This window comes from Symsagittifera roscoffensis, chromosome 2 (assembly GCF_963678635.1).
Source record: "Symsagittifera roscoffensis chromosome 2, txSymRosc1.1, whole genome shotgun sequence".
Lineage (NCBI taxonomy): Eukaryota > Metazoa > Xenacoelomorpha > Acoela > Convolutidae > Symsagittifera > Symsagittifera roscoffensis.
In genome coordinates, this window is record NC_087063.1 from 81,627,359 (window position 1) to 81,771,537 (window position 144,179).

General features: G+C 34.0%; 1 protein-coding gene across 1 annotated transcript; it reads left to right on the forward strand.

Annotated features, from left to right (window-relative positions):
- Positions 1-40,855: 40,855 nt before the first annotated feature.
- LOC134840015 (uveal autoantigen with coiled-coil domains and ankyrin repeats protein-like) lies at positions 40,856-101,889 on the forward strand. The gene is made up of 3 exons (XM_063855641.1): positions 40,856-40,985; positions 46,238-46,409; positions 100,479-101,889. The coding sequence occupies exons 1-3, from the start codon at positions 40,856-40,858 to the stop codon at positions 101,887-101,889; spliced, it is 1,713 nt and encodes a 570-aa protein (XP_063711711.1).
- Positions 101,890-144,179: the final 42,290 nt, after the last annotated feature.

The following is a 144,179-nucleotide window of genomic DNA, read 5'->3' on the forward strand; positions in this document are numbered from 1 at the left end:
CATACAAAGCAGAAAACAGATCTACGAGAGTTGTTGCGTGACTGAATCGTATCCTGCGCTGGAGCGCACAGGTATTCAAGACCCTACTTGCCTTGATCGTTCACCGAGAATAATACTGTTTAACCATGATTGCCAATCGATCCCCTTCTATGAAAATCAGGAAGGATCCATTAGAAATTTAGCATAGCGAGAAACCTATTGGAACATTGAGTCGATTGAATCACCAGATTCAACAGAAAAAAAAGATGAGGACCAGCAGACGCCCAAAACCCCAAAAAACCGGATATTTTTCCAATCACTCAACAACAGCAGCAGCACACTTCTTCTGCTTCTTCTTCTTCCAGCAGTCAAAGTCAGACTCTACCAACCTTAGTAACTGAGACAACGCCTATCAATGCTTGCTATGCGCCAAAAAAGTGCAAACTGCAATTTAGAGATCTCTGAAAACTAAAAAAACTTTGTTTCCACAGAGAGTGCACCAGTTTGTGGGTTTTTTATTTAGTTTGATAAGTTTTTTTTTAAATTATTGTAGCTGAATCTTTGTTTATGTTTTGTTTCTGATTTTCTAATTCAATGTTTGCTCTGTAATTTTAAGAAGTCTTCGAAAGAACAAAACTAAACAAAAAGAAACACATTTTAAATTTTTTTTTGTTTTTGAAAAAAAAAATTAAGAGTTTAAAAAATTTTGTGAAATAAATACTGGTATCAGTAATTATCCTCTGGTTTCGATCAATAGTAGTTGATTAACTTAGCTAAAGAAAGTTTGCCTGTATATGCAACACCTAACATGTTATTTCTGTTCAAAACCGAAAAAAGAAAAGTATGCAAATCTTCGTTTTTGTTTTTTTTTGTCCAAAAATTGTCAAACAGTGATTTCGTGAACTGCAACTTTGTCTCATAATGTTGCTATAATGATATTACGGCTGATGAAACCCGCAGTGCATTGATACAAAGCTTTTTGAAATGTAATTTTTGAGATAATCGAAATTCGTTAAAATTCATCGTTGGCCAAGTGTCGTTCACTATGAAGACGTGCTCAGAAATGGATGAAACCATTTTTTTAGACTCAGCGGGGTCAAAAACAAGGCGCAGCCGCCGCTTTTGAGTCTATGCGGCCACGTTTCAAAAGATATTTGGTGGTTTTTGAAAGGACTGCATATCCACTGAGCCAATGGTCCTCAACACCCTGCAGTGGAAACTATCTAAAAATAAAAACTGAAACACTGCAAAGGACCCAAGATATACCTGAATCAGTGAACATATACGCCGAATGAATTTAATAAAAACAAGAAAAAATCATTAAAAAAAAGAATAAATTGACCTGTTTGGTTTTTTTGATTTTCAGAAGTTTGACATGAAAAATTCCCATTATTTGATTTTTTAAAAATTTATGATTTGAAGCTTCGTCACTTCTTTGACGTTCATCAATAGCTGGAAAACAAGAACACCAGTTTTCATTTTGAGCTGGAGCGATTAATCAAAACTAACACAAATTTATCATTTACAACAACATAATAAAATTTCCAATTTAATCAAAAATTTTGATTTCAGATTTGATCCTATGTTTTTTTAATTCTTAAACAAAAACCGCCTATCTTTTATGGTAGCTTCTTTTATAGATCATCTGGGAGTTGCTCTCTTCCATTCCTAGTCTGAGCTTCAATTTTTACAGCTCCATTGATGATTAACTACATTCGGTGTAAGGCTTTCTTTTCACTCTGCTGGGCTTAGGTCTACTCGGGTGAGGTCTTTTTGAATTGAGTGCCGATGAATTGTTTCAAGCTACAAAACTTGTTTAGGAACTTCGTGGTTAGATCAGAAATTTTGGTTGATTTATGGTACTATTTTATAGGTTTATAAAATGAGCTGAAGTTGTTTTCTTTGATGTATCTGTGTGCAATTTGGGTGCACCCTCTCAATTTTATTAATCTAAGCTCCAATTAGGAAACCACTCATAGTTTGGCAATTAAGCAAACGATAGAAAAAGTTTGAAAATCAAAACAGATTTAATCGCAGTCGTAAGACAAACGGAAAATCACTTGAACTTTTTTGACTTGTAAACCAGTATCTGCTTTATTTGAACCTAGCTTTCCGAAATATCAAAGTTCTCAACAAACAACCTCGCAATGTGTACAAAAGTCGTACCCTGTAATCTCTGCCAAAAAAAACTGAGCGACCGGCGAAGCCTCAAAAAACTTCTAATGGCTGTTCACAAGATTGATCCTGTCAAAACCGACTACATCTGTGGTCACTGTGAACTAGAGGATAAGTCACTTCGTGTCATTTTGGAACATGTGGTGGACCTTCACAAAACAATCGATGAAACAGAAGGAAGAAGAATTTGTCTCTACGACATGAATGTGTTCCAAAATGATCGCGAATATGCTGCGCATATGCTAAACGAACACGATCTGCCAGCATGGGATGTGAGCCGAGAAATCCTCACTTCTATACAGCCTGAGACAGCTTTTGATGGAGCAGTCAGGACATACGATACAGTGCCGAAGCGCTATTCGTGACCAAGAGAGACGATATCGAAAAACTGATTTTTCAAAATATTATGTATGAGCCTCAGAAAGCTCAATTGTCGGCAGAAGTAACTCTTGCAAAAGAAAAAGCAGATGGCACAGAAGGAGTAATAACCATCTTCGCCAATTGCAAAATGCTTGCTGTAGACGTTCAGGGACGGACCCAGGACCAATTCTATGATTGCGTAGACCAAATTTTGTCTACTGTCCATCAATATGCGTCTCATGGTAGCAATTGGAGAATCCGCAGGATTGATAAGATTGTCCTAAAAATGGTGAATTCTGCAACGATCAGGAGTTCTTTGTACTTGCCACTACCAGCCGATCTTCTGAAACTGAAACGCTTCTTGTTGAATATTCGCAATTATGAAGACGATAGATGCTTTGAATACTGCTTCGTTGCTGAGTATCATCGGCAGAACAATATCCCGCTTACTCTTCATACGATGCAGAGTAAAGGAGAGGAGAAAGCGAGCTTCTATGATTATCGCAGAAACTCAAGAGCGCACGAGCCAACTGGTGATTTTGAGTACCCAATGGGACTACCGGCTACTGCACGCTTCAAAATTTTGAATGAAGTGCAAGTGAATGTCTTCAGGTTAGTTGCAGTTTTAATCATTACGTTTTTTTAAAAAAATTGGTGTGAATCTGTATCTAAGCACATCAGAACAAATGGTTGGCTGCACATTCGTTGAAGAATTTTTATTATGATGACATTAGAAAATTAGTATATAAGTTATCATTTAAAATTTTTCTCTAGGTACAATGAAAAGACACTTCTACCCTTGAGAGTGTCAAAATATCAGTCTAATTTTTTGTGGATTTGCTGCTTCTAAACGATATGGGCACGCACCACTACGTCGTGATAACAGACTTGAATAAGTTAGTGAGAAAAATGCAAAAAAGAAAACTGAGATTGAGAAACATGCTGTGCCGAAACTGCTTCCACCGGTGTTCATCTCAGGAACGACTTGAGCGCCACCAGTTAATCTGCATGGGGATAGAACCGGCAATCGTTACCATGCCAAATGTTGACAAGAGCAGTGTAGGCTTCAAAAATATTGGTGCTCGAAGCTATAGCCCATTCGCGGTTTATTTTGATCTGGAGTCTGTGCTGGAGAAGGTAGAGACAGTGAGAAATAGTCATACCTGCTCGAGCACAACCGTAATTGAATAACATAAGCCCAGCAGTTTTTTGCCTTGTCGTTGTGGAAGCTGGAAACCCGAAACCGGCGTTTTTTCACTTCATCGAGGAGTGGACGCACTGACTAAATTCGTTCGAATGCTGGAAGTATTGGCGCGTGATTTTCATAATAAAAAACTACGATACCCGAACTACCTCGGAAGCACCATTATTCTTGAAGACAGTGACAAATGATGGATTTGCGAAGAGAAATTCTCCGAAACTACCCGAAAGTTTTGGACCATAATCATTTCGATGGATCATTCCTCGGATGGGCTCACAACAGATGCAACTTTCTGAGGCGTACCATACAATTCACCCCTGTCTTTGCCCACAATCCCCAGAATTATGAATTGCACCATGTGCTGAAGAGTCTGCAAGATACCAATACCGGAAACACCTTTTCGGTCATTCCACTCAATGGCGAAAAATTTATTTCACTTACAATGAAAGTGTGGATTAGACCGTACACTAACGAAAAAGGAAATGTCCAAAATGTCTACGAAGAAATCCGTTTTGTGGACAGTTGTAAAATTATGAATAGCTCACTAGATGAGCTAGCTCGGAATCTACCCGTGGAAAAGTTCATATATCTCAAAAACCACTTTTCTACCCGACCAAAAGGAGATAAAGCATTGATTCGACAAAAAGGTTCCTTCGCCTACTCGTATGTTGACAGCCATGCAAGATACACAGAAAATGGTCTACCTGCACGCGACAAGTGGACCAACACGCTGCAAGGAGGTGTTGCTAGTGTCAGTGAAAAATAATACCAACATGTATGGTTAGTGTACACTCGTTTCGGTTGTCAGACTTGGGGCGAAGACAGCGATTTGCATCTAACGACTGATACCTTGATTCTTACATGCATTTTTGAAGAGTTTAGACGAGTGTGTTATGAAACATATAAGCTAGATTGTGCTCAGTATTTCACGGTTAGCAATCTCTCAGGGGATGCATTTTTTCCAACATGCAATGCTGACCTCCATTTACTCACTGATCGGGAGCACTTGGATATGGCAGAAAACCTGATTAGGGGGGCATTGCTAGTGTGTTTGAAAAAAGACTCGTTTTCGCCAACAATAGATTTGTGAAAAATTACGACCCTAAATAGCCTAACACTTTCCTCTTCATGATAGACGCGAACAATTTAAATGGCGGGATTATGGAGAAATTTCCCCTTCCACTTAACTCATTCGAGTTTAATGACCAAGTAACTATAGCTGAAATTCTCAACACGAGCAGAGAATCCGAAATTGGATACATTATGGACGTCGATCTTTTAAACCCCGATCATTTGTACGATGCACATTCGGATTACCCACTCGCCCCAACAAAAGAAGTTGTGTCCAAAATGTGGCTCAATTAGCTTCAATTGGACATGTTGAAAAAAATGAACCTATCGGATAAAGTGGGCGCTACGCCAAAGCTCATACAAAACTTCTTTCCAAAGAAAAACTATACTGTACACTACCTAACACTTCGGCTCCATGTCAAACTTGGTTTGAAAATTGAAAAAGTAAATCGAGTACTGCAGTTTAGACAAGAAAAATTTATTGCACCATATGTTCAGTTGAACACTGAGCTCCGAAAAAAAGCTACTACCATTTTTGAACCAGATTTCTTCAAGCAAATTATAAATAGTGCGTTTGGAAAGTTCTGTGAATCAAAAAGGAATCGACTTATTGTAGATATTGTTCGCAATGCCGAAGAACTGCAAAATTTATCAAGGAAAAAAAGATTTAGCAGTGTAAAAATTATTGACCAATACTTAGTATCTGTAACCTCAAAACCTGTGAATATTCATTGGGATAAGCCCACAATTGTTGGTGCAACGATACTAGATTTGGCAAAAATTTACATGTTCCAGTTCCATTACAACATAATCAAGAAAAATTTTGGCGCAACTCTTTTATATTCGGACACTGATTCGTTCCTGTATAAAATCCGCAGCAAAGATCTCTACAATGAAATTGAGAAAAACCATGAACTGCAAAATCACTTCGACTTTTCAAATCTACCAGCCACCCACCCCCTCTACACCAACGAGACTTTGCGCGTTACCCTCAAATTCAAGGACGAGTATGCTGGGGAGATCATACAGGAGTACGTTGGCACTAAAGCCCAAACTGTACAGCATTATTTCTTCCATGTAAGTTTCTTTTTTTTCTTTTACCATTTTGCAATTACCATTTTAGAAATGGGCAACAAAAACAAATCATAAGATTATGTAGTTAAGGGTGGGGGAGGGGGGAAGGGAGGTATTTTTGAAGTAATTCGATTGTTTTTTTGTTTCAGCCATTGATACGAAAAGCGCTAAAGGGGTTTCAAAATATGCGAAAATATATGGGAGCTTACCCATAAAAAATACAAACTAATTTTGACTTACTGTTCAGTAGTCCGTTCAGAAAATGTGAGGATAAATTCTTGTAACCACATTTTTTAAACCATAATAACGAACAAAACTTCCCTGAGCGCATTTGACAATAAGAGCTATATACATGCATACAGAGTAACTACTAATCCTTTCGGACATAAACGTTTGCGTGAGGATATGATCCTAAGAGAAATTGGGCGCACCATGGACTGGGGCGAATACGACGTAGACGACGTGGTCCCCACTCCCGCCGATAACGAAAGGGAGGATTTGGCTGAAGCTATAGAAGTGCAGGGGGGGGGGTTACGTGGATTTTTTTCGCCACCAGATATGGGGTTCAACCAACCCATATACACCGACCAAGAGCTAGAACAGGATTTAATAGATTTCGACCAGCTAAGTGGGCAAAATGAGTCGGAACGAGCGAGAAGAATACGAGCGGGAAGAAATTAGACCACCTAAACGGCGGTGCTTAAATCGACGTGCTATTATATTAGACGATTCTGACTAACTCAGTTCTGATTATAAATGTAGATGATTAGCTTTATAGTACTTTTCATTCAGGAAATAAAGCTTTTCAAAACTGTTCTCTTGACCGAAAAGTGAAATAATCAACAACTCTGATCGTGAGGGGAGGGGGGTATTCAAAACAACAATATAAACTTACCAATATCACAGCATGTTATTTAAATCCACACGTGGTGATAAAGATTACAAAATAATCTCAAATATAACGCGCGCAGTTAAGTTTGAACTGTCAAAGTCAAAGGGAAAACATGCACCAACCAAAATTTAATTCCATTCACGTTTCCATAAAGTGGCTGGAAAATTACCAATTTTAACCCCCCTTAAAGAAAAAGTAGGGGTTTTAAGCCCTTTGGGGGTTAAAAATGGTAAGTACAACGGCACACCGAAAAATGGGGGGTGGTGGTTAAAAGTGGTCATTTTCCTAGCCACTCTTACTATACTACTAATGACTTTGGAAAAAAATGTCCAGTAGGGTGCAAGAGTATCTGTCCTGACCCTCCAGCCTTACCTCTCCAATTCTTTGAACAAGAAGCGTTGGGAGGGCACATGGAAAAAATGATTGCCGATACTTGCTGGTATATTTTACCAACACGACATACGAAATAAGTTTGATCGAGACGGCGGACAAGTGATGACGACGTCTACCGTTGCATTCGCAGTGCGTATGAAATCACAGTGAATTTATTCAATCTTGTGATGGCGTGTTACAATATGCTCAATCTAAGCATTTTAAAAAAACAGAATCTTGACTTGGATAAAAACTCATCCTTTCTACCTCAATCTGAATGCATCCAGTTTAAGCATGGATATTTTGATTCAATTGAGCAATCTCTCCCCCCCCCCCATCTCGCTTGGGGGGGGGGGGGGGGGGTAAAGCTCAACAGGTTCTTGAGACATATTTGATTTCACATTATTTTCATATCTGCAAACAGGATTCTTCAGTTATTTAAACTCAAGGCTCTTTTCCAGTTCCCCAACTTTGATTTTTTTTTCTGAAATTCAATATATGAAAGTCTACTTAAAACAATTTTTCATGTTATAAACTGCATTAAAACGTGTCAGCGTGAACAGGTGAACAAATTTCTACAACAAAAAAAACTGCCGTGTGAACAATTTTTGAACAGCTTTGTTTTGTAATTTTACGAGGGGTGTGGAAAATGGAAAAGATCCTAGCTCAATTTTCAAATGAAAAGCATTTCCAAATCATTGAATTGACATTATTTTAGTGCTTTTTTCTCAGTTTCACAACTAATTCAGATTTTGATTGGCATAAAGTGAATGCCAAAAGAAGGTGTATTAATGCTTTACAGAAAAAATAGAAAAATAGCTCTACTTCCAGAAAAAAAAGAAAAAATAGCTCTATTTCCAGAAAAAATAGAGAATGAAAATGCAGTTTAATTGAAAACAGGCAAATTTTCTTCAACCTAGACTGTAAAACAGTGTTCAATAAGCTTTGTCCACTAAATAAGGCTAGTGTATGGGACTTTGTTGATTCAAAACAAAATGCGTGTAAGTCATCAATCTTTTTTTATTCTAAAGTGTTCTATCAAAGTATCAATTCCTTTGTTTTTACATGTAAATCAGCTTACAATTGCAAACATGGATATTTTTCACTATTGCAATTTATTGAAAGAATTCCAGAAGCCCCAAGCAATGATAGAGGAGAACACTTGTTTATGATTGCTCGAATTAAAGGGTTTGACAAAATTGGTTAAAAGTTACTATTTTGCTGATTCTTTGGGTAGAAGAAGATCAACCTACTCCTTTTTAACAAAAAGTCTTGACAAATGGTTCCTCGAAAGCTAAAAAAAAAACTGATAATTTGTGTGGATTTTACGCAATTTATTCAGCTTTTTTTATTTTAAAATTCTTCCAGAAGAACTTGAATAATGTTCATGATATGCATGTTTTGAATTTTATCACTAACTTTATGTAAAAAAACATTTTTATTTGTAAGTGTAAATTTTTGCAGTAAAATTACTATACGATGTAGTGAATTGTTTGATTATTTATGTAATTTAACTCTTTAAACTCCTTAATTTTTTTACGAAAAGCATCTTAGCAACTAACCTTTTGGTGAGCACTAGGGAGAATGATGATGGAATATGGATGTTGTAGTCTCCCAATTGAAAGAATTAAAGATAGAATAGATGAATTTACGAAAATTTTAACCAACGTCTAGTAAATTGTAGAATTTTCTTAAAAATTTACTCTGAGAAAGATAGAAAAATTATTATAAAAATACCAGACACAAAAAAAATATGTTAGTATATCTTTCTCAGTGTAAACTTTCGCCGTGGAAGAGAAATTGACAAATTCGGAAAATAATTTTTTTGGAAATTTCGGAAACTACAAAGAATTTTTAAAGATTAAAGAACAAAATGATAAAAAAGAACTGAAATGAATCGTTCGAAGAAATTTGACAGAGAAAAAAAAATAAGTTGAGGTAAAAATGAGAACCAGTTAAAAATATTTGATTGACGGAGTTTGAAGGTTTTGCATATTTCTTCCTTAGTTACAATGAAAATTTCATGCATTTTTGATTGGATGTCTTTCAATTTTATATGAAGTTTTAGAATTTTAATTTCTCAGGAGAGTAATTCACGCTTCATCAACTCTGTGGGGAACTGCTAAGATGCATCTGTCATAATATCGTGGGATAATTATGTGAAAAAAAAACAAAATAATTCATGAAAAGAATAAGTATAAAGGAGCTGTCATCTGTTCACCAGATAACCTGGGGAATAAAAGATTAATTTGGACATAAAAGTAATCAACCCTGAGGAGCTGTCCAGATTCCTGGATATCCCGTGGAGCGGAATAATTCACCTGTCAAAGATAATTCCCTATTGACAATTTTTCCCAGATAACCTGAGGTAATAAATCTAAGTTGAAAAAAGTATTTAAAAAATTCTGTCGATAAAAAAAATTATTCTGTGATGTATTAGTTTATGACCCCATACTCGAAACTGAAACTCAATTTTTGTCGAAACTTATCATCTGAATTCTACCATCCAAACGTTTTTTTCGATTTTTTACTATACATGGGAAATTCAAGCGCTAAAAAAAGGTTAATATCTGAAACCTACCATAAGAAACCTAGAATCCTAATAAAGTGGAAAACCTATTCCCTATCTTAATACTTTGGGAAATCTATAGCCTATGTTAATACATAGGGTGCCGACCGGATGCTCTGTAGCCTATCTCAATACATGGGGGTCAGCACCCCCACCAAGCCCCCATTCCCCATCACCCCGGCTGAACTGCCCCGACATATACTTCTAATACACAGTTAGCAGGTTAAGTAAATAATTTGAAGACGTTTTGCAAGGATTTACGGTATTAATTCTGCTTCAGGTTTTTTCAAAGTTCGTTGAAATGATACATTTTTCCATCTAAAACTCAATTTTCAAGTAAAACTTTGTTCAAATTGGATCAAGTTGTCAAGAAAATAGATAAAGCAGAAATTGAGAAAATAGTATTTGAGAAAGTAACTGAGAAAACTGAGAAAAAGTATTTGAGATAGAAACTCAATTTAATTCATTAAAAATTTTGTCTCCCAATTGAAAGAATTAAAGATAGAATAGATGAATTTACGAAAATTTTAACCAACTTCTAGTAAATTGTATAATTTTTTTAAAAATTTACTCTGAGAAAGATAGAAAAATTATTCTACAAAAATACCAGACACAGAAAAATATGATAGTATACTTTCTCAGTGTAAACTTTCGCCGTGGAAGAGAAATTGACAAATTCGGAAGATAATTTTTTTGGAAATTTCGGAAACTACAAAGAATTTTTTAAAGATTAAAGACAAAATGATAAAAAAGAACTGAAATGAATCGTTGCAAGAAATTTGACAGAGAAAAAAAAATAAGTTGAGGTAAAAATGAGAACTAGTTAAAAACATTTGATTGACTGAGTTTGAAGGTTTTGCATATTTCTTCCTTAGTTACAATGAAAATCTTCATGCATTTTTGATTGGATGTCTTTCAATTTTATATGAAGTTTTAGAATTTTAATTTCTCAGGAGAGTAATTCACGCTTCATCAACTCTGTGGGGAACTGCTAAGATGCATCTGTCATATTATCGTGGGATAATTATGTGAAAAAAAAACAAAATAATTCATGAAAATAATAAGTATAAAGGAGCTGTCATCTGTTCACCAGATAACCTGGGGAATAAAAGGTTAATTTGGATATAAAAGTAATCAACCCTGAGGAGCTGTCCAGATTCCTGGATATCCCGTGGAGCGGAATAATTCACCTGTCAAAGATAATTCCCTATTGACAATTTTCCCAGATAACCTGAGGTAATAAATCTAAGTTGAAAAAATATTTAAAAAATTCTGTCGATAAAAAAAATTATTCTGTGATGTATTAGTTTATGACCCCATACTCGAAACTGAAACTCAATTTTTGTCAAAACTTATCATCTAAATTCTACCATCCAAACGTTTTTTTCGATTTTTTACTATACATGGGAAATTCAAGCGCTGAAAAAAGGTTAATATCTGAAACTTACCATAAGAAACCTAGAATCCTAATAAAGTGGAAAACCTATTCCCTATCTTAATACTTTGGGAAATCTATAGCCTATGTTAATACATAGGGTGCCGACCGGATGCTCTGTATTCTATCTCAATACATGGGGGTCAGCACCCCACCAAGCCTCCATTCCCCATCACCCTGGCTGAACTGCCCCGACATATACTTCTAATACACAGTTAGCAGGTTAAGTAAATAATTTGAAGACTTTTTGCAAGGATTTACGGTATTAATTCTGCTTTGGGTTTTTTCAAAGTTCGTTCAAATGATACATTTTTCCATCTAAAACTCAATTTTCAAGTAAATCTTTGTTCAAACTGGATCAAGTTGTCATGAAAAAAGATAAAGCAGAAATTGAGAAAATAGTATTTGAGAAAACAACTGAGAAAACTGAGAAAAAAGTATTTGAGATAGAAACTCAATTTAATCCATTAAAAATTTTGTCTCCCAATTGAAAGAATTAAAGATAGAATAGATGAATTTACAAAAATTTTAACCAACTTCTTGTTAATTGTATAATTTTCTTAAGAATTTACCCTGAGAAAGATAGAAAAATTATTATACAAAAATACCAGACACAAAAAAAATATGATAGTATATCTTTCTCAGTGTAAACTTTCGCCGTGGAAGAGAAATTGACAAATTCGGAAGATAATTTTTTTGGAAATTTCGGAAACTAAAAAGAATTTTTTAAAGATTAAAGACAAAATGATAAAAAAGAACTGAAATGAATCGTTGCAAGAAATTTGACAGAGAAAAAAAAATAAGTTGAGGTAAAAATGAGAACTAGTTAAAAACGTTTGATTGACGGAGTTTGAAGGTTTTGCATATTTCTTCCTTAGTTACAATGAAAATTTCATGCATTTTTGATTGGATGTCTTTCAATTTTATTTGAAGTTTTAGAATTTTAATTTCTCAGGAGAGTAATTCACGCTTCATCAACTCTGTGGGGAACTGCTAAGATGCATCTGTCATATTATCGTGGGATAATTATGTGAAAAAAAAACAAAATATTCATGAAAATAATAAGTATAAAGGAGCTGTCATCTGTTCACCAGATAACCTGGGGAATAAAAGATTAATTTGGATATAAAAGTAATCAACCCTGAGGAGCTGTCCAGATTCCTGGATATCCCGTGGAGCGGAATAATTCACCTGTCAAAGATAATTCCCTTTTGACAATTTTTCCCAGATAACCTGAGGTAATAAATATAAATTGAAAAAAGTATTTAAAAAATTCTGTCGATAAAAAAAATTATTCTGTGATGTATTAGTTTATGGCCCCATACTCGAAACTGAAACTCAATTTTTGTCGAAACTTATCATCTGAATTCTACCATCCAAACGTTTTTTTTTTTCGATTTTTTACTATACATGGGAAATTCAAGCGCTGAAAAAAGGTTAATATCTGAAACTTACCATAAGAAACCTAGAATCCTAATAAAGTGGAAAACCTATTCCCTATCTTAATACTTTGGGAAATCTATAGCCTATGTTAATACATAGGGTGCCGACCGGATGCTCTGTAGCCTAACTCAATACATGGGGGTCAGCACCCCCACCAAGCCCCCATTCCCCATCACTCCGGCTGAACTGCCCCGATATATACTTCTAATACACAGTTAGCAGGTTAAGTAAATAATTTGAAGACGTTTTGCAAGGTTTTACGGTTTTAATTTTGCTTCGGGTTTTTTCAAAGTTCGTTGAAATGATACATTTTTCCATCTAAAACTCAATTTTCAAGTATAACTTTGTTCAAATTGGATCAAGTTGTCAAGAAAATAGATAAAGCAGAAATTGAGAAAATAGTATTTGAGAAAACAACTGAGAAAACTGAGAAAAAAGTATTTGAGATAGAAACTCAATTTAATTCATTAAAAATTTTGAGATAATTTTACTAAAATTTAGCTTATAAATCATAGCTTGAGAAAAAAATCCATCATAAAAAGTCTCAAAGGTTTATATTTATGTGTAACTCCTGAGAAAATTTGTTATCATCAGAAATATTATGCAAATTGATATGAAAATTAAGATATTATGTTGATAATTTTTGTGGAAAAAACCAAACACCGCAATCGTCCGGAATTACACATAAATATAAATCTTTCAAGCTATATTTTATAAGCTAAATTTTAATGGGATATAGTATTTGAGAAAACAACTGAGAAAACTGAGAAAAAAGTATTTGAGATAGAAACTCAATTTAATTCATTAAAAATTTTGAGATAATTTTACTGAAATTTAGCTTAAAAATTTTAGCTTGAGACAAAATACATCCTAAAATGTCTCAAAGAGTTATATTTATATGTAATTCCTTGGAAAATTCGTTATCATTTGAAAGATTAAGGAAATTTATATGAAAATTCAGATGTTATGAGGATAATTTTTGTGAAAAAAAACCAACATCGTCATCTTTTGGATAACGACAAATGAAGCATAAATCAAAAACTTGCTTTCAAAAATCAATTTTTTTTTATTTTGGAAAAAAACAGAAAAATTTGATGAGGGAAGATTTTTAGAGAAAATAACACAAAATTTGCTAAAACTTTTCAAGCAAAATGATACTTTAGCTGAAACAGAAATTAATTCTAAGAAATTTAACATGAAAATTTCATTAGTAAAGTTTTTAATCTGGTTAGCTTCATTTTTTTTTCAATTAGCAAGTTAGGTAGAAATATAGAATTTCCTACTTAATATATTTCGCAAAATTATTCAATTGTTACAACTTACACCTTCGTTTCCTTTGCTAAATTAATTTCTTTTTAACGCGCTCTTTTAGAAGTGTACAGAAGTTAGGATCTAGGTTCCCTTGCGGATTTCTACTTCCGAAAGTTGTCAGATTAAAATTAACAGAGCTGTTCTTAATTTAATTTGTTCTCGAAACTCTACGTAAGAATACACCTTTTCATTCATAATTTTTTTGAATGCTTTAGCCAGCACCAATTCTTTCTCACTTGGACACTTTTGAGAAAACTTTCGACAAAAATCAAGAATAAAAAACGGTTTAGTAACTATTTTGCAAGCATTTTTTCAGATAATTTTTTGCAGACATCATAAAAAAACATCATAATTTTTGCATACATGGTGAAAGCACTACATTTATTTTCGCAACTTGCAAATCTTTTCATATTACTTTTTGCACACTTAATAGAAACTGCAAAAAATCTTGCAACTTAAGAAAAATTTTGCATTTTAAAAAATGTTTTCGAAAAGTTTATAAAACTTTTCTTGCACTGTTAAAAAATGCGTTTTATGCATTTGCATAAGAAAAAATAGTTTTGGTTTTTGCATGTGTATTTTTTTCGAACTCTATCCAAAAATTATTAACCAAGAGGTTGTGTGGAAGCCAGTTTCTGGTTACAACATAAATAATGTTTTTGAACTTTTTCTGAGTCGTTTCCTTGATACACTTTTTGTTTTTTCAGCTCTTTTCCTTCGTAAATTATGCTGAACACAGCAGCTAAGCTGATTGGAAACTTTCCCCTTTGATATGACAATACTTGAATACAATCTGTGTTTGTACAACATGTAAGGACAACACGTGTTTGTACAACATGTAAATGTATTAATAGTTTTGGCTAAAAATTTTCCTATTAAAATTAAATGAAACTTGCAACTTTCCAAGGAACGAAAAGAATCGTGAGAAGACACACAAAAACCTTTGGTTACTAAGCAATTTTCATTAAACTAGTTGAAAACAGAAATAGATAAACATTTTTTTTATAATCTGACTAATAGCTGGGAAGAGCTTGACACATAGTAGCTGCTGGGAAGAATCATTTTGCATAAACTTGTGGATTTAAAAAGTAGTAGTAACGCCTACGCAATTTCCATTTGGGGAAAAATGACATAAAACCTTCCATATTTGGTACTCTTTTCATATATGGAAATCAAGATGACTCACACTGCTTACTTCCATTTTCATGTACTTCCATTTTCATCATTTCTCTTATTTTTCCTCATCTGATCAGTTTGCTCTTCGGAAGTATTCTAAAGAAAAGTAGATAGTCCCAACTATTTTGAATTTTCAAGAAATCAAAAAAGAATTTGGAGATTTGTTTAGTTCCAAAAATCCTACAATAGGAAAATTGCTTTAGCCTAAGGATGTCTGAAAGGATCCTTCATCAGATTTTAAAATTGAACTACTAGAAAAACCACAAGAGTTGTGGACAGATGACGCTGATTAAGATTGTATTAGATTTAATTTGCAGAGAAACCCACAAAGTTCAATAATTTTGTTATAAAGATGGAGATGAGATTTCAGAAAAAAAGAATAGGGCCAGAATAATCCTGAATACACGATCCCTCACGGACGGACTTCGGAGAGCCAGAGAGTTGATACCACCTCTCCGAAAGGGCAAGTTTTTGACCAAAAAAAAGCCCAACAAAAAACACCACAAGGTGTACCGGCATTTTTAAAAGCCGCCGGGCCAATTGCCTTTGAGTATTCGAGAGATTATCCCCGAGCGACCTCGGTGGAAGGGGACAACAGGTGGTATAAAGTACTGGACACACCGATGGGTGATAGTCTGTTTGCTGCCTATGACCCCATCGACCGCAAGAATGATAAGTATCTGATAGTGGCTAGTTCGGACTTCGACTACCTCTTCACGTCTCGCTCTCTCTTTTGGCCAGACAGCTCCCAAACTGGATTGGGGACAAGCAGTAGGCATGGCGATAAGCGTGCTGAAAATTGTCATAATGGATACAAAAATATTAGCAAAAGCCGGCTGCAATGATCACCTACAGAAACTCGGGGACTACTGACTCGACTCACGAACGGATCACTTTCCAGCAAAGAAGATATGGGAGAAGTGATGATGATACTCCTATCTGCCATGACTGAACTGGAGACTTCGGTGCAACAACGTTTCACCAAGAAAGTGGTGAAAATTGATTTGTCTTATCACCAGGACATGCTACTCTGCCAGAACCATTGCAGGTTGTTGTACACGATGGTCAACACGCTAGCAGAGGGACGATTCAACGTGCTCATTCCTGGGTTGAACAGAACTATCGATCCCAACACCTTTTATCCTCTTCGCTCTGAATTTCTTGCTGTCTGAGAAGACATTTCGAATGCCACACAGGGATTCAAAGAGCAAGACACAACTCATGTGGCGCTGGATGAAGTCCTGAGGTTGGAACTGTCCAACTTCGCCAGTTTGTTGAAAATGAGACCAGGCGTGAATGACGACCACGTTTTGGTGCAGCTGGTGATTGACCTCTGATTCATGCAAGTTGACTATGAGAAAGATTGGTCAGGCGGAATCTAACGTCATCAGAGGAGGACCTCATGGCACTGGTTTTGAGGACAAACCCGCACACTAATTCATAGCTGTATGCCTCGCCAGAGAAGACACTGGAAGAAGACGCCTTTGAACATGCTACAGCAGTAAAAAAAATCCACCTGTATCTGAAGAACTTGCTAAATGAAATGGAGCTTGCTGGAGGCATGATGTTGCAATTGATGCAGAATGTAAAAACACAATGTGGCTGGACAATTTCCAAGCGGACGTTTTAGGCACCAAGGCGAAATGTGAAAGGTCCGATGCAATCCTGGGATGAACTGGAGTGGGATGGACGCCATCCTTATTGTCCACATGCTATCCGAGGGCCTCCAGGAACCTGATCGCGAGTTTTGTCAGATATATCAGGAAATTGTCGATCGGCGATAGTGTTATCAATTTACGTGACCTTTAGCTATGAAAACTTTGTGAAGGGACCTGCGAATCTTTTCACTCAAGTGTTAGCCGACCTGAGGCTGGATGGACTATTCACTCTAATCACGATGACATAGGGTCGATTGGGTGACTTGTTTGCGCTCCTGCGCTACCCTGAGCAACTACAGGGGACGAGCCGAGAGCTCAACGCGCAGTTGGAAACCGCCTCATATCAGAAACTTAAGGATTGGAGAATACTCTTGATCCAAAATCTTCTGCAACAGAACATGAGCACCACGGGAGAGGAAAAGATCGCAACAGGAGCAAGTGAGTGCAAGAGGTATTGCGGTATGCCTCTGCTAACCAATCTGGCTGTGATGATGCGGGTCGATCCGCCAGCTATAGTCTTTTGATTGAGAGAGTTCGTTACGGTAGTGTATGGACCAGCGATGTCGCACATTTTTCCTGTCGTGCAGGTACAGGCGTACAGGAATTCAGCACTATGTGTCAACCTACTCTCAGTAGTGGAAGAGTCTGTGCTAAATTGGGTGGAATAAAAGAAGCTGAGAGGGCTGGCCAGTGCCGACAGACTGTTTGAAGAATAGCGAAGCCTGGATGGAAATTGATGGACTTCAATATCAACTTAAATGTCGAATGAGCGGTGAAGAGCTTTCCCATATTCAATTCAACCCCAAGCTCTGGATTCTGAGACCGATAGTGAAGGGTTCTGAAGAGGCGACGCGAATTCGGGCTCGGCGGGAAGTGTTCAAACATGTTAAGGAAAACCAGCAGGTGTCAAAGAAAATCAGGGCCAAGCAGGTGTTAAGGAAAATCAGGTTACACACATGTTTACGCAAATGTGGGCTTGATTTTGACATAAAAACGTTTCTGTGATAAAGAAATGAAAAAAAGAAAATTGAAATTAAAAAGAACATCCAAACATTGGATAAAATTTCTAAAGCAACCGCATAAAATATATTTTTTTTGTATCTTTTGAAACCTCCAGAGCTGGGTTTTTCAGCAATACTAGATTCAAAAATCTTGGGAATCATCAAAAACCAATGTGAAAAAGGAAAAAACAAGGTGAAAAATATCACTAAAAACTAGAAGTTCTTGGCTCATTTTGCTTTCAACTTAGGTCTTGGCTCTGTTTTTGCTTTCAACTTTGATCGTTTTTGTTTCCAGATCAAAATCATAGCAGAATATCGTGGAATAATAGCTGATCACTGGTGAATAAAACGAGTTGAGACAAAAATGCATTAGAAAACATCATTTTTTGATACATTTGTCGAGTTTCCCACAAATAAACTTCTTAATCCCGTTTTTCTTCCCACCAAAACAATAAAAATCAACGATGGTAGGAATTAGTAAATTATTTCGATGAAAACTGAGAGCTGAAAACCATTCAAATTAAACATAAATCAGAAACGTTAAACGAATTTTAACAAACAAATACGATAACTGATTGAACCACACTTAACACAAAGCTTGATTTTAGTATAAAATGAATTGCTCCATGCATTGGCTATAACCAAAAATCTAGCCTGTTGAAATCTATTTTTGATTATAATTTATATTTTATTTATTTGTTTTTATAATTTAATTAATTTTAATTTTTAGATACCCCTATTTACAAGGTTTCTGAGATATTAAGAACAAAGCTCAAAAATTTCTGAAAACAGTTTTGAAAACAAACAAAACATTGTAAAAATTTTCATTTCAAACTGAAAATTTAGAGCTATTTTCATTTTTACCAATTATCTTTTCTGTTTCATCGTTTTCATGTTTAGATATATAAAAAATAGGTGATTACTCTGCAGTAAAATTAATTATTCGTGAGCAAAGCATATTCAGATCAAACTACGTTGAAATACCAAAATTTTCGGCCAATTTTGTTGAGTTTCTTTTTCATAGATTGCGACTGCAAACTTAATTGTTTCAAATCCTCTGTTCTTTGACTTCAATTTCACTTCCTCATCCAGTTTTTGTCGATACTTCACCATCAGGCCATCTCCAGAGTCTTCTAATGCGCGTTTAATGAATCATTCACTGCTAAACCTATACTTTTGACGTTTACTATCGTTACAGCAAAATGTTTTACTACACAGGCATACATCTGAACTCCTCCGTGAACAATTCTGGTTCTCTCTTGTCATTTTTTTTATGTTTAGTGCAGCAAGTAATAGATGAAAAAGTAGTTTTTCGCTTCTGCTCTGAAATTGTCTTGACAGTCCTTGCTTTGCTTTTCAGTCCATTCTGCTGGCTTGCTGGGAAGGATGCATTCATCTAAATTTTCTTCTGCCAAAGCCAAATAGAGGGAATCTATATCCGCTTCGAGTTCTTCGAATTCGTTGACATCGCGAAATTTATCGAAAAAATTACGATACAGCTCCAATATTCTCAACTTGCCCTACTGTAGTATAAAGAATCCTACTATAATTGGTTCATGATGCTCTATAGTAGATTTAACAAGTTCCACTTCATACAAATCTTTATCTACTTTATTGAGTCTCTCGAAGAACTGGTTTTTATTTGCTTTATAGGTTTTTTCGTCTCCAAGAGTTTTTGTCATTGTCTGTTTTGATCTGTCCGTTATTTGATAGCCGTAAGAACTATTTCCTAACAGTTACATTGTTTGGGCTAGCACACCAGATAATGAATTTTCATCTGGTCCGCCTATTATCAACAAAAAATTGAACAAAACTGTTAAATATTTTACGCGGTGTGTGTTGTACAAATCGAAGAAGTTTTGTACACTGTAGTCCAAGATCCAAGTAAAAATTGAAAAATGGTGTGATAAGTGTTCTCTTGAAACTCGATATCAACATTAAGTGTGGTTGTTTTAGCAAATAGTTTTCTTCCGCAAATGTCTTCATATGTTCCCCAATATCGTTTCTGGTAGCATCAATATTTTTGAAAATAGGTAGGACTTTGGAAATCTTTGCCTTTTAGCTCATCTGGAACACTCAGATTGTATTGCATGGAGCCGAACAGTGTTTCTTTTCTAATGTTTTTCAGTAGTGAATTGGCAGAAAAAGGTTTTTTGAAGGGAAAATGACTTCTAAAGTGATTTTTTTCATCTAAATTGTATTGAATTTGATTCCAACATCTACACTACCACGTTTCTTCCATAATTTATCCTTGTTTCTCAAATGTAATCTTTTCGAAGCACATCCAGTTCTTTTTTCTTGGTTCCTCGTTTGATATCATCATCAGTTAGGCTTGATCTCGCTTCCTGACAAGGGCAAAAATGTAAGAAATATCCCCTTGCTTCAAAAACAGTCTTACAATGGTTTTAATAACTATCAACACTAAAGCAATCAATTTCTTTGCGTGTTCCTGTAGTGTAGTAACTCTCAATTTTGCTTTCAGGTCTAGTTGCTTGAAATCATGACTTTTTCAAACGTTGGAACTCGATTTTGCCATGCCTTGAACATTTGTGTTTCTTCATTGTAGTCTCGTCTCGTATACAAACCTGTGGGCATATCCCGACACCTAGAATAAGTATAGAGCTGAATAGCCTTGAAACCAACGATTGATTTACACAAGTTTTTTGAGTTTCGAATAAACGTTTCGCTTGCTAATGTTTTCCTTGTGGAAACAATTGAGGGACCACCGGTCATATCTTCCCGTATATCTTCAAGCAAGAAGTCACTATCACTCAAAAAGAATGGGTAAAACTTAAAGTCAGTTGACTTATGTTGATATGTATTTGCTAGATTTGGTAGTGTGCAGCCGAGCTTTAACCTTTCTATCCTCTTGCCATGATAAAATCAATTTTTCCAGCATAGCATCAAGAGTAGGAACAACATCTTTGTTTTAATACCACTGTAGAAAACTGCCAAAATGTGTCAAATTTCCAGTTCCGAGATAGATATAAAATAATTGCAGTTTTCCAATCCCGTACAGGGTTTGATTTTAAGCACGAGTTTTTTCAAGGCTTGCTCTTCAGTTAACCCAGTTTTGAGAGGCTTCTGAAAATCATCATACTGTTTATCATGAGGGTTGATGTTCTACAGTTTGCTGTAGAAGTCATCATACGAGGGCAGTTGTTGTTCATCAAGCTTGTTGGGCGTATAAAATCACTCGTATAGAAAGTATCTTTTCATCTCAATGGCTTTGTAAGCTTTTACAAAAGACTCTAAAGTAGTAGCTCCACCCAAAAACTGAACATCCCCAACTTTGATGGAAACAAATTCGTTTGCTTTCTTGATAACTGAAGGTTCAATTTCTTTTTCGTTGATAAGGTAGGGAAATAGGTATCTTTTCAGATGTCTATACCATACCGATGACAGTTAAGCCCAAACAATGGTAGAGTATTGGTGATCTCTCTAGATGTTGCATCAAATCAATCAAATGAATTTTTTGAATCCTGAGAAAGTTAGTGGATGCGTCTGTTTCTTCCCCATTCTCGATATGTTCTTCTTTGTACTCTCTTGCTTGACTCTTATTGAAATTACCTCGTTCATTAAGTATGCTGAAAGTTGTGTGTAGTCGCTTTTCGATGTAACTTTCTTTTATATAGAAACTTCGATTGCATTTCGGCCAACATATCCAAGTTTGCCACAAAGTCAGTAATGAGTGATAGTGGATCTTTTTCACACAAAAAATAAGATTTTGTTAAGTAAATTGGATGAAATTGACACTGGTATGGGTTAACACTTCCAGATCAAAGTTATTGTTTCTGTCGGCTTTAGTTCTTCGGATGTCACGCAAACTGATTCAAGGTCAAAAATAGCGACAATTTTTAATAAGGCTTGTTCTTTGGTATACCCAAAATTGAACCCATCCAATTTTTCAAACAACGTCTCTCATAGATTGAAAACATTTTTTAGGGTAATTGTTTTTGATTCGATCTTCGCATTCTAGAAGATAATGTTGAAAACTTGATATAGATTGAAAAATGTATCGCAAGTTGGGCATAGGCAGCATTTGAAAATTTTTTTGATATTATTGACGTGAGTAATGTGGTTGTTATAACAAAGAAGTTTTACTGTGTTCTTGTATTTGCAGATACTTCTCCGAGCTAATTCAAATACAAAATCTCCATCTTCAATGTCGATATCGTAGATAAAGATGTTTTTCTCCAGTTCATCTTCGCCTATTGGCGGATTATCCATCGAATCTCCACGAAATTGTTTCGGATCACCACCGAATTTTTCAAGAAAATCATAAGAACTCCTGGAGATGGATTTTTCGAATTTTTCAAGACTAGTTTTTCCATACAAACGAACTGCTAGCGCTCGAAACAAACACAAAATGTCCTTGTATGGTTGTTTTGTGTTTTGATCCGAAACCAAACAATTAACATGGTTATTCCTCAGAAAGGGTTCGGGAATCACTGAATCTGGAAATCCCATGGGTACGTTCTTCAGTAGGGCGGCAAAAATCGTCACATGTGTGATCAACTTGAATCGACGTTTTGTATTTGCTTATTGACCTTGTTCTATTTAGTCGCCAAGTGTGCCTTATTACAAAGCAGCTTAGGTTTAACAACGAGTTTGTTATTTTCATGAGCATAGAAATAACGCTATTCACCAGTTTCTATATTACATAACACAAATCCCAAGGCAATGTTGATTTTTGCTGCAGAATGAGGTTTTTCAAAAACTTGATCTAGTTTTCCGTTAACTAGATTAGGGTCTAGTTTTGAAAATTGAAAATTTAATATATTGTGTTGTCCAATTTCCATCTTAATATCCGTTAAGAAGTGTTGACAGGCAGTCAACTCATCTCGTAGCTGGTCAATATCCTCCTCGTTTTCCAAGATTTTATTGAAATCAGCACCAGAATTACCCGTTTTCCTCGCTTTCAATCCATAATCTTTCTTGCGATGTTGTCGAAATGAATAATAGCTTGGAAGCTCTCACACGTTACTCACTTTGTTGACTTTGAGGTTGGCTTTACGTGCTTCTTGCTCGTATGGAAAATCATTTCTCGCTTGTTGTATGTACAATAATTACATTCGGGACAATAAATAACTCCACGCACGCAACTCTTGCAATGACCGGCAGCATTTGGACGATCGTAAATGTTGCACTCCTCGCATTTCACTTTCTCTTTCCTGTTGAGTGCTGGCCTCTGGAAAAATGTGGAGATTTAGCATGTACCAAAAATCAGTAAAAGCACAGGATACCTACAAAATTGGGAGATTTAAAATCTCCCAAAAAAGTTAATAGATTATTTATACTTACTTTGATTTGTTGAAAACATTTGAAAATAATTTCAAATAGTTATACAAAGTGTAGATCGGTTGTTTTTAATGCAAAAAAAAACAGAATGAAACGAATTTTATTTACTGTTGCTTAGGGAAAATAAACCAATCAGAATTGAGTATTGTTTTATTACCACCGTGCCTTCGATGTCAACCAATCAGACTCCAGCTTTTTCTAAGATCGAAGTGTTTGTCAATTAAAAAAAAACTTATTACTTGGAAAATTTCTATCAGAAAACAATTGAATTTCCTCGAGTGATTTTGCAGGAAAAAAGAAAAAACTCCAATTGATTTTACTATTGATGAAATAGATGTTGACTCTTACTTTTTTTACAAGTTTTTGGATGTTTTTATTGTACAAATCAGAGTTATCCGACTAACTAAAGGTATCTTTAGAGAAACCTATTCAATCAAAGAGTTTACTTTTGATCCACATTTTTCGTATCAAAGCTTTGAACTTACGGCTGAATTACACCTCAGAAGGAAAAAAATTTAGTTTATTCTCAAGATTTTGAAACTAATAAAAAAATCGGACGATAAATTATCAGAGACTCTTTTTTATCCCCCATACGACAATCAAATTTATTCAAAAAATCCCTCGCAAAGTTTTTTATTCCTTCATTTCTTCAAGGACTTTCAAAACTCAAAATCCTGCTTGATCAGGTTTGGAATCAGATTTCCAGAGAATTGCTTTGAAAAATTCATCAACTTTGAAATATCTTCTCAAATTTTTATCAAAGTCAAAGAAACTGACTATTTACTCAAAAATCAGCATTTTATCATTGATTACATACAAAAAATTCAATTAAACTGATAGAAAAATATTTGGAAATGCTACTTGTTTTAATTTTCTTGCATTTGCTATTATATCGGCAAAATTTTTTTTCAGCTAACATTTTTTGGATATTTATTTTTGCGATTGCTTTTGTGCATGATTTTACTTATTGTGAAGAGTTAAGTCCTTAAGAAGGTCCTCTGATTGGATATGACTAAAGAAAAAAATGAACGATTTTGTGTTTGGAATCGACAGTGTGTGAAAAGCACCTTAAATGAAACTTTCTTTTTTAGATTGAACACGACTTTTAAAAAAGAATTTTAAAGAAGGCAGCTGAAATCTGATTGGACACGACTACAATACAAATCAATTCTGTTTGGTCATACCCACAAATTCGAGTTGAAAATACCCCTCCCTCCTAATTAAAAAAATTTTTCAAGTAAACTACCGTCAACTATCTCCTCTTTCAGCTCTAAAAACCCTAAGTTCAACTTATCTTCCGTCAGCTACCCCGTCTCAGCTCTAAACCATTCTTCTTGGGTTTACTCTTTATTCAACTTATTGCTCAAAATGGTCTTCTCAGTGCAAAACAACAACCTCATGTACTCTCTAGATTTTTCGCCTCATCTAGTATAAATTCAAGTGCGAGAAACAGTCTCTGGAGATTTTCGGGCACAAGTGGAAGTCCCCATTTATGTCTGGCAGATGGTGGAACTGATGCGAGGGGACTTCAACGAACATCATATGACGCAAGTACCCATGATAGAGAACTAACTGGGGAAATGCAAATGATGGAGGAAGTGGCTGAGCATGTGGGAATGTATTACCCCGAGATTCCTGACTCAAGATTTGTGGCTCAACCATTCAACGACTTCCTCTTTCCTTTTTAGAAGAAGAATCAGCCGACAGCCGAAAACCCCTTTACAATAGATAAAGATGAGCGTTTCTCAGAATCAATGAAGCCTCAAAACACACTCCAGAACAAGCACCAGCGATAGAATCTCGTCCAGCTTTGCGTTCCATAGAGCACCTCTAGAACTCTTCTGCTGCTGGAAAGCTCTGTGATTAAAATTTTTTAATGTTAATAATTATTGTTTGTTAGTAACTTCGATCTGCGTAACTAATTAATTTTTTCAATTTCCTTTTAATTACGAGAATAGATGAGAAGTTCAACGTAAATCATTGAAAAATAGTTAGAACCTAATTTAGTGCTCCGAACTTGCAAACATGTTAAAACTTGGTTAATTTTCGCACACATATAAAAAATATCTGATGGTTTTTGCACCTTGTCAAAAAACGACTCAAACACTTTATGCATTTTGTACAAAAAAGTGATACACTTTCGTGTTTTATCGAAAAACACGAACCACTTTTGGCATCTTGTCAAAAAAAGTGAAACACGTTTCGCATATTGTCAAAAAACTTGTGTGGAAGCTAGTTTCTAGTTAGAACATAAATGATGATGTTTTTGCGTTTTTTTTTGCGTAACAGTCTTTTCTTTGTAGTACTTGGCTTTTTTTTGCTCCTTTTCATTTCCAATTTGGATGAACAGCGAGTCAAGTTGATTGTAAACTTCGCCAGTTGATGAAACAACATTCGAAGAAAATCTATTTTTGTACAGAGTGTAAAGACAACTGATGAATTGGTATGTGAAATGAAAACTACCCAATTATTGTAAAAACTTGATCAAAAGATGAACCAATCAGAAGTATGTGGAAGATACAATTTTTCACAGATTAGTAAAAATTGTTGGTAGAGACTAAAAAAATTATTGGTTACTTAATATTTTTCGTAAAAATCACTGGAAACAGAAATAGCGATTTTTTGACAATCATCTGAATGAAAGCTGGGAAGAGATTGTCACATAGCAGCAGCCATCGGGAACAAAGATTTTTGCTGAGAATTGTGGATTTATATAGAAACGCTAACACCTACCCATTTCCATTTTTGGAAACTTCAATAAAAATTCCATTTTTTGTTTCTATTTCCTTTTATGGTTAATTGACTGACTCAAATTGTTTACTTCCGTTTTCATTTATTCTCAAAAAAATGTCTCTCACTTTTCTTCATCTGATCAGTCTGTTCTCCTATTGAAAAATGTACCCAAGAAAGTACCCTAGTCCCAATTATACTGAATTATCAAAAAATCAAACAACAATTGGGAGATTTGGTGGGTTCCAAAAATTCTAAAAGGGAAAAATTTATTTTTCTCGAAAAACGACAGCAAGCCTATCTTGTTGAAAAAGATTGAGAAACAATCTCGGCAATTTGAAGAACTGGTACTAACGACGCTGAAAACCTTGGAATCGTTCCTATATTGGAACTCACTTCTGACAAGGAGTCAACTATGGATCAAGAGCTTGCCTTTTGCAACAAAGTGTATGACAAATTTTAGGAGATTTTATGTTTGTTGAGAACTGTAGTGTACCTTGAATTGTGTTAGTTATGTTTTTTGTCTTGTAATTAAAAAATAAATCCTCAAACCCCTTTTCAGTTAATTTTTGCATTGAACAATGAGTTGGCATATTGGTTTTTCAAGAAGTTAAGTCTTAACACTTCACAATAAATTAGGTTTTTTTCAAAAGGAAAACCTCTTGAATGCTCTTCAAGAAAAATCCCGCAAATGTTCACTTACTGTTATAGAATCACAATATTTACTAAACTTGCAGACTTTGGACTTAGACTCACACAATCTCATTTTGAGTAGACTCAAGACTGATAAGGCTAGAAGGAAAGTTCACAAAGGAGACCAATCTGATACCAAAAAACAGAACTTATAGAATTTTGTAGAAATGGAAAACAATGGAAAAATAATCAGTCTTTACAACTACCAAGAGAAGCATATGATAAATTACTTTCTTCAAAATTTGGTTAGCAAGAGACATTCATAAAAAAGTATCATTTTTGACGAATGCACCGTAGAAAAAGAGCGTACAGATATTTACTGAAATTCTAAGAAGTTTTGAGATTATAAAGTAAGCTTTCTCAATAATTACTTTTTTTGTTTCAAATATTTTCTTCATATTTGTTTTGTTTTGGACCCGGATATAAATTTGAAAAAAATTGACCAAAGTTTCCTTTTGGATGTCTAATCGGACACGTAAATTCCTGTATGGATCATTTTTCGCAAACTCCAAAATAATTTGACTTCATACAACTCTACAGACCTTTGTGGATCTGTGAAATCTACTAAAAAAAGAACCTGGATTTTGTTATGATGCACCTAGTCTCCTCAATTCATGGTTTCGTGGTCACGTGACCGAATTAATTTTCTGTTTTTATGTTAAAATTTTTGCTTCATCAAAAATATGCATTGTTCGATAGTTGATAATGTTAACCAAAAAACTCCAGAGAAAACAGTCAATAGAATGAATCTGGTTTATTTGGATTTTGAATGGATTGATAACAATATACTGAAAGAGTAAGGAGTTTATAAGGATGGACAAACTCCAGGATATTCATTTTTTCCTCGTAAAAAAATCAAACCAAAATACCAATCTTCTTGGTGTACAAAGCATCTTCATGGAACCCGTTGGAACAGTGGTTTCAAAAAATATACCGAACTTGAAATTTTTTTGAAAAATTTGGAAGTCGCAGAAACAGATTTTTTTAAAAAAAGATTGCGAAAAATGTACAATTCTGCCAGAGTTTTCGGAAACAAAGATTAATAAATTGGATGACTAGGCTTGCGCAAATGTTCAGTTTTTGATAAATAAAGAGTATGATTGGAGGTGTAGCAACTACCCATTTTGACATGCAAAAACTCTTCACTGAGCAGAAAGAAAAGCATTTGCACGGAACATGGACTCGATGTTTTTTTAACAAATTGTGAATCAAAACATTTTTAATGTACTACTTTTGTCAAACTTTAATTAAATGTCATTTTCAACTTTTTCTTTCTAGAGTAAGGATGGTTGATCAAAATGACAAGCCCGTAAAATTAGGAAATGTTTTTGTTTCTGAGGAAGAAAATAATAAACCAAAATCATAAAAATGGTTTGGACGTACATGTAATAAACTTTTTCAGTTCTTCTGTGCCAATCTTCTGTTTTTTTTTCTAGTTTTTATGCTAGTAATTGCAATAGCTCGAGTTATTTTATCCACAACATGTGAAGAAACGACAGTTTGGGTAGCTATCTTCTCAAATAAACTCGGTTATACTCTAGCTTCCCCAAAGCTAAGAATAAGTTAAAATCTTTCAAAGAACGAGTTTTTATTTTCTAACTTGGTCCCAGTGGATCTGAAAAATCTCATTTTATTTTTGATTTGTTTAAAATTGGTACTTTTCAACCAGCATTCGACAAAAATTTTTTACTTTTATAAACATTATCAACCTCTTAAAAGATAACTTCAAGGACCAAGTCAACCATTCCTTAGTCAACCAAGGAGTAGATTTTGACCTGATCGAAAATCTTCCCAATAACGGAACTGAGTATCTGCTTAAATTTTAAAATGCCACTGCTGGAAAACACAGGGGTCTGAACACAACATACATCAAACACAATTTGTTTCATCATAGCAAAAGGGGAAGATATGAGGAATTACAAATTACACACATAGTCGTGTCCAAGTCACCGAGAGATTTTTTACAGATCAATAAATTAAGTCACCAATTTCCTATTGTTGAATTTGTGTGACTAAAGCAAAAAAAACACCGATTTTCCAGATATTTACCTTATTATTTTGGAAGCAACTCAACTTCCACCTAAACTTGTTATCAACAAGAATACCAAAACAAAAGACAGAGGAACTTAGATCTCTTTCAAAATCTGAAAAGATAAGACTAAACAGATTGTAATTTAGGGGTAGAGCTTCGTACGGTTCTGTTCAAAATTTGCATAAAGCAAGTGGTTTCTCAAAAAAAAACGTAGAAAAATTCTCACAAACCACGTCATCCTACACAACGTTTTGTCCACCAACCAGGCGTTTCCGTAGATTTCAAGCTTTTCTAAATATAACAATGAAATCTGGTGTATGGAAATGGCTTTTGTAGACAAGTTAGCTAAACAAAACAATGGAGTCAAGTATTTGTTAATTGCTGCAGATATTTTTTCGAGATTTGTCAGAGTTCAAACAATGAAAACAAGGTGTGCTGAAGACACTTAACAAGCTTTAAAAAAATGATTTCTCAAAAAAAAAATCACTCCTGAAAAAATTTGGGTTGATAAGGGAACAGAATATTGGGAATTTTGAAAAAGTTTTGCAAGGGGAAAGACATCGAAGTTTGCTCAACAAGGAGTGAAACAATTGCTGCCTTTGACGAGAGAGAGAGAGAGAGAGAGAGAGAGAGAGATAGAAAGAGCGAGAGAGAGAGAGAGAGAAAGAGAGATCAATTGAGTCTTTAAAACAAATAATTTATCGTGACATTGACGATCATGGTGAAAAATTAGTTCCCAAACTGTAGCTATTTGTTTCTACATTGAATTGTCGTAAAAATTGTCCTCTTGGAAAATCTCGGCAATTTTAAGGATTTTTATCAAATTTTGTTTGTACAACAAATCATTCATGAAATATACTAAACCAAAACTCAAAATTGGGGATAGAGTGTGAAATTCACATTTTTGAATTTTCAGCAATCTATACAAAAAAACATCCTACATACATCATCAAAGATTTTGAAAAAAAAAATTCGGGAAAATTTCCCGAGAAAGAACTGAGAAAATGTTCAGATTAAAGGTAAGTCGTTTTTCAAATGAAGTTTCTGTCGATCAGTTGTCAAGGATTCTTTTCCTTTTGAGCTAGTTTTTGATGCTTCTTTTAATTATTATCCCAAAAATAGTTTTAGTTCTTTTTCAAAATTTCTACCGGGACAAATGCATCTTAAAGGACGTGGAAGATTGCTATTTTAGAAATATCGTATCCTTCATTGTACCAAAACGTTACTGAGAGAAGTTAACTGAGCCGTTTTTTTAGTGAAGGCTAAGCCGATGCATGATGAACCTGGACAGTATCCAAGTGTTTTTGATATAGTTGTAGCCATGAATGGCAAAGTTCGAAAGCGTACAGGCGCACAAAAGTTTTATTTTAACCAAATTTTTATATCAGTGGATAAAATTACACAGCAATTTGCCATTCATCTATCTGAGGATCAATCAGTGTTTATAATTCAAAGTGCTGATTTGAGTCACACTTTTGGCTGTGATTTAGAACATAATCAGACATGGGTTATAATGAAAAGAAAAGGTCCACCTTATTCTCAGTAACTTTACGACATTATAAGAAAACATTACCTAATGATTTATAGTGATATCATAGAATTTTACAGAATATAGTATAGTAGGTGATGTAAAAACTCCTTCACTTCGTTGTAATCCTTTCATATCCAATAAAAAAAATTGAGACATGATATCTAAAAGACAGTACATGAATTATCAATCGTCTACGAATCTACAATTTGAAAAAATAATAAGAAACGCTTTCCATAGCAAGGATACTACAGGGATACTACAGCCAAGCGATACTACAGGTGAAAAAAGTCCTCCTGAGTCCGAAGGAATTTCGCGAGTTGTTCTCTTGTTTCGCAAGGTTTCGGGTAATCAATTTCTTTTTATACTTCATACAAAATGGTTGCTCAAAGTTCAGCTAATTTCTCTATTTTTTGTAGACATGCAAGACAGCCTGGAAGAGGTTTTGGTGCTCTTGCACAAACTCCTGGGAGAACTGCAATTCTCTTTAATAAAAAAATGTAGTCCCAGCTGCAAAGAGCATCGGAGCAAAAATATTTGAAATTGCTGCTCCAGAGATTGAAGAAGCTGTCAGCGGACGAAAAAAACTGAAAACATTTGCAAAAGATGCTGGAACAAAAACCGTTCAAAAATAGTTGGGAGGTGAAATAAAGAAATCCAAGCGTAGAACTAGAAGAGCTATTTCTCGAAAGTTGTTCGAGAACCAGTCGCTCTCGCGAAGACATTTTTTATTGACAAACTAAAATGAGTATAAATCAACGTAGTTATTTTCGTTGCGGAGTTTTCACAAATTCAAGTATTTCCCAGTACTTCTCTAGATGAAAGCAGTATTGAGATTGAATTTGAGATGGAACGTGACCGAAGCTCCAATTATTCAAATGAAGAGTGTTTGATGCTTTTAAAAAAGAAAAAGCAGAACATAAAAAAATCGGAGGATGACTCAGATGAAGATACACAAACTTATATAACTTTTGTGAACAGCCTACTACATTCTCTATTCTCCAATTGTGAGATTTATTTTAACAAAACATTGGTGTACAACGCTAATGGAAATTATCTTCATAAAGCACAAGTGTCCAACGATTTCAACTCGTCGCCAGTGAGTAACAAAAGGAATAATTGCTTGTCACGGATGCAGTTTTTGAGAATATCCGAAAGCATTTGATATGTATCCGCTGACTGATAGAGCGAATTCTTTAGGATCAGGAATAATTTTTTCTTTTTAAGGCAGGCTCGCTATTAATTTGTGTACTTGTGAAAAATTTTTACTACCAAAAACCAAAGTTTGAATTAAACTAATTCGAGCTAGACCAAATTTTTATATGCTGTCCGATAAATCAAATAATAGTCTGAAAAATGTTGATTGTTCGATGTTTACTAGGAGATTTTTAGTAGCTGAACCTAATCATCAAAACTTGCAATCGAATCTAGAAAAGGAGCCTGCTCAATACAATTACATGGAAAATACAGCAAGAACCTTCATCTTTCCAATTTGTCAAAACCAGTGTATTCAGGAAAATGTTTTCAGTAACGGCCCAATCAGAAGAATAGCAGTTGCAATGAATACAAATTCAGCTGTTGCGGGATTTTTTCATGAAAAATCTTTCCATTATCAAGAAACTCATTTAAGAGAGCATAGTATTATTCGGGGTGTGGAAGAGCAATTATTTCATCAGATACAACAAGGAAGGCAATGCAGTTTAACGAAGAGTTTCCAGCTCTTCCAATAAGAAATTTTCAAAATCACTATATTTTAATTTTCGACATGACTTCACTACAGAATGCAGCTGAACAGTTGCATTATCCAGAATTTAGTGGATAAAGCTTCAAATTAGACTTCTTCCAACTTCCCTTGGAGCAAGTAACGGAAGTGATAATCTTGAGAGAAAGACTATCAAACAATCAAATGACTAAATCGGAACGATCGTTAAAAACCCTTGTTTTTTTTGAGTTTTCAGGTTCCTGTAAAAAAACTGTAAGTTTTTTGGGACTTTCTGTTGTTATTGTCGCTGTACTATATGTTTTGTTTTTCTTGAGAGCTAGAAGTCCGTAAAAATAGAGAATGAATGCTGTTTAAGTAAAAACACGAGATTTTCTTCAACCTAGACAGTAAAACAGTGTTTAATAAGCTTTGCCCAAGTTTATTAGGGCTTGTGTATGGGACTTTGTTGATTTAAAACCTAAATTTGTGTCTTTATTATTTATTTAAAGTCTGAAAAATTTATTTTTTTAATGCTAAATTGTCCTATCAAACACTCAATTTCTTTTTGTTAGATGTTAAATAGCCTACAATTGCAACTCGATTGGACAAAACTTAATACTTTGCTTATTCTTTGCGTCAAAAAAGAACATTTTTTTCCTTCTAACAAAATACGTAGAAAAAATACGCAATTGTTTCAGCATTTCTTCTTTTTAAATTCTGTCAGAGAAACTTGAATAAATTTCATGATACGCATGTTTTGAATTTCATAAGTAATTTTATGTAAAAATACAATTTTTATTTGTAAGTGTAAATTTTTGCAGTAAATTTACTATACGATGTAGTGAATTGTTTTTTATTTATGTAATTTAAACTTTTAAATTCCTTTTTTTCACAAAATTGATCTTAGCAACTAACCCTTTGATGAAATAGAGTACGATGGAATATGGATGTTATAGTCCCAAATTGAAAAAATTAAAGATAAAAAAGATAAGATTACGATAAAGCTAACCTACTTCTAGTAAATTGTAATCTTCTTTTAAGTTTACTCTGAGAAAGATAGAAAATTATCATAAAAATTAGCAGACACGAAAATATTATGATACTATATCTTTCTCAGTGTAAACTTTCACCGGGGTAGAGCAATTGACAAACTTGGATGATAATTTCTGAGAAAATTTCAAAAATTTTAATGAGTTTATAAAAGATCAGAGACAAAATGATAAACGAGAGTATTTATATTTTAAATCCAATAAAAATCTATGCAGTTTTGATTGGATGTATTTTAACTTTTTTTTACAAAATTTTTAAATTTTAATCTCTCAAGAAAGCAATTCACGCTTCGTTAACTCTGTGGGGAAGTGCTAATTTGCATCTGTCATATGATCGTGAGATAATTATGTCAAAAAAGACAAATTGAATCATAAAAGTTTTAAGTATAATGGAGCTGTTATCCTTTCTCCAGATAACGTAGGGAATAAAATATTAAGTGGGATATAAAAATAATCAACCGTGAGGAGCTGTCAAATTCCCCCTGATATCCCGTAGAGTGGAATAATTAAACTGTCAAAAAATAATCCCCTCTCGTAAATTGAAACTTAATTTTGTCAAATTTACCATCTGAATTTTATCATCCAAATTATTTTTTGATTCGATTTTCAAGATTAAAATGTTTTTTTTTTCAAGATAAAAATGTATTTAAGAGTGAAACTTGAAAAAGTTTCAAATAATTATTTGAAACTTACCATGTGAAACTTACCATACCAAAGTTTTCAAAGAAAAGAAGCCCTTATATATCGCAAATCGTAGGAGTTAGCTAATAAACGCAAGTATCGGCAAAATCGATTTTTAAAATATTCGGGCGCGGAAAACTTTCCTGAAACTTACCGTCTTACCATGTGAAACTATGAAACCTATCCTAATACACTGGAAAATCTATTCCCACCTAACACATCAATAATTTTTACCCATTAGGTAACGCGCGCCAAATTTTTTGCAAAAAAATTAGACACTTTCACACAAAATTCAACAAAATACCGTTTTTCTTACCATTCTCTTACCATCACTCAAACTATGAAACCTTTCCAATTCAATTCCATATCTTAATACCTTGGGGAATCTATTAATACATAGGATCAATGAAGACCGGATATTATAAAGCCATGTCAATGCATGGTGGTCTTCACCCTCACCTTCACCCGTATACTACTTACCTTTTTTGGGGTCGCACAAAATGACAACAAATTTTGTTTGGGTCGCGCATTTTTGCATAAAGTTCTTCAGTCGCGCAAAGTCGGAACATACCCATTTTGAATCGAAATGGTAGCAATATACCCAATTTGGGTCGCAATGGTCGGAACATACCCATTTTGACTCAAAATGGTCGAAACATAAATTCCCGACATCGGCCTGGGCCCCAATAGATCAATTTAGAAGTGCCCTCTGCCCTCAGTTTATAAATTTCAGCATAAAGCAACACATTTGATAGAAAAGAAGCAAGGCCTTCAACCGATAGTGCAAAGATCTGAAAGGGCGAACTTTGGTCAGATAAAACATCCAAAAAGGCAACAATTTTTATCCAATTTCAATCTAAAACTGATCCTATTACTTCTCTTATTTCCTTGGTGTCCTAATAGATCCTATAAAAAACTGGCAAAAGTGATTATTGTTTTAGATCAGCTTGACTGTGAATACTCAGTGTGAATACTCGGAATACTTTTTATAGCAAACGTCATAAGCAGTTCCGCCATATTTTCAGATGGAACTGGTTTGCTGTCTCAAAGAATAGCAAAGCAAAATTTAACAACAAAGTACGTAATAATCATGCATCTGCTATATTGCATAAGTTTGTAATTGTAATGAAGTTGTAAAACCTTTTTTTTTCTTAAAAAGCATTTCGTGATGTCAAGTTTTCGTTATTTATGAATAAAAATTTTGAAAAGTACTTTAGGTAGCAAACACTCATTTCCAATGGTTTGACTAAAGTTGCTAGTAACACAAGTCAATTAGTTTAACAAAATCAGTTGAAACACTTATGTTGACACGCTCATTTTCATGACACGCCAAATTTTTTGCAAAAAAATTAGACACTTTCACACAAAATTCAACAAAATACCGTTTTTCTTACCATTCTCTTACCATCACTCAAACTATGAAACCTTTCCAATTCAATTCCATATCTTAATACCTTGGGGAATCTATTAATACATAGGATCAATGAAGACCGGATATTATAAAGCCATGTCAATGCATGGTGGTCTTCACCCTCACCTTCACCCGTATACTACTTACCTTTTTTGGGGTCGCACAAAATGACAACAAATTTTGTTTGGGTCGCGCATTTTTGCATAAAGTTCTTCAGTAGTGCAAAGATCTGAAAGGGCGAACTTTGGTCAGATAAAACATCCAAAAAGGCAACAATTTTTATCCAATTTCAATCTAAAACTGATCCTATTACTTCTCTTATTTCCTTGGTGTCCTAATAGATCCTATAAAAAACTGGCAAAAGTGATTATTGTTTTAGATCAGCTTGACTGTGAATACTCAGTGTGAATACTCGGAATACTTTTTATAGCAAACGTCATAAGCAGTTCCGCCATATTTTCAGATGGAACTGGTTTGCTGTCTCAAAGAATAGCAAAGCAAAATTTAACAACAAAGTACGTAATAATCATGCATCTGCTATATTGCATAAGTTTGTAATTGTAATGAAGTTGTAAAACCTTTTTTTTTCTTAAAAAGCATTTCGTGATGTCAAGTTTTCGTTATTTATGAATAAAAATTTTGAAAAGTACTTTAGGTAGCAAACACTCATTTCCAATGGTTTGACTAAAGTTGCTAGTAACACAAGTCAATTAGTTTAACAAAATCAGTTGAAACACTTATGTTGACACGCTCATTTTCATGAAACTCAAATTGAACTACCGGGTACTCAAATTTTTGAATGTATAAAAATATAGTTCTGCTGATGATTTTCTGCTGACACGTTTTAGCTTAACTGTTGTCGACGTAAGCTCTGTCGGTTTGGTTTATAAATTATCTAATTCCTCTTGATGAAAACATGTACAATGGAAATGTATGGATTCAAGTATTATATATATTTTTGGCAAGTCTTTTCCTACTTCTGTGTGCCTGCACAAACCCCATAGTCTCTTCTACCTTACTTCACTTTCTACAGACATGTAGAGACAAAAATCGGTGAGGGAATTTAGGAACATTTTTTTTCTACATTTTATCGAAAACTACCCTCACATATCTGCGATTTTGGGTTCAATGGATAAAACAGGTTATTGGAAGCTCCCTTTCATAACCGGCTACGCACAGTTTTTTGAAGGAAGAGTAATGCCCCTAAAAACCTAAAATATTCAAAATCACAGATGGGTTTAGCATAATACCTACAAGTTTCCAAATTATCTAGTTCATGTTTGATAAATCAGGTATTATGGAAATGAAAGGATTCGGACTTTATACAGTTTTTGGCATGTATTGGTCTTCCCCTGTGTGCCTGCATAATCCCCTAGTCTCTTTTTACCCTTCGTCAATTTCTACATACTTCGTAAAAACGTGTGGGGAATTTTTGAACCATAAAGTTTTAAACATTTTATCGAAAACCACCCTCACAGATCTGTGATTTTGTGTTCAAAGAATAGAACAGGTTATGAGAAGCTCCCCACAATGAGCGGCTAAGCACAATTTTTTAAACAAAAAGTTATGACCCTGGGAAAACTCGAAAATGTGGGTTTCTAAAAACTTTCGTGCATTATCGACTACGTCAAAAGTTTTGACGCCGTAAATTAAGGGTGTCGGAAAAGTCAAGTTTTCGATTTTTTATTTTCAAACTACCCACACAAACCTGAACATTTTGGGTTCAATGGATAGAGCATGTTGCTTTAAGCTCCCTTGAATAAGCTGGTACTCCTAATTTTTCCAATACCAAATTGAATGGCCCTCGAAAAAACCAAAACTTTGATTTTTGGATAGTTTTTTCAAATTTTTCGACTTTTATCGAAAACTAAAAAATTCTGAGTTCATGAGATTAATGGAGAGAACAGCTTATGTGAAACCTCCGTGCATAAACGGCTTCGCCCAATTTGCTGCCCCAAGAATTTATGGCACTCGGAAAAGTCAAACTTCTGAAGTTTCGACCCACCTTTGAAAATTTTTGACTATTCTCGAAAACTACACTCTCAAATCTGAGATTTTTGGTTCAAAAAAGAGAAGGAGTCGTGGGAAGCTCTCACATCCAATTATACTGCAAGAAGGCATACTCACTTATACTCACATTTGAACTTACACCCAATTGTTTTTATACTGGAAGGTATGGCCCTTTTGACCGGTATTTGAAACTTTTTGACTTTAGTTCTCAAAAACTACCCTCCTAAATCCTCCCAAAAATATGCAATAAAAACTGTACTTCGCATAAAATTTGGACATAAAACCCGTTTTTTTTTAATTAAATATAAAAGTAAATTTGTTGACTTTTTTGTATTAGTTGAACATAAGCGATCAACTTGTGATTTGTCTAAGTTTTGTTGGTGTTGATTTCCTATGTTGCCCGTTTTTGCATCAGTACGTATTCCTAGAAATTATCACACAAGTGCTTCCAGCTTCAGCTGTTCTCTAATCTGCTTTGCATACGCTACTAGAATTTCTATCATTGATCCTATGTGGGCTCAACTTGAAAATTTTCCAACATGTTTTTTTTTACTAAAGTTTCGGCTGACTATCAGCTTATTGGATGTCGGCATCGATTCTGTCGGCTTATTTATCAATTTTTTTTCTTAAAGTGTAGTAGTTTTGAGATTGATAAGACACTGACACCAATTTTTGTATGCCAATATTCAACCCCACTAGGACTTAATAAATACAAATAAAAAACAAATATATTCAATTGTGTTTTGTTTTTCTATTTTTTAAAATTGTTTTTCAACTTCATTTTTAATAGTAACAGTGTTCAAAGTTCTGTTTGCTAATTTTTTTAGGGTCATTGTGCACTCATCTTGTAATTGTTTTTCGCATCTGTCTTATGTGTTGTTTCTCCATCATTTTGTTTTAACTAAAATTTCTTTTTAAACCTATTGTACTGCAGATCGCAGATGTAATCTGCTTATTTAATTTAACTTCTTCTAAACCTGAGCTCATGGGATTAATGGGGAGAAAAGGTTTTGTCAAACCTCCTTGCATAAACGGCTCGGACCAATTTGTTTACAAAAGAATTTGTCGCATTCGGAAAAGTCTAACTTTAGATTTTTTTTTACCAACTTTCGAAGTTTTTAGACTTTTCTTCAAAACTACCCTCCCAAGTCTGAAATTTTTAGTTCAATAGAGAGAACGAGTCAAAAAAAGCTGCCCTGAATCAGAACTTACTCCCAATTGTTTTTATACTGGAAAGTATGGCCCTCAGAGATGCCAAATTGTTGATTTTTTGACCGGTTTTTGAAACATTTTGACTTTAGTTCTCGAAAACTACCCTCTCAAATCTGAGCGGATAAAAGAATGTTATAAAATTGTGCACCACAGACACCGACCCCAATTTTTGAAAGCCAGTATTCAACTCCACTAGAAACTGTTTGAAAACCTAAAAAAAACTCGATTATGTTTTTTTAAAAAAAATTTTTCAATCGTTTTTCCACTTACTTTTCAACAGTAACGTTGCTCGAGGTTCTGTTTGCTAATTTTTCAAGCCTCATGGTGCAGTCATACTGTAATTTTTGTATCGCATCTGTCTCAAGTTTTGTGTTTCCATTACTTCGTTTCAAGAAAAAAAAATTATTTTTTAAATTTTTATATCTTTTCAAACTTATTGTACTGCTGAACGAGGATGTTATCTGTTAAATTACTTTTAGTTTTTTTTGGTAAATAATGATATAAACTTGGCAATTTATCTTATTTTGTTTGCTGTTTAAAAACTGATCTTCTACTAAAACTTGTCTAGATGGTGTTTCCAAATGTGTTTTTTCACAAATACTCTCCCATTTCACAAATATTTGGATTTTTGCAGTGATTTGTTTTGTAATAGGCAGCAAAAAATTGCGCAATTATGATAACACAATTCATCGATTTGAATTATTTTTATTCACGAATATTCATACGATTAATTGAACTTTTACTGCATTTTGTGCCGAATCAGTTTACTGGACGCTGATTTCAAAAATATCGGATAAAGTTAACTAAAACAAAATTCTTATGAAAACCGTTATATTTGGCTAAAAGATGACGGGTACAAAATTAGCTTGAAATTTTACAAGCTTTTTTATGGTTTTTTTCAGAGTTTTGAATCAAAATTGCACCCTTAAAACAACAGAACTTATTTGCTTCAAAATTAAGGAGGTGTATAGGGTCAATTGATGTAAGAGTAACCACAGTTAACCCTGTTTACTTTCTTAGATTCATCTAAATCAAATCAACTGACCTGTTTAAGATTTTACTTTGATCCATAACTGATACATCAGAATAGCCTTTGCACTGACAAAATTAGCATAAGAACAGTTTCATAACAATATGGAAGCAGCTGGTAAACTATAAAAACTTTCACCAAGCAACTCTTACCTTGCAATAATTATGGTGCTATGTATAGAAGCGATGTTTTTATTTGAAAAAAATTCACTGAAAAACAGTGGAAATAAAAGTTATCTGAAAAAATAGTAAAAAAAAAACTTATCTTTAGAACAGGATACGTTCATAGTTCAGTTTTTTTTTTCACCGTACAAATCATGCGTCGCAAAATAAGTGGTGCTATGTTTGAAAACATTTTTTTAAATGAAAAACTGTCATTATTCGATAGAAAGCACACAAGCATACGGGAGACTTTTCGAAAAATTAACATATTTTTAAAATGATGATATCATCTGTCTACAGTGAGACAGATCATGAATCGCAATATAAAACGCTACAATCAACAACTGATATATTTCATCATTCTATATTGCTGATTGAGAAATCAATTGATTTCTTTTAAACGTTCATCCGTAGGCACTATTTGTGATGTATGGCAGGTGATGCGAAAATCCGCTTTTTAAATAATTACTCATTGTTACGTGTACTAATACTGTTCCCTGTTTCCTTTTCTTTTAGACAAAACTAGTTTTCATGAGTCACAGAGTAATTTTTTCGGTCTCATCAGGGTTTAAATTTTTCTTCATTATCAGGTAAAATTGTTCACTTTGGTATAATTTCCTTTGTCTGGAATCCATTTTTTGCCTTGAATAGAGGAAATGTTTATTCCTACAAACATGTTTGAAATAGTTCAGAGCAGTCTTTGGAAGCCCACGAGAATACTGAAATTGTACGATTTCCCAGTTTTTATACGAAGCGTCATTCAATTTCCTTGGTAAACATACGTCGCGCCATTTATTTTTCAATGTTTACCATAGGTTGCAAGTGTCTATGGTGACATTCACTTCTTAAGAGCAAAATCGTCGTTTCATTAATAAAATTTTCAATTAATATTTAATTAATATGATTTTAATATCAGTATACGTCGGAACTTTTTATTTGATTCTATGGAACCATGAATTGTGCAATGTATGGTTGCACATTTTGGTCACCCTGGGCGTTAGATTATGTCACATTGCTCAAATGATTGGATTTAAGTGAAGAGCTTCACTTTTGACTGTTTAAAAACACACGAATTGGTCTGTACAAGAAACACATCAACTCATTGCTATGATAGAAACATTGTAATAAAAACGTTTCTAATGTATTATTTAATTTTACACGTTCTGTTATGACAATTTAAAAGACTATTGATATGACTTACATTTTCTATGCGTACTTTTGATTTTAGTTTTCGCCCATGGTTAAGATTTTTTAAATAAAATCTCGATAGTTTGTTTTACAACATAATATCACAAAAGTTACCAGCTAGTTTTACCTTTAAAACTATAGTTAAAGTAAGCTTCCTTTTTTTACTTCTCTTTTTACCATCTTCGACAAACGCTTGAATAATTTGACTTTATAAAACTTGTAACATCATGTTCCAAACATCCTGTTAATTTAGATCTCAAATTGCAGAAATCAAATTTACTTCTCGAAAATCAAAACTGTTAATCAGCAAACCAAAAAAAAATTGAAGCTCTCAGATCTCAAGCGAATTCAGTTTTTAACAACTTCAATCATATCATCATATTTGTATATTTATCTTTTGATAAAGCACTATGAGTGAACCCAACCCAACGAAAAATCTGGAGAGTTTGCAATCGTCAAGCAAGGCTATCATGAACACGAGAATGGAACCGTCTTATCTGCAGCAGCCGAACATGCCAGATACCACCGGAAAAAATGAGGGTATATTTTTTGGTCGCTTGTTGGGGATCCCCTTTGTACTATTTTGAGATATGCAATTTTGGCTGACTGACTTTTCTAATATTTCTAAAAGCACCTTGGGTGCCTATCTATTCTTTTTTTGAGGGGAAGCGCGTGCCGGAAAAACGCGACTTTTTGGTTAAAAATTTCAAAAAGCTGCCTAATAATTCCTTTTTTGGCCCGTTTTTTGAAAAATTAGCCTGCCTGCCTCGCAGAAACGTTTGTCTGAATAAGGTATTTATATGAATTTGGGATAGCGCAGAAAAATCAATAAGGTTGCCCTAAAAAACGGTTGTCCGAGTCCAGCTTGTTATAGGCAGTCAAAAATGATATGAAACTTTCGAACTAAATTTAAAAAGCCAATGGCTCGTTCCGCAGTACTCAGGTCAGATCAGGCATTTCATATCACCACATTTCTATTGGTTCCAATGTAAAATTTAAAAAATAAATAAATTTTTTTGGATAATTGAAGAAACGTATGAGGATTTCAACTTTCTGATCTTCTAGCAGTTGCAATTGATCGGCGTTTATTACGAATCGATGATTCCTAAAAGCATTCAATGAGATTCTTTCTCCGTCGAGATTTTTGCTTACTCACGAACTTCAAGCACAATTGGGGAACTATTTTCTCAGAAAAATGTTTTGTGAAATTCGACCTTAAATCAAACGAAACAAAACCTTTAGAAAAAGTTCTATCGAAAAAGGTTTTTTGGTCATTAAAAAAGGACTGATTGCTCGATTTATTTTACAAACACGTCAAAGTTCAATGAAAAATTGGCTTACTTACCATGTTTCAGTAGCGGATTTAGCGGGGGTACGACTTCCCCCTTCAAGGGTTCGACAACCTGCCATTTTTGGCTTACCTACCTCAAAATTTTCTGAAGGTGCCAACGTATAATAATTTTGAGGGGAAGTGCGCGCCACAAAAGCGCAATTTTTTGTTCAAAATGTTCCAAAAATTAACAAAAATGCCGTATTTTGGCCTGTTTTTTTTTCTCTTTAAAATACTGCCTGCGGCGAAGGAATTTTGTTAAAAAATAGGGTATTTATAGTGGTCTATAAGAGCTTAGAAGACCAAGTAGGCCAACCTAACTTGGTCTTTTGGCTGACCGCCCCCTCCTTCTCTAGAATTTCCTAGATTCTGTTTCCAGACATTTGAAAAATAAAGTACAAAATCATCTATTACCTCGAAGTTTTATATATAAACATATCATATAATACCAAATATCACAATTGAATTATTAAAATTAATTCTTTCGACTAAACTCCATAACAAGCAAGAGCATTGAAACCGTGTGCCGGGCTTTTTCCGCTGAAAAACCATGTTCACAGAACTTCATCAGCTTCCCTGATTACATAGCCAGGAAAAAATGAAAAAAAAAATCCTGGACCTCCTGCCAGGATTTTAAAGAGTTCAAAGGAAAGTCTAAGAAAAAATTCCCTAAACCAGGCCTTGACTCCTGCTAGGTACCCTTCCCTGAAATCCATGAAACCGAAATTTTTCTACAAAAATTTTGTTTAGTTGTTTAGCTTAATCATTTTACGCTCAGAAAGCCAATTTAAATAATAAAGATGTTTGAACGCAAAAATGTAAGTTTTTGGCGTATGAGGTAGTCCAGACTAATTTTTCACACAAAAGAACCAAAAATCAAAATGAATGTTTGGAAGGTTCTTTTTTTGTTTTCAAATGGTAAATTAGGCATAAAAATGACAAAAATCATCAAAAAAATTTCACAAGCGTTTTTTGAGGTGGAAGCGATCTAGCCACATTGAAAATTTTTTTTTATTATAAGTATGTGAAAATTCAAATATTTACTTTCAATGTTGAATCTACAAATACAATTATTCTGCAATATTGTGCAAATTAAAATATTGGTTTTCTTACACGATAGAATGACTTTGTTTGTTTTGTTCTCGGGCAGGTTCAAAAACAATTGCAACTTTAAAATTTAATAAAAAACGACGAAGGTCAGACCTGGACTCTTAGGTTGCTTAGACTCCTTAGACTTCTTTGATGTGGTTATTCACCAGGCTACGCCTGGCTCCAGGGATGGTCCCAGGGATGGACTTTCATGGACCTGTAACCTGGGATACTTTTCGAGGTCATCAATTGCTGCCCCTACTGTTTCCCGCTAAATGTACAAATATGTTTCCCACTAAAAGTCCCGCCTATCTTTTTTGTTAGTTCCATCATTACAAAAATAAATGCTAAAACAACTAATTATGCTAGGTTTAAACAAAGATCACAAAAATGTTTTTTTTTTTAATTAAAAAAATGTCATATAAAAAAGTCCCAGCATCGCCTTCCCTGAAATCCTCTTGCACATATACTGTTCAATGTATCTGAAAAAAACTCAGAAAATTGTGTTTTTGTTCTTTTTGTGAAGACATCAACGCTAATGGGGTAAGCCGTTCTGCCAGAGCTTCAACCTTAACAGTGCGAGTAGGAAGTTTTTCACAGACTGTGTTGATAAATTTTCCAGTCATGCGATTTTCATATACTATAAACATCTTATCACACGTACCTAGTAAATATTTTAATTCAGATCTGAAATAATCTGGTTCAGACCCAAAGTTCAGATCTGAAATAGGTTGTAAAATGTTAATATAACGCTTGGATACTTTAAGATTGGGTAATTTCAGATCTAGCTCAGATCTGAAATGTTGTTTTTCTTGGTTGTTTCAGATCTGAAAAAACTATTTCAGATCTAATTTCAGCTCTGAAATTTCGATTTTCTTGGTTATTTACGATCTGAAAAATTAAATGATTTTGACACAAGTTTTGCTATCACAGTTACTTCTGTATAGCTTCTGCTAGCTAATAGCAGGTACCCAGCAAAGCCTTTAATCAGAGACTGCTGAAAAATGCTTCGCAAACTTGAAATAAACATCGGAAACGTATAAATGTCACCTGAAAATCAAAAATTTGAAAGATGTTTTACGAGTTTTTTGGAACAATTGAAAAAAAACTAATTGAAGAAAAAAACTGTTTGTGTAATTGTTCGGAAGTTTATTTTACCACTTAATAATCTTAATATAATTGTGTATTGGCAGAAACAGCAGAAAACGAAGTTTCAATTGTTTGCTCGAAATGCATAAATTATAACTTAACAAAGGGTCTGTTTCTCAAATCTAATTTCAGATCTGAAATTTTGGTTTTAGAAATTGTCTCAGATCTGAAATTTTAAAATTCTTACCAAGACCTGAAATAAGGAATTTCAGATCTGAAAATTAACTTAAATAAAACCTGATCAGCTTTTTATGAAAGGAACTGTTTGATTGCTACTTTGTTATATATGGACTGCTGTTTTTAGCATTTTTCTTAGAAAGAAATTGCAGATAGCACTTTCTTTCAAAAAGTGAATAAAATTACTTTATTGGTTTTTGTTTTTTGTTTCGTGGTTTTTTTTTGCTCTCATTGATTGTTTTTAAAGAACAACCATCAAAGAAGAAAAATACGTTCATAATTTGACTTATTTTTGAAGATTAAAAAACGCCCTATCACTATGTTAAGAGGCAATATGATTTATCGTAAAATTTTAAGCCGAGAGCGTCCAAACTGGTAATCGAGTCCCTACCATGTCAAGGTTAGTGCGTGAGTACGAGCTTTCACGCGACCTCTTACTTCAAATCTACCACATATTGTCCAATTTTGGCTGCAATGTTTGTGCCAATTTTAAATTTACACACAAAAATAAATGACGTTGAAGTAAAAAATGACAAAAACATGACAAAACATGACGTTGATGTGCAAAAAAAACATTTAATCATCAGTAAAATCCTTAGTAAAAAAAGTAGATTTTTTTGGCTTAAATGGCCAATTTAACAAGTTATCTGAACTTAATTAGTTCGCTTTACTCGCTGAAGTTTAGACATAAAAAATTAAATTCTCAAATCGGCTCTTCTCAACTCTGAGAATGTATTTTGGAAACTTTTAAATGTCGTTCCAATCAAGGTTGAACGATCTTTAATATGATAGATCACTCAACCCGGTCCAATGACTTTTTGTGGTTCCCTATTTGTGTCGGTATCTTCTTGAATTACTGAGACAAGCCTTCAAACCTGTTAAAACGTTGTCGGAATGATGGAATAAAATGAAAGTACAAAAGAAGAACAAAGAGAGCATCTTTTTGCGGAATCATCTTTTAATTCACAAAGTGCACAGTTTTGTCTCCTAATGAAACACACCCGTAAATTCAAAGTTCTGACCCATTTTCAATGTTCGGAACAAAAAATCACCTAAACTTGTAATCGATTTTATACTAGAAAAGGATTTCAGTTTTTACATTTTACGATTGAAAAAAAGTAATCCAGTTATCCTAAGACAACCTCCCAATTTGTGTTTGAGCTTCGAATGTTGAAATTGTTTTCATTCCGCCAAAAGAATTTTTCGTTCAATCAAGCACTCAAACAACGTTTTTTACATGCCAATGTTTTTTAGATTTTTAATCGTTTTTTGTACATGTGAATTTTATAAAGAATCTTATGGCAAAAATAGTTAATGTTTCTGTGCGTTCGCCTAAAACTGTCTAATGGCTAAGTATTGGAAATTGTTAAAATTGTTTTTTTTTCTATATTAACAAAATCCATATTATAGGTAGTGAAGTTCCACACAATTTTATAACAAAAAAGTTGTTTATGGCTTTAAAGTCTCTTTCAGAATGTTTCAGTGATTGAAAATTGTGTCCTGATTTTTGGACACAATTAAGTGTATGCCATTATCTAAAAAATGAATTTTTCTGGCTCCACAAAATGTTTGTCATCTGTGATTCTTCTTTGTAGCAAAACGTGATTATGTAATTTTTTAATGGAAACGGTTTTTCGCAAGAAAAAACTGCATGTTCATTTTAACCATGGCATAACAGCGGTTCTCAGTTCTTATGTTGGTCCTTTCTTTTGTGGAGAATTGAATCATCATAAAAAACTGTATGGCAATCAATTTTCATGACGCAAACGAAAATCAAACTGTCGATGCAAGAGCTCTCTCTCATATAGCATAAACGGAAATTAGCATTTCAAATTTTTCGAGTTTCGCTGATTCACCGAACTAAAAAGGCATCTCAAAACGGTAGTATCTAAGTTTCGCGAGAGGGAGGGGTAATTTTTTTTAATGGTTCTGAATTATTTGGCTTAGTGTTTGTTTAGCTTTTGTTTTTTTTTATACTTCTCGCTAATACACTATTTAAAAAGCCTACACAATTTTGTCATTTTTTGTCAGTAAATATTGTGTTTAGTAGATGAGCCGAGAGTGCCAAATGATGATCCGAAGAAGCTGGAGGAGTTGGAGAAAAAGGTGGATATTTTATTAGAAAAAATGGAGAAGTTGGAGAAACTGGATAAAAAGGCGTTACAAATGGCCAAGAACAAGTTAAACGCTCAGAGGGGACAACGCACACCGATAGACAGGTGTCATTTTGAAATATTAGTTTTGCTGCTAGTTAGAGATATTTTAGTGATATAGTAGCACAACGATCAAGGAAGTAAAATTTGACTAATTAAATCCAGATTAAGAAAACAACAAAGTGAATCATTCTTTTTCACCGTTAATAGTTTTGGTTTTTGTTCCGAGTAACTTTGTCTTCGGGTTTAAATGTTTTCTTTTTTTTCTGTTTTCCACGCAAATAATTTGTTGCCGCAAAAAAATCATCGTCGCAATGAGCTGAGTGATGTAGTTTACTAGTGATGTAGACATGATTCGAGGAACGGAAACAAGTTCAATAAAATTTCCCAGTGTTGAGAATAATTTTTTTGTAGTTTTGACTTATTGGTCGGTTTTCGAGCGTTTGAAGAGATCCAGAGGCATTCGTTTTTTTAAAATTGGCATTTAAACTAGCAAAGCGTGTACTTACTAATGAATATGTTTTTCAACGCTTCGTTGCCGTTTTTTTAAAGTTATTGTAGAAAATAAGCTACTAACTATTTCAACCTTTATTCTTCAATTTTTAGTTCGTTATTGTTTTTTAATGACAACTCTAGTCAATTATGTCTTTATAACTACTTTACTATGCATTTTCATAATTTGTTCAATATAACACGCACTCTCACCCTTGAAAATGGGGAAGAACTTCGTAATCGGTGTTTTTGTTAGTATTTTTTTCTCTTTTGTTTTCCGCATAATATCAGGTACTGCAAATAATCATTGGAAAGGATTGACTGATAGTTCATATTCAAACCCTTTCAGTAGTGATTCGAATGACACTTAAAACTATTTTAAAAAATATCCCAGTGTCAACAAGGCCAATTTGTATTTTTAAGTTCGCATCACGAGGCCAAACGGTTTTATTGTGAATTGTAAGTGGATTCCGCAACATGTCAAAACCGGATTTGCCGCGGAACCAGCAACTTTGCTACTTTTTAATTCATTGTTGCAGTTTTGGGTTCCACAAAGAAATAGCTAAAGCACTGTATTGCTTAATATCGCTCTAAAATCAGGCAAATTTGTGGAATACAGCTTTGATGTATCCGAAACAGCTTGTGGAATCCACAAACAAATAGTAAAATATATATTTAGTAAACTTAGGCTGTCGTGGAATCCTCAAGTGTAGAAGAATCTGCAAATTGTGAGCGGAACCCGCATAAAATTGCGGAATCCACGCACATTTACGGAATCCAGTACAACATGCTATATTAGCTGGCTGCGGAATCCGCGACGAAACAAATTTGCCGACAAATTTGAAGTTACAAGTATTTATATGCGGACTCCACTTACACTTTGGAACATGTTTAAAGATTTGTCTCTGGAGTCCAGAAACATGCATTCACAAAACGGTGGGCCTACCCATTGCACAGTTTGATCTCGTAATTTGATCCCGTAGTATTGTTTGTTATGAAAAAATTGACATTTAGGCTAAAAAAACTTGATTTAAGAAAAACATTTCCTCAACGCAACCTTGCTAGAAACTTTTTCTAAAAATGTATTTTACATTTTTTGTGCCAACAAATTGGAAGAAAATTTTTTTAAAGACTTTTTTCATGTTTGTATTTTATTAATTTTTGAGGACAATTTTAGCTAATTCACTCCGTTCCTACGCATTTGCATATCTTTCTCATGAGAAAACGCACTATTTGAATTAAAATAAAAATGAAAATGTCTTTTTCGATTTTGTAATGTGGTTTTTTGGTGCTATATACACAACATTGAACTGGGGAGTAATTTTGTCATGGGTGTGTTTTTTTTGCATGCAAAATCAGGTGCCCCAATTAATCATCGTAATGGGTCGAGGAGTGACATATCATATAAATCATATAACAGCCCTTTCAGCCATAATTTGTATTTTCCCAAAGGTTTGTAATTTCCAATTTTTGGTCAAATTTTGAGCAAGTATAGCAGTTAGTAACCTTCGCGTCCTAAATATTGATGTTCAGCTTGAAAATACTTGATTTTGCCCAATTGATAAAATGTGTTTGAACTCATTTTGATGATTTTTTTTGTTTTTGTTCCAAATTTTTTGTTAAAAATTGTAAATTTGTTTAACTTTTTTTGAGGATAAATCTTGTCAATGATGGCTAATTTACTAATTTTCTACTCATTTGCAGAGCCTTTTTATTAGTTTGAAATAAAAGAAAACTTTTTTGTTCTAAAGATTTTCAATGAACGCGATTGTTCTGTGCTACTTGCACAGCAACCAGTATCCTTGTTATTCAGACCCATTAAACTGTGGTGTCAATTTGTTTTCAGGTAGATTTTAACTTTTTCGTTTTTTTCCTCGTTAAAAACAGGTACCGCAAACAAGCATCGGAATCGGTTGAATGATATATCGCATTCAAGCCCTTTCAGTCGGGATCCTTTTGGCAATTATGTCTAAATTATTCCTTTCCTACGCAATCACAGTGTTATTGTTATGTGCTATTTGCACAGCAACCGGTTAACCTTGATCTTCCGACCTTTGAGCTTTGGGATGAGTTTTGCATTTTGATGTGTTTTCGGTTACATTACGAATAATTTTGGAACCCTTTCAGCCAGGATTGTAATGACAATGAAAGTTTCGAAAAAGTGTCCAAGCGTCGAGAAAAACCGGTTTGCAGTTTTTATCTTTTTAGTCGAGTTTCAAGCAAGTAAAGCAATCGAGTTACATATATTAGGACAAAGTCCCATTTATTACGATAGCGGTAATTTACAAAAAAGATAACAAATTCCCAAATTTTTAAGGTAGATTATAGATTTCAGAGTTTCGGAAAGTAAGTTTCAAAAAAATTTTGGCGCTCGATTTATCCATGCATCTAGATATCTCTATGTATTCAGATTGACGAAAAAATCTCCATGTTTTAAGATAATGAAAAAATGCCCAGGTTATTAGGATAGGTTTCAGTTTTTCAGATGGTAAGGTTCCATTTTTTTGGTGCAACAATCTCAAGTTTTGAAGAAAGTTGCAAAGTTTTTTTTGGAAAAGATTAAAGAAATCTCACGATTTGGAAAAAAATAATGGCTTGCGTTATCTAACTCGTTTAGGTTATTGTTGTATTACGTGTAGAATGGAGATTTTGTATTATGTGATTTGGTTCATGATTGGTCAGTTGTAAGATTTTATGGCTAAAGATTGAGTTTTTTTTGTAAGATTGAGTAAATTGATAGGAATTGATCTAATTTGAGCTTTATACAATATTATGTGATTTGTAGATGATTTTTGAGCGCTCTTTCTAGCTGAAACTATGCTGAAACCTACTAAAATTTCTAACAAAATACTAAGTGTGTAAATAAATCGAGGCAGTGTTTAGCAAGTTTGCTGCAAAAGTTTACAATTACAAGTCAAAAACCACTTTTTTACTCAAATTTACATATGAAACTTGAAATATGTACATCATGAAGACTGTTTAGGTTCCTCTGGTAGAGTTTAAAAAAAGAATTGCTCAAAAAATTACGTAAAGTCCACATAAATCAGTTTTTCGTTGTTTTTGAGGAACCATTTGTTGATGTGCTTTTCTTAAATTGGAGTAGGTTGATATTTTTTCCACAAAGAATCAGCAAAATTTTAGGTTTTTCCGATCAAGTAATCATGATCCCTTGTTATTCTCCACCGTTGCTTGTAGCATAGTTTCAAAATAGTATTTTGTTAAGTGAGGAAGTTTATCAGAGGGATTAGATGCCATGTGCTTGAAACTGAGCTCAGGGTATCTTTCCATAAATGAAAAATTATCCATCGTTACAATTGTTAGCTGTGTCTTATCTAAAAGGAAAAAATGACCATTCCATACTATAATTTAGGATGAAAAAATAAGATGGATGATTTTAGGATTTGTATTTAGGAATTGTATTGTCAAATTCTCATACATATGTCTTATGTGCGGGCCGAAGATAATAGAACACGTCTTTACAGTTTAAATTTCCGACCATGCAGCATTCATTGTCTAAAAGTGCTAAATTTGTTGGAGCTTGAGGGTTTGAAGAAACACAAAATTTCTCACGTGGTTTCTCACGAGTGTTTGTTCAAGATCACCAAAACTTCTTCCACGTTGTCTTGCACCTCCACAAAAAATGGAGTATGAATATTAGCTGGACTCTGAGCAACTTTTTCATCTTTATTAAACATCAAAAATAATTATTCGATTCTCGATTCTTCATCTAAAAGGAGAACACCTCGCGTACTTCCTCCTGAAATAATGGGTTTTGTTTCGACTGTAGTTTTTCTAAGATTTCTTATGATTTTCTAGAAAACAGGTTTATCAGACACTCGTTCTGAAACTGACTGAAATCTGTCTGGCAATTTTTGGATCTCCTGATTTTTTTGAATTATTGGTAAAATAGAGACGTATGATATGCTCATATGCAAAAACTTACGGGCTTGTCACATTGATCGAATATCTGAACTCTGGAAATAAAAAGTGACAACGACTTTTGATAAAAGTTCAAAAATTGTAGTAAAAATGATAAGTCTGATCTAAATTTGTTTAAGAGAAACCGCGAATGCACACTGAAGAAATTTTGCATGACAAATTGGGTAGTTGCTACAACGCCAATATACTAAAGCTTACTTTTTCAGATTTTGAAACAAATCCATCTTGCTCTGTCTTTTGGTTTCGCATTCTTGCTGAGGACAAACTTTGATGGATTTTAGGTTGTTTTCAAAATTTTTGTGTAAAAAAAACAAAATTAACGGCGTTTTCTTTCTCTAAAGAGCATAAAAACGTTACAGCTGTACTTTTTTCTACAATTGACTTCATCAAGAAAAAATAATGCTGTCTGATTGGTTTATTTTTTTTTTAGTGCTTTGTGGTTTTTAATTTAGACTCGCATTTACAGCTGGGTAAAAAGAAACTTTGTTTCAAACATTGTTTCTTTGAAGCGTTGACGTTTTTTGATAAACTGAATGAAGTATGAGTACAAGCTGTTCTAGGCTATATCAAGCAGTTTTTGACAAATTGTGTGGCGATAAATATCAACTGTAACTCTTTAGTTGAATTTAAAATAAATTTTATTTTGTTTAGAGGACTTCTTTTTCATGTTAGTTCAGATTTTTTTTTCGATATTTTTGTGTCTTCTTTTCAAAGTTTTTGAAGATCACATTTTGATATGTTTATCAGACACTCGTTCCAAAACTGAATGAAATCTTTTTGGCAATTGAGAATGAAATGTTTTGGAACTCCTGATTTTTTTTGGATTATTGGTAAAATAGAGACGTTTCGAATGCTCATTTTTCAATTACTTTTTCACCTGTTCCAGAGGGTAAAAAAAGTTTTGTTGCAAATGATCTGTTGCTTCAGCATTAGATAATTGAATCAACTGTTCGTTCACTTGATTTACTGATTTGTAAAACATCTTTGAGTTTCTTGAACAAAACCATGTGTTTTATTAGAGAAAAATACATATCATCCGAAGTTGCTGCGATGAAAAAAATTGTAGACACAGGCATCAAAACTATTTAAAAAAAGGCACTGAAAAAATATAAAGGTCTATTTCATGTATGCCCAAAAAACTTACATGATTTTGTTCATAAGGTTCTTCATCAAAAACGAAACTTTATAAATTTACGGTTTTGTCACATCTATCGAATATCTTAACACTACAAAAAATTGACAACGACTAAGAAATAAATTTCGAAAAATGTTGAAAAAAAGGCTTTTTTGATTTAACCATTGTTAAAAAATAGCACACTGAAGAAACTTTGCATGAAAAAATTGGTAGATGCTACAACCACAATAAAGTTCTCTATCTTTGAATATCAAGCGCTCAATTTTGGGCAAGCGTTGTCATCCAAGTTTTTATCCTCTGTTTTCAAAGTTTTTGAGAGAAATTTGTGTTTTCCATAACTCTTTTGAGTTGGCGAAGTGTTTTGGGACTTTTATTGAAAAACTAATATTCTAACTCACACTGACCAACTTGAATACTAATTAGAAATGATTTGTGTTTAAATTCATTTTGTTTTTCTTTGAACTTATAGTTATTTAAAATCGTTTAAAGACTAGTTGACAAGGGCAACTTATTCCATTGCTCCATTCTTTTTGTAGGTACGCTTAGTGCCATTGTACTCCTTGATCGTTACACAAACTTGTCTTCTGTTATTAGTTGCCATGTCATATTTTTTATTACAGATGGAAAACTCCTGGTTCAAAAATGACACTTTGCCAGAAATGAGTTCCAGTATAGGGACTAGCCCAAAATTTTCAGCATCGTGATTGAAAGTATTTTTGGTTGCCGATTTTGATTCTCTTTTTTTTCCACTAAGATAGACTTGCTATTGCTTTTCGATTTTTCCCAGTTATTCTTTCTAGAGTTTTGTAAGACTTTAAATATAATTTGTACAATTTGAAACGACAACACTTCATCTAAGTTTCAGTAAAAACAAAAAAATGCAATATTTTTTTTTGTTAATTTGATATTTTAATCTTGTTCAAAGGATAAACTGACGGATAGAGTATCGCAAGCCACAGTAGATTTCAAATTGTCTAAAAGTTTTAATCGAAATTGGGTCGACACTTTTTAATCCACAGTAATGACGGCAAAAGTAGCAAACTTTTGGAAACTCTGCTGTGGTAAAATTGTGATTGAAGTGACTCTACATCCTAATGAGTGGACAGGTCTGCAATACATGATTTAAAAGTTTCTAAAAAGTACTGAATAGAAACGAGAAAACGGAATGCTAGGACTGTGAAAACTTGTATGTTCGCCAACATGTATCAAGAGATCGTAGGCACTGTGCTTTTTTAATGTGTTAAAAACTTAACTTTTAAACAGATAATTTTAATTATCGGAGTGTTCATATCAAGAAAAATACTCCGTCCTCTTTATTCTTGTTGTCGAAATTACATTCACAATGTACAACTTAATTGCATGCATGCATGCTATATCTAAGGTGGTTGCACGCACGCAAGATCAATAGGCTTATTGAAACTCTATTGCGTCAACTCTTTGTTGAGAGTGATTATTTAATCTAGTGAGTAGACTTGCATGTAAAATTTGGTTGACATTTTGTAAACATAATAAAAACTTTATCAACTCATACCATCAATTAATTGAAATTTTTTGGTCAGCTATAAGTTTTTGGTCAGCTATAAGCGAGTTTTACAAGTAGATAATTGGATGCTCATGCATTTAGATTCATCAGTTTTCATCATTTTTTGAAAAGAAATTGTAAACTAACAATCAAAAGATGAACACTGATGCTTTAATTGTTTAATTGACTTCGAGTGTATCCGAAAAAAAATACTTATTTCTGAAAAATTACTCGATCTGACAAAAATTGCTCGGTCTGAGAATTTACAGTTATCTGATTCAGAGATTGTTTTTCTGAAGAAATTTAGCAAAAACATTTATGCTTCTAACTTTGCATTGTATTAGAAAACGATCGTTCTAAGGTACAGATTTCTATCTAAATTTCATTTTTCATGTTCAACTTCAATCAAAATTGAATAAATTAGAAAATGGTAGGTTGAGTAAATACTAAAATTGACCTAGCTTGAAAGCTTATTATATAGGGAATTTAAACAATCAAAAATTTGCTTTAATTTGGAATTTGGGTTAGAAAATATAGCTTACGGTAGAATCACTCAAAAAAGTTCTCCTGTATAAGCAATGATATGGAGTCGATGAGATTTTCCAATTTCTAGCTTTGAAGATTTAGTTGAAATGAAAAAAATTCTGAAGATTTTAAAAATTTGTCTTAGATTTTAAAAATAATTGGTGTTTGATACTTTTTTTCCAATAAATTACCTTTTTAAAGTACAACTTCGTGCAAAAAAGATTCTTTTGGAAGATAATAATTGAAGCAGAAGTTATGCAATCTGCTTTCATAGTATATATTCATTTAAGATTTTAAAACGAAAACTATAAAGCTCTGTTGTAAGAATATTTTTAGAGAAAAGGTTAAAATGTTTACAAAATGATCAATTGATACAGTTTAAAGCAAGATTTTTTCTCAAATAGTTTTGCTTAAGAAGCATTCATTTGGAAACTCTTTTATCTAGCAGAAACAAAAAAGCAATTAGGAAAAGCTTGATAGAGAAAAAAATTCAGATAACAACCCACAGATTTTATTCACAATAATACATAAAAATACACCCATTTTTCCTATTATCTACCAATGACATCTGCTTTGCTTAGAAAATATGACTTAAACTAGAATCAAACAAAAAGTTCTCGAATGTAAGCGTTTATATAGAATTGATGGGCTTTTTCAGTTTCTAGCTTTCTAGACTTGGCTGAAATTTAAAAGAATTTACTTGAAGATTTTAAGGATTTGTTTGATATTCTAAAAATAATTGGTATTTCATATATTTTTTCCTATAAATAATCTTTTTAGAATAAAACCTAAAAGGATGAATTTGATTCAGAAAAAATTTCAGATAAAAACCTATAGATTTACTCTTGTTTTGATGGCCATAATACATAAAAATACACCCATGTTTTCCTATTATCTAATAGTGACATGTGCTTATGTGTTCTGTTTTGATAATTTTAACAGGCTCGAAGTCACTTAAACATTTGCAAATAAGATATGATTAAAAAAGAAACTTTCAAATCATTATGCAAAAATACTGATAGTTAATGTATACTAAAGTGTTATTTTTGCTGAAAACGTCTACAGTCCCTACTGAACTAGAAAATTTTCACCTACTAATATTAAAAACGTACATTTCAAGTAAATTTCAGACATTTTCATCACCAGTTCTATCTTTCCTGCAAATTAATCGTTCAAGCAATACAATTTTTCTCCTGTTTTCCCTAATTCTATTTAAATTTTTATGCAAATCGAGTTCAATAGAAAATTTTTTTATATCGAATCGGAAACGAAAGTTATTTAAATTATAACATTTCTTTTAAAAAAGTATGATAAATTTCGTTTTAGTTTTAAAATATATTTTTTTTTGTATTAATTTGGATTAGTCCCAAAATAAAACATCAATTTTTATTGCCATAAGTGAATATTTGTTTCAATTTTTTCGAATACATGTATATTTGCCTGGACGAAAAACTTGTTAAGTATTCAAATAGTTGTAATTTGGAGAGTTTTGTACGGATGCCTTATCTTATATGTTCAAAGTTAACTTTGGTTTCTCAAAAAATTTGTTTATTTTGCATTTTTGAATAATTGGAGGTTTCGCTACGTTTCAGCTACGTTTCAGCATAGTTTAAGCTTTGAGGTTCGGCTTTGATATGAATTTTGATCTCCTAAGTCAGTACACTTTATAACACCCATTTTAGAGTCTGTTTTGAAATGCACTTTACAATTAAGGGAAAAGCGGTTAAAATTGTTGCCTGTTACTTGCGTATTTAAATTTTTTTTCTTCAAAAAGTTGAGGTTCTTTCACAAAAAGCTCCTATTTTTTGCAATATTTCTAAGATGATAACTAAACATTGCATCTTAAAACTTTACATCACTCTGGAAATTCTTTTAGCTATCTTAATACAAAGAATAATCGATAGCATATCCTAAGAAATTGCAAATTTGAGAGCACCAATTTTTTAATCAACTGACCATCTTAATATCTTGCAATCTCAAAATTCATCCTAATACATGGCAAAACCCATAACCTATCCAAACACTTGGAAAAACTTTTTCCTATCTTAATACATACGCTGTGCGTTAAATTTTTTCGTACCATCTTGATACATGTTAATTCATCAAATCAACGCAAAAGTGTGCAAAACTTTTTCGTACTACTTCAGAAATGCTCAAAAAAAGTCAGTAAGAAACTTTATTTCCATTTCTCGTACTACATAATAAGAAATGACTATGCAACGATGAGAAAAGAATCTTAACATAGTCAGGAAATTACAAGTTCATGTGGACTACGGTTTCAAAAACTCTTTCTTCCAGTTTTTGTTTGTTTTTCGGTTGCGGACCATCATAAAGCCTTGAACTCAACATGGTCCCCACAATTTCTATAATGTTGAGGTCCGGGCTCGTGCTGAGTCAAGGTAGAAGCTCAATTCCCGTTTCCTCAAAAAAGTCCAATTTTTTTTTAATACTTGAATACTGCAGTTGTCTTGTTGCAGAACGAAACCATCGGGGAGAGTTTCTCTTATTTAATGTATGTCAGTGTCTTTCATAAGCTTGATTTAGGTGTCTGAAATTTTACGATACCGTTTTGAAAAAAATAAGACCGGTTGAAAAAGTCTTACCCCAGACCATTAGAGAACCACGTCCACCTGGACGTTTATTGAGGTAAACTTGATGATTTTCCTCCATGCATGAACACCAGTTGTCGGGATCGTCTAGGTTATTTTTTTTCATCCGTAAATACAACTTTATCCCAGTGTTTTGGTTCAGTCAACCATTCAGTGCAGAGGCGTACTCGTTTTTTTCTTGTTTTTTGGTAAAAATTATCGTGAACTATGCTTTTTTGTACCTATACGTCATTCTTGATAAAGCCCTATGAGCCTTTCTTCTGCTGATTTTGAGGCTGTCACCTTTCCTTTGCGTTTTATCAGAAGAGCAATGCATCGTTTTGTACATAGTTTGTTGAAGCTAACGGTCACATGCTTAATCCCCGCTTTGTTTTCACACTTGAGTTGTCATTCTTAATCATATACTGCACTGTTGATTTTGATAAACTCAGTTATTGGCTGATTCGGCGATTTGAAAAACCATTTGCAAGTTTTTCTTTCGCTAACTCGATGATCTAGTGTGAGTGCATATCAAACACTGACTGTTAATCAAGTTAGGACAGGTACCTGCTATATCAATCGTAAACAGAACCATGTGCGCGCAGTTCTTGACATTCTTCAACAAAAACCTAAGGGTACGAAAAAAATTGCAACGATTTAACGATTTAACGATATCACCATGTATTCAGATGGTACGAAAAATTAGGACGCGGAGTGTAGCTGCTAGACCGAATGTTCTGTTATCTATCTAAGAACATCGGGGTCTTCCAGTATCCCTTGATTGCCTCACTCTTCAACTATTGTGATCGTTATTTTCCGGTATATTTCTATTCAGACTATTGAAACAAGGGAGGAGTTTTGTATTCCTGTGTTTTTCCGCTTAAAATAAGGTACCTCTTTTAGTCTTTGGAAAGGGTATAGTGATATGTCACATTAGAACCCTTTCAGCCAAAACTTGAGAGGCATCAAAAAACTACTGTAAAAAATGTGCCAGTATCGAGAACAACCGGTTTTCAGTCTTTGAGATTAGGTCGAGATTCGAGCGAGCAAAACAATTGAGTAACGTTTATTATATACAATACGAAAACTCGGCTTAAAGTTCTCGCAATAAAAAGCACTCTTAGTGCTTCTTGCATTCTTAGTGGTTTTTCAAAAAATTGAATTGAAAGTATTCTGCCATAAAAAGATAACCTATTTGGGATTTTTTATATCGGGCTTTTGAAATTGATTTAACTTCGGAGGTAAATTGATGTCAATAAAGGCAAAATCATACTCTCCCACCCATTTGCATATTTTTTCATCGCAACCCGCACAAGTTTGAAATTAGAGACGCAAATATTTTTATGATTGTGCTTGTTTTGTGCTACTTCCACAGCAACCGGTATCTTAGGAGAAACTCAATATTCGTGTGGGTTATATTTTTTTCTAGGCAAAATCAGAAATCACAATTGAACATAGTAGTGAGTCGAGTGATATATCATAAAACAGACTTTTCTGCCATAAATCGAGATATATAATAAATTACATGGAAATTGTCCCGTTGTCGTAAAAATTCGGTTGTATATTTTTTGAGTGTGGGTTAAGTTTCGAATGAAGCAATCGATTAACGCATTTTAATTGTTTAGTCATTGCAAAACGCACTATTATAAAAAAGAAAAGAAAACATTTTTTCCCGTTTTTTTTATTTCGTGATTGTCTTAATTAATAGGGCTGAGCTACGGGGAGGTCACTGATCCACATGTTCTAACATGAGTGATAGAATACGTGGTCACTGAACTATGTATTAGGATAGGGAATAAGTTTCCCATTTTCTTAAGGTAGAATATAGAGTTCAGAGTTTCGGATGGTAAGTTTCGAAAAATGTTTTTTTTTTATTTTCGTATAGGGTATCAATATTTCTTTGTTTTAGGGTTGGTAATAGAGATTCAAATCATAGGAAAAAAAATTAAATTTTTGGAAAAAGATTGGCGCGCGCTATCTAAATGGTAAATATAATTGATGTATTACGTTTCGGTTGTGAAAAGCTAAGTCAGATCATAGATATCATTATTTCAGATGGTAATTTTTACCAGAAAAAAAATTTTGGGGCCCGAATTTGCTAAATTTATCTAGGTATTTGCTATGTATAGATTTTTCCATGTATTATGATTGGTAATAGTATTTTCTTGTATCAAGGTAGGATATGGATTAAGTAATGATACAATGTTTCAAAGTTAGGGTGAGAGAAGGTTATTAGAGTTAAGTTTCTGTGCAAAATTTTCTAGAAAAACGCAAAAACTTCAAATCTTTCGAAAAAGTTTTTTTCACTGAAACTTCTTTAACAGATATCATGTTTCATCTTCATCTGTGTTTTCTCAAAAATTAACACAAATTTGTACAAAACTACAGTTTCTGGTAAGCATTAACGTAACTCAAACAAAAAGCTAGCATTTTTCACTGAAACTTCTTTAACAGATATCATGTTTCATCTTCATCTGTGTTTTCTCAAAAATTAACACAAATTTGTACAAAAACTACAATTTCTGGTAAGCATTAACGTAACTCAAACAAAAAGCTAGCTGATTGTTATGAATTGAGTTTGTTATTGCTATAATGTGTTAAAAATTAGTAAAAAAAAAGAAGAAAACGTGGACGAAATTCAATCAAAATTTTTTCATTACTGATCCTTATCTAAAAGAATGGTTCTATACCTTGTATAACAACGTGAAAAAAAATTCAATAAATCTCAGAGTGAAAGTTAACCTCTAAATTAAGTTTCTTGGACCTTCCAAATATCGATATTTGTTGTGTCCAAGTACTAGTTTTTGGTTTTGGTATTTATTAAAAAATTCATTAGCTCTGTGGCGTATTAAAGTGTTCAAACTGTAAACTTTTTGCTCATAGCAGCGAGGCACTGAATGTATATATCAAAAAAAAACACAAGATATGTTCACTCTTGTTGTCGAAGTTATATTCACAAAATACAAGGTGGTTGTATGCACGTCGACCAATCTAAAAAAAGATCGACAAGTTCCAAGAAAAGATCATTTAAAAAACTCAAATAACTAGATCATACAAAACTTTAGTAAAAATTGGCTAGTACGTTCAAGTAAAAAAACATTAGTACAATTTTAGTAAAACTTTAGACACTGAGTTTGTAAAACTTTAGACATTATTTGTAGACTATAAAACAACAACACTTCATCTAAACTTCTGTTAAACGAAAATATCGAATAATTTTTCGATAATTTGATATTGTTTCATTTTTCAAAAGATAGAACTGACGGAAAAACTATCGCAAGCAACAAAAGAGTTCAATTTGCCGGGAAAGTCTCAATAAAAATTGCGTCAAATCTTTATAATCCACGGCAAAAAGAGCAGACTTATAGAAACTCTGTTATAGTGAAGTTTTGATTGAAGTGATTCTACATTCTAGCGATTGGACAGGTCTGCATTACATGCTTTTAGAAAATTCTAGAAAAAAACTACTGAATAGAAACGAGAAAATGGAATGCGAGGACTGTGGAATTTTGTATGCTCGCCAACATGCATCAAGAGATCCTAGACACTGTGGCGTTTTAATGAGTTGAAACTGTAAAAATTATGCATATAATTTCAAGGATCTGAGTGTTCATATCAAGAAGAAGCACTCCATTCCTGTTTCCTCTTGTTTCGGAATTATCTTGACAATTTAAAAGGTAATTGCATGCACGCACGCACGCAATGTACAAGAAAGTTTCACGTATGGCAAAATCAAAAATTTTATAGAAACTCTGTAGCGTCAGCTCTTTATTGAAATTTTTAAAACTTAGTAAATTCGAACAATTTCATGAAGTAGCGCGTTTCCGAAGCAGTTAATTGGATGGTCATGCATTTAGATTCATCAACTTTCATCAATTTTTTAGAAAGAAATTTTTATACTAACAATCAAAAGATCAACGCTGTTGCTTGAATTGATTTCGAGTGTTTCAAAATGGGAAAAATACATGTTTCTCGTCTGAAAACTTGCTTGGTCTGAAAATTTACTGTTACCTGATCCAGAGATTCTTTTTCTGAAGAATCTTAGCAAAAAATTCTAGGCTTCTATTTTTGCATTGTATTAGAAAACGATCGTTCATAAGATACAGATTTCAACTCAAAGTTTATTTTTCATGTACAAATAAAAAAAAACTGACTAAATTAGAAGATAAGAGTTTGAGTAGAAACTAAGAATGGCCTATCTGGAAGTGTATAGGAGAATTAGGTTGATGTCTGAATGGATTAAAAAGGAAAATTGAACAATCAAAAAGTTTGCTTTAATTTTGGTTGAAAAGCATTGTTTACGGCAGAGTCAATTAAAAACATTGTTGAGTATACGCACTTGAAGGCAATTGATGCGATTTTTTTCCGTTTCTAGCTTTCAAGACAAAAAATATCTGAAAGTTTTAAGGATTTGTCTGACATTTCGAAAATTAGTGGTGTTTGATACTTTTTTTCCAGTAAATTACTTTTTTTAAATAAAACTTCATGCAAAAATGGTTCATACAAATAGAGAAAAGGTTGAGAGATTTAGAAATTGATCAATAGATACAGTTTTTACTCGGTATTTCTCTTCTGAGAAAATCTTGATTAGGAAGCATTCATTTGGAAGCTTCTACTTGAAGCAGAAACTGTGTTTCCCTACTTACCTTTACTTGTCTTTCAATGAAGAAGCTCCCAGAAAAAAATTGTTAGATGAAAAATTCCAGTTAACAACCAATAGACTTGCTCTTATTTTGTTCGCCATAATTCGTAAAAATACAACCATATTTGTCTATTATCTACCGATGAGATGCACTTATGTGTTCTTTCTTTTATAAATTTAACTGGTTCCAATTCATTTGAACATTTTTGAGGAACTTCGGAAAAAATTAAGATTAAAACAAAATTTAATGAAAATTGGGCAAAAACACTGATAGATAGTGTAAACTAAAGTGTTTTTTTTTTGCGGGAAAACTTGACAGTAGCTACTCAACTAGAAGATTTTAGTTGCCAACTTGAAATGTAAAATTGCCCATCTCAAGTAAATTTCAGACTTTTTCAGTACCAGTTTCTACCTTTCCTTTCTTTCTACCTTTCAGTTTCTTTTTTGTAATAATTTGGGTTCATGAATGACAAAATTCGAGGAAAAAATGAACCACGCTTTTTCTTCACGAATTATCAAAGTTTATTGCTAGTTCGGATATTTTCTATACAGTTATATTTACCCGGATGAAAAACTTGTTAAGTATACATATGAACATAAGTATACGTGTAAATAGGAGAATTTCAAGAGGCATCAAAAAACTACTTTAAGAAATGTCCCAGTAACGAGAAAAACCGGTTTTCAGTGTTTGAGATTAGGTCGAGATTCGAGCGAGTAAAGCAATCGGGCAACGTTTGTTATAAACAATTTTAAATTTAGGCTAAAAGTTCTTGAATTAAGAAAAAAACTTTCAGTGCTTTCTTGCTGGAAGGTTGTTCCAAAAATTGAATTGAAAGTGTTCTACTAAAAAATTAGTTTACATAGAAAATTTTATATCGGTTTTTTGAAATTGATTAAACTTCTGAGGTAAATTGATGTCAATTAGGGCGAAATCAATCCTCTCCTAGTTATTTGAAAATTTTTCAACGCAACCCACACTAGCTCGAAATAAGAGAATCAAGAGAAACTTAATATTCGAGTATATTGTAGTTTTTTCCAGGCGAAACCAGGTACCACAATTAATCATAGAATTGATTCGAGTAATATAACAAAAACCAGACCTTCCAGCCATGATTAGAGAGAAATTTAAAAAAAAATACATGAAAAGTGTCCCCTTGTCGAGAAGAACCGGTTTATAATTGTCGAGTCTTATTCAAATTTCGAATGAAGCAATCGAGTAACGTTTGTTATTGAAAACTGAAATATACGCTAAAAAATACTTAAAGTTACTGAAAACAACATTTCTTTTCTTGCTCATTTGCTGTATTTTAAAAACATATATTTATATAAAGTTATTACGCCAAAAAATATGAAGAGTTCGAAAATATTTTGATTATTTTTTTCAGTTTTTTTGTTATTGAATCATCTCTGAATAAAATTTTTAAAAATAACGGCTAAATCAGTACTATTTGACGCATTTTAATAGTTTTCTCATCGCAACACGCACTATTTTGAAACAAGAAAAGAAAACACTTTTTCCCGATTTTTTAGTTTGTGATTGTAGTAGTATATATTGCGGCTGAGCTATGGGGGAGGTCTCTGACCCACATTTTCTAAAGTAAGGGATAGAACACCTGGTCACTGAACTATGCAGTAAGATGGCGAATATGTTTCCCAATTTATTATGGTAGATTATATTTTTCAGAGTTTCAGATGGTGGGTCTCGAAAAAAATTTTGCTTTCAGAAAAACTTGGGTGCCCTAAGTTCGCATGTTTAAGGATAGAGCATCGATTTGTCTTTTTATTAAAGTTGGTAGCAGAAACTCAATTCGTTAGAAAAAATTTGGTGCGCATTATTTAAATGGTAAAAGTTCCTGGTGTATTACGTTTAGATTGTAATAAACTAAGATAGGCTATAGATGTTCAGATGGTAAGTTTCAAATGATTTTCTTGGGTATTTGCTAGGCATTGATTTTTCCAAGTTTTATTATTGGCAATAGAATTTCCTTTTATCCAGATAGGGTATAGATTAAGTAATGATACAAAAATTCAAAATAAAGTTAGGAAAATGTTAATAGAGTTGAGTTTTTGTCCAAAATTTTATAGAAAAATTGCAAAACTTCACGTCATTGGAAAAAATTGCAAAAATTCACGTCATTTAAAAAATTTGCAGAAATCTCAGTTTTAAAATAAATCAATAAAACTTTGAACTGATATGAACAAAGATGCGGGTTTAATATTTTCTAAATACCAAAAACAGAGCTCATATTAGCTGAAACAAATTAAAAGCTTCCAGTTTCTGGAACAGAATTAATGGTGTTGTTTAAGAAAATGAAGTAGAAACTATTAAAAATGTTTCTTTATTTCGATTCTTGATTCAAAATCTTCTATTTTGCAACTTTTCTATACAGATATTTAACACATTTTTTTTCAACTAATGAAAAATTGATTTATATTTCGCAATTAAAACAATCAAAAGTAGCAAATTTCATTGAAACTTCTTGAGCAGATATCATGATTAATGATTAAACTCTTCTTTTGTTTTTTCTGAACGTTTAATCCAAATTTGTACAAAAACTACAACTTCTGGCAAGCATTTTACGTTACTTAAACAAAATTTAGATAATTATTGTAAAACGAGTTAGTTTTGCTTTAATTTACTAAAAACGAGTGAAAAAATATCAGAATGTGGAAAAAACTCATTGGGAACTTCTTCATAACTGATCACTATCTATATTTTGCTTCTACAACATAACTTATCATGTTTTTCCAAAAAGAAAACCTAAGGGGCTTTTATCATTTTTGGTTTTTGCTCCATATAGTTGTTCGCTATTGAACTCCTTTTGCATGAAAATTTTAGGCAGAACAGAGGAGTTTAGGGGAAAATAGAATCAGTTGAACAAAAAATTTGCTGGCAGAGACACAAAATAGCACTTCAAACGTCCGAATACGTATATATTTAATAATCTGTACATTTTTACATTTAAGAGAAAGAAATCTCTGTTGCAATTTCTATTCTCATTTTTTTTCAGCAAAAATGCTTTATTTTTCAAAGACACCATCAATTTAAACCATCAAAACATTCTCAAAATCTTTTTCTATTTTCTTGTTTTTTTTTCCGCATCTCAAAAATGGTTATGTGAGAGAGAATTGGAGCTAATTAAAGCATTAAAAAACACAAGCAATAAGTAGGAAAGGACAGGTGTACTATAACAAAAAAAACTAGTGAACGAAATAAGAGCAAAATTTTTGGCTGTTATCTGAAACCTCCCGAGTTTTTATTTAGTAAACATTTCGTATAGGTTTATTTCTTGAAATACAAAAAAAAACGCAAAGAAATCCAGTTTCTACTTCATGTAAGAGCTTCCTAGAGAAAACGTCTCCTGAAAAGATTACTTCAGAAAACTAAATTTGGTTTTAGACGGTGTCAATTGAAAAATTTCTCTATTAACAAAAATTTTTATTAACATAAAAATTAACAAAACAGAAAGCTCCATGGTTCCACCCAATTTTCTAACTAAACTAAAACTGAGGCTAATCAGAGCAAAATACAAAAAGAACAGTGGCTGCTTTTCAATATTTTCACGCCGAATACTATCTCGATTGATAATTTGTGCACCTGATTTTGCTTAAATTATCAACTATCAGTTTTTTGAAAAAAATCCATGAAGCTCTTCTTATTTTCTCTAAAATCTATTCTACAGTTTTTTTCATTAATTTTTTCTTTGAAAAATGAATTAGGAGTAGGTTATGAAAGCAAATTTTTGATTTTGCGTCATCTAATATCTTCAAAAAGAACTTTTTTCTTGAATTTGAACGATCAAAAATAATATAGTGGAAAATTTGTGTTAGATAACCGAGTGTTTTTGAATCTAAGTTATCTTTATTTCCAATAAATTCCCAGTAATCTTACATTTTTTGTCAAAAGATAGAAACAAAAACTCCCATTTGCTCCCTTTTTTTGCCTTAACTTCAGAAATTTTATGTTTTTTTTTATCGTAGGCAGTTATAATTTCCAACCAAAACGCACGCTAATTTTCTCAAAATTCTTAAGTAATTAGAATAACTTTCATTCTATTTTACAATAAATTTTAGAGCTTCATGAGGCCTTTTATGGTTTCTGCTTGATGTTGCAATGGAAACAATTTTGAAGGAAGTTCTACACAAGAATTGCTTTTTTTTGTAGAAATCTGTATCTTGTGAACGATCGTTTTCTAATCCAAAGCAAAGTTAGAGTCGCAAACTTTTTCTTCAAAAAAACATTATTCAGAAAAACAATCTCTGAACCAATATGTATATTCTTGTTACTTTCAATTTTTGAATCAAACTTTCAGACAAGAAACATGTCTATTTGTATGTTGAAATGTTTCAAACCATTTAAAATTGCAGTGTTTTCACTTTTTCTTTGATAGTTTTAAGAATATTCACTAAAATTGATAGAAAATTTTGAATCTCAATGTATAAACATTCATTTATCTGCTTGGAGAAAACTTTGCTCCTTAAAACTGTTCAAAATTACTAATTTAGTAACAGTAAAGGCAAAATTAGTTGATGTTTTCAGATTATAAAAAATATACGTTTATTCAAAATTTAACTCACTAGGTATGAGAATCACTTTAACACAACGTAATTTATATAAATCTGCTGCTCTCACCTCCATTAATGCCGATCGAAAACTTTTTTCATTGAGAATGTTTTTCCTTTTTTTTCCTTTGAGACTTTCACAACAATTTGAACTTTTTTGCTTTTTGCGTTAATTTTTGCGTCAGTTACAACCTTCGAAAAAAAAAGTTGAAATTATCAAAACACTAAGTCAAGACATGTTAACACGCAATGTTTGCCAGTTTTTTCTTTGATTATAGTTAAATCAGGAAAAAGTGTTTATCACTATTTACAGTTCTTTCTACTGTATTGTAAGCTCTATTTATTCATTTTTTAAAAATATATATATATCTCTTCTTGGTACGTGTAGTCTTCTTTGGAGTTTGGAACGTTTCAGCCTTCTTTGAAGTGCATGCAATCACGATGTATATTGTGAAGGTAACAGCATCTCAAAAAGTGAAGAAACAACTCGAGGTAGGAGATTTTGAAAACTCCACCAAAATTTTAGGTAGGAGATTTGGAATTACTTGAAATGTCTCACAAAACGAAAACAAAGTATTCAAAGAACATTGTATTGTCCTGACAGATTATTTTTAATGAAGAGGAAAATCAGAATGGAATGAATCCCATTTGGTGTAATGAAGCACCGAAGCAATCAGAATCAAGTTTAAACACCTAAGCAATCACCTATTAAACAACTAAGCAATCATTTAAGCAATCAGAATCAAGCAGCAGCGCGTTTTCCAAGCAGATAAATGGGTGCTTATACTTTGAGATTCATGTTTGTACAAAGATTTTAGGAACAATTTTAAAAACTAACATAAAAAAATGAAGTTTCTGACATTTCATTTGACTTTGAACATTTCAAGATAAAATTATTCATGTTCTTAGCTTGAAAGTTTGCATCAAAAAATGAAAATAAAAAAGTATACAATTTTCTGGCTCAGATGTTGTTTTTATGAAGGATCTTAGCAAAGAAAGTTTTTTGGTTTTAACGTTGCTTTGGGCTAGAAAGCGATAGTTTAAAAGATATTTTCATATACAAAATTCAAAGTGTTCGTCAGACGTTTGAAGTTCTAATTATGTATCTGCTAGGAAAATGAACGTTCAATTGATACTGTTTCCCCCCTAAATTCCCCAGTTTTGCCAAAATGTCAATGAAAGCTGAAATTTTTTTAGGACAGGAGATTTTTTTGAAAAACCACGAGAGCAATATGCTGTAGAAGCAAAAGAGAGATGTCGATCAATTATGAAGAAGTGTTGGTTAACATTTTTCGACAAAAATTGGTAAAAATTATTTGGGTAATCATTGAGAGAAACCCGAGGAAGAAATGAATCTTGATACTTGCTCAAGAAATTTAAATGGATACTGATTTGATACTGATTTGAAGCAACAATTTACTCTGATATTTTCATGAATGGTGTCTATATTTGCTACTTGCACAGCAACCGGTATCTTGCTTATTCAGACTATTCAAACTACGGAAGAACTTTGTATTTAGGTGTGATTTAGTTTTTTCCATGCAAAATCAAGTACCACAACTAATCATTGGAATGAGGCAAGTGAAATATTATAATAATGCTTCTTCAGCCATGATTCGAGAGATATCGGAAACTTTTATAAGAAACTGTTCCAGTACCAAGAAAAACCGCTTATGGTTTTTGAGTTTTGGTCGAGTTTCGAGCAAGTAAACAACCGAGTAAGTTTGTTTTATAAAAATTGAAACTTGATTTTATTAAAAAACTCATTTTTCAAGACTTCCCTGCACAAACAAATAATCTGAAAAAGAAACACTAAAAGTATTATGCCAAAAAAAGCAATCAAAAATTTTTTCATAATTTTTTTGGTTCAAATTGTTTTTCGTTTTGTTTGAATTTCTGCGGGAATGTGTTTTCAATTATGACTAGACAACTAATTTTCTACGCTTTTGAACAGTTTTCTCATCACAACACGCCCTAGTTAGAAACATGAGAAGAGAATTTTTAAATGAATAAGATTGTTATGTGCTACGTGCACAGAATTTGGTATCCTGGTTGTTCAGACCATTAAATCTAGGGAGCAGCTTGTATTCGGGTGTGTTTTAAGTTTTTTCCAAGCAAAATCAGGTACCAATATTAATAATTGGATGGGTTCAGTGATATTTAATATTGAAGCCATTTTAGCCATGATTGGAGATTCTTCAAAAAATTAACTTAAAAGATATCCCAGTGTTGAGAAAAAGTTTTTGAGACTTAGCCGAGATTCGCGCCAATGAAGCAATCGAGTAAAGTTTTCTGAAATAAAATTGAGCTTTATGCTTTTTTAAAATTAAAAAAAATTTTTCTTTATTTTTTTTTTGTTTGTTGTTTATTTTATGAGGAAACATTTTGCCAACTTTGTTTAGTTAATTAATTCCTACGCATTTATATAAATTTTTCATCGCATCAGGCACTAATTCAGAGGAAAAAAGTAAATGTTTACTAATTTTTTTAATGTGATTGTTCTGTGCTTTTTGTTCTGTACTATGACGATGCACAGCAACCGGTTATCCTCGTTGTTCCCGTCCTTTGAAAATTGAAAAAAAATTGGATTGGGGTGTTTTTCAATTTAATTTGATTTTGACGCAAAATCAGGTACCACAAAAACTAATCGGAATGGGTTCAGTGATAAATCGTATGAAAATCTTTCTGTCGGGATTTGAGAAACATTAAAAGTTCTCGAAAGAAGTCTCCGTGTTTGTTTAAATTACAAAAAGTTTTTTTTCAGACTAAAAAGATTGAGTTTTATTTATTTAAAAAGAATTTTAAACGTTTTTCCATAATAAGAAATTGATTAAAATAAATTTTTAATTATAGTGCAAAAAATAACATTTCCAATTTGTTTTTTTTTTGTTTGCTATTTGTTTTTTTAAGGGAAGTGTTGTCAGATATGGCTGACTCACTGTTTTTATATGCTTTTGTTTAACTATTTCATCAGAAGACTTACTAGCTTGAACTAAAGAAAGAATTTTTATTCTTTGATTTCTTTGAAGATGATTTTTTCGTGCTAATTGCACAGCAAACGGTAATCTTGTTGTTCACAACCCTGAAACTGAAAATGACTTTTATGAAATTGAGTTTATTTTAGTTTTTTCTAGGCAAAATCAGGCACCACAAATATTACTATGATTGAGTCGAGTGATATATCTTAATAAAATTCGTTCAGCCATACTTTCAGCCATACTCTTTCAGACATCAAAAAGTATCACAGAAAAAAGTTTTCAGTTTGAAAAAAGAACGTTTTAAATTTGTGACTTTTTCTAAAAAACTTTGTGTAAGTAAAGCAAATGAGTAACCTTCGTTACATAAATTTGACATTTAAGCTAAGGAGACTTGATTTAAAATAAAAAAAAAACATTTTTTGGCGAGACAAATTTTAAAACATATCTTAAGATAACTGTGCCTAAACGCTTCAAAAACAACACCTAAACTTTTTTCATTGTTTTGATTGTCAATTTTAAGGGCGTATGTTGTCTTTCGCAACTAATTTAGCAGTTTTCTGCGCATTTGCCTTTTTTTTCTGGTCACAACACGCACTAATTAAAATAATAGAAAAAAAAATTACTATTGGAGTTGTTGTATGAATGCAGTTGTTCTGTGTACACAGCATCCAGTATCCTTGTTTTTGAGGCCATCGAAATTGGCGAGGAAATCTGTTTTCGGGCGGGCTTTAGTATTTTTTTTGTTTTCTTTTTCTCGCAAATTCAGATTTCACAAATAATAAAAAAAATAAAACTTGTCAGTTTTGATTTCTTCTTGAATTTCATTGTTCTGTGTCACTTGCACATCAATCGGTGTTATTGAGACCAAGGAAACTGGGGTGGAACTTCGGATTCGATGTGTTTTAGTTTTTTTTCTCTTTTTCTTGTTTTCTACGCAAAAATCAGGAACCAAAAATAATAATCGGAAGGAGCTGAGCGGTATATCGTATTGAAGCCCTTCCAGTCGGTGTTCGAATGACATAAAAAATTTCGATAAAACCTTTTAGTGTCGAAAAAAAAATGGTTTGTAGTTTTTAAGTTTTGGTCAAGTTTTGAGCGATTAAAGCAACCAAGTAACGTTCGGTTATTTACCTTGACATTTAGACTGAGAAGATTTAGATATTTTAACAAAAAATAAAACCAAGTGTTCCCACGTTTTCTGGTGATAAAAGTTTGCTAAATTTAAAATTTAGTTATTGTGCCAAAAATAGGAAAAACTTTTTCAATTTTTTCATTAATTGTTTTTTTTTTTCAGGAAAACAGTTGCCAAATGAAGCTAACTCACTTCTTTCATACGCTTTTGCATAGTTTTTTCTTTCGTCACAGCATTCAAAAATTTAAAAACAAGAAAATACTTTTTTAAATATGATAATTTGTTGCTATTTGCACAGCAACCGGTAGCCTTGCTCTAAAGACAATTGAAACTAAAGAGGAGTTCTGTTTTCGGGTTTGTCTCAGTTTTTTTCCGCCTAAAGTCAGGTACCACCACTAATCATTGGTATAAGTCGAGTGATATGTCGTATAAATTGCCTTTCAGCCATGATTCGAGCGACATAAGAAATTAGGCTACAATTTCTCAGTGGCAAGAAAAACCGTTTTATAAGAAATGTTATTGTAAAATTTTGAGCATTTGAAGCAATTGAATACCGTTTGTTACACAAAAGTTGGCATATAGGTTACGGAGACATAATTTTTTTGAAAACAATTTTCTTAGACGCTTCTTTTTGGATAATTATATTTAAAATTATTGTGTTAAAAAAATATAAATTTTTTCTTTTTTTTCCTTTTTTTGTTTGTCATTTACTTTTGAGGACAGTTGTTGTCAATCATGGCTACTTGATCCCTTTAACACGCAATTGCATTGTTTTTTCATCACAACTTTTTTCGCTATGGTATAGATATTTGCGATCGCATTTATAATTTTCTTTTATTAAGCAAACCATCCAAAAAAAAACGACACATTTTTGAAGAAAAAAATCCTGTTTTTGTATTAATTTGATTGGAACAATCTGTGCTACTTGCAGAGCAACCGGTTATCATTGATCTGAATGACTTGTTAATTCAACCGCGTCACTGAGGGTGACTGTAGGGTGCTGTGGATCAGTTTGTGTTTTTACCACCCTATCTTGACTTCCTAAAACAAAGTTGTTAAGTAGCCAAGAATATCATCAGGTTCAATCTTTTTCAGACGGTATTTAAATTCCAAAAAATCTAGTCGTGGTACGGATCAGTTGTGACTAGGTTTCAAAAAGTTTGCAATCTCATTTCAATTTCAATGAAATTTTGTACCTTAATTCAGCTAAAAAGATGAAGAAGTTTTTGCAGCTTCTAGCTTATTCATTTGTGCCAGTCTGATATAAAATAAAATAAAATTTTGGCAAAAAAGACAAAAAATTTTCGAACGTAGAAAAAAATTGCAATAATTTTGTGTATTTTTCTTTTGTATACTTGTATAACCTGTTGTACGTGCCCCACTTAACTAGCACGCGCCACTTTTGGTAAGTTTCATAGAAAAACATTTGTAGAAACGCCAAGTATTTGCAGTTAAAGTCGCCAAAATCACTCATACAGAAAACGAAATAATTGATTCTCATGCGATGAAGCTCGAAATTTTCTTTTGAATGGTGTAATTTAACATCTGTAAAAGTATACCTCTGCTACGTTTTAGATGAATCGTGAGAATTTCAGGTTTCCTGAAAATTAAAAAACATGCAAAATCTTTTAAGAAACTTGCTCTCAATCATCACAATTGATTGAGTTTGCTTCGGTGGATGACAAAATATTTTTTCACTTTTTAGAGACATATTTCTCATTTTCTAATATTCTATAAATCAAGGCTTTTGCTCAAAAGTTATCTACCTTGCTTGGACTGTAAGAAACAATCGATATAGAAAAATCTATGTCTGTTCGTCCCAAATCGTGCCCGTTGAGTTAGAATAGGCAGGGTCTCAAATAGTTTTTTTTTCAATTTCAAGTGTTTGTTCTCCTCCATATGCTTTTTGGTCAAATAGTGTTCTGGTATGCGGTATCAATTAGTTTTTCTTGTTTTTTCAAATATGCGTTAGCCATGTAGTGGGGTGGAATTTCGACTTATTTTAAAATTTATTTTTTCATCGCAATTTTTTTTCAAGTGGCATCTTTTTTTTCTAGCTATGATAACTTTTGTGAAAGAAATCTGATTGATTATTATTTGTGTTCGAGTTTTTAGGTGGTTGTTTTTTATACTAGTATATGAGTATGGACCAGTAGTTTGGTCTTGAATGCCAAAACAGATTTTCTAAACAAATGCTCATCATTTGACTCTATGATCCTTCGGATTATCTTTTGCCATTTTTCAGGTTGACTGTTTTTGTATAAAGATTACTTCCTTCGGATACCTTCTCTTGATTAGGACAGGCTAGAATTTTTTTTGGAAGAAGAATCGCTCGCCGTCGCAATGTCATCCGCAGGGCCATAGGTCGGAAGTTATTCAATATCGCGGTATCCACCCTCTGTTTGTTATTAAACACTCCATTATGTGCCTTTCTTCAATGGAGAATCGCTTTGCCCAAATCTAAAATACATTCAAAGGCAATCAACATCAAATTGAGCGATTAACTTGTGTTTCAAAAGAGTTCCCCGATGTAAGGTTCCTTAGCAATTCTCAAACTCCAGATATTTTTTTTCGACTCTCAATTGCAGATTGTTTTGGCTACATTTATCATTTGTACAAATTAAACAAGTGTTTCTAGAAGACCGATCGATCTCTGATCTCGGACTGTACAATGTTTCAATTCCATTTTCCCATTTCCAGCTTTCACAAAACGAAATAAAATCGGAAGCTGTTGTGATTAACTTTCCGTGTATATGACATTGAATTGTTCGAAAACTGTTAACCGAAAGTCGGAATGTATTAGTTACCCTATTTGCAGAGTGGAATTTAGTAGAACCTTGAGCCTTAGCGTCCCTTGATTTATTTTATTTTTTTTTTCAAAAAAAAAATAGTGTAGTTTGTGTAGTTTGTAAACCTTGTTTGAGCTTGAAATATATATTCAACAGTTTTTCTAAGTAACAATACTGTTAAGACTTTTACCAGTTTTAAGCTCGAAAAAAAACTGCGATCCGCCTCAAAAGTATATGCTGGAGCTGCTCACGGGAACAGTGGTTTTTGCGTAGAGACACGCGCAAGAAGTCGGAGACAATACTAAAACTCCCCGGCCTTCAAACTATTTGTTTAAATAGGGAATCGGTTTTCCTTCGTTTAAGCATGTTTCACCGTTTACTATGAAACATTGTTCGAGATTGTAAGCTTCCGAAAACTTTGACAGCAGAGTTTGACAAAACAGCCAGGAGCAAGATGCCAGTCTTAACGATTTAAGCGATTTTCTTATTATCTTTAGAGTGGCGAGTTTCAGATAGTTCACTTCAAAAAAAAAGATTCACATGAATAGACAATCCTTGCTCAGAAATGTACAATGACAGTACTCAGATAGTAAGTTGTTTTGGAAAAAGTTTTGTCAATTCAAATGAGGTATGTGACTTGTAATTGTGCGTGGAGAGTGGTGGGATTTTGCTTGCTAAAGCTATTTATTATGAGAGGTTACAGACATCCAGTCAGCAGGCTATGTATTGTTATATAGAGTAGGTTTTCAACGAATAAGATAAGTTATAGATTTTTTCGTGCATTAGGATTCGAGGTTTTACATTTTAGATGATGTTTTTGTAAAAATAATTTGATGAGTTTTCCGAATTAGGTGGTAAAATAACACTTTAAGTTTTAGAGCAATACTATATTCCTCTGTATCCAAACCCTACATTCGTTAGTTAATTATTTCGTTTCTGGACCGTTTCCTTATCTCCTCATGAAATTGTTTCAATGACGCTCCCAATTATTTATGAGACGAAACTATGTAGCCGAGTTTTTTTTAGTCAAGATGGCTGTTTTGTTGTGCAGTTATGTCAAGTTGGTTTTCAAGATGAGCTGATCTAAAATTTCAAGTAACTTCGATTATTTATTTAAGATTGCGAATGGGTTGAATTAACAATTTTTAATTGATATAAAGTTTCTACTGTGAAGTAACGTACCTTGTTAATGTTGATTTTAGCTCTTCGTTTTTCGAACCGATTTCAACGTTTTTAATGACTGATTTTAGACGTGATTTTTTTGAGCTACATAAGGTTTCTTATTATCATTTCATCAAAATAAGTGCAAGCGTCCCTTGATTTATTTTATTTTTTTTTTTCAAAAAAAAAATAGTGTAGTTTGTGTAGTTTGTAAACCTTGTTTGAGCTTGAAATATATATTCAACAGTTTTTCTAAGTAACAATACTGTTAAGACTTTTACCAGTTTTAAGCTCGAAAAAAAACTGCGATCCGCCTCAAAAGTATATGCTGGAGCTGCTCACGGGAACAGTGGTTTTTGCGTAGAGACACGCGCAAGAAGTCGGAGACAATACTAAAACTCCCCGGCCTTCAAACTATTTGTTTAAATAGGGAATCGGTTTTCCTTCGTTTAAGCATGTTTCACCGTTTACTATGAAACATTGTTCGAGATTGTAAGCTTCCGAAAACTTTGACAGCAGAGTTTGACAAAACAGCCAGGAGCAAGATGCCAGTCTTAACGATTTAAGCGATTTTCTTATTATCTTTAGAGTGGCGAGTTTCAGATAGTTCACTTCAAAAAAAAAGATTCACATGAATAGACAATCCTTGCTCAGAAATGTACAATGACAGTACTCAGATAGTAAGTTGTTTTGGAAAAAGTTTTGTCAATTCAAATGAGGTATGTGACTTGTAATTGTGCGTGGAGAGTGGTGGGATTTTGCTTGCTAAAGCTATTTATTATGAGAGGTTACAGACATCCAGTCAGCAGGCTATGTATTGTTATATAGAGTAGGTTTTCAACGAATAAGATAAGTTATAGATTTTTTCGTGCATTAGGATTCGAGGTTTTACATTTTAGATGATGTTTTTGTAAAAATAATTTGATGAGTTTTCCGAATTAGGTGGTAAAATAACACTTTAAGTTTTAGAGCAATACTATATTCCTCTGTATCCAAACCCTACATTCGTTAGTTAATTATTTCGTTTCTGGACCGTTTCCTTATCTCCTCATGAAATTGTTTCAATGACGCTCCCAATTATTTATGAGACGAAACTATGTAGCCGAGTTTTTTTTAGTCAAGATGGCTGTTTTGTTGTGCAGTTATGTCAAGTTGGTTTTCAAGATGAGCTGATCTAAAATTTCAAGTAACTTCGATTATTTATTTAAGATTGCGAATGGGTTGAATTAACAATTTTTAATTGATATAAAGTTTCTACTGTGAAGTAACGTACCTTGTTAATGTTGATTTTAGCTCTTCATTTTTCGAACCGATTTCAACGTTTTTAATGACTGATTTTAGACGTGATTTTTTTGAGCTACATAAGGTTTCTTATTATCATTTCATCAAAATAAGTGCAAGCGTCCCTTGATTTATTTAATTTTTTTTTTCAAAAAAAAATAGTGTAGTTTGTGTAGTTTGTAAACCTTGTTTGAGCTTGAAATATATATTCAACAGTTTTTCTAAGTAACAATACTGTTAAGACTTTTACCAGTTTTAAGCTCGAAAAAAAACTGCGATCCGCCTCAAAAGTATATGCTGGAGCTGCTCACGGGAACAGTGGTTTTTGCGTAGAGACACGCGCAAGAAGTCGGAGACAATACTAAAACTCCCCGGCCTTCAAACTATTTGTTTAAATAGGGAATCGGTTTTCCTTCGTTTAAGCATGTTTCACCGTTTACTATGAAACATTGTTCGAGATTGTAAGCTTCCGAAAACTTTGACAGCAGAGTTTGACAAAACAGCCAGGATCAAGATGCCAGTCTTAACGATTTAAGCGATTTTCTTATTATCTTTAGAGTGGCGAGTTTCAGATAGTTCACTTCAAAAAAAAGATTCACATGAATAGACAATCCTTGCTCAGAAATGTACAATGACAGTACTCAGATAGTAAGTTGTTTTGGAAAAAGTTTTGTCAATTCAAATGAGGTATGTGACTTGTAATTGTGCGTGGAGAGTGGTGGGATTTTGCTTGCTAAAGCTATTTATTATGAGAGGTTACAGACATCCAGTCAGCAGGCTATGTATTGTTATATAGAGTAGGTTTTCAACGAATAAGATAAGTTATAGATTTTTTTGTGCATTAGGATTCGAGGTTTTACATTTTAGATGATGTTTTTGTAAAAATAATTTGATGAGTTTTCCGGCTCCCCAGTTTCCATAGTTTTATGACTGGTATTAAAGTTTTTATGTATTAAAATAGAACATACAATGACATGATCTGATGACAAGTGTCATACTTGTGACATCCTTTGGTGCAATCAATCATCCATGCATCCTAAGATCCTATACTAAAATTGTTTAAGTCAGGTTGTCAGGGGAAGAGAATAATGATTCCACTCCCGTGATCATCCAAGAAAGTTTGACAACACCGTACGGTTAATTGGTTTTATATACTACTCATTGTTTTAATCGCCAAGCTATCTGGGGAATGGATGACAGTTCCCTTCTACGAAATACTTTTACGACTTACTTTATCTTTTTTCCCAACACTATTCTACAATTGTTAGACAAAAGCAAATTAACATTACCCCACAGAGATGATGAAGCGTAGAATGCTTTTGTGAAAGATTGTAGAAGAATCAAAAAACTTCTAATAAAAATTTTTGGGATTTTTCATGGGAAACTAAAATTAAAATTAGAAAAATTTTTTGAAAAATCAACAAAGTTTTCTGTAAGTTTTCATTTTTCCTTTTAAAAGTTCCAATCTATCAACTTCCTTGCTACAACTAAACTCAATTTTTTGACATCACTTCAACTTTAAATTCTCAAATTTTTAAAAATTGTTGAATGTTACAAAATCAGTTAACTTTATAGTTTGTCAATTCTTTCGCCCGGAAACAAAATGTATCCTGAAAAAGATAAGGTATGTCAGATTTGCCTTGCGTTTTGTTTTTGTAGTTTTTTTATCGGAGTAATCTTTCGAAAACAGAAAGATATCTTTCGAAAAGATACAAAACGTTTGATTAAAGTTTTCGTCCATTCTTCTATTTTATAAACAATTCATTCAATTGGGGGACCACTTCGTCTACATTCGGTCAGCCTTTATCTTTTTCTATAGGTTAATTTACAAAGACATTTAAACTAGGCACTGCGCCGTAATAAAAGTTTCTTGCAATAATTTATATTCACAAAATTAAAAATGCAATTTTTTTAGGTTCACTTTTAAATTTCAAAACTTGCATGAAAGTTTCTCTGGTAAAAGCTAAAAAGAAGAATTGAGGAAAAGTTGTATAAAACATACACAAGTTATCACTACTTTAAATTTGTTAAGAAATCCTTTACCAACACTTTTTTGTAGAACCGGGATGTATCGATTTTTTTTGCCTAAGGAAGTAGTCAAAATAGAAAGATTTGTCCAATCGAGCTGTGCCAATCGATCAGAAAGTGTTTTTATTATTCGAACGAAAATGAGCAGTTATTATGTCAATACTGAGGTTTAAGGACGTTATTTTTGTTGTGAGCAAAAAAGTGAATGTTAAAAGTACTGGGGTTGAGTGTTTTCAAACTTTCCAACTGGACGTGCATGACACAAAACAATCAATTTTTTTTTGTGAAAACTGAAACCAGGAAACCCAGAATCACGATTGTCGCTTGTCAAAAAAACACAACTGTGATTACAAAGAAGACAGAAAAGCAAATTACAATCAGCGAGCTACTTAAGAAAGAGAAACAATGATAAGTTAGTGATTGTACAATTACATTCGCAACAGGACAAAATTTACAAATCAAGAACACAAGGAACAAAAAAGCAACCCTTCCTGGTGGCAAAGAAGGAGATTCTTCAACGTAGACCGCGAATACGCACATCCTGAATTTACTTTTCAGGATGCGCGAAAAAAATTCTTCCACAGGATGTGCGATGCTAGGAGTGAAGAAAACGGCTGATCAATCTCCGATTGGATTGATAGAATGATTTTCTCTCTGTTAAAAAACAAAATAAATGTAATAAAAAAACCAAAAACCAAGTTAAACCCTTCTTTAGGAGTAAACTCCTGATGTGGGGATGCTCAGACCCAGCCATGTCTTATTGATTTTGCAACTAATTTAATTTGTGCGGTTCGGCCGATAGCCTTTTAACCGTAACTAGTTCATTTGATCCAATCTAGTTCGAAAGTTTCTGTTGATTTGGCCATAGTAGAGACGGCCTAAGTCACGTGAATATCTTTCTTGACGCTCGTCAATTGTTTTATGATATATTTTTAATTTTCCTCGTTGTCTACTTTTAGCGTGGATGTTACATATGTGTTTCTATTGCATTAGTTTTGCGGGAATCTAGATATAAGTTTTGCGGTAGTCACGTTTGTCTGAAAGTATAGTGCTTAACTAGGGAGCGCTTCGTTTTAGTTAAGAGTGGACAACCGACCAAGCCATATCCTGATTGAAGACATATTCAATGGAACAGAGCTATACTAGTCGTTGGGTTGTTCAATTAGATGGTTTCCATATGATAATCAAACATAAATTATATAAAAAACACCAGAACGTTAATAGCCTCAGCAAGAACACGTATTTTTATAAGTGGTTAGAATAGAAGTAAGCCAATCCAGAAGAAATAAAAGAAGGATTCTCAATCTTAGACAAAGGTACTTACAAAACCCTGTTTGTTTCTTGGTGACTGGAGAGGTCAGGCCATCCCATGCTGGACAGTCGAGAAGGCACCTGAGAATCAAATCCTAAGTAATCCGAAATTAAAATGCGAATTCAACCCAGTTCTCTTGGAACTCCAATGGCGTTCAAACCTGGTTCAACAGGAACTTACTCGCATGAACATCAACAGTTTTTCCTTGCTAGACAAAACTATCCAAGCTACCCCGGAGGTGATGCGCTCACCTGGCAATTAACAAGAACAATACTTAACGAGTTAAGATCCAGAATGGACGACTGTAGCATTATCTTCATTGGCAGTCGGCGAGAAGATACGAAATAAACCATCAGAAGGTCAAAATTGAACAAGATTTTAGGGAGACTGTTCAGCAACTGGTCTCCTCAACACTCCCATTTTGATGATTTACACGTCAGATGAAACGAAGGAAAAAATGATCAACATCCAGAAGGAAAGAGTCCGAAATAAACCATCATCAAAAGAAACTTTTAAACATTCAAAATTGAGCAAGAATGTAGGAGAGTTGTTCAGCAACTGATCTGCTCAACTCCACAGAAATTGCTGATGAACACGTCAGATGAAACCAAGGAAAAAAAATCAACATTCAGAAAAAAAAGCTCCACAAAACACTCAATTAGTGCGAGACTCACTCAAAGATATCGGAAGCTGACACATATTCAAATAGAATTTCATCATCGAGCTCAGATGTCTCAGAGCTGGCTATTCACACATTACTTGTGGCGAGGCATTTATATTTTAATGCATTTGAATGGGATTGTTTCATACATTTGAGCAAAACAGTTCAAGAGAATGTACCCAATGTCCTAGAATTGATAGCGGTTTCAACACGCTGCATGAGATTTCTACCTCAGAATGGACCTAGGGATCAACCTTGAAACATTTGAACAAAAAACAAAAAACAATTAGTGCATCAAGATGGAAGATAACATGCAACAATCAATTGATTTTAATTGACACCTCAGAGTGAAGAAAACGTATTTGTTGGCGATATACGGCCTCTCAGACTTACCAAGAGCGCAAAATATTAATCGCATGAAGAGATGGGTCGATAAAAGAGCTAGAGACAAGGAATACCTGCGAGGACACTTAAGAGGATCCTGAGACAATACAGTAAGCAGAGAGAAGGACCATTGTACCTAAACAAGAATAGGATCGTTGCATGCAAAAAAAGAAAAAGACAATGTTCGGTATAAACACAACGAGATAGTGCTGCTGCAATTCTACGAAACAGAACCAATTTCAGATCAAAGGACAAGATGAGATAACATGGAATTGATAAGCTGTACAAGATATTTTCAAAACGCTTCCATTGGTTTGGAATGGAAAAAAATTTTAGAAGTGGGTTACAGCCATTTTTTGTGTCAGCAAGTGAAACGTACCAGGATGCTCAGATCCCAAATCAGTCGATAGAATCATAAGAATTCAAGGAGATGGTGCCAATAGACCCAAAGAAGATATGTAAGATGAACGGTGGTCATAACTAAACCTAGGTGGTGATTGATCAATTCACGAAGTGAGCTGTAAGTAAATAAGATGTTCCCTTTATAACGGCATTGGTCGAAGAAACTTGTATCTTAGGGAACAACAACCGTGGAGACCACTCCACATAAACTCTACTGAAGGCTGTCTACGGAGAGTGAGCAATACTAGCCCGAATATTTGTGCTTGTTTTGAGGTTGAGAAACGGGGCACACTAAGGCAAGGACTATGCCAACGAGCCCGAGCTGGAGAGTATCAGCTCGTACCAGTCAGGAGAATTTCCTCTCCCCGCCAATTCTGGGCCTGGAAAATGCATTCAGGTTTAACTAGAGAAACGGGTTCGTCTAGCCCACATGCGAGAGAAGCTGTGCCACCAACGAAGGTGAGAGTAGGAGAAATATTGCCAGAGAACAAGACCATAGGAGATACTTAGTAGAAGAGGCATGCGCTATACAGAGTGAGGAAAGAATGATGCAGAGCCCCAAAAAATGAATATTTTGTAAAAGGCTCTTTAAAAATGCTAAAAACAAACAAGAAGAAGAGATTGAGCGTCTGAAGAGACATTATAGAGAGCTATCTGACCACTTGAGGCAACCAGACTATCTAATACCTGAGCGGGACGTCGCTCGCAGCAATCCACATGTAAAACTTCTAACAGTTAACATGACGAGAATTGAAAAAAAGACCGATATGCAGGTGGCGTCAGGTTTAGGAAGACTGACTATCCCGAGCCCGAGCAGAAAATTAGGAGATCCATAATTTCAAAAAACTTTAAGACAGACAGACGAAACAGCTGGTTGCCCCTTGGCAAATAGGAAGACAACAGGTTCCACGATGACAGCACCCTTAGGATCGATCATTGATTCCGGCAGAGTGGAACACTCTGGAGCAGTTGTTAGTGGAGCGATTGCCAGACCAACTGCAAACACCGAACCAAGACACCATGTGAAATAATGCATGTTTGAAAATGCATGTGAGAAAATGGTTACAAAGAATCTGTCACAAGAGCAGGACGTATCGAAGAGCAACAAGAAGCTGTGCCACCTTCCATTGGTTGGGAATGGAAAATTATTTTAGAAGTGGGTTACAGCCATTTTTTGTGTCAGCAAGTGAAACGTACCAGGATGCTCAGATCCCAAATCAGTCGATAGAATCATAAGAATTCAAGAAGATGGTGCCAATAGACCCAAAGAAGATATGTAAGATGACCGGTGGTCATAACTAAACCTAGGTGGTGATTGATCAATTCACGAAGTGAGCTGTGAGTAAATAAGATGTTCCCTTTATAACGGCATTGGTCGAAGAAACTTATATCTTAGGGAACAACAACCGTGGAGACCACTCCACATAAACCCTACTGAAGGCTGTCTACGGAGAGTGAGCAATACTAGCCCGAATATTTGTGCTTGTTTTGAGGTTGAGAAACGGGGCACACTAAGGCAAGGACTATGCCAACGAGCCCGAGCTGGAGAGTATCAGCTCATACCAGTCAGGAGAATTTCCTCTCCCCGCCAATTCTGGGCCTGGAAAATGCATTCAGATTTAACTAGCGAAACGGGTTCGTCTAGCCCACATGCGAGAGAAGCTGTACCACCAACGAAGGCGAGAGTAGGAGAAAAATTGCCAGAGAACAAGACCATAGGAGATACTTAGTAGAAGAGGCATGCGCTATACATAGTGAGGAAAGAATGATGCAGAGCCCCAAAAAATGAATATTTTGTAAAAGGCTCTTTAAAAATGCTAAAAACAAACAAGAAGAAGAGATTGAGCGTCTGAAGAGAGATTATAGAGAGCTATCTGACCACTTGAGGCTACCAGACTATCTAATACCTGAGCGGGACGTCGCTCGCAGGAATCCACGTGTAAAACTTCTAACAGTTAACATGACGAGAATTGAAAAAAAGACCAATGTGCAGGTGTCGTCAGGTTTTGGAAGACTGACTATCCCGATCCCGAGCAGAAAATTAGGAGATCCATAATTTCAAAAAACAAACTTTAAGACAGACAGACGAAACAGCGATGACAGGTTCCACGATGACAGCATCCTTAGGATCGATCGTTGATTCCGGCAGAGTGGAACACTCTGGAGCAGTTGTTAGAGGAGCAATTGCCGGACCAACTGCAAACACCGAACCAAGACACCATGTGAAATAATGCATGTTTGAAAATGCACGTGAGAAAATGGTTACCAAGAATCTGTCACAAGAGCAGGACGTATCGAAGAGCAACAAGTTCAGAAACAACGTTACGAGAGTCCGAGATTATGATTCACTCTCCTATTTAAACGAATCGATATGGAATCCGGGAAGGAATATGCAAAAGGCACCGCTTGGCAACTCACAACTGACATTAGATGATAGCTTAGTGAACGTGATGCAAAACTTGTGAACACCGGGGACAACTACAGTTTTGGCATTAGGAGATGATACGGATGCTGAGCCATATAAAGGAATGAGCTCACCAATGCCAAAAAAAATCGCTAGCTTGATGATGCCATTGAGCACCAACAAGGGTCTAGAGGCCCAGAAGTGGAAGAGAACCGCTGGGAAGAACGACTAAATTGACTATTGACAGCAATTTGGCAGTACCCTCACAGCTCTGCATTCACCATCTGTAGTATACCTTACAAAGAACTCACGCACACTGCAAATGGTTACAACCAAATTTCAAAAAAATTCGTGAGATGGAACAATATAGTGAAAAACCTGGCAAAACTTAATACTGGACTACTAGTATTGATCAACTTTGAAAATCAAATGCTATCCATGGACCATTGCGACTGCAAGTTGATGAATTGCACTCTGACACCATAGAGGAAAATCTGAAACATGCGAGACATTTCTACGCTCGTGCCACATAACTTAAAAACAACCAGGACCTTCTTGAGCTGAGGTTCCCGCACCTAGAACAGAACGACGTCAAAACTGTAGCTCGCTAATGTGATGAAGATCAGTGCCCGCTATGAAGTGATGACCAGTGTGGCATATCTACAAGCTTTACCAGATGAAGTTGACCCCAGACACGGTTAGCTTCACTCTGTATGCTAAAGGGATGCTAGATAGTGCCAGACTTTTAGTCAATGATTTATACTAGATTGAAGGAGTAGAGTGGTTGATTGCGGTTGAAAAAAACTCCAACATAGCAACTGCCTTAAGACTAGCCAACCATTGGGGACTAGCCAACCTCAAACAACACAATGGGGCCAAAAAACGAAATCATCAAGAGAGAGGAAGGGATGAAAGGCCAGGTCGATTTCTCAAGAAAAGAGCCAACTGATGGCCAGCATATGGAAATAATCACATAATTGAGAGATCCAATTTTCCACGTCAGAGCCAAAAAGACGTACTCAAAATGATGTGGAGCGCGACCTTGATCTAAGATTCAAAGCGGTCGGACGAGCCCATTTTCGCAGCCTTTGGCTAAACAGAGATGAAGAGAGCAAAAATAACATTGATAAAGAGTTCAGAATACGTCAAAACTCGAGATCATTGTTTTGTTCAGACGTGATTATTCTTTTGGGCAGCAGCTGACCTCGCTTGAATGCAATCGTTGTCGAAGTTCATATGTGTTCATTAGGAAACGGAGATGAATCCCATTACAATAGCCTTTGCGGGGTTCAACGACCAATTATATAGTAAAGTTCTCCTGAGCAGACTCAGAGAGCCGTACACAGATGAAGCTGCCGGGTGGCCCACTGTTAAGATCCTTATGAAACTATTAGATTATTTATGGGTGAGATAAAAGACGTACTGAGAGACGGTAGCTTTCAGAAGTTAAGACCAAGGGCAGTGTTTGTGCTATATCTGGGGTATGTGCTAATTTCGAGTGAAATGAATTTTTTTTATGCCATCGTTTCTCTCCTGGGGGGTTCGACTTGTTAAGTCTTTCGCTGATTCGGGGCCAAAAATACAAAAATACAAACAGCAGAACCGAACTACAATCGAGGGAACATAGTCGAAAAAACAGCGCGAAATTGCTATTCGCAATTTCCAGATATAAGATTGAACGAGAATAGAGCTGTCTCCTTCTTAACAGAAGACAGAGTGATCACGAGTGGAGAAGAAAGCGAATCAGTATTGGACCAGAGTGAACCTTCGGTGGAAAGGTGGACAAACGAAGTCTCCCAATGGTCCAGCCCCAAAACTCATTTCTCAGTCTAACACTTTTTCAGTTAAAGCTCCTCGAGTCAAATTTAATCCGCCAGTTATTCTAGAGTTACTTGTTGATTAAGCTACTCAAGTTCCAGAGTGTGCCGGTATGTGAGTACCCAATTTAAATTTCTTGAGTGTGTTTTATATTGTTATGTTCAGGTAAGGAGAGTTTTAGGTTGATCCATCTGAAATGGATCAAAGTTCCACTGGCTAATAAAAAGTAAGCATACGATTAATCCGACCCTGTTTTTAACGGCGTCCGCATGTTTTAGGTCTTTTGAGACCTAAGTATTGGGACTTTCTTATTTTCTAGAGCGGGGGTTATTTTGGTAGTAGCCTTTGAGCTGTAACGAGGGTTTTAGTCTCATGTCGCAAGTGAACCGAATTGGCTCCGACTGTTTGAGGTAGAAAAACACAAGAGATAGTGTCCCTGATTCTTGAGCCAATGGTTATAGGGCCTATTTTTCTTTAAGCTTATATGTGAATTAAGTAAGCGATTGTTACATAGTGTTTTTATGGCGCTCCTGGGTGTTTTTACGAAATCATGACTACGGAGTCGAACCCACTTGACACAGCTCCAGGCTACATGCCCATTCTGGAGTACCGGTGGTACGGTTTAGCGGAAACGTGTAAGCCTTCCGGTAGTACCGTGATAGCTTTTCAAGACAACTTGAGAAAATGTCCCGGTGCGCTTTCCGAACGAAGCTTAGCTAACTGAGTAAGGGGGGCACTAGGGGGACAAAAAGCGAGTAAAAAGACAAAAAGCGAAACAAAATTCGAAAAAAAAAGAAACAGGAACGAAAAACTGTAAAGTATACAAAAAAAGGACAGTGACTTTGATACCATGTTACTTGGATCAAACCTTTGTATTAATTAAAATAGTATACCCATACTGTTTCATAAGACCGATCGTTTCGGTCAAATCAGCAACTTTATACAGGTGCCCGAGTGTGGGGCGTTGTTACGGGTTTTCAGATAGCTTGCAACTTCAGCGGACCACTGGGAGACTTGACTGGAACAGGTGACCAGCCAAGTGGGCACACCTGGGTGTTCTGTTTGCTCAATCGGGTATCGTTAAAATCTACAGTACGTTATAGGAACAAAGGGCACACCTGGGAACAAAGGGCACACCTGGTTGTTCTGTTTGCTCAATCGGGTATCGTTAGAATCTACATTACTTTATAGGAAATAAGTGTAAGATTGGATAAGCGGATACCCACTGTTTTGAAGATACATTTTTACTTGAGCAGAGCTTGGTTCTACGGTTTTCTCTCATGAGGTTTAGCACACATCGCGCTTAAGGTAATTTTAGGGGTAAAAGAGGGGGGCTAAATAGGGGGAGGTTAGAAGGGGGGCTGGTTAAGATAGAGGTTGCGGATTGTAAATTGTAAAAAGGGGGGACACATAATAGTAACTATACAATCGATGTCGTCGATTTAGATACATTATTAGACCCAGAGTCTGGAAAGATTCATCTTAACACCCAGAACAAGAGTTGCAACGCGTGGATATCCATACTTAGGATCAGATTAAAGTAGGTAACCTGGTGGGATCGAATGGGGGGATCGGAAACTGACAGTTTTTGAAACCCGAAAGGAGAATACCCCATAAAATCGTTAGTAGGGGAAGGAAAATGCGTGTCACCTTTGACTTTTGGGTGCCTTCATCTTTCTGTTTTTCATCATTTTTCTGGCTTAAATTTTTACGTTTTCGGAACTAATTTTATCGGCTTTTGACCAATAGGTGATCACAAAACACTTGCTCGTGTTTCGACTTGCATCGGATTAATAAAGGGAGGTAATTACAGGGGGGGGCTAATAGGTAGAACTTTTGGTTAGTAAGATTGGTTTGTGGAGATTTTAGTACTCAAGTGGTGGTACCGGGGATAGTGATCTAAGTGTCCTAACACCGAAAAAAATGTGTGTCGGCTTTGACTCATCTCTCTGGTACTATTTCTTGTAAATTATTCCTCCCCAAATACTCAACTCATCCCCCCTCGACCAGGACGCCAATGCCTCAGGTCCGTACTGAATTGCCTGCTCCTTCGGAAAAAGTTTCGTTCCTAATGAAAGTACATCGCTCATCTCGTCTTTGATGTTCCTGCCCAGTAGAATACTTGCGCAATCGCTTCGTCTTCTTCTTGCGTTGTCGCAATCTCTTCGTTCGTTCGTTCCCATCGAATCGCTTCGCTGTCGACTACTTCGTCCACCTATGTCTCTTGAACCACTGCAACTCTCTCTGTTCGGCCTCCTCCAGGAGTTCGTCTCAAAGCTTCATCTAATGAAGCAGGCTTTGGGCACCCGTATCTTTCGTATTCCTCCACTTTCGTTTCTTGAACCACATCTATGCTGTGATCGTCATAAATCGTCTGCCACCCTTCCAAGATTTCGTCGGGAGACTCCACTGCCGCTGTTATCTTCGCAATCAACCTCTTCCGCATGTCTGATCTTGGAATAAGATTTCCTTTAATCTGTCCGCCCGGTTCGTGTGGCAGAGAGGGCATCCGTTCCAGAGAAGGCCTATGAGTCAAGTGCCCTATGGGTACTATTGAACCTTTTCTCGTCCCCGTCCATAAGAAATCTTCTCAGCGACTGATTACCAAAGAGCACTGATACTCTTTCATCGATCTTAGTCCTAGGACAATCTCGGTTTTCAGTTTTGGGACCACAAGCTCTTCGATTTCTTCAGCGATGTCACCCAACTTGAAGCGAGCTCAGACAACACCGTCGTCCGCCATTATTTGTCCGTCTGCCGTCTCCAGTCGACCTACATAGCGTTCCATCTTCGGTGCTTCAACCATTCTCCGCGCATTATCTGTCCTAATGAGGTAGGTGGTGGATCCGGTATCAAGCAGCACCTCAAAATGGGTCCCGCTTACGCAAGCTTCAACGACTGCTCCGCGTGGATCGCTGACATCATGACTGATCCCAACACGCTCGATGCGCGTCCGCGAATTCTGTTTCATTTCCAATTTTGGGTCGTTCTCTGTGATCCTTGGTAATTGCTCCAATATCGATATCACTTATTCATGCTCCAATATCTTCTCGCTCTGCCCTTCTCCATCAATATTTGCAATCGTATCGTAACGCTGGCAAGACTGAGTTCCTGTAGCTTGTGTTCGCCTTTCCGCCTGCTGTTTCTTAAACTTGGCCGGGAAAAATCCTCCTTCGAACTCGCCTACTGTCCCGGCGCTTGGTAGTTTAAATGGTTCGCGCTTCTTTGGGGACATCCTTTTGCAATGTGGCCCACCTGTCCACAATTAAAACAACCACCGTGGGTCCATGGGTTGTTTCCACTCTGTCGCCCAATTGGGTTCGCAGAGCCGCGTTGCTGATTCTCTCCCCGTCGGATGTGACTCTATGGCTTGGGTTTGCAAGGATCAACAAACCTACCTATCATTTTCGTTACGTTCTGCATCTGGGCCATCATTTGAGCAGTCAGATCGTTCTGGCGTGATTCCTGCATCTGCATCTGCAATCTCACCTCATCATACCTCGAACTCTGGACATCAATCTGCTTCGCCAGGTTGTTCTGAGCCTTCATCATTTGGCCCAGCCTCTGGTCATTGTGCATCTGGAATCTCGTCAGCTCCCTCCGTATCTGTTGAGTCTCGGCAGTCAGCGTACTGTCTCCGCAGTCAGCGTACTGTCTCCACCAGCCTCTCGTGCACCGACCGAACGTGATTTGGCCGTCTCCGACTTTTCATCCTGACTGTTTTGCGTGCCATATTTAGAGCCTGTGCTCGGGCTACCACCTGGTTGAAATTCTCGAGGTCTTCTCGTAGAAGCAATTCCTGAAGCTCCAAATCACACAATCCGTCAGTGAACTGTTCGCGGTTCATGTCGTCTCGGACTTGAGCTCCCAGGTTTGTATTTGCAACTTCACCCAAGGATCACACTCGTCTTGCAAAATCTCTCAAGCCCTTGCCTTCCTCCTGCATGAGGTTTTTGAATTCAGCCCTCGCAGCTGATTGTGTCTGAAATGGCATCATCCTCTGATCGAGTTCCGCGAGCATTCTGCCAAGCGTCGGTTCCTCGAACCCGTCAACTTCCTCTCGAAAGTGAGCTGGCATACTCGTGAACTCATCCAACGCCCAGCCTGTCAGACAAGTCGGCAGCACCATCCTGGCATGCTCATCGTCCCATTGATTGGCGTCTGCTATCCAGGCAAAGTGTTTCCTCCAGTCTCGCCAGTTCTGATAACTGCACGAGGGAAACCGATCTGGTCGTATCGTACCAAATCCGAACAATCCCTGTTGTCGATCGAGAGCATTGGCCGCTGCCACTGCATCCACTGTAATCAGCTGTCTGTCTTGATCGTTCATCGCCATCGCAATTGTTTCGTCGATCGATCGGTCGTTCTTCTCGTCCTCGTAATCCGGCACAAATCTTCGTTGCAGCTACAATCGAGAATTGCGCCCACCCAGGAGCGCCACTGTAAACGTGGGGAATTCACAATGTCTCTAGGCCGGTCTTGCTCGCTATTTCGCCCCGCCGCAATATGTTCCCTTCGGTACTGAGGTCAGCGGGGCAACCGATTCGCGGTATTTTTCACAATCCAAAAGGGTTGATTTGGTGGTTGGCTGCTCTGTACTGTACTTTGCTGCTCGCTCCGTGATTTGTGCTCTTCGGACTGTATCTCACCCGTCAATCAACAATCGATCGCAACAACAATTCCAATAATAAGAATGAATTAAGAAATGAATATAACCAAATACAGAGTAGCCTATAATTGGCTGAAATATAAATTAATAAATCAATTAAAGAGAGGTGTTTGCGATTTTTTTTATTTAAACCAACTGCCTCCTGCAGTTCAATTAACACCTCACTACTAATTAACGTTCTCCTCGAGAACTTCTTTCAATATCAATCGTTCAACAACGATTCCGCTATCCCCTAGATAGCCTAACATTCACTAAATAATCTACATTCACATTAACAAGTCTACCAACTCGTTCTCCTGTTACTTTGAGGGTCAAGCGACTACCTTAGTTTGTAGCCCAAATTGTTCTCTAACTAACTGAGAACCAACTATTCGATTCGCTCGCAATAATCCTAAATCATCCGTCCGCACATTTTTAAAGCTATATCCCTCCCCATGTCAACTCTGCCACGTGCCAACTTCGGTTTCTTTTACCAATATTTTCACACTTATTAGATACCCGAAATTTAGTAGCTGTCACAATTTGACCAAGCAAACAAATGTCATACCATTCTAATCAACCAATTCCTGAACTCTTCAGCTCTCGAGTTCAACTAATCTCTAAACCATGCTATGTTTACCCAGTGACTATCCCAAGGTCTTTGTTTTAAATATCCCGTTAAAGTTCCGACCGACCTTCCAAGGGTAGAGGGAGGCCCTTTTCATGGGTAGCTAACTAATTTCAGGCATCTAAATTTTCGATCTGTACTTAACTCCAATCCCAACCTTCTAGCTATCAAGGTAACGTAGTTCGTCTTTTAGGGGCCAAACTAAATCAAAAAATCACTTCCGGAGAGCCAAGCAAATTTTCCGTCCATTCATACTATTTAGGAAACTTAACCCTCATGCTACGGTCCTATTACTATCAGATTGCTCTGGGACTACTTTTCTTTAGTCTAGTTGAATTGACATTAAGAGATCAATCGCCAAGCTAAACTGAACCCAATGTTTACCAAGTCCTCTTTGAATTAAATCTTCTACTCCAAGGTTGCAATGTCAAAGCTATATGTCTATCAGTTTCCGCTCTAGTTCCCAATATGAGTTTTCCTCCCAATTTTTAGCAAGATGACCCATTCTCATTTCCAGGGAGAAATACGCCACTTTCCGGTGTTAATCTCGGGGTTCTCCATGCAATTTTCGGGTCAAAAAGCCCAAAGGTCAACCTAAGGTCACACAGGGGTCGACCGGGGTCAATTTTCTATATTTGGGCTCAGAATTTTATGGGGGTCCTAAATACCAAGTTTCATTCATATAACATCAATACTTCACAACTTATCCCATTTCTAAAGTCCATTATCACTTTTTCCGGGAAAGGGCTATTAACACCGGAAGGAGTCACCGAATGGTTTTCACTCATCGGGGGTCTTTTTTCGGGGTCCGTATCTTATATCCATTGCAGCAAAAAAATCGATATTCCCTCCTCATTATTTCGCGAAAATTGCCTATTTCCGGTCTAAGGGGATGTTTTTCCAAGTGCTAATAGCTTCCGGTCTAACAATCGAATTTGATTCAATTTATAATGCAAGATGTGTCTTGCCATTACCTATCATCCCTCCAAGTTTCAGCTCCCTGCGTTCATCGGTGACTGAGAAACGACTTCCGAAAGTTAGGGGTGGGTTTGTTTATTTAGGGCATAATACCGGAAGTGGTGGTCTTAGGGGTTTGAGGTTCTAAGCTTAAGCGTCCCTCAACTAGGCCTGCAACATACTAGAATTTGAGCCCAATACCGCCGCTAGTTTCCGAGTTCTGGTAGGGCCATTTATACGTCCGGGGACCGTTATCACTTGCCCCCCAAGGGTCTGACGGCTCCCGATTTTTGCATGCCCGGGTCAAGTCATCTCTAGCATCGCTCCTCTGAATTTCATAACATTAGCTTTCTTAGTTCCGATTGGGGCGGGGTCGCCAATTTTGTCAAATTTTGTTTTCTGGAATAAGAGGGACGATATCTTCGAAGATTGGACTATTTCGAACTTTACCCTTTGTTTGCTGTACTACTTAACTGAATGACGAATCAATCTTACGCTCAGGTTACTATAGAATGTAATACAGTAGAATCACCAATTCTACACAGCAAACAGAACTTGAGTAGAACCAGATCCATGTTTCAATTAGGTAGTTAGGAAAACGGTCGCACTTGTTTCAACACTTGGATAAACTAAAATGAGGTTAAATCAAATTAGTTATTTTTGGTGGGGGCTTTTACAAGTTCTTTTTTGCAGTTTTTTGATACAACTCCTTTTTTAGAATCAATTCTTTTCAAGATAAATTCGTATCAAAAGATGTATCAAAATTCATTTCAAAAGACATTTTCACCAGTTCCTCGAAATATGTAACAACAATCATTTCAAAAGGTGTATTGACCAGTTTTTCTTTGAATAAAAGCCAAAAAAAAAACAAGTTTAAATCTGAGTTTTACTGCAACCTCTAGTGTTAGTAAGTTTAAGAGGCACCCATCTTGATTTAAAGTTTCAATTACTCAAGGGAAGGTTGTTTCTGCTTTCAAAAAAGAAAACTTGGAACTTAAGGCGAATTTCGGAAATTTTTTTGACGCGGACGCAGATCCCTACTTAGTTTAAATAAATCTAGTAAATTCAAAAAATATAGTCTACTACATTATCTATTTAAAATGTGAAGTTTATTTGAACAATACGATGGTTTACAAAGGCAATGAACTATATCATCAATAAGTTCAAACAACGGACATTTTTCACTCGTCGACTGCGACACGACTATAAGTGCTGGTCATGGATAAATATTTGAAAAACTTCTTTTTAAATTTCGATGCCAGTGACTGTTCGAAAAACTTTTTCCGCAACATTTGAAGAAGTGACAGTTTGGGTAGCAATCTCATCAAGCACAGTCGGTTATGTTTTACCTTCTCCGAAGCTATGAAAAAAACCATATCTTCCAAATAACTAAGTGTTATTTCTTTAGTTTGTCCACATGGAACTCGAAAAATTTATTTTTGATTCTTTGAGTTTTGGTGCATAAATAAAAAAAGTTTACAGTGTTTTACTTTCATCAACAAAGTTTTGTTCACATCAAAGAGAGATGTTTTACAGATCAGTATTTTAGTTCAGCGATCAAATCGAAGATCTCAATTGAAAAAGTCGAATCAAGATGGAACATCTGTTCCAGATGGATATTTCCTTTCCGATTTTACCGCAAAAATGAGTCACATAGATTTTGGTCTTGGATTAATCCAATTCCAACTAAAATGATTTTACCAGATGGAACAGAGAAAAAGTTGTCAGGCAAAAAGCAATCAATACGTCTCTAATCACCCAAAAAGTTTCCAATTATTCAAAAACTTTGTTGCAATTTCTGAAAAGTGTCTGGTAAAACCAAAAATGAGACCCTAATGATCTCTTCCGAAGAAACTGATCTTCGGAAAGAAGATGTAGTAAACTATCATAAAAAGATTAGAAAACTAACACAAAAAAAAAAGAATTAGAGTAATATCCAAAAACAGCGAAACTGGAACCTCTGAAACCTTATCCAACATTGTTTTTTTTTTGCTTTTTTCCAACTGCAAGGTTGATAATTGTGATCAAAATATTTGTGTATAACGTGAGCGTATGGCAGTTTAGCTAAACAATTGAAACTTGTTTACAATTTTTTTTGGTTTGATTGAAACAGATTCGGATAAAGGTCTTGAGTTTTGTCTTGTTTGTATAAATTTGATTAATATTTGACAAACACTCGAAGAAGAGTCGAGTCATAAAATTCGTTCAAGGTTTCACGGACTATTGGTCTAACTGACATTTTTTAACAAGATTGTTAGCTACCCTTCCTTCACCTGAACAGAAAACCAGTTAAAACTAATTCAAAACCAAAATAAAGGTGCAAAAAGGAAAAATTTTGACATTTGTTTATTCTAACTTTAAAAAAATTACTATTCTTTTGCAAAGATTCTGGCTACTTTCACAGTTTTTAGGAAGTTCAAGAACTTTCAGCGCCGTTTCCTCTAGTTTCCAGCTTGGTTGAGCTAAGATGAGCTCTGCCATTGTAGACCAGACAGTATAAAGCACATGTTCAAGATCAAGTTGGATCGAATCGTTAGGTAAACTGTCATTTTGAATCGAAATGAGAAAAAAAAATCTATGCAAAAGCCAGGTATCATTGTCTCACCATGGCATACAAGTTTGATTACAAACTTTCAGTTTCATAGTACACGCTGGACTACGAATACTGTATAAAAAAACAGTTAATTAAAATGCGATAAAACGTTTTTTGGAAACTTAAGATCGAGATTTCTGCACAACAACTTGATTTTCTTACCATTCTCTTCTCATCATACTGAAACATTGTATCTTTTTACTAATACAGGTTCGATACCCTTTCTTAAAAGAACATATGAATCGAAAACCCTGTCTTATGTAATCTATTATCTATCTTTATACATGGAAAAAATGGGTGCCGATTTTTTTTGAAAAAAGTGAAATTCTGCACAAAAACCACAAAAAAAATCAAATCTCTTGCCATGACACTAAAACCTTGTATCTTAAAACCATACAAATTTTTACCTTACCTTATTTACTGTATTCGGTACCTCAGTACAATAGAAAATTGGGCGCGGAAAGTTTTTGAAAGTTACCATCTGAAACTTAGAAATCTATTAAAATATCTTAACACATAGGATGGAGACCGGGAAGTCTATTCCTTATCTTCTCCTTGTTCTTTTGAGATCATGAATATCAGTGTAGTTACTTTTTTATATGGCTTGAAGGAATTCCATGGTGCTCAGAGTATTATGTCCCTACTTCTTGAGCAAGCACTTAAACATGTTTGGAGTAATTAATTACTTTTGTGAAACGATAAAATCGTGGTAAATAATGGGCAATTTAAGCGGATGTACCAATTTTGATTTTAATTTGAGATTTTCTTAAAATTTTTTGAGAGAAAACGACTGACGTCGACTGTCCTCTTCTTACAAACTTGTATGGCTTTAACGTGTCATACTTAACCTATTTTATTCCGTCAGTTTCATATTTTAGCTGAAAAACTTGAGAAAAAATAACAAGCTGATTCGATTCAATGTGGTTTCACTGTTCAGGACTCGAGGCTTAATTTCCCCGATGAGTTGTTTTCGGCTCCTTGAATCAAAAGTTCAGCCTTCAAACTAAAATTCAAAATCGTTTTCCATGATCGGTGTAAAATTTCGCCTCCTAATCTGGTTCTACAGGTTCTCAAAATTGCTAGTCATACAAGTCTTATTCAAGGTCTGAAGCTTTCATGCAATCTGAACGCTTTATATAATCTATTATCTATCTTCATACATGGAAAAATTGGGTGCCGATTTTTTTTTCGAAAAACTGAAATTCTGCACAAAAACAACAAAAAAAATCAATTCTCTTTCCATGATACTAAAACCTTGTATCTTAAAATCTTACAACTTTTTACCTTGCCTTATTTACTGTATTCGGTATCTCAGTAAATAAGAAAATTGGGCTCGGAATGATTTTGAAAGTTACCATCTGAAACTTAGAAATCTATTAAAAATATCTTAACACATAGGATGGAGACCGGGAAGTCTATTCCTCAAATTCTCCTTGTTGAGATCATGAATAGCAGTGTAGTTACTTTTTTATATGGTTTGAAGGAATTCCATGGTGCTCAGAGTATTATGTCCCTACTTCTTGAGCAAGCACCGAAACATGTATGGAGTCATTAATTATTCTTGTGAAACCATAAAATCGTGGTAAATAATGGGCAATTTAAGCGGATGTAACAATTTTGATTTTAAATTGAAATTTTCTTAAAAGTTTTTGAGAGAAAACGACTGACGTCGACTGTCCTATTCTCACAAACTTGTATGGCTTTAACGTGCCATACTTAAGCTATTTTATTCATATTTTAGTGTCATATTTTAGCTGAAAAAATTGAGAAGAAATAACAAGCTGATTCGATTCAATGTGGTTTCACTGTTCAGGACTCGAGGCTTAATTTTCCCGATAAGTTGTTTTCGGCTCCCTGACTCAAAAGTTCAGCCTTCAAACTACAATTCAAAATCGTTTTCCTTGATCGGTGTAAAAATTCACCTCGTAATCTGGTTCTACAGGTTCTCCAAATTGCTAGTCATACAAGTCTTATTCAAGGTCTCAAGCTCTCTTGCAATCTGAACGCTTTATGTAATCTTTTATCTATCTTTATACATGGAAAAATTGGGTGCCGATTTATTTTGAAAAAAGAGAAATTCTGCACAAAAACCACAAAAAAATCAATTCTCTTGCCATGATACTAAAACCTTGTATCTTAAAATCTTACAACTTTTTACCTCACCTTATTTACTGTATTCGGTATCTCACTACATAAAAAAATTGGGCTCGGAATGATTTTGAAAGTTACCATCTGAAACTTAGAAATCTATTAAAAATATCTTAACACATAGGATTGAGACCGGGAAGTCTATTCCTCAAATTCTCCTTGTTGAGATCATGAATAGCAGTGTAGTTACTTTTTTATATGGTTTGAAGGAATTCCATGGTGCTCAGAGTATTATGTCCCTACTTCTTGAGCAAGCACCGAAACATGTATGGAGTCATTAATTATTCTTGTGAAACCATAAAATCGTGGTAAATAATGGGCAATTTAAGCGGATGTAACAATTTTGATTTTAAATTGAAATTTTCTTAAAAGTTTTTGAGAGAAAACGACTGACGTCGACTGTCCTATTCTCACAAACTTGTATGGCTTTAACGTGCCATACTTAAGCTATTTTATTCATATTTTAGTGTCATATTTTAGCTGAAAAACTTGAGAAGAAATAACAAGCTGATTCGATTCAATGTGGTTTCACTGTTCAGGACTCGAGGCTTAATTTTCCCGATAAGTTGTTTTCGGCTCCCTGACTCAAAAGTTCAGCCTTCAAACTACAATTCAAAATCGTTTTCCTTGATCGGTGTAAAAATTCACCTCGTAATCTGGTTCTACAGGTTCTCCAAATTGCTAGTCATACAAGTCTTATTCAAGGTCTCAAGCTCTCTTGCAATCTGAACGCTTTATGTAATCTTTTATCTATCTTTATACATGGAAAAATTGGGTGCCGATTTTTTTTGAAAAAAGAGAAATTCTGCACAAAAACCACAAAAAAATCAATTCTCTTGCCATGATACTAAAACCTTGTATCTTAAAATCTTACAACTTTTTACCTCACCTTATTTACTGTATTCGGTATCTCACTACATAAAAAAATTGGGCTCGGAATGATTTTGAAAGTTACCATCTGAAACTTAGAAATCTATTAAAAATATCTTAACACATAGGATGGAGACCGGGAAGTCTATTCCTCAAATTCTCCTTGTTGAGATCATGAATAGCAGTGTAGTTACTTTTTTATATGGTTTGAAGGAATTCCATGGTGCTCAGAGTATTATGTCCCTACTTCTTGAGCAAGCACCGAAACATGTATGGAGTCATTAATTATTCTTGTGAAACCATAAAATCGTGGTAAATAATGGGCAATTTAAGCGGATGTAACAATTTTGATTTTAAATTGAAATTTTCTTTAAAATTTTTGAGAGAAAACGACTGACGTCGACTGTCCTATTCTCACAAACTTGTATGGCTTTAACGTGCCATACTTAAGCTATTTTATTCATATTTTAGTGTCATATTTTAGCTGAAAAACTTGAGAAGAAATAACAAGCTGATTCGATTCAATGTGGTTTCACTGTTCAGGACTCGAGGCTTAATTTTCCCGATAAGTTGTTTTCGGCTCCCTGACTCAAAAGTTCAGCCTTCAAACTACAATTCAAAATCGTTTTCCTTGATCGGTGTAAAAATTCACCTCGTAATCTGGTTCTACAGGTTCTCCAAAATGCTAGTCATACAAGTCTTATTCAAGGTCTCAAGCTCTCTTGCAATCTGAACGCTTTATGTAATCTTTTATCTATCTTTATACATGGAAAAATTGGGTGCCGATTTTTTTTGAAAAAAGAGAAATTCTGCACAAAAACCACAAAAAAATCAATTCTCTTGCCATGATACTAAAACCTTGTATCTTAAAATCTTACAACTTTTTACCTCACCTTATTTACTGTATTCGGTATCTCACTACATAAAAAAATTGGGCTCGGAATGATTTTGAAAGTTACCATCTGAAACTTAGAAATCTATTAAAAATATCTTAACACATAGGATGGAGACCGGGAAGTCTATTCCTCAAATTCTCCTTGTTGAGATCATGAATAGCAGTGTAGTTACTTTTTTATATGGTTTGAAGGAATTCCATGGTGCTCAGAGTATTATGTCCCTACTTCTTGAGCAAGCACCGAAACATGTATGGAGTCATTAATTATTCTTGTGAAACCATAAAATCGTGGTAAATAATGGGCAATTTAAGCGGATGTAACAATTTTGATTTTAAATTGAAATTTTCTTAAAAGTTTTTGAGAGAAAACGACTGACGTCGACTGTCCTATTCTCACAAACTTGTATGGCTTTAACGTGCCATACTTAAGCTATTTTATTCATATTTTAGTGTCATATTTTAGCTGAAAAACTTGAGAAGAAATAACAAGCTGATTCGATTCAATGTGGTTTCACTGTTCAGGACTCGAGGCTTAATTTTCCCGATAAGTTGTTTTCGGCTCCCTGACTCAAAAGTTCAGCCTTCAAACTACAATTCAAAATCGTTTTCCTTGATCGGTGTAAAAATTCACCTCGTAATCTGGTTCTACAGGTTCTCCAAATTGCTAGTCATACAAGTCTTATTCAAGGTCTCAAGCTCTCTTGCAATCTGAACGCTTTATGTAATCTTTTATCTATCTTTATACATGGAAAAATTGGGTGCCGATTTTTTTTGAAAAAAGAGAAATTCTGCACAAAAACCACAAAAAAATCAATTCTCTTGCCATGATACTAAAACCTTGTATCTTAAAATCTTACAACTTTTTACCTCACCTTATTTACTGTATTCGGTATCTCACTACATAAGAAAATTGGGCTCGGAATGATTTTGAAAGTTACCATCTGAAACTTAGAAATCTATTAAAAATATCTTAACACATAGGATGGAGACCGGGAAGTCTATTCCTCAAATTCTCCTTGTTGAGATCATGAATAGCAGTGTAGTTACTTTTTTATATGGTTTGAAGGAATTCCATGGTGCTCAGAGTATTATGTCCCTACTTCTTGAGCAAGCACCGAAACATGTATGGAGTCATTAATTATTCTTGTGAAACCATAAAATCGTGGTAACTAATGGGCAATTTAAGCGGATGTAACAATTTTGAATTTAAATTGAAATTTTCTTAAAAATTTTTGAGAGAAAACGACTGACGTCGACTGTCCTATTCTCACAAACTTGTATGGCTTTAACGTGCCATACTTAAGCTATTTTATTCATATTTTAGTGTCATATTTTAGCTGAAAAACTTGAGAAGAAATAACAAGCTGATTCGATTCAATGTGGTTTCACTGTTCAGGACTCGAGGCTTAATTTTCCCGATAAGTTGTTTTCGGCTCCCTGACTCAAAAGTTCAGCCTTCAAACTACAATTCAAAATCGTTTTCCTTGATCGGTGTAAAAATTCACCTCGTAATCTGGTTCTACAGGTTCTCCAAAATGCTAGTCATACAAGTCTTATTCAAGGTCTCAAGCTCTCTTGCAATCTGAACGCTTTATGTAATCTTTTATCTATCTTTATACATGGAAAAATTGGGTGCCGATTTTTTTTGAAAAAAGAGAAATTCTGCACAAAAACCACAAAAAAATCAATTCTCTTGCCATGATACTAAAACCTTGTATCTTAAAATCTTACAACTTTTTACCTCACCTTATTTACTGTATTCGGTATCTCACTACATAAAAAAATTGGGCTCGGAATGATTTTGAAAGTTACCATCTGAAACTTAGAAATCTATTAAAAATATCTTAACACATAGGATGGAGACCGGGAAGTCTATTCCTCATCTTCTCCTTGTTCTTTTGAGATCATGAAATTCAGTGTAGTTACTTTTTTATATGGTTTGAAGGAATTCCATGGTGCTCAGAGTGTTATGTCCCTACTTCTTGAGCAAGCACTTAAACATGTTTGGAGTAATTAATTATTTTTGAGAAACCATAAAATCGTGTAAATAATGGGCAATTTAGGCGGATGTACCGATTTTGATTTTAAATTGAGATTTTCTTAAAAGTTTTTGAGAGAAAACGACTGACGTCGACTGTCCTATTCTCACAAACTTGTATGGCTTCAACGTGCCATACTTAAGCTATTTTATTCCGTCAGTGTCATATTTTAGCTGAAAAACGTGAGAAGAAAAAACAAGCTGATTCGACTCAAGGTGGTTTCACTGTTCAGGACTCGAGGCTTACTTTTCCCGATGAGTTGTTTTCGGCTCCCTGACTCAAAATTTCAGCATTCAAACTACAATTCAAAATCGTTTTCCATGATCGATGTAAAAATTCGCCTCGTAATCTGGTTCTAGAGGTTCTCAAATTTGTTATTCATACAAATCTTATTCAAGGTCTCAAGCTCTCTTGCAGTCTGAACGCTTTATGAAAATTATAACTCGCTTTTTTTCATACTATGAAATTGTTTGACCGTTAGTTCATATTTGTGTTTTTGTGTTTGTGTTTTTGCTTGCCTGGTAAAAACCCATAATTATCTCAAAACGAAGAATGATTTGAAAAAACCCAAAAAAAAACATTGCGATATGAAATTATTAATAAGCTATTTTATTAATATAGTGAAATTATTATTTTTTCTTTTCGTAACTGGTGCAATTTTGAGTTGTTTTAGCCAATTTTAATAATTTTTGTTGTTACAATTAGACTATGTATCTATGTGACAATAATTTTCAGAAAAATTTTTTCCGCTGATTAGAAGAAAGTCTACTGCAATAATTGTGTTTTGTTCAGTTTTTATGAGCAGCCCGATTGCATTATAGACAACAATTGTAATTTTGCTTGCAAAAACGATTTTTTGGAAGAAGATATTTCAGTGCAAAATTGAATTGCGTGATTTGTTCCCGTCAGCTACATATTTCACATTTAGAGGTCAACTCAGTAGTTTTTCCTTTTCTTCCGCTCTTGATGCATTTCCGACCATAAAATATTAAAACGAAGTTGATGCACTCTGGATACGAACAGTTTTTTAAAAATTAGAAAAAAAACTTACACTGTCAAGAAAAAAAACCAGTTTAAGTTTCAGTCTAATTTCGAACGAGTAAAGCGCAGAGGAGTAAAGCGGATGAGTAAGTAAGTTGATCTTACACAAGAAATTTTTTCCTTTAAGTAAAGATAAACTTTGTTTTAGTCTATAAAAACTAATTTTAGTAGCTCCACAAAGCGCTTCCTTGGCAAAATTTTTCAAAAAATCAAAACATGTTTTTGCTATTAAATTATGAAAAAAGAAATTATGAAATTATATTTTTTTGCTAAAACTGTTTTTCAGATAACTTTTTTTAACTTTTTTTTGTGATAGAGAGCCAGCTTTCAGCGAAACAAATGCAAGAGAAACACCCGGCCAAGCAATTAACCGAGAAACGTTAGATTTTGCCATTGTGAGTTGATCTGGTAAGCTCGTTACGAAAGTTTGAATTAAACTTTGTATGAATACAAAAACAGGGCATTCCAGATGAGTCAGTGAGAAATATGGTTGTCAAAGTATATTAATGTTCAAAAAACGATACATTTTTCAACTTTTTTGACAGTTTTTGATTTTTCAGCAATGCAATAGAAACAGATGAACCAGGAAAAAAATTGGCTTCTCTTCTATCAGAAACCCCGGGTTTACTGAAAAATTTCCGCGAATTGGTTAATGAAAATCTGATGGAGAATAACAGAGCGGACGTTGACTCGATCAGAAATAAATTTGATTTAATACTGAAGTTTTTAAATGTATTTGATGCAAGAAAGAGGCATGGCCAGAATATGAACGAAAAGTGTATTCCTGTACGTAACAAAAAAACTCTTGAAAGGAACAGAAAGCGTCGTGATTTGAACAAAGAATGTCGTGAATTGAACAAAGAATGTCGTAAATTGAACAAGGAGTGTCGCCATTTGATCAATGAGAGTCCTGACTTTGACAGAGATAGCTGTGATTTGAACAAAGAGTGCCGTGATTTGAACCAAGAGTGCCGTGATTTGAACCAAGAGTGCCGTGATTTGAACAAAGAGAGTCCTGACTTGAACACAAGGAGCCTTGATTTGATTAAAGAGCGTCGCGATTTGAACAAAGAGTATCGCGATTTGAACAAAGTGTGCCGTGATTTGAACAAAGAGTGCCGTGAATTGTCTAAAAATGGTTGTGATTTGAACGAAGAGTGCCGTGATTTGAACCAATTTGATCCTGATTTGAACGACGATGATATTGATTTGAACGAAGAACGCAGTGTCTTGAGCAAAGAGTGGCATGATTTGAGCAAAGAATCTAGTGATTTCATCAAAGAGTGTGGTGATTTGAACAAAGAGTGCAGTGATTTGATCAAAAGTTGTCGTGGTTCGAACAATGAAAATCCCGATTTGAAAAAAAATAAATGCCGTGATTTAAAAGAAAAGTGCCTTGAGTTGAATAAAGAAGGTCGTTGTCTGAACAAAGACAGTATTGATTTGATCAAAGAGTGTCGCGAATTGAAGAAAGAGTGTGAAGATTTGAAGGCATTATGTGCTAGTTGCGAATTCCGGTCAACGTTCCAACTAGTGTTGTGGTGTAAGGAGAAGGTACACAATGTGAAGGGCTCTTCTAACGATGATCGGAAAACGAAAATTCCCCGTTCCTGGAAAGATATCGTGAAAGAACTCAAAACTACGCTAGGATTAGATTGTACGGAGATTTGCCAGATTCTCGACTGCCCAAATACTACAAACATCGTGGGAGGACATATGGAAAAACATATTGAAGATCCTTACTGGTATATTCTACCAATTTGCAACACTCATAACCAGAGAGACACGTATGATCCAGAAGGATTAGTGTTGGAAACGTCTCACGTTGTTTTTGCTGTACGAATTGAAAAGAAGAATATTGAGGCACAAGAAAAAAAGGCGTGTAAATTTTGTGGAAAACTATTGGCAAAAAGTTACATATGCGAGCACGAGAAGAATTATTGCCCAAAAATCCGAAGCAGCAACCAGTAAGCAAAACTATATGAAGTCAAGCTCTATGAAAACGAATTTCACATGGACACGATAAAAACGAAATCTAACGAGTTTTCTGTACATTGGAACCAGTTCAAAACAAGGACTTTAACGATCCCTTAATAATCATCACTATGAAATATTTAGAACTAACCAATCATGAGCCATTACCAAAACTTATGATAATTTTTATAGCTGAAGTAATTTGTAGCTTCAGCCAGAGAAAAAACAAATTAACTTAGAAAGCAGTTGCTCTTTCTCCCTTCTAACCTCGCAAGGTTACCAGTATACACTAGATCTGTTGAAACTAGAAAAAAATAAGAGTTAAATTAGGATCGGGATTAGACTTAGAAGTTGCACGAATCTATCCGGCAGAAGACTAGATGTTGGACAAACCGACGTGTACCTTATTCAAAATTACTTTTTAGAAGGCTACCCTGAACCTAAACTCATATGATGTGATGGTCCGAGCCTCAAGCGTACCTATTTTGATTTACATTGAGAAAAACCTATATTTAGAAAAAAATCAAAACATGTTGCAACAAATCGAAAAGTAAATAGCTTATTTCCACGTCTCAATAGGTCCAATCAAGCCAAACCAATGCTAAAGATGAAACCCGGCCATAACAAAGACGACAAACCAGACACCTGCATCGCAAAGCGAAAAAACAGACGGCAATTATCAAATTTCAAATCTATTGGAGTGGTAAATTTTCTTAAAGTACTTTATGAACTGCAAAAATTAGAGAGCCAAACTTAATAAGCCGTATATTGTTACCACTACCAAAAATGATTTTTAAACATCAACAGCCAGTCAACAAACAAAACCATTTCTACCTCAAAAATTTAAATCTGCAGTATATGTTATAGAAAGCATTTTTTGTTTTAGATTATGAAGTCAAGAAAATACATAAATACAAAAAAATGAGTTAGCGGAACCGTCTTATATAAATGTTTAACTAAAAAGTTGACAGCACCTTGCTTCTCGAGGGTCATTCTTGTTAATGTTCGTTTTCGCCTAAGACATCAGGGGTTTTAAATAACTGAATTAGTTACAAAACAAGACCAATAAAATTTAAACCCTTTTTAAACCAATTACTTACTTCAATGTTTTAAAATAAAAAGTTGTAATTGCTCCTAAAATTGAAATATCAGTTTGAACTTTAATTTCAATTGATTCATTTAATCAGATTAATAACCTTTCCTTTTGATCTCAAAGTTTTAATCTTCAATCGGTATTTCTATTTTTTAAGAAGAATTCAGATCATCAATGTTTTCCTTGGATCAGTTTTATATTTCAACCTCACCTCTTAGTCTAAGTGTCTAATGATCTCACACGTCGATTCACGCTCAAATCTTTACAAACAACCCATGACTAGCTGAAATTGTTCCTCAAAAAATTAGCCTTTAAAAGTAGGCTAAACAGAGAAGAGTTTCGGTTAGTCATCCTTAACTTCAAACCCACATTTTAACTGACCCAGGCGTAAAAAAATCTAAGAACTAGTCAATATTAATTTAGTATCTAACTATCTTCCTTTGTTCTTATTTTACCTAAGCCTTGTGGATTGATTTACTATTCTCCAACTCTCGAACTCATGGCGATCCCATTTTAACTAAGGTTAAGATTAAGTAAATTTTGAAAACGCCACATACAATTGAGAGCAGCAAGGCATCATTATATTGAATTGATATACATTCTCCCCAACCCGTCTTGTCATGACAATACGACTCGAGGATGTAGGATAATCTCACAAAGAATAAGAATTAACAATTTAGGAAATAATAAATGACACAAGTTTTTTTGAATCAATCTTTCTAACACTTATGTCAACAGATTTATTTAGGAAACAAATAAACATGAATTCTACACAATTGTTCTAATTTAAGATTCTAGATACGACTTTGTCATAACATCATACTAGCAAAAAAAGGATATATTAGATCATAAAGCAAACAAAAAAGAAGACTACTAATTCCAAACAAAACAAATAAAAACTCGATTATCCAGAAAACCAAACGCTCTTTCTGAAACCAATCTGAAATTTATTCAAATTCTCGAAAACCTCCGCGATCTATGAAACCAATTTCTGAATCACAAGCTACAGCAGGATCACCTATAAAAGGTAAACATGAAAAAAGCACTTATAACAGAAAACCAGCACGAACATATAAATAGAATTAACCTACCAGACATTATGAAAATACCACAGTTGACAAAAAGACCGCACAATTGATGATTCCATATGACGACTTTTTTGCAAGACGACTTTTTTGCAAGACGACTACATCCTTAAACTCGTCCTCGACCCATCAGTGACCCATCACGAGGACAATACGGTTTGGTCAAAATCTAGTTATAATTTTAAATCGAGGAGGCCATATTCCATGCCAATCAGATTTTCCAGGATTCAGAATTAAACGGCAGATATTAGATCGCTATTTACACAGCATCTGTAAAACAAACTCACAAAATTTCTTATTTTTTTTGAAATTTCGTCACCTGATTCAAACAATAAAACACCCCCGCATCGAAAAGAAACTGATGACATAGAACTCCACTTCTCAAGTGTTTTTGTAGAATCTATTGAATGTACCCAAAATCCAATTTGACAAGGAGCAAATGAATGATCACTATTGATATTAACTAAGTTATCTATATTTTTTTTTTTATTGGTTAAAGATGTAACATTCTCAACAATCAGCAGTGAGAGCAGAAATAACTCTGTTTTCGCAATTCTTAAAACCAATCCGCAAAAAACTCACTGATAACGAATTCTTACAATTAAAAAACAATGAATTACAAAAAAGCATAGTTTATAATAGATTAAATTCAATACAATCTCGTACTAATTGACTACAATCACCACAATCTCGAAAACAATTTCGCTTATTCTGCGACAAAGACACAACCTTAGCAGATGGAACCGATTACGTGTGGTATCAAGAAAGATATTATAAAATGTTCACTAAAATGTCAAATTAAGTTTAAAGCTCAGCTATATATCATGTAAATTTTGCTTTTTTTTCAGTACAAACAGACAGACTATATCAGTGTAACTCTCATAACAACAGATAAAACACTTTTAAATCATAGTACGATGTTTCACTATAGGACAGTTGATACTACCTTTGTTTCATCGTGTTTTAGCAAACAATAAAATTTCAAGTGAACTTCAAGGTTGAACCATCAAGTCATTCAAACTCCATCACATTTAACTAAAAAGGAAATTGTCAAAACACTACTAGCAGCAACACAACAAAGTATATCACCTAATCAATCAACAATTACATTGCCACATTATGAAAACAAAAATCCGTTCCCACAAACAACATTGCAATCAACAATTCAACCAACCTTTGTTCCCAAAAAAGCACCTATGGATTATCGAACAAATAGGCCATAAACCAAGAAACGTTCTGTAGAAAAAGTTTAATTAAACGAAAAAGAAAATGTTTTCTAAATGACAATTTTGATATTCTTTCAAATAAAAAAGTAAGTCACCCAATAGAATATCCGCTTCTAACAACGCAAACAAAATCTTAGGAAAACAATAATAATCAGCAACCACCCAAAAATTCAAATACACAATCAGTACATTTTCATGATAAAAGAAACACCCAAACAGATGGCACTGAAAATTGAAAATTTTTCTTTTTTTCAACAAAATAAACACTTTCCAACTATCGGAAAATTAACAATTTTTCCCAGAAGATGAAGAATACTTTCATCAAAATCAACAACAACGACAACAAAATAGCTCTGATCAAAGAAAACATCAATGGAATAACATCGAAAACCAGATGATATTTTTCGATCAGATATTCTTGAACCCTACAAAATGTATCAAAAAAATGAGCTACACAAATTAAATTTCTTATAAAACCAATCTTTACGCCGCCAAGTCAAGGAATACTGAAGTTTACAAATGAGATTTATTGAGAAATGAAATCCCATTAAGATCTTACTTAACAACAACACGAGACTAGTCGAAAACAACCTACAAATTTTACTAAGATAACTCTTACCTGCAGAACCACATCAATACAAAACGAATCCTTCGATCATGGTTGGATCATCTATCACATCAAACAAACCACTAAGTCTTTTCACAGGAACAGACCCTGAATACACTGTCGAAGACTAATTGAACTCTTTAACAGCCAACCTGATATTAAACATAGGCGTAGAACCTATAAATGTACCCCTCCATCAAAATTGCATTGACAGACGTATAGCACTGAAACAGACCATTTTTGACGGTTCAGTTCAGAAAAAGTTTTTAGTTATTTAGATAGAAATTAGGTCAAATTGGAAACGTTTCACCCAAGAATTCTACAAAATGTTTGATTCATAAAAAAACAATTATTCTCAAAAAAATTTTTGTTACGAAGTTTGTAGGCTCCAGAATGAAATAATTTTTGGTGAGAAGAGGTTTTTTGTTATAGAAAGCACTTTTTCTGAACACACACGGTTACAAAAACAAATAAATGACAGAAATTCTAATTATAATTCTAATTAAAATTGTGAGAAAAAAGCAATAAAGAAAAAAACATCGCATCATTCGACAATTCGATGCCTTGTTATAGATTTTCGCACACTTGTAGAAACAAGTAAAAAATACACGATTCAGATAGCAAATTCCGAGGAAAAACTAACTCAGTTACCAAACATATTCGAAAAGAACCCGTTTTTGAAGAAAAACGTTTATTTAAAAAAAGGTGTAACTATTGTTAAATATACGGACACACTAAACACGGATGTAGACAAGACAACAAGACACGGGTTCAACAAGACAAGTCAAACAGACCACTAAAACAAGAAGCAGCAATTATCGCAACAGAAACTCATTACGCAACAGAACTAGAAACTACTCAAATAAAAATTCAAATAACAGAAACTCTAATTACAGATTAAGTGGAACTTATAACAATAGGAATAGCAATAGGTGTATTTATAATTATAGATCACGTGAAAATTCAATTTTTTATAGGAATAGGAACAACATTAGCTGTCAAGTCATATCCCAAGGAAAAATTCTCATTATAACGGAACAACCCATACACTCAAAACTTAAAAAATTCAAGATATTAAAGGTAATTATTGGGTCTAGCAAGCGATAATGAATGTGGGTTTGTTACTGACAATTTTGAAAAAACAAAACTTAGTCCTTTTTTTCTTTTCGGTCAACACCGATTATCAAATTGAGCTTGAAGCTCTGTTGGTTGGAAAAGTCCACTAGTGATATAATTTTGCTTCTCTCGAGAACTACTTGCAGTTGTTAGAGTATATTTATTAAACAAATTCAGAATTATTAAATATGTTCAGCATCATATAGACAATTGTGAAGATAGATATGCAAACGATGTGGAAATAGGGCTGAAAGACGTGGTTTTCTTTGTTTATTGTAAAAACGACTGTGTACGATTGCGACAAGTAGACACAAAAGCTCGGACGAAATCACAGACACGACAGACATGAATCGAGTCAATCGAACGGCGTCCGCAACTGAGGAAAAACTTATATTTTGGTGGAGAAGTAGAGAGGGTGGTGGGGAACCCCCATGTTTTAAGATAAGAATTAGAACATTGCTTTGTTTTAGCATTGAGTGTAGTGTCCACAATGTATTAAGATAGGGAACCTGATTGGCAGTGTTTCGTGGTTTGTATGACTGTAAGAGAGTGGTAAGAGAATTTCTTTTGAAATTTCTCTTTTTTCTTGCTAAATCTCGGCGCGCGTTACCTTAATTGTAAATATCAATGTTAAATTACGTGTAAATTGGAGAATGAAGGTCTTATGAGCTTTGCTTCATGGTAAGTCAAATCTAAAAAATTTTGCGCAAAAACTTGGATTTTTATTTTCAACAAAAAAACAAAACCTCGATACGATTTGGTAAAATTTGACTTACTAATTTTCTTTAGATTAGCATATTTTTAAAAAAGTACTCCATCTGCCTGAAACCAAGCTGAAACTTCAAAAAGTTAAGTTTTTGAGAAAAAAAAATAAATTACAAAGAAAGTATTTAAATCCTTGAATCGTATTGACTTTTATAACAGTTTACACGTTAAAGGTACAACCTCAACGGCTTCGAATATTTACTGCCCTTAAGTACTTCCCTTCTCGGTTGAAAATGCCAGAGTCCTTTTTTAATTTGTTCATTTGTTCCGATTAAATGGTTGATAGTTTTGAATCCGCGACTCGTCTAGTAAAAAATTATAGCTTCATCAAGCACACATCTTTATTTGGACATTGGTCAATCTCCAGTATCTTCGACAGCAGGTCTTTTGTCGCGTCCTTTTCTACTAAAATTGAATTTGTCTTTTTTACCATCATAGCAGCAATACTTATTGCTTCAAAGGCACAAGATTTCAGTACAGCGGAATTTTTCTTGAATAGACCGGGTTTTCGTTTATCATGCTTTCTTTTTATGATCAGCGCAGTATATACGTGGGAAGAAATTTCCTTTGCTTTGACAATAAAGTCATCTATGCAGTCATTTCCACCAATATGTATCCATTGAGATTTCTCTTCAGTTAAAATACAATCCTCCAAAGTCTCTTCGGCTCATGCTAGATACAGAGAGTTCGTGCCCTCTCCACTCCCTCCAAATTTTTCTCATCGCAACAATTATGAAAAAAATGTAAAATAACTCCAATTTTCTGAGTTTAGCATATTGAAGAACAAAAAATCTTATAATAGTTGGTTCCTTGTGTTCGATTGTTGGCTTAAACAGTTCTTCTTCGTATAAGTTTTTTTTTACAACCGTAGTTCTCCTTCATTGCTTTGTGTGTCTTCTCATCGCCCAGATTTTTGGTTATCGTATGTTTGGATATGTCCACAATTTTATAACCGAACGGGCTGTTACCCAAAAGCTTCATCGCCTCAGCCACAACTTCAGATAATGGATTCTCGTCTCCATCTCGTCGAGCATCAACAACAGACTGAACAAAGTTGTTAAAGCACAGCCTAGGCGTGTACTCAACAAACCGATAAACTTTATACATTGAAGTCCAAGACTGAGATAGAAGTTAAGAAAGGGAGAGATGATTGTGTCATTTTCTTTTTTAAAACTTGAAACAAACATTCGTTGTGTGTTTTTCAACAAATCATTTTCTTCGGCATAGTTTCTCATGTATTCTCCAATGTATTCTTCGACAGACGTCATAAGAAAAAAAAATTTGGGGAGAAAAAAGATAACTTTGGGACTTCAACTCGTCGGTAACCTTCAAATCACATTGAATATAGCCATAAGAGATTCGTTTCTAATTTTACAAGTGAAGAATTGGTAGATAGAGATGTTTTTTATGGAAACTTTGTCTTGACATGATCCTTGATAGAAGAATCAAATTTAAATTGCGCTCACAACGCACAATCCCATTTTTCTTGAAAATTGTTTTTTTTCTTTTATATATTCCCGTCTGAAACTATCCATTTCTGGATTTTTTTATTTCCCCTTTCAATATTTTGTCCTGACAAAGATGGAGTGGTTTCTTGGCAGGAGCAGAAGTGATAGTATCAACCCATAGCTTCAAATACTGTTTTACAGTGATTGTAGAAGCCATCAACAATGAAAGAGTGAATTTTTCTGCATTTCGGTTGTGTAAAAACTCTCATTTTTTTTACTCTGTTCGCAATTCTTGATAGAAGGATTTAACCATGTTTATGAAATTTTTTGATCTGTTATTTCTAGCTTTAGACTGATCAGTTTCTTTCAGAGTCATACTGTGTGAAGTCCTGTAGGCATCTCTTGGCACATTAAAAATGAACGTGATGGGCTAGTGTCATTTCCAAATTATGTCCTTGACGAGTTGCGAAGTTTGATCGACAACAGGTTTTCGCGTAAAAACTATTGATGGACAACAAGTCAATTCTTATACATTTTTTTCACATAAAATTTTATCACTTTCAAAGAACTGGTAGAAATTGTGATTTGTGGTTTTGTGTAGGGACATGTTTGCAAAATTTGGAAGAGTGCATCCCACTTTCAGCATGTCAGTTCTCTTATCTTGGAAACACTTTTTCATTTTTTGCATAGCCTCAACTGTGAGAACAACATAAATGTTGTTATACCATCGTCAGAACTCTTTGAAGGTAATCATGTTTTGTCGTTGACAGATTCTTTTCAAATAAGAATAGTTTTCAAAACATGTTGGTGGAGCTGATTGAATACGCAGCTTTTTCAGCGCACTTCCTTGATCAATTCCTCCAGTTAATAGTTTCAGTAAATAGTTGAAATCTTTTTTGAGACGGTTGCGATTTCTCACTTTGCTGAACAAGGAGTCGTTTAGTGATAATTTAGAACAATCTCGCTTGTCTGGACTATCCAACCACTCGTAAGAGATAAATCCTGTGGTTTCACTTGCTTTATAGGCTTTTAGATTTGATGGTTGTTGCCCATTCAAGAAACTTCCTTATGTCAAGAAACTGAACATCTCCAAATTTGAAGGATATGGAATCATTTGATTTTTTATGACTGTTGGTTCAGTTTCTTTATCACCAATAAGGTATGGAACCGAGTAATATTTGCTTAGATTCAGGTCGTATCTACCGCAATTGAATACGAACACCGGTAAGGTATCAACATTGCGCGCGCTCTAAACGCTTTTTCAAGTCGATCACCTGATTTTTTCGCTTTCAAGAGTTGTGTCGACATTTTCCCTCCATCTTCAACACATTCTTCTTCATATGCAAAGGTTTCGAAACTTCTGGTAAAAGTTCTTGCGTTAATTTTAATAAAGATCATTTTTGACTCGATCGTTAACAGTTTTTTCGATTTTTTGAAACTTGGTTCACTTTTGTACCTAAATTTTTTCAGCTAGAAACTTCAGGTTGGAAAAGCAATTATTAAGAATTCTGGATCTTTTTCACACAAGAAAATTGTGTCATCTTGCAAATTTGAAGACATTGAGACGGAAATCGGGACACCTGTTCCAATCCAAGTAGTTGTGTCAGTTGGTTTCAATTCTTCTGTGCGGACACAAATTGATTCGAAATCAAAAATTGCTACATTACAAAATATTTTCTGATTTACAGTGTAAGGAATTTCGAATCTGTCCAGTTTCTGAAATATTATTCGCGTAACGTGTATGCAATTTTAGGATAAATATCTCGCACTCGACCTTTACATCTGATTAAATGTTTGTTGGATATATTTGATATTTTGGAGAAACAGTAACAACTGGACATCAAAAACACTTGAGAAAAGAATCAATACAATTCGTGTGAATGATATGGTTATTGAACCTTAACAATTTCGGGTTTAACTTTCTAATAATTCGCCTGGCTAAATTTTCAACATTTTCTCTTTTCTGAAAGTCAAAATCACACATAAGAGTCGTTAAACTGTATTCTCAACAAGAATCAATTCTTCAATGGCAACTCAGCGAAAGTTCTTCGGATCGTATTCAGATTTTGATATAAGCTCTGTAAACAGCTGATTTGCATGAGCATCGAAATTACTATGATCTTGTAGATATCTTGCTAGCGCACGAAAAAGACAGAGATGATCTTTGAATGGTTGTTTGTTTTTATTAAACAGAAGCTAAATCACTCACGTATGTCGTAGTAAATGTTCGGGTAGAACAGATTCTGGCATCCCATTGGAGTTTTTTTTAGTAATGCGGCCAAAACAGTAACTTTTGTTATCAATTTGAATCTCCACTTTGCTTTCTCACGTTCTTGAGTGCTTTGCTCAACGATATCAAACTTTTCAACTTTTCTTTGAATGGCTATCAAAATTAACTTAGTAGACAGTAAAGGCGACTTCGCAAACAAAGTATCAGTTTCGTGCGCATACTAGTATCGATATTCACTGGTCTTCACGTTCCTGAGAACAAATACCAGATCAAGATTGATTTGTGCGGCTAAATCGAGCTTGTTGAAAGCTGCATTGAGTTTCTCGTTGATTACTTATTATCTAATTTGGACAATTGGAAGTTGAATACCTTATGCCTCCCATTTTCCATCTCAGTGTCCACCAAGAACTGATGACAAACGATAAAATCTTATTTGATTTTTTCTTCATCCTCACCTTTCTCCTCAACTACTTTGTTCAGATCAACCTCCGCATCACTAGGTTTCCCTTGCTTATCTCCATGTTCTTTTCACCGATGTTATTGGAGAGAGTAGTAACTGGGAACCTCCTTCTCACAAGAAAAGCAAACCGTTGACTGCTTGGAAGGTGATGAAGAATGCTTCTTAGCTATATGATAGTTCATTTCTTGCTGATTGTAAGTGACATAATTACAATCGGAACAAGAAATAACTCATATAGAACATTTTCTTTGATGTCGAGCTGCGGGCTCGCGAGAATACATGACTCCACAGTCTCCACACTTCGTATCATTCTTTTGATTGAGAGCAGGCATTATCTAAAAAAATGAAAAGAAATTTAACCAGAGAAGTTTTGAGAAGTTTTTCAAACTTAATAATTATTTTACCGATCAAATAAATGCGAAGACTTACTTTTTCGTTTTGCGAAAAAACTAATTCTATAACGAATAATCATTGGCAAACAAAACTAATGATTTAACCCCAATAATCAAGCTTAATTATACTAACAATGACGTCATTGCCTACGCAAATTGTTCTTTTATGGTAACGATATCGTTTTTCAAATGGAACTGACTTCACCGCTCACGTAAATTTTCTTTTTTGCTAAGGAACTCATTCTTTAAACAGAAATGATGTCATCGTCCAGGCAATACAAGTCGCCTACGAAAACTTCCTTCAAAAAATATAGAATTTTCCAGAAAATCTTTCAACTAATCAGAACTCAGTTGATGAGTTGCTCTACAACAAAAAAATAATTATTCAACTTCTTATTAATTTCTTTGTTACTTATGTTGTAAACAATTGAGTTCTCCGACAAAGTAAAAGTGTATTTGTGCAAACTTCCTCAATCAAAGAGTTCTCTTGAGAGCAAAGTATTAAAAATAAAAGCTTTTAACTTACTGCTGAATTAAAACCGACCAGAAAAGAAATTATATTGTTATTAAAATTTTGAGGTTAATCAAAAATTGTATGATACTAATTTAATGAATCTTTTTATTTCGTACCCAGTTCCCAAGTGTGTCAAAGCTCCCCAGCGAAGTTCTTTATTCCTCCATTTGTTAAAGGTTTTCAAATTCCAAAATCCTGCTTGATCAGCTGTGGAGTAAATAAATTTTTCAGAGATTTCCTTTGAAAAGTTCATCAATTTTGAGCTCTCATGTCGAATTTTTATTAAAGTCCTATAATTGGACTACCTACTCACAAAAGTTTTTTTCTTTTTGAGCAAACAACATGTGTTTTTTTTTGCAATTTCCTGGCAAAAATTGATTTCTTAAAACTTGATTTTTTTTGGTTGGATACGAAAACCTTTGATTGTTGAACAATTTTTGTGATTGGAAACGATCAACTGAACAAACTGCCGTAAATGATTTTTTCTTTCTGATTGGTTACGACTTTTTATCAACATTTCCATAAAAGGAAGCTGAATTCTGATTGGATACGACTACCTTCCATATACGGAAACTTTATTCTGATCAGTTAAGCCCACATATTTAGGTTGAAGTTACCCCTCAACCTTAACAAAAAATAGTTTTAATTTCAACTTAACTACCGTCAACTAGCCCCTCTCTCAGCTCGTTCCATATTCTCTTGCTCGGTAAGTTGTTTCTCAGAGTGATCTTCCCCGTTAAAGAAAACAACCTCATGTACTCGATCGACTTTGTTAGCAGAAAAAATTACAGTCAAGGTGATCGAGTCAGTCTCTGAGATTTTCTTGACCCGAAAGGATGTCCCAATTCAAGTGAGACATGATCAAGATCATGAGGAGATACTTTCGTGAACATAACCAAATGCACGTTCCCATCACCGAGAGTCAGCTTGCAACGATTGAATTGATGTCACAGATTGCAGAATGAATTGGGATGGACTATCGCGAGGTTGCTGACTCCAGATATGTGGCTCAACCGGTAAACAATCTCCTTTATCCGCGGGAAGACTGTGGAGAAGCCAATTACAATCGAAGAAGACGGAGAGTTCTCTGACTCAATGACTCCAGTCAGTGAACCACCAAGACAAACGCAGGCGATGGAGACAAGACCAGCGATGCGCTCCATTCAGAACTTGCAGAGTTTGGAGAACTCAGCTCTGAATAAATTGGTTGTTGTCGTGTGTTTTTTAAATATTTTTTTTTGCATTTTGTTTTGAGATTGGAACAAAGAGAGAAAGTAAGAGGTCATAGGAATAATGGTTAAAAATTTTGGCACACAGAAAGAACGAAAATCAAACTAGTTTTGCAAACATGGTGATAAAATTACACCAGTTTAACATGTTGTAGAAAATTTCACCAATTTTTTTTTCACACATGATAAAAGCATCCTTACAATTTGCGCACATTTTGCTTTTTTCGCCTTTTCAGAAGAAGAAAAATCAGGTTTTTGCATATTTTTTTTTCGAAAAGCCACTTTTTTCTGATCCTACACTGAAAATGATAAAAACTTTAGCACACATGGTGAAAGTTCGAAACAATTTTTGTGTACATTATAAGAACTGTACAATAAAGTTTGCACATTGCAAAGTTTTTCACACGTACTAAAACTTTGAAACAAATTTAGCATTTAAATAAAAACTTCATTAAATGTTTCTGCAATTCGAAAAAAAAAACTGTAACAAGGTTTTCTTGCACTGTTGAATTTTTTTTTCTATTTTTCTTTGTACTAAAATTTGATCCATAAAAAATCTATTGTTAACATGTATGTTGATCGAAAGCTTCAGAAAACACTATAATAAGAAATATCAGTTAAAAATGATGTGACCTAAAAACTCTTCAATTTTTTTTGAGATTGGACTGTTTTCATAAAATAAACACAATTTGAGAACACTGTTCATGTTTGCATTTTTCATTCCGCTGGGGAAACCAGCAAGTAAGGTCATTCACGTTTGTTCATTGTGATTTTCGCTGTCTTATTGGAGAGCTCTTCTTTTTAGCAAATGAAGTTAAATTGAACAAAATAGATAATTTGGCATGGTCAAACTTTACTTCAGACTATCATGAAAAGAAAACGCGAAAAAAAAGTTCATATAGTTGAAATCTTTGAGATTCTTGGCAGAAACTTCCATCAGAAATGCAGATTCTGAGAGCACGATGCTCCAACAAAAAATAAACCGTTAAGACAAATCAGATATGATAATGGCTAATCTTATGGTGCTTTTAAGACATCATAAAGTCATCATTAATGAAAAAAAAATTTTTGCAAATAACTTAACAAATTTTTACAATAAATTTTTGCGCTTTTACCTTATGCATAAGAAAAAAGAAGTTAGGTTAAAATTTTTTTAAAAGTATCCCACAAAAATGTCAGAAAAGTTTTTGCACACTTCTTCAAAGTCAAAAAAAAGTTTTGCTTCTTGTAAGAGAAATTAATCACATTTTTGCAAATTTCTTGAAAAAATCAAATCAAAATTTGCATCTTGCAAAAAACTGAGTTAGTTTTTGCTCACGTGCTAAAAATTACAAAAGTTTTTTGGTTGAAAAGAAATTTTTAATTAGAAAAAAAACTAGTAATGACAAGACTATATAAGCAGAATATAAGCAGAATATTTGCAGACCTTTGTAAGCAAATATTCAATTATTTAACGAAAATATGACACGCTCACTATTTGTAGAACCAGAACCATCAATGAACCAATCAAACATTTTTAACAAATCAGATTCATACTTTGATTTTTGAACTTTTCGAATCCTTCCCAAAAAAAGCTGATCTAGGAGTCTAGGTGGGCACCAGTTCTGGGTAGAGGTGAGTTGATGACTTCTAAACTTTTTTCGCAGCAGCGTTTCTTTGCAAGCCTTGGGTATCTTTTCCGGCAGTCTTCTTTTCAAGTTCTATTCGACTGCACGATTCAATTGATTCCAATCTTTCCCTCTAGAATAAATAGTATTGAACAAAATATGTTTTTGACCAAGTTAGAAATATGGTAAGCAATTTTGCAAAAGAGATAACAAAAAACTGTGCAGTGTAATCCGAATGAAAAGTGAAATTTGCTTGACGCATAGCAGATGCCATCATCTATTACTTGTTGAAAAAATTTTTTATTCAAATTGAAATGCTTATTTAGTAGTTTTATCACCTACGCAATGTCCAAAATTGGATCAGCACCTTCCATTTAAGGAAAAATACCATATTTTTAAGGTACATTGAGTCATCTACATTTCTATTCTCTGTCATTTTGCAAATATCACTATTTTGAAAAACGTACTACTGATCAGTTGGCTCTTAGTTTCAAAACAAAAACGTTTTAACGAAAAGATATCTTTCTCAATTGTATCGAACTTGCTGAAAATCCAAAAAAGAAGAACTCGTTCCTATATTAGACTCGTTCCCATTTTCGAACCGTATACAAACACAGACTCAGCCATGGAACAGGAATTTGCGGACTGTCACGCGTTGTAGGACATCCAGCATACAATAAGAAGAGAGTGTAAGCAAGAATTACAGGGTGAACAAGCCACCCTACTTTCAGTAACGACTCTTTACTGCAAAGGAGATTGAAGTCGTGAAGCAAATTTTCTTTCGAAAAGCCACTTTTCTCCGATCATACATTGAAAAATGACAAAAGCTCTAGCACACATGGTAAAAGTTCAAAACAATTTTTGTGTACATTATAAGAACTGTACATTAAGGTTTGCACATTGCAAAGTTTTTCACACGTACTGAAAAAATGAAACAAATTTAGCATTTAAATAAAAACTTCATTAAATGTTTCTGCATTTTAAAAAAACTGTAAGAATGTTTTCTTGCAATTTTGAAATTTTTTGTTTTCTATTTTTCTTTGTACTAAAATTTGATCCAAAAAAAATATATTGTTAACATGTATGTTGATCGAAAACTTCAGAAAACACTATAATAAGATATATCAGTTAAAAATAAAGTGACCTAAAAATTCTTCAATTTTTTATTTTGAGATGGACTGTTTTCATAAAAAAACCCAATTTGAGAACACTGTTCATGATTGCATTTTTCATTCCGCTGGGGAAACCAGCAAGTAAGGTCATTCACGTTTGTTTATTGTGATTTTCGCTGTCTTATTGGAGAGCTCTTCTTTTTAGCAAATGAAGTTAAGTTGAACAAAATAGATAATTTGGCATAGTCAAACTTTACTGCAGACTATCATGAAAAGAAAACGCGAAAAAAAAAGTTCATATAGTTGAAATCTTTGAGATTCTTGGCAGAAGCTTCCATCGGAAACAGACTCTGAGAGCACGATGCTCCAACGAAAAATAAACCGTTAAGACAAATCAGATATGATAATGGCTAATCTTATGGTGCTCTTAAGACATCATAAAGTCATCAAAAATGAAAAAAAAAAATTTGCAAATAACTTAACAAATTTTTACAATAAATTTTTGCACTTTTGGCTTATGCATAAGAAAAAAGGAGTTAAGTTAAAAGTTTTTTAAAAGTATCCCACAAAAAGGTCAGAAAAAATTTTGCACACTTCTTCAAAGTCAAAAAATACTTGCTTCTTGTAGGAGAAATTCATCACATTTTTGCAAATTTCTTGAAGAATCAAATCAAAATTTGCATCTTGCAAAAAGCTGAGTTAGTTTTTGCTCACGTGCTAAAAATTACAAAAGTTTTTTGGTTGAAAAGAAATTGTTAATTAGAAAAAAAAACTAGTGATGACAAGACTGTTATAAGCAAATATTCAATTATTTAACGAAAAAATGACACGCTCACTACTTGTAGAACCAGAACCATCAATGAACCAATCAACCATTTTTAACAAATCAGTTTCATACTTTGATTTTTGACTTTTTCGAATTCTTCCAAAAAAGCTGATCTAGGAGTCTGGGTGGGCTCTAGTTCTGGGTAGTGGTGAGTTGATGTCTTCTGAACTTTTTTCGGAGCAGCGTTTCCTTGCAAGACGGGTATCTTTTCCGGAAATCTTTTTTTCAAGTTGTGTTCGACTGCACAATCCAATTGATTCCAATCTTTGCCTCTAGAATCAATAGTATTGAACAAAATATGTTTTTGACCAAGTTAGAAATATGGTAAGCAATTTTGCAAAAGAGATAACAAAAAACTGTGCAGTGTAATCCGAATGAAAAGTGAAATTTGCTTGACGCATAGCAGATGCCATCATCTATTACTTGTTGAAAAAATTTTTTATTCAAATTGAAATGCTTATTTAGTAGTTTTATCACCTACGCAATGTCCAAAATTGGATCAGCACCTTCCATTTAAGGAAAAATACCATATTTTTAAGGTACATTGAGTCATCTACATTTCTATTCTCTGTCATTTTGCAAATATCACTATTTTGAAAAACGTACTACTGATCAGTTGGCTCTTAGTTTCAAAACAAAAACGTTTTAACGAAAAGATATCTTTCTCAATTGTATCGAACTTGCTGAAAATCCAAAAAAGAAGAACTCGTTCCTATATTAGACTCGTTCCCATTTTCGAACCGTATACAAACACAGACTCAGCCATGGAACAGGAATTTGCGGACTGTCACGCGTTGTAGGACATCCAGCATACAATAAGAAGAGAGTGTAAGCAAGAATTACAGGGTGAACAAGCCACCCTACTTTCAGTAACGACTCTTTACTGCAAAGGAGATTGAAGTCGTGAAGCAAATTTTCTTTCGAAAAGCCACTTTTCTCCGATCATACATTGAAAAATGACAAAAGCTCTAGCACACATGGTAAAAGTTCAAAACAATTTTTGTGTACATTATAAGAACTGTACATTAAGGTTTGCACATTGCAAAGTTTTTCACACGTACTGAAAAAATGAAACAAATTTAGCATTTAAATAAAAACTTCATTAAATGTTTCTGCATTTTAAAAAAACTGTAAGAATGTTTTCTTGCAATTTTGAAATTTTTTGTTTTCTATTTTTCTTTGTACTAAAATTTGATCCAAAAAAAATATATTGTTAACATGTATGTTGATCGAAAACTTCAGAAAACACTATAATAAGATATATCAGTTAAAAATAAAGTGACCTAAAAATTCTTCAATTTTTTATTTTGAGATGGACTGTTTTCATAAAAAAACCCAATTTGAGAACACTGTTCATGATTGCATTTTTCATTCCGCTGGGGAAACCAGCAAGTAAGGTCATTCACGTTTGTTTATTGTAATTTTCGCTGTCTTATTGGAGAGCTCTTCTTTTTAGCAAATGAAGTTAAGTTGAACAAAATAGATAATTTGGCATAGTCAAACTTTACTGCAGACTATCATGAAAAGAAAACGCGAAAAAAAAGTTCATATAGTTGAAATCTTTGAGATTCTTGGCAGAAGCTTCCATCGGAAACAGACTCTGAGAGCACGATGCTCCAACGAAAAATAAACCGTTAAGACAAATCAGATATGATAATGGCTAATCTTATGGTGCTCTTAAGACATCATAAAGTCATCAAAAATGAAAAAAAAAATTTTGCAAATAACTTAACAAATTTTTACAATAAATTTTTGCTTTTTTGGCTTATGCATAAGAAAAAAGGAGTTAAGTTAAAAGTTTTTTAAAAGTATCCCACAAAAAGGTCAGAAAAAATTTTGCACACTTCTTCAAAGTCAAAAAATACTTGCTTCTTGTAGGAGAAATTCATCACATTTTTGCAAATTTCTTGAAGAATCAAATCAAAATTTGCATCTTGCAAAAAGCTGAGTTAGTTTTTGCTCACGTGCTAAAAATTACAAAAGTTTTTTGGTTGAAAAGAAATTGTTAATTAGAAAAAAAAACTAGTGATGACAAGACTGTTATAAGCAAATATTCAATTATTTAACGAAAAAATGACACGCTCACTACTTGTAGAACCAGAACCATCAATGAACCAATCAACCATTTTTAACAAATCAGTTTCATACTTTGATTTTTGACTTTTTCGAATTCTTCCAAAAAAGCTGATCTAGGAGTCTGGGTGGGCTCTAGTTCTGGGTAGTGGTGAGTTGATGTCTTCTGAACTTTTTTCGGAGCAGCGTTTCCTTGCAAGACGGGTATCTTTTCCGGCAATCTTTTTTTCAAGTTGTGTTCGACTGCACAATCCAATTGATTCCAATCTTTGCCTCTAGAATCAATAGTATTGAACAAAATATGTTTTTGACCAAATTATAAATATGGTAAACAATTTTGCAAAAGAGATAAGAAAAAACTGTGCAGTGTAATCCGAATGAAAAGTGAAATGTGCTTGACGCATAGCAGATGCCATCATCTATTACTTGTTGAAAATAATTTTTATTCAACTTGAAATGCTTATTTTGTATTTTTATCACCTACGCAATGTCTAGATTTGGATCAGCACCTTCTCAATATTCTATTTAAGGAAAAAATACCATATTTTCAAGGTACACTACTTTTCTACTTTTCTACTACGAGTCATCTACTTTTCTATTCTCTGGCAATTTTCAAATATCATTATTTTGAAAAACGTACTACTGATCAGTTGGCTCTTAGTTTCAAAACAAAAACGTATTCACGAAAAGATATCCTTCTCAATTGTATTGAACTTGCTGAAAATCCAAAAGAGAAGAACTCGTTCCTATATTAGACTCGTTTCCATATTAGAACCCTATACAAACACAGAATCAGCCATGGAACAGGAATTTGCGGACTGTCATGCGTTGTAGGACATCCAGCATACAATAAGAAGAGAGTGTAAGCAAGAATTACAGGGTGAACAAGCCACGCTACTTTCAGTAACGATTCTTTACTGCAAAGGAGATCGAAGTCTTGTTTTCGAATCCAAAAATTGCAAGATTTTATACAGAATCACAAATTTCTCAATTTCAGTGGACTCTGTCTTATTGGAGACGTAAATTTTGTTTAAGTTATCGTTGAGAGAATAAAAAATAGATTTTCTAGAATACCTTTGGAAAAACAATCAGAAAATTCACTCAGAAAAAGAGGAGTATGATAAACTGTTTGATTTTATCCGCTGGGTTTTGTCTTATCTAGAAACATAAAAGAACTGTATATTTTTGACAAAAGCACTCCAGAAAACGAACATTCAGAAAAAGAACGAAGCTCTCAGAAATTTTAATTTGATTAAGCTTGAATTTTCTTCGAGTTCAAAAAAAATTAATTTTGTTGAACCTGTATTGTTTTGGACCGGAACAGAAATTTGAAAGAAAAAAAACCAACGTTATAATTTTGTTGGTCTAAATATATACGGAAAATCTTGAATGAATTTTTTTTGCAAATTCCAAAAACTTCAGACTTCATGCAACTCTACAAGATGCAGTTGAATCTGTGAAGTCTATAACGCATAAGAGACCTGGTTATTGTTTTGTTTTACCAGGATTTCCTAGATCTTGTTTTCATTGTCATGTGACTGGATTGCTTTTCTGTTTATCTATTCAATTTCAAGCATTGTTTTGATTGTTCGTCATTTTAACCAAAATTTTCAGCAAAAACTGTTATCATCATGAGTCTGTTTGTTTTGGATATTGAGGGTATTGAAAAAAGAATAGTGAAAGAGTTAGGAGAGTTTAAAAAAGGTCAAACTGTGTGATATTTTTTTCTTCCTTCCAAAAAGTTCAAAGCATGATCTCAATCTGATTGTTATACGGAGCATCTTCATGGAACCAATCGGAGCAGTGGTTATGAAAACAATACTGAGCTTCAAAAGTTGTAATCCGAGCTTCATTGTAATTCGAATGAAAAGTGAAATTTGCTTGACGCATTGCAGATGCAATCATCTATTATTTGCTGAAAACAGTTTTATTCAACTTGAAATGCTTATTTAGTAGTTTTATCACCTACGCAATGTCCAAAAATGGATCAGCACCTTCCATTTAAGGAAAAAATACCATATTTTTAAGGTACATTGAGTCATCTACATTTCTATTCTCTGTCATTTTGCAAATATCACTATTTTGAAAAACGTACTACTGATCAGTTGGCTCTTAGTTTCAAAACAAAAACGTTTTAACGAAAAGATATCTTTCTCAATTGTATTGAACTTGCTGAAAATCCAAAAAAGAAGAACTCGTTCCTATATTAAACTCGTTCCCATATGAGAACCCTATACAAATACAGACTCAGCCATGGAACAGGAATTTGCGGACTGTCATGCGTTGTAGGACATCCAGCATACAAAAAGAAGAGAGTGTAAGCACGAATTACAGGGTGAACAAGCCACACTACTTTCATTAACGACTCTTTACTGCAAAATAGATCGAAGTCTTGAAGCAAATTTTCCATGTCAAATAGACTTCAAACGAATTCAAAGAACCCGCCCAATTCTTGGGAGATTTTATGTTTGTTGAGAGCCGCAATGTATCAAAATTTTGTTGATTGATGTTGTAATTTGATGTTATTGAAAGTCTTATCTTCTTGAATCAACTTATCAAATTTCCTTGAGCTGAGCGGTATGAGTTGAAACATTGGTTTTTTCAAAAAATACATGTTTTCGTAAAGCTTCAAACTAATTTAGGATTTTTCTTATCGTCTTATAAGAAAAATCCCAGAAGTTTCCGCTCACAGTTTTCGAATCCGAAAATTGCAAGATTTTATACAGAGTCACAAATTTCTCAATTTCAGTGGACTCTGCCTTATTGAAGACGTAAATTTTGTTTAAGTTATTGTTGAGAGAACAAAAAATAGATTTTCTAGAATACCTTTGGAAAAACAATCAGAAAATTCACTTAGAAAAAGAGGAGTATGATAAACTGTTTGATTTTATCCGCTGGGTTTTGTCTTATCTAGAAACAATAAAAAAAACTGTATATTTTTGACAAAAGCACTCCAGAAAGGGAACATTCAGAAAAAGAACGAAGCTCTCAGAAGTTTTAATTTGATTAAGCTTGAATTTTCTTCGAGTTCAAAAAAAATTAATTTTGTTGAACTTGTATTGTTTTGGACCGGAACAGAAATTTGAAAGAAAAAAACCAACGTTATAATTTTGTTGGTCTAAATATATACGGAAATTCTTGAATGAATTTTTTTTGCAAATTCCAAAAACTTCAGACTTCATGCAACTCTACAAGATGCAGCTGAATCTTTGAAGTCTATAACGCATAAGAGACCTGGTTATTGTTTTGTTTTATCAGGATTTCCTAGATCTTGTTTTCATCGCCATGTGACTGGATTGCTTTTCTGTTTATCTATTCAATTTCAAGCATTGTTTTGATTGTTCGTCATTTTAACCAAAATTTTCAGCAAAAACTGTTATCATCATGAGTCTGTTTGTTTTGGATATTGAGGGTATTGAAAAAAGAATAGTGAAAGAGTTAGGAGAATTTAAAAAAGGTCAAACTGTGTGATATTCTTTTCTTCCTTCCAAAAAGTTCAAAGCATGATCTCAATCTGATTGTTATACGGAGCATCTTCATGGAACCAATCGGAGCAGTGGTTATGAAAACAATACTGAGCTTCAAAAGTTGTCATCCGAGCTTCATTGTAATTCGAATGAAAAGTGAAATTTGCTTGACGCATAGCAGATGCAATCATCTATTATTTGCTGAAAACAGTTTTATTCAACTTGAAATGCTTATTTAGTAGTTTTATCACCTACGCAATGTCCAAAATTGGATCAGCACCTTCCATTTAAGGAAAAAATACCATATTTTTAAGGTACATTGAGTCATCTACATTTCTAATCTCTGTCATTTTGCAAATATCACTATTTTGAAAAACGTACTACTGATCAGTTGGCTCTTAGTTTCAAAACAAAAACGTTTTAACGAAAAGATATCTTTCTCAATTGTATTGAACTTGCTGCAAATCCAAAAAAGAAGAACTCGTTCCTATATTAAACTCGTTCCCACATGAGAACCCTATACAAATACAGACTCAGCCATGGAACAGGAATTTGCGGACTGTCATGCGTTGTCGGACATCCAGCATACAAAAAGAAGAGAGTGTAAGCACGAATTACAGGGTGAACAAGCCACACTACTTTCATTAACGACTCTTTACTGCAAAGGAGATCGAAGTCGTGAAGCAAATTTTCCATGTCAACAAAACTTCGAACGAATTCAAAGAACCCGCCCAATTCTTGGTAGATTTTATGTTTGTTGAGAGCCGCAATGTATAAAAATTTTGTTGATTGATGTTTTAGTATGATGTTATTCAAAAATTGATCTTCTTGAATCAACTTATCAAATTTCTTTGAGCTGAGCGGTATGAGTTGGAACATTGGTTTTTCCAAAAAAAATATTCTTTTAAAGCTTCAAACTAATTTAGGATTTTTCTTATCGTCTTATTAAAAAAGTCCCAGAAGTCTCCGCTCACAGTTTTCGAATCCAAAAATTGGAAGATTTTATACAGAATCACAAATTTCTCAATTTCAGTGGACTCTGTCTTTTTGGAGACGTAAATTTTGTTTAAGTTATCGTTGAGAGAATAAAAAATAGATTTTCTAGAATACGTTTGGAAAAACAAGCAGAAAGTTCACTTAGAAAAAGAGGAGTATGATAAAGTATTTGATTTTATCAACTTGGTTTTGTCTTGTCTAGAAACAATAGAAAACTGTATGTTTTTTGACAAAAGCACTGCAGAAAATGAACATTCAGGAAGAGAACGAAGCTCTCAGAAATTTTAATATGATTAAGCTTGATTTTTTTTCGAGTTCAGAAAAAAAAATTAATTTCGTTGAATCTGTTTTGTTTTGGACCGGATCATAACTTTGAAAGAAAAAAACCAACGTTATACTTTGGTGGTCTAAATATATACGGAAATTTTTGAATGGGTTGTTTTTTTGCAAATTCCAAAAACTTCAGACTTCATGCAACTCTACAAGATGCAGCTGAATCTTTGAAGTCTATAACGCATAAGAGACCTGGTTATTGTTTTGTTTTATCAGGATTTCCTAGATCTTGTTTTCATCGTCATGTGACTGGATTGCTTTTCTGTTTATATATTCAAGTTCAAACATTGTTTTGATTGTTCGTCATTTTAACCAAAATTTTCAGCAAAAATTGTTATCATCATGAGTCTGTTTGTTTTTGGATATTGAGGGTTTTGAAAACAGAATAGTGAAAGAGTTAGGAGGGTTTAAAAAAGGTCAAACTGTGTGATATTCATTTCTTCCTACCAAAAACTTCAAAATATGATCTCAATCTGATTGTTATACGGAGCATCTTCATGGAATCAATCGGAGCAGTGGTTATCAAAAAATTTCTGAGCTTCATAAGTTGTAATCCGAGCTTCATTGTAATTCGAATGAAAAGTGAAATTTGCTTGACGCATAGCAGATGCCATCATCTATTATTTGCTGAAAACATTTTTTATTCAACTTGAAATGCTTATTTAGTAGTTTTATCACCTACACAATGTAGAAATTTGGATCAGCACCATCTCACTATTCCATTTAAGGGAAAATACCATATTTTCAAGGTACATTGATTCATCTACATTTCTATTCTCTATCAAATAGCAAAAATCATTATTTTGAAAAGCGCACTACTGATCAGTTGGCTCTTAGTTTCAAAACAAAAACGTATTCACGAAAAGATATCCTTCTGAATTTTATTGAACTTGCTGAAAATCCAAAGAAGAAGAACTCGTTCCTATATTAGACTAGTTAACATATTAGAACCCTATACAAACACAGACTCAGCCATGGAACAGGAATTTGCGGACTGTCATGCGTTGTAGGACATCTAGCATACAATAAAAGAGAGTGTAAGGAAGATTTACAGAGTGAACAAGCCACCCTACTTTCAGTAACGACTCTTTACTGCAAAAGAGATTGAAGTCGTGAAGCAAAATTTCCATGTCAACTAGTCTTCGAACGAATTCAAAGAACCCGCCCAGTTCCTGGGAGATATTTTGTTTGTTGAGAGCCGCAATGTATAAAAGTTTTGTTGATTGATGTTGTAATATGATGTTATTGAAAAACTTATCTGCTTGAATCAACTTATCAAATTTCTTTGAGCTGAGTGGTATGAGTTGGAACATTGGTTTTTCCAAAAAAAAAATATTCTTTCAAAGCTTCAAACTAACTTAGAACTTTTCTTACCGTCTTATAAAAAAAGTCCCAGAAGTCTCCCCTCACAGTTTTCGAATCTGAAAATTGCAAGATTCTTAAACAGAATCACAAACTTCTCAATTTTAGTGGACTCTGCATAATCGAAGACGTAACTTTTGTTTAAGTTATCGTTGAGAGAATAAAAAATAGATTTTCTAGAAAACTTTTGGAAAAACAATCAGAAAGTTCATTTAGAAAAAGAGGAGTATGATAAACTGTTCGATTTTATCCGCTCGGTTTTGTCTTATCTAGAAACAATAAAAAAACTGTATATTTTTTGACAAAAGCACTGCAGAAAATGTACATTCAGAAAGAGAACGAATCTCTCAGAAATTTTAAGATGATTAAGCTTGACTTTTCTTCGAGTTCAAAAAAAAAATTAATTTCGTTGAACCTGTATTGTTTTGGACCGGAACATAAATTTGAAAGAAAAAAACCAACGTTATACTTTTGGTGGTTTAAATATATACGGAACTTTTTGAATGGATTGTTTTTTGCAAAATCCAAAAACTTCAGACTTCATGCAACTCTACAAGATGCAGCTGAATCTGTGAAGTCTATAACGCATAAGAGACCTGGTTATTGTTTTGTTTTACCGGGATTTCCTAGATCTTGTTTTCATAATCATGTGACTGGATTGCTTTTCTGTTTATATATTCAAGTTCAAGCATTTCTTTGATTGTTCCTCATTTTAACCAAAGTTTTCAGCAAAAATTGTTATCATCATGAGTCTGTTCGTTTTGGATATTGAGGTTTTTGAAAACAAAATCGTGAAAGAGTTAGGAGAGTTCAAAAAAGGTCAAACTGTGTGATATTCCTTTCTTCCTACCAAAACTTTCAAAGCATGATCTCAATCTAATTGTTATACGGAGCATCTTCATGGAATCAATCGGAGCAGTGGTTATGAAAACAATACTGAGCTTCAAAAGTTGTAATCCGAGCTTCATTGTAATTCGAATGAAAAGTGAAATTTGCTTGACGCATAGCAGATGCCATCATCTATTATTTGCTGGAAACAGTTTTTATTCAACTTGAAATGCTTATTTAGTAGTTTTATCACCTACACAATGTAGAAATTTGGATCAGCACCTTCTCACTATTCCATTTAAGGGAAAATACCATATTTTCAAGGTACATTGATTCATCTACATTTCTATTCTCTGTCAAATTGCACATATCATTATTTTGAAAAGCGCACTACTGATCAGTTGGCTCTTAGTTTCAAAACAAAAACGTATTCACGAAAAGATATCCTTCTGAATTTTATTGAACTTGCTGAAAATCCAAAGAAGAAGAACTCGTTCCTATATTAGACTTGTTAACATATTAGAACCCTATACAAACACAGACTCAGCCATGGAACAGGAATTTGCGGACTGTCATGCGTTGTAGGACATCCAGCATACAATAAGAAGAGAGTGTAAGCAAGAATTACAGGGTGAACAAGCCACCCTACTTTCAGTAACGACTCTTTACTTCAAAGGAGATCGAAGTCGTAAAGCAAAACTTCCATGTCAACTAGACTTTGAACGAATTCAAAGAACCCGCCCAGTTCTTGGGATATTTTATGTTTGTTGAGAGCCGCAATGTTTAAAAATTTTGTTGATTGATGTTGTAATATGATGTTATTGAAAAATATATCTCATTGAATCGACTTATCAAATTTCTTTGAGCTGAGCGGTATGAGTTGGAACATTGGTTTTTCCAAAAAAATATTCTTTTAAAGCTTCAAACTAATTTAGGATTTTTCTTATCGTCTTATTAAAAAAGTCCCAGAAGTCTCCGCTCACAGTTTTCGAATCCAAAAATTGGAAGATTTTATATAGAATCACAAATTTCTCAATTTCAGTGGACTCTGTCTTATTGGAGACGTAAATTTTGTTTAAGTTATCGTTGAGAGAACAAAAAATAAATTTTCTAGAATACCTTTGGAAAAACAATCAGAAAGTTCACGTAGAAAAAGAGGAGTTTGATAAACTGTTTGATTTTATCCGCTCGGTTTTGTCTTATCTAGAAACAATAAAAAAAACTGTATATTTTTTTAAAAAAGCACTGCCGAAAATGTACATTCAGAAAGAGAACGAATCTCTCAGAAATTTTAATATGATTAAGCTTGACTTTTCTTCGAGTTCAAAAAGAAAAAATTAATTTTGTTGAACCTGTATTGTTTTGGACCGGATCATATTTTTGAAAAAAATCCAACGTTTTACTTTTGCTGGTCTAAATATATACGGAAATTCTTGAATGGATTGTTTTTTGCAAATTCCAAAAACTTCAGACATCATGCAACTCTACAAGATGCAGCTGAATCTGTGAAGTCTATAACGCATAAGAGACCTGGTTATTGTTTTGTTTTACCAGGATTCCCTAGATCTTTTTTTCGTCGTCATGTGACTGGATTGCTTTTCTGTTTATATATTCAACTTCAAGCACTGTTTTGATTGTCCGCCATTTTAACCAAAATTGTCAGCAAAAATTGTTATCATCATAAGTCTGTTTGTTTTGGATTTTGAGGGTAATGAAAACAGAGTAGTGAATGAGTTAGGAGAGTTTAAAAAAGGTCAAACTGTGTGATATTCCTTTCTTCCTACCAAAAATTTCAAAGCATGATCTCAATCTGATTGTTATACGGAGCATCTTCATGGAATCAATCGGAGCAGTGGTTATGAAAACAATACTGAGCTTCAAAAGTTGTAATCCGAGCTTCATTGTAATTCGAATGAAAAGTGAAATTTGCTTGACGCATAGCAGATGCCATCATCTATTATTTGCTGGAAACAGTTTTTATTCAACTTGAAATGCTTATTTAGTAGTTTTATCACCTACACAATGTAGAAATTTGGATCAGCACCTTCTCACTATTCCATTTAAGGGAAAATACCATATTTTCAAGGTACATTGATTCATCTACATTTCTATTCTCTGTCAAATTGCACATATCATTATTTTGAAAAGCGCACTACTGATCAGTTGGCTCTTAGTTTCAAAACAAAAACGTATTCACGAAAAGATATCCTTCTGAATTTTATTGAACTTGCTGAAAATCCAAAGAAGAAGAACTCGTTCCTATATTAGACTTGTTAACATATTAGAACCCTATACAAACACAGACTCAGCCATGGAACAGGAATTTGCGGACTGTCATGCGTTGTAGGACATCCAGCATACAATAAGAAGAGAGTGTAAGCAAGAATTACAGGGTGAACAAGCCACCCTACTTTCAGTAACGACTCTTTACTTCAAAGGAGATCGAAGTCGTAAAGCAAAACTTCCATGTCAACTAGACTTTGAACGAATTCAAAGAACCCGCCCAGTTCTTGGGATATTTTATGTTTGTTGAGAGCCGCAATGTTTAAAAATTTTGTTGATTGATGTTGTAATATGATGTTATTGAAAAATATATCTCATTGAATCGACTTATCAAATTTCTTTGAGCTGAGCGGTATGAGTTGGAACATTGGTTTTTCCAAAAAAAATATTCTTTTAAAGCTTCAAAATAATTTAGGATTTTTCTTATCGTCTTATTAAAAAAGTCCCAGAAGTCTCCGCTCACAGTTTTCGAATCCAAAAATTGGAAGATTTTATACAGAATCACAAACTTCTCAATTTCAGTGGACTCTGTCTTATTGGAGACGTAAATTTTGTTTAAGTTATCGTTGAGAGAACAAAAAATAAATTTTCTAGAATACCTTTGGAAAAACAATCAGAAAGTTCACATAGAAAAAGAGGAGTTTGATAAACTGTTTGATTTTATCCGCTCGGTTTTGTCTTATCTAGAAACAATAAAAAAAAACTGTATATTTTTTGACAAAAGCACTGCCGAAAATGTACATTCAGAAAGAGAACGAACCTCTCAGAAATTTTAATATGATTAAGCTTGACTTTTCTTCGAGTTCAAAAAGAAAAAATTAATTTTGTTGAACCTGTATTGTTTTGGACCGGATCATATTTTGAAAAAAATCCAACGTTTTACTTTTGCTGGTCTAAATATATACGGAAATTCTTGAATGGATTGTTTTTTGCAAATTCCAAAAACTTCAGACATCATGCAACTCTACAAGATGCAGCTGAATCTGTGAAGTCTATAACGCATAAGAGACCTGGTTATTGTTTTGTTTTACCAGGATTCCCTAGATCTTTTTTTCGTCGTCATGTGACTGGATTGCTTTTCTGTTTATATATTCAACTTCAAGCACTGTTTTGATTGTCCGCCATTTTAACCAAAATTGTCAGCAAAAATTGTTATCATCATAAGTCTGTTTGTTTTGGATTTTGAGGGTAATGAAAACAGAGTAGTGAATGAGTTAGGAGAGTTTAAAAAAGGTCAAACTGTGTGATATTCCTTTCTTCCTACCAAAAATTTCAAAGCATGATCTCAATCTGATTGTTATACGGAGCATCTTCATGGAATCAATCGGAGCAGTGGTTATGAAAACAATACTGAGCTTCAAAAGTTGTATTCCGAGCTTCAATGTAATCCGAATGAAAAGTGAAATGTTCTTGACGCATAGCAGATGCTATCATCTATTATTTGCTGAAAACAATTTTTATTCAATTTGAAATGCTTATTTAGTAGTTTTATAACCTACGCAATGTAGAAATTTGGATCAGCACCTTCTCAATATTCCATTTAAGGAAAAATACCATATTTTCAAGGTACATTGATTCATCTACATTTCTATTTTTTATCAAATTGCAAATATCATTATTTTGAAAAACGTACTACTGATCAGTTGGCTCTTAGTTTCAAAACAAAAACGTATTCACGAAAAGATATCCTTCTCAATTGTATTGAACTTGCTGAAAATCCAAAAAAGAAGAACTCGTTCCTATATTAGAACCCTATACAAAGACAGACTCAGCCATGGAACAGGAATTTGCGGACTGTCATGCGTTGTAGGACATCCAGCATACAATAAGAAGAGAGTGTAAGCAAGAATTACAGGGTGAAAAAGCCACCCTACTTTCAGTAACGACTTTTTACTTCAAAGGAGATCGAAGTCGTAGCAAAACTTCCATGTCAACTAGACTTTGAACGAATTCAAAGAACCCGCCCAGTTCTTGGGATATTTTATATTTGTTGAGAGCCGCAATGTTTAAAAATTTTGTTGATTGATGTTGTAATATGATGTTATTGAAAAATATATCTCCTTGAATCAACTTATCAAATTTCTTTGAGCTCAGCGGTTTGTGTTGGAACATTGGTTTTTCCAAAAAAAAAATTTTCTTTTTAAGCTTCAAACTAATTTAGGATTTTTCTTATCGTCTTGTAAGAAAAGTCCCAGAAGTCTCCGCTCACAGTTTTCGAATCCGAATGTTGCAAGATTTTTATACAGAACACAAATTTCTCAATTTCAGTGGACTCTGCATAATTGAAGACGTAACTATCGTTGAGAGAACAAAAAATAAATTTTCTAGAATACCTTTGGAAAAACAATCAGAAAGTTCACGTAGAAAAAGAGGAGTATGATAAACTGTTTGATTTTATCCGCTCGGTTTTGTCTTATCTAGAAACAATAAAAAAAACTGTATATTTTTTGACAAAAGCACTGCAGAAAATGTACATTCAGAAAGAGAACGAATCTCTCAAAAATTTTAATATGATTAAGCTTGACTTTTCTTCGTGTTCAAAAAGAAAAAATTCATTTCGTTGAACCTGTATTGTTTTGGACCGGATCATAATTTTTTTTAAAAAATCCAACGTTTTACTTTTGGTGTTCTAAATATATGCGGAAATTCTTGAATGGATTGTTTTTTGCAAATTCCAAAAACTTCAGACATCATGCAACTCTACAAGATGCAGCTGAATATGTGAAGTCTATAACGCATAAGAGACCTGGTTATTGTTTTGTTTTACCAGGATTTCCTAGATCTTGTTTTCATAATCATGTGACTGGATTGCTTTTCTGTTTATATATTCAAGTTCACGCATTTCTTTGATTGTTCCTCATTTTAACCAAAGTTTTCAGCAAAAGTTGTTATCATCATGAGTCTGTTCGTTTTGGATTTTGAGGTTTTTGAAAACAAAATTGTGAAAGAGTTAGGAGAGTTTAAAAAAGGTCAAACTGTGTGATATTCCTTCCTTCCTACCAAAATTTTCAAAGCATGATCTCAATCTGATTGTTATACGGAGCATCTTCATGGAATCAACCGGAGCAGTGGTTATGACAACAATACTGAGCTTCAAAAACTCTTGGACGATAATCATACAATACGTCTCTATTTTGAAACATTTTCACAACAAATTCGATAACAATTCATCCTCCATCGCCCAAAAGTTTTTCTCCAGTTCCTCGGCGAATATCTAGTTAACTTGCTATGAGGGGAGCTACAGGATCTCCGAAAATTAGATGTACTAAAATATCGAAGAGAAAAATCAAAACTAACACGAAGAATAATTTCACTAGATAAAAGGAGAACAGTTTTAAACTGGCCTAAAGACTTACAAAAAACAACTCTAATCATTTTTTGTCATTATACTATTGACATAGTATGGATAGGTTTGATTGAATGCCGTATTCAGTATATCAATCGCAAAGTACCCTTCCGAGACCCCAAAAATTTGAACAAAACAAGAAAAAGAGGAGTTGAAATGAGTAACAATTAGCATATCATCGCTTTAATTTTGAAATCTCCTCGAATTGAACTAAGTCAGTCAGACAATATCATATTAGATAATCAACACACAAGAGAATCTATTGTAGTCTTTGTAAGTGCACTTAAGCGAAAAAATGAAGATTTTTCAGATATTTATTTTACCATTTTGTTTCACCATTCCACCTAAACTTGTTATCAACAAGAATGTCAAGTCGAAAAACAGAGGAACTTTGATTCCTTTCAAAATCTGAAAAGGTAAATTTGACCGATTATATTTTAGGGATAAACCGGCGTACGCTTGTGAACAAAATTTTAGTAAAGCAAGCGGCTCAGTATTTTGATCCTCCGAACAGACGTTTCCGAAGACTTCAATCTTTTTCAAAAACAATCAATGACATTTGGTGTATTGATTTGGTTTTTGTGGACAAACTAGCCAGTCAAAACAATGGAGTCTTTTTTCGTTGATTGCTGTTAATGTTTTTTCGCGATTTGTCAGAGTTGAACTAATGAGAACAAAATATGCCAAAGACATTGTGCAGGCTATCAGAAAACTATTTCTGGAAAAAATGCTCCTGACAATTTTTGGGTTGATTAAAACTAAATTTCAAAATTGGATATAGAGTGAGACTTTCAAAGAAAAATTTTCTTTTTCAAAGGGGATACAAGGGATTTGAAATTTCGGCAATATCTACAAAAAAGACTCCTACATACATCATCAAAGATCTCAACAAATCAGAAATCCCGGCAAAAGCTTGAGGAAAAGAGCTGAGAAAAAATCAGATCAACTGTAAATCATTTTTTAAATTATTATTCTATGGATCCCTTGTCATGGTTTTTTTTGCTAGTGAGCTATTTCGTAACGTTTTTTTTATTTATTACCTGAATAATAGTCTTAGCTTTTTTTTTTACAAATTTTGAAAGAACAATCAGAAAATTCACTTAGAAAAACAGGAGTATGATCAACTGTTTGATTTTATCCCCTCGGTTTTGTCTTATCTAGAAACAATAAAAACAACTGTATGTTTTTTGACAAAAGCACTGCAGGAAATGAACATTCAGAAAGAGAACGAAGCTCTCAGAAGTTTTAATAAGATTGAGCTTCAATTTTCCTCGAAATCCACGATCTTCAAAAATTTTTGTAAATTGAACGTTACAAACTTGGATGTTTAAGCAAGGCCGAAAGTTCAGAAATTGATTTCCAAAGACAGAAAATTTGATTGAAGGTGTAGCAACTACGTTTTTTGTCATGCTAAAACTCTTCACTCTACAGAAAGAAAAGCATTTGTATACGAATAATGGACTCATGTTTTATTGTCAAACTGTAAATCATTTAAATTGTTTTCTAATATCTTTTTTTTTCAAAAATTTAAACATTAATTATAATCATTTTTTTTCATTGTGAAGTTGAGGTGGGTGATGAATGGTACAAGCAAATATTTTAGGAAAATATGTTTTTGATGAAAAGAATCATGAACGAATATCATGGAACTTTTTTGGAAGTAGGTGTAATAGGACGTATGTGTAATAGATTTTAGTTTTTCTCTGCCAATTTTTCGTCATTGTTCTATTTCTAGTAGCATCAGCAATCGTTCGGTTATTTTTATAACTACATGTGAAGAAACAACAACTTGTGTAGCAATTTATCAAGTACAGTCGGATTTTTTTTCCTTGTTCAAAGCTAAGAATAAAAGTTTTTCTAGCAAAGAACGAGTTTACATTTCAATACTTGCTCCAAGTGGATCAGAAAAACCGCATCATACTTTTCATGGCTTAGTAGGTATGTTTTGAATAAATATTGACAAGGTTTTCTATTTTAATCAACCTTGTCATCCTCATTATCGACAAAGGCAAAGAAAAGTCATGGAGTTGACTTTGAACTGATTGCAAAGCTTCTCAATATTGGAACGAATTAGCACTTAAATTTTGATTACTCATGTGAAAAACTTTCAAATTCCAAACAGTTCGTACAATTCCTACTATTGGAAGACACACAAGACTGAGTAAAAAAATATATCGAGCATAACTTATTTCAACAAAGCAAAATGTGAAGAGATGTAGAATTTCAATATACAACACCTAGTCTTATTCAAATCACCAAGAGATGTTTTACAAATCAATGCATTAAGTCAACATATAGGTCTCGGATCTCAATTAAAAGAATGTTATCAAGATGCAGCATCTATTCCTAATTGTCATTTACTCATTGATTTGACTCCAGAAACAGTTAATTTGCTAAAGTTTTGCCCAAACAGCAATTTAGTTCCAATAAAATTTTAATTACCAGCAGGAATTGAAACAAACTTCTTGGACGATACTCATACAATACGTCTCTATGCTGAAACATTTTCAAAATAAATTCGATAACAATTCATCCTCCACGGCCCGAAAAATTTCCTATTTCCTTCGTTTTCTCAGCGAATATCTAGTAAACTTGCTACGAGGGGAGCTACAAGATCTCCGAAAATTACACTTAGTAAAAAATCTAAGAGAAAACCAAAACTAACACGAAGAAGAACTGCACTTGAAAAAAGGAGAGCAATTTCAAACTGGGCTATAGGTTTACAAAAATAACTCTATTCATTATTTTTGTTCTTCCACTATCGTCATAGTATGGATAGGTTTGATCTATCCGTACTCAGTATATTAATCACAAAAAACCCTTCCAAGAACACGAAACTTTAAGCAAAGGCAAGAAAAAGAGGAATTGAAAAGATTAACAATTAGCATCTTATCGATTCAGTTTTGAACTCACCTAGAATTGAACTGAGTCAGTCAGAGAATATCATTTTAGTTAATCGAGACACAAAAGAATCTATTTTAGACTTTGTCTAAGCACTTAAACGAAAAAATGACAATTTTCCAGATATTTCTTTCACCATTTTGTTTTACCATTTCACCTAAACTCGTTATCAACAAGAATGCCAAGGCGAAAAACAGAGGAACTTTGATTCCTTTCAAAATCTGAAAAGGTAAGTTTTGACAGATTTTATTTTAGGGATAGAGCGGCGTACAGTTGTGTACGAAACTTGAGTAAAGCAAGCGGTTCAAAAATTTGTTACTCCAAATAGACGTTTCCGAAGATTTCAATCTTTTTCAGAAACAATTATTAAAATTTGGGGTTTTGACTTGGTTATTTTTTGAGTCATTTTTTTTATTGCTGCTGATGTTTTTTTTGCGATTTGTCAGAGTTACCAATACGCCAAAGACACCGTGCAAGCTTTAGAGAAAACAATTTCTCGAAAGAACACTACTGACAAATTTTGGGTTGATTAAAACTAAAATTCAAAATATGATATAGAGTGAGAATTTCAAAGAAAGATATTCTTTTTCAAAAAGGATACAAACCACAATTTGCAGAAAACAAATTTTGAAGTTTCGGCAAAATCTACACAAAAAAGACTCCACATACATCATCGACAAAGAAAGAAATTCTAGGAAAACATTAAGGAAAAGAGCTGAGAAAAAAGTCAGAATAAATCAGATTAAAATTCTTTCGATCCCTTGTCATGGATTCTTTTACTAATAAACTAGTTTGTAACGTTTTTTATTTATTATCTGAATGATAGTCTTAGCTTTTTTACAATATTTTTATTCGAACAAATACATTTAAAAGAGAATGGAAAGTTGCTGTTTCAGAAATAGCATTTCCTTATCTGTACCAAACTGATACTGATGGAAAATTTCATTCGTAGGTGGCTCAGAAATTTATGAGGAAAAAACGAAGAATTGAACAACGCATTTTAAACCAGGATTGTATTCAAATTTGAGCCGAGTTTTGTTGTTCATGGCTGATACAATTGTAGCCATGAACAACAAAATCGAGAATGTCTAGGTGCTTAAGCATTTGAATTTAACTGAATATATGTATCAGTAGTAAAAGTTACACAAAAGAAAATTGTCACTTTTCCTGAAGCTCGATCAGTGTTTTTTCATTCAAAGTTCTAATTTGAGCCATATTTTTAGCTGTGTTTCGGAGCAAAATCAAACAGGAGCTTTAATGAGTGGGAAAGCACCGCAATTTCCTCACTAATCTTACGTTTTTATAAGAATACATTTTATGATGATATATAGTGATATAAAAAAATAAGAACTCTTTTATTGCGTTGTTTTCCATTCATGTCTAAAGTAAAAAGTGGAGATATAATATCTACAGGACAGTATATCAATTATCAGTCCTTAACAAACTTACAAATTAAAAAATTGTTAAAAAACTCTTTCCCTAGCATAAAGATAGATTTAAGAGATAGTACAGACCAACAAATTTCTTTCGTCTCCGTAAGTTTTACAAAATTTGGTCTCTTGTTCCGCAAGTTTTCAGATAATATTTTTTGATTTGTACTTCAAACAAAATTGTGCTCAAAATTCAGCTGAAATTCCCCTTTTTTTGCAAACAAAGCAACGTGGAAGAGATTTTGGTGCTCTTGCGCAAACCCTTGGGAGAACTGCAATCCCTTTAATCATAAAACATATAGTCCCAGCTGCAAAAGGAGTTGGAGGAGATTTGTTTGGAATCACCGCTCCATAGCCTGGAAAAAAGGTTAGTGGACGCGAAAAACCTGTTAGTGGACGCGAAAGGTTAGTGGACGCGAAAGACATTTGCAAAAGACGTGGGAACAAAAACAGTTCGAAAGCAATTGTGGGGTGGACAAGCGTTGAGCTAGTAGAACCAACTCCATTTCACAAAAAAAAATAAGTTCGAAAAACAGTTGCCCTCGCAAAGAAAATTTTAACAAAATAAATTGATTGTAAATCAAGGTAACCATTTTTGGTACGAGGCTTTTGCAAATTCTTCCTTGGAGATTTTCGATTAAGTCCCAGGTTTGAAAAACAATTAACAATTACTTCATTGTATACACAACAAGTATTCCCCAGTACTTATCTGGGTGAGAACAGTATTGGGTTTGAACTTGAAATGGATCGTAATCTCTACTTCGATATTCGTGATACTCATCTAGATTAAAGCTTCAATTATTAAAGGGAAGGATCTTTGATGCTTCCAAGAGAAAAAAAGTAGAATAAAAAGCAGAGTAGAGGCTGATTCAGATGAGGAACCAGAAACTTACTTAACTTATGGAAGCAACCTTTTGCATTCACTTTTCTCCAATTGTGAGTTTTTTTTTAACAATACAAGAGTTTACAATGCTAATGGATTATATCCTCATAAGGCACAAAAATGGAACGAATTCAACTCGTCAGAAGTGAGTAATAAAGGAAAACTTGCTTGTCATGGATACAGTTTTGAAGAATTTCCTGGTGCGCTTGATATGCATCCGTTTACTGATAGAGCAATTTATTAGAAACAGGGAAAAATTTTTCACTTTATAGGAGGCTTGCCATTGAATTTTATACTTGCCGAAAATTGTTGCAACCAAGTACCAAAGTTCGAGTTAAACTAATTCGAGCTAGAATTATCTTGTACGTACTGTCTGCTAATCCAAGTGTCAGTCCTAAAAATGTTGATTGTTTGCTGTTTACTAGAATAATTTTAGTTGCTGAGCCTAATCATCAATACTTGGAATTGAAACTGGAAAAATAAACTGCTCAACACAGTTATGTGGAAATTATAGCAAGAAACTTTTTTATTACATATCGTCGAACCCAATTTACACAGAAGAATATATTCAAAAACGCTCCAATAAGAAGAAAAGCAATTGTAATGAAATTAAATTCAGCTGTTGCTCAATCTTTTCATGAAAACCCCTCCAACTAACAACATTTTCATCTGAGAGAGCTCAGAATTATTCGGACAGGAAGAGCAATTGTTTCAGTAGATACTTTTTTCTTTCTCGCCCTATGTTACAACAATGAAAGCATTGCAGTTTAACGAAAAATTTCCAGCTCTTCGCATGGAAAACTTTCAACGTTCACTTTCAACTGAACAGTTGCATTATCCAGAACTTAGTGGAAAAAGCTTGAGAAGAGAAATGTTTTTCTAAGTCTTTTTTTGGAGCAAGTAAGGGAAATCTTATCGCCAAACCCAATTTAAACAGGAGAATATATTCAAAAACGCTCCAATAAGAAGAAAAGCAGTCGTAATGAATTTAAATTCAGCTTTTGCTCGATCTTTTTATGAAAATCCCTCCAACTAGCAACACTTTCATCTGAGAGAGCTCGGAATTATTCGGGCAGGAAGAGCAATTGTTTCAGTAGATACTTTTTTCTTTCTTGCCCTATGTTACAACAATGAAAGCAATGCAGTTTAACGAAACATTTCCAGCTCTTCCCATGGAAAACTTTCAACGTTCACTTTCAACTGAACAGTTGCATTATCCAGAGCTTAGTGGAGAAAGCTTGAGAAGAGAAACATTTTTCCAAGTTTTTTTGGAGCAAGTAACGGAAAACTTGGGAGAAAGACTACCAAATATTCAATTTGAAAAATTCTGAACAGTCGCTAAAACTTTTTTCGAGTTTTCAGTTTCCTACATTATTTTCTAATTATTTTGGGACTTTCGATTTTTATTGTCTCTGTACTTTCATTTTTGTTTTTCTTAGACATAAAAAAACAGAAAAAGTAGAGAAAGTAAGTTATTTAATTAAAAACCCGAAAATTACTACAACATAGACTGTAAAGCAGTATTCAATAACCTTTGTCCAGTACACAAGACTTGTGTTTGGAACTTTGTTGATTCAATACCTAATGCGTGAAAGTCATTGATTTTACTTTTTTATCCTAAATTGCACTATTAAACTATCGATTTCTTCGTTTTTAGATTTCAATCATCAAACAATTGCAAAGATGGGTCACTCTTCGATTGTACAAATAATGAAGAAATACGAACACAAGTGAAGAATACTTCTTTTGTACAAACATTTGAAAAAAGAATACGTTTTGATACGAATACATTCCCTGATGATATATAGTGATATTAAAAAATCAGAACACCTTCATTGCGTTGTTTTCCATTCATGTCCAAAGTAAAAAGTGGAGATATAATATCTACAGGACAGTACATCAATTATCAGTCCTTAAAAAACTTACAGTTTAAAAAATTGTTAAAAAACTCGCATGAAGATAGATTTAAGAGATAGTACAGGCCAAAAAGTTTTCTTTCGTCACCGTAGGATTTACACAATGTGGTATCTTGTTCCGCATGTTTTTCGGAAAATCTTTTTTGATTTGTACTTCATACGAAGTTATGCTCAAAATTCAGCTGAAATTCCCCTTTTTTGCATACAAGGCAACGTGGAAGAGTTTTTGGGGCACTTGGGCAAACTTTTGGGAGAACTGCAATCCCTTTTATTATAAAAAGACATAGTCCCAGCTGCAAAAAGAGTTGGAGCAGATTTGTTTGGAATCGCCGCTCCAGGGCTTGGGAAAGTTGTTAGTGGACGCGAAAAACCCAAGACATACGCAAAAGATGTGGGAACAAAAACAGTTCGAAAGCAATCAGGAGTTTAAAATATTTTTCAAGCGTAGAGCTAGTAGAATCAACTCCATTTCACAAAAAACAAGTTCGAAAAACAGTTGTTCTCGCAAAAAAAAAGTCCCAGGTTTGAAGAACATGTACTTCATCTTACACGCAACAGGTATTCCCCAGTACTTTTCTTGGTGAGAAGAGTATTGAGTTTGAACTTGAAACCGATCGTAATCTCTACTTCGATATTCGTGATACTCATCTAGATTAAAGCTTCAATTATTAAAGGGAAGGATCTTTGATGCTTTCAATAGAGAAAAAGGAGAACAAAAAACAGACTCAAGGCTGATTCAGATGAGGACCCAGAACCTTACTTAACTTGTGTAAGCAACCTACTGCAATCACTATACTCCAATTGTCAAGTTTATTTTAACAATTTAACAGCTTACAACAATAATGGATTATATCCTCATAAGGCACAAATATCGAACGAATTCAACTCGTCAGCAGTGAGTAATAAAGGAATAGTTGCTTGTCATGGATACAGTTTTGAAGAATTTCCGGGTGCGTTTGATATGCATCCGTTTACTGAGAGAGCATTTTCCTTAGAAACAGGGAAGACTTTTTCACTTTATAGGAGACTTGCCATTGATTTTATACTCGCCAAAAACTATTGCAACCAAGTACCAAAGTTCGAGTTAAACTAATTCGAGCTAGACCTCTTTTATACGTGCTGTCTGCTAACCCAAATTTCAGTCCTAAAAATTTTGATTGTTTGGTGTTTAGTAGAAGAATTTTAGTTGATGAGCATAATCATCAATACTTTCAATGAAATCTGGAAAGAGAAACTGCTCAATACAAATATGTGGAATTTGTAGCAAGGAAATTTATCATTACAAATCGTTAAACCCAAATTCAACAGGAGAATATATTCAAAAACGCTCCAATAAGAAGAAAAGCAGTTGTAATGAATTTAAATTCAGCTGTTGCTCTATCTTTTTATGAAAATCTCTCCAACTAACAACACTTTCATCTGAGAGAGCTCAGAACTTTTCGGGCAGGAAGAGCAATTGTTTCAGTAGATACTTTTTTTCTTTCTCGCCCTATGTTACAACAATGAAAGCAATGCAGTTACACGGAATTTTTCACGCTCATCTTATGGAAAACTTTCAACGTCGCCGACTTCTTGTTTTTGACTTGAGTTCACTGCAAAATGCAGCTGAACAGTTGAATTATCCAGAGCTTCGTGAAGAAAGCTTGAGAAGAGAAATGTTTTTCCAATTTTTCTTGGAGCAAGTAACGGAAGTCTTGGAAGAAAAACTACTAAATGTTCAATTTGATAAATTCGGAACATTCGCTAAAGTTTTTTAAAAAAATTTTTCGATTTCAGTTTACCACATTATTTTGTAAATTTTTGGAACTTTTGATTGTTTATGTTTCTGTACTGTCTATTTTGTTTTTCTTCAGACCTAAATAACCAGAAAAAGTAGAAAATGAATGTTATTTGATTGAAAACCCTGGAAATTACTACAATATTGAGTGTACATCTCTGGATAATGCAACTGTTCAGCTGCATTTTGCAGTGAAGTCAAGTGAATTTTCTCTAGTTTTATTCGCGAAAATCTAGCCACAACCAAAATGCCAAACATTAGAGGTGTCAGGGGTAATGTTTTAGCCATGAACCTATCAGAAACAATGAGTCAAGAAAAAGGATTGGGTTGATGAGTTTCGTAGAAAGAACGACCAAAATAAAGAGGCGGACAGAAAGTGATGACAAAAATGAGCGGATAACTGATGATTCTGATGGAAAAAAAAACCAAATTTTATCTCTGTTCCTAACCAAAGTTGACCCAGCGACTAAGACTGAATAATAAATATATTTAAAGTTGAACATAGGGCCAAAGAACTTTGAGGCCAGTTATTACAGTAATTTTTTTTTCATATATGGTAATTTTTAAGTTTTTTAAGGCCACATGAATATTTTAAGTCTGTATGATAGTGAAAACTGGGTAGACCGTTTCGAAAACTTTTTTACAGATATAATTAGTTTGAAAGCTTAGGGCTCCGAATACTTCTTTGATTTAGGCTTGATGATGAAGCGATAAACTTGGACATTTTTTTTCGGATGTCAAGTTATACCATTCATAGCACTCAAAAAGCAATTTTTTTGAAGCAGATTAAATTATCTAATTGATACACTATACAATTGACGCTGATGTTTTGAATACAATTCTTGCCCTGCTAACTGGTTCAATGTGTACATTGATTCGTTCTTTCAAGGAGTAGTTAGATAGGTAATCAGGTGAGCCATAGAAAACACATACTTCACCCCAAATTTGGAAACTTCTTCCTCGGCGCGTGGAAAACGAAAATGTTAAAGCGTGACTATTTTCCAAACTGAAACTACTATCACCGAACACCCAGGTTGACATTGCAACACAAAATCTGAAAACAGATTTTAGTTCGTGGAAAATCAAAACTTAGAATTTTTTAAGAACGAATTCTAAAGGTTGATTTTTTCTTACTATGAAAAAAAATTCAATCGAGGGACTTAAAAAGGTATCTATCACTGTTTATTCTGAAAAATAGAATGAAAAAAAAACTGAATTTATGTATTTTATCATTTTTAACAGACATCAACCAAAAACTATATATTTATAAATTTTTTTTCAGACAAAATTTTTGAATCATTACTATCAAAATAGTTTATTTGCTTTGTCATTACTTCATAATTCGTTGGCAGATCTGGAGTGATCTCTACCGAAAGCGACCATCTTTTTCCAATCTAATGTATGAACCATTTTTTTGTTTTTATTTACAGGTGAGTTTTGATCGCTTCGGTGGTGGAAAATTGTTGTCTTCTTCTGCTTCAAATAGTATAAACGGAGAGTTGAAAAAAAGTTTTTTTTTTACCGGTGCATCCCAATTAATTATGTCTTCATCGTCACTTGACACTTCAGCCGTACGAATCAACCCCGGTTCCGTGGATCTGACTTATTCTTCGTTTTCGTTGTCCAGGCAACTCTGGTCCGGGTGAATATTTTGAATATCATCGTAGACTTTTTCATTGAAAGCATTAATGATATCTTTTGTGTAACTCAGAGTTCATGAATTTTCAAAATCACATGTCGTTTGATTCGTTTTGTATTGTCCAAATGCTGAAGAAATTATTCCATCGTCGTCATAAAACCTTTTGTAATAAAAGGCCGAGAGTGCAATGTTGTTGATTCAATAACAGATAGGCAGTGGTTACATGGGCTCTCTGATTGCAGTTCGATTGAACAAAACAGACTTATTTTTTTCATGATGAAGCGTAGACTTAACTGCTCTGTTGACACCTTTTGCACTTTGCTTTGTTTCTAACAATTTATTGTCAAGGAAGACTACAGAGTAAGCTTTTGGTTTCGAAAACACTGCTTCAGAAACTAGATTCCCTTTCAATTCGTCTGTTAACTTCAAAGAATTTTTTTAAAAATTTTATAGAGAAAAGGGTTTTTGGGTATTCGCTTAGGTCTAAATGCTCTTGTAAATTTATCAAATCTTTATAAATATCTAGAGTCTCATTTCGTAGAGCAAGGAATCTGCATCCTTGTACAAAACTCTTGCTTTCTCGCTATACATTAGCACTATTTTTTCATAGTGAAACTTTTAAAGTTTTAGTTTGATACAACTAATACAGCTGCTCCAAGATAAGTGGGTTTGTTCCATTTGATAAGTTTCTTCAGCAATGTTAGTGCAATCATATCTTCTTTGAAGATCTTGAATTTGATGCAAAATTGAAATTTTTACAAAAAATTTCACCTGCTGTTCATTTGCTTCTTTCATAAGGTTTTTGAAAAATTCGACTGATGAAATTGAAGAACTTTGCTGACTTTGGTTATTTTAAGTCCCTGCCCAACAAAAAATTTGAGAAAAGAATAGTGACACAAATAATATTTCTTGTCTAACAAAGTTTTTATCAAATTTTCAGTTTTGTTTTTGTTGCAATTAAAATTTTTCCTGGTACACTGAAAGAAATTTTTCTCAATTTTGAGTTTTTCAGCAGCTATGGGAAAATCGTTGTGCTTGTCATGAAGACTATAGGGATATTCAATGTCAGCCATGACGGAATAACCTTCATTTGCGTCGTCGGGAGTGTTCAATAAATCTTGCAAACTTTTTCTCGTCCACTCAAAATTACTAACTGGCATTTTCATCATCATTGTACTCCCATAGAGGTTCACCACATCCAAGAACAACCCGTAGGTTGATGATTTTTTTTCGTCATAATCAGGAAAGTGATGGTTGTTAGCTTTCATAAAGCATTTTGACCAATTCCGTTCAAACCACCACGAAAAGCCTTCTCGCAGAAAAGAAGCATATAAATATCAGAT

What these genes read in the sequence shown, in the direction of transcription:
- LOC134840015 (XM_063855641.1), top strand. Translation starts at nt 40,856, where the DNA reads ATGAGTGAACCCAACCCAACGAAAAATCTGGAGAGTTTGCAATCGTCA. An exon ending in TACCACCGGAAAAAATGAGG is followed by an intron (nt 40,986 to 46,237) that starts GTATATTTTTTG and finishes TATTGTGTTTAG; the next exon opens with TAGATGAGCCGAGAGTGCCA. An exon ending in CAACGCACACCGATAGACAG is followed by an intron (nt 46,410 to 100,478) that starts GTGTCATTTTGA and finishes TTGATTTTTCAG; the next exon opens with CAATGCAATAGAAACAGATG.